Source organism: Anolis carolinensis, chromosome 1, assembly GCF_035594765.1.
Source record: "Anolis carolinensis isolate JA03-04 chromosome 1, rAnoCar3.1.pri, whole genome shotgun sequence".
Lineage (NCBI taxonomy): Eukaryota > Metazoa > Chordata > Lepidosauria > Squamata > Dactyloidae > Anolis > Anolis carolinensis.
Genome location: NC_085841.1, coordinates 142,285,243 through 142,429,421, shown reverse-complemented (window position 1 = coordinate 142,429,421; position 144,179 = coordinate 142,285,243).

Here is a 144,179-nt window from a genome sequence, read left to right as displayed (position 1 = left end):
CAGGGTGCTATTCATTGACAGGATCATTTCTTACAGACTCAGGTGTTGCTTCTCAATAGAAACCATTGAGCCATGTCAGTTTAGTGGTGTGAAACTGCATTTATTCTGCAGTTTAGATGTACTCGTGGCTGGATTTATTCAGTGGAGGTTTGTCATTGCTTTCCTCTTTGAGAGTGTGATTTGACCAAGGCCACCCAGAGAGTTTCTATAGCTAAGTGAGGATTCAAATATTGGTATCCTGGAGGCTTAGTCCACCACTCTACAATTACACTATTCTCTGAAAATGGATTAAATAAAAAGATAGAAACAATACAAGGTGATAACAGATATGCCAAGGTAAAAGCTGAGCACTGCTGTGTAAGTTATGTGCTCAGCCAAGTCAGGTATTTACAGATTTAATCTCCACAATTGATTGCACCTTTAAAAACTGCTGAGATAGATATACTGTGTTAGCAGTCGAAGTGTCGCATGGAGTTTGTTAATATCAATGGTCCTGCCACATCACAAACATGAACTTGTTGTACTGTTTCAGAAGCAGTGTTAATAGTGAAAATGATACCACAAGTAGGTATAGTAAATCTTAATTTAATTTGGTCTTGCATGCTAAACCTGTTGGAAATAGCAACCTTCTACAAGCCTTCTATACTAGTTATTTGTTATGTATATAATTGAGATTGCTTTCTATATTGTATGTATATATCAGTATGCAGTTTTTCTGTTAACTCTATGTTGTTTGAGATTGAGGGAGGGACTACAGACCATGTGACCAGATCTGGAACTAATCAGACTGAGACTCCATTTTAGAAATCAGTACAGTTGGATATAATGTAGTAAGTATGAAGAAGTCAGTCAGTATGCATTAGAAGTTAGTTGAGTACAGTATGTATTATAAGAAGGTGTTAGTCTGTATGCAACAGAGAAGAGACTGAAACAGAATGCTTAAAGAACAGACTGTTTAAACTTTGAACCAGTAAGCATTATACCTGTATCAACTATGTTAACTTTTAATGAAGACTACTTATTTTTGAGTCTCTTGAGAACATGATTTAAAAACAATGTATTTTATGGGGGAGTAGATGTTTTTTGGACAACTGAAATAACACTTTTGAAGATCTGCTATATATTTTATGCATTGACATATCTTTGTTCCTAATAGTTCAAAGAGAAAACCAGGGATATCAGTCTAATAACTGAGAAACCTAAATTGCCTTACGTAAGGGAAAAGCTAATTATAATGGGGATTTTGTTTAGATTTAATAGTGTTCACATTATGTCAAGGACAGGCAGGAGTTGGCTAAATCTGATCGTGGATGCATCACCATGATTACGCAGCCTTTGCAGTAGAAATGTATCCATTTTAGAGTGGCTAGCAAGAAAAAGGGGCAGAGCTAGCTGGGAGGTAAAAGAGGGAACTGTTTGAAATTAGAGACAGTCTCTAGCCAGGGAGCTAGAGTTGAGAGGATCTTTGTTTAAGATCGAGGCTTCAGCTGTAATACTGAAGGAAAACGAGACTAATTTTCAGGTGAAACTGAGAGACAGAGTGCCCTATGGGACTAAGTTTAATCAGACTATTGATGGAAAAGTGCGACTATGAGATATAGGTTATCCAGCTGGAAAGCTGAGAAGAAATATACATTAGAAGAAGAAAGTTGCATAACCAAGTTGAAATAAGTTAAACTGTTCTGGAAGTTATATAATAACAGTTTTATGTATTCAAAGAATAGAAGACAATAGCAATAATATCCAAGTGGAACTGAAGTGAAGTACTTTGTAACAAATACGCCTTATGTGCAAAAGATTTTATAAATAAATATTTATTTATTTCAACATATATTAAAGTCTCATGTCAAGTTACAGGACTGAAATTACATATCTGAGAGTCAGCTAGAGATCATGTTGATGTAACCTGTGAGGAGAAGTTGGAAGCTACATATTGACTCCAGGATTAAGTTACACATCAAAGAGATATATACAAACATTTAAAATTGAATCCTGTAATAAACATATAAAGTTAAAGGTGACACAGAGACAGTGATTGCGTATTCAGACGTGAACTGTAAGCCACAGAGTTTGGGAGAATTTCCCTCTCTCCTTATCGGTTCCATCTCGTAGTCACATATATTGATTGTTGTCATAGATGGGATATCAAAATAAAGATATCCCCCTGACTTAGAAGATCCCCCTCCTTTTCATATTAATTGGTGGCAGCGGTGGGATATCTAAATGAAGATCGCCTCTGCCTTAAAGGTTCCTTCTTTTGCACCTTACATGAATACTAGTGGATGTTTATCACTGAGGAGAAGATTGACTCAAGCGAGTTTTTGACTCTTCTCAGGAAGATCTTAATTTACAAAAGGTTATGATAATTCCAAATTGTGTGAATACCAATTCATCTCCAAAAACGGTCACACATCCAAATGGCTATGGAGAGGCTGGTTTTCCAAAAGGTTATGTCTCTAAAATGTTACGCCTTTCCAAAAAAAAAGGGGAAAAAAAACAACGACACAGAGGAATCTTGGAGAAAATTGGCATTCTTTGGAAGTGGTTTTGAAAAATCCCATTTATGCAAAAAATGAAGACTTGAGAATTCCTTGACATCCTTTCAGGCCTGAAAGTAATAAACCTCTGTTCTTGCAGCCCTCAAACCCAGTTTGCATGTTGATCTGGTTTAAAAGTAGCAGGAGTGCTGGGCATTGGATCCTCATCCCATCCCTCTGGCAGGTAGCTGAATTTCGGCTTCAGTAACATTGCCCATTTTCTAATCTATATATATAAAAAATGTAATGTGCCATTTTACTATGGAGTAAACAACAAAACCACTGAACCAAATCACACCCAATTTGGCCACAAAAGACATAGTCATCCAGTCTATGTCTTTCAAACAAAAAAAACCTAGAAAAATAAAGCCCATATTAGAGGACGAGAAAGAGCTGTCCCCCCCTGCCCCAGAAAAGGCTCAGAACAGTAGGCCCCACCCACTTCATATCCTAGCGATTCCCTCAGCCAAAATGGTGCCCAGGGCTCAGGCAGAGTGCACTTAGGCCTCATCCACACTGCCTATAAAATACAGATTATCTGATTTGAACTGGATTATCCCACACAGCTATATAACCCAGAGTGCCAAGGCACATAATCCACAGTATCCGCTTTGAACTGGATTATCTCGAGTACACACTGCTATATAACCCAGTTCAGTGTGGATTTTATACAGCTGTGTAGAAGGGGCCTCATATAATCCAGTTCTAAGCAGATAATAGAAGATTATAAATATAAAATATTTACTGTGGTATAATAATACAGAACAATATAACCTCTAAAATCAGGACAGTAAATGAAGAACAACACTCTGAAAACAGGGAAATTCCAGACAGGAAACAATCAGGGCCAGCTAACACCTCCCAACAAAGGATTCCCCCAGGCAGGAAGTATCCAGGCTTTGAAGATGCAAGGCCATTAAATGCTAATCGCAATTGCAGCATTCATATTTGCTGCACCGAGACTATTAATTGCTATTCAACCAGGGCAACCAAGGATTCCACAAGGTAGACAACGGCCAGACTTGCAAGCTGCAAGACTATTCAGTGCAATTCAAGCTGGACAAACAATGATTCCCCTACAAAGGAAGTAGCCAGGCTTGAAAGCGGCTTTCTGATTGAGGGTGCTACTCCAGCTCAAACACGAATTACCCTAGCTATAACACAGCCAGGCATTGAAGCTGCAAGGCTATTCAGTGCAATTCAACCAGACCAACAAAGGATTAACTTTGGTAGAAGGTGGCCAGGCTTTGAAGCAGCAATACCACTCATACTATTGAAGCTGACCAACCAAAGATTCCCCTAGGTAGCAAGCAGCCAGGCTTTGAAGTAGTGAGGCTATTCATTGCAATTCTAGCAGCCCAAAAAGCCATTCCCCTAGAATGCAAGTACCCAGCCTTCCAAGCAGCGAGCCTGTTCCATTGCATTCCAGCTCACCAAATAAGGATTCCCAAAAGAAGAAAACAGCCAGGCTTTGAGGCTGCAAGGCTATTCACTGCTATTCCACCTGGCCAACAAATGATTCCCGTAAGCCACAGCAACGCGTGGCTGGGCACAGCTAGTAACATTATAATTTATTTATTGCCAATTGAACAACTTTTAAGGTTGGTGTCAAATGTATTGGTGACAATTGAATAGAAAAGAAAAATTACATATTGTATTTCAATCTTTTTCTTTTCCTTTGTTTACACCTCAAGTCCCCATACTTTCAGTAGGCGTGGAGAAAAAATTGTCATTTTTTTGACTAATGATGAAAATGATGGTGATGATGATAATTAGCTGCCTTTTTTCCTAGTTCATAACTCAAGGTGACTAACAATGCACACAGTTTTAAACCCAGAGAATCCTGATTTTAACAATGGGAAAATAGCAATTTGTATATTTAAAATAGCAAAGAATGGCAAAAACATAATGGGATTAATCCCTCTGCTCCAAAAAATGTAGATAGGCATTTTGAATATTTTTAAAGGGAAAATATTAATAAAAAGGGAAAATATAACCAGCCTTGTCAGCTAAAACTATGCAAAGGGACAAAAGAAGGATAAAGACTAAGGAATGGCTTTAGGGACAGTCAGGTAGGACACTGGAAATAGCAAGTGGAGGGAACCTGCTTCTTGAATGCCGAGGCTTTGAGTCCGAGGACAGAGAATTTCACCTGCATCCTTAGTCCCAACCCTCTATGCTGGTGAAACATTTTGCTTAATCGGTACAAGGGGATCTAATGACAAACATTTTCTCATACAACTAGATAGCTTCCTTCTGTAAGTGATTCCCAACCGTTTTGTTTCTTTTCTCCCTGGGTCTTCATTAGACTCCTAAACAGGTGTTATATTCAGATACATATTGTTTCTAATATTCAGTCTACCACTTGATTTCATTAGTTTATAAAAGAGGACCAGAGGCTGCTGATGCTGGCTGCCAGCTATCTGAATAACTTGATCAAAAGGATGGTTTCCTTACGCTTTGATTAGATTTAATGTCAGTCCTTATAGTGACAGATTCACACAAAAAAGTAATAAAAAGACAATGTAATTTAAAAATCAATAATGTGTCCTGGGGCAGCAGCACAGACGGCAGTTTTGCATAGCTGGTAACATTGCACAATAATATTTTAGCCCCCCCCCCCCCCCTCTGTCAGCCCTTCTTCTAATCTATTAACATCTAAGCATTTTTCTTGGGGATTTTTGGCTCCTTATATAATGAATACAGCCATCTAATTTAGCTCATTTCCATTAAATAACATTCTTGCAGCTCTTAAAGAATCAGATAAAACTATTGTTTATTCAATAGAACAGGACAAAGATGCAAGTTCTATGATAAAAAATTGCTGGTACATTTTTTTAAAAATTCAGATACTCATGCAACTCCATTTGATCCAATGTATTATTTTCACTTTTTTCAAATAAGTTGATGTTGGGCCTCAATCCAGATAGCCAATTAAGTCAGTTCTTTTTCAAGATCATAGTTTGAACTGAAGATTATAGCTGCACTACTGTTAGCAAACCATGCCAGCGCAAGATCCATTAAACTTGCATAAGGTACTCTTTCACATAGTGCATAACAGTTGTAGAAAGCAGTGAAACCCATCTTAAAGATTAAGCTAACTTCTGAGTTTTTGGAGATATCAGGGCAGTTTTGCCTCTTTTATTAACATATTCTTTTCATCACAAAACCATGGTCTCGATAACTCTGTCACTACATTGCCATCTCAACTTTCTCTTGTTAGAACTGAGCAAGCTTTGCATGGCTATACTAATTGCTTTTTCTCATGTTCGAAGATTGTATGCTTTCCATCACCCTACTCTCTTCCTCTAAGCTGCAATAATATTCTTTTCACTCTTAATTCTCTCATATTTTTGAATATGTATAATCTTATAAGAAAATCTCTTATAAGATAAACCTTTTCTGGGGCATCACACAGATAGCATACAACCCTCCTATTGTGGTAACTCCACTGGCTGCCTATTAGCTACCAAGCACAATTCAAAGTGCTGGCTTTAGCCTATAAAGCCTTAAATGGCTCCAGTCCAACTTACCTGTTCGTAGATTAAGATCTTCCAGAGAGGTCTTTCTCTTGGCTCCATTTGCCTCACAGGTGCAGCTGCTGGGGATGAGGGACATGGCCTTCTCGGTAGTGGCCCCACGGCTGTGGAACTGCCTCCCGAGTGACATCAAGTCTGTCCCCTCCCTCTTGACCTTTAGGAAACAGCTAAAGACCTGGCTCTGGATCCAGGCATTTGGTCCATCATAGGGATATTGAAAGTTAAAGTTGAAAGTGCAATGAGCCAGGACTGTTTATGGACAACGGCTATGTCTTTGTGTGATGTATGATGTTATTTTATGTGGGTGTGTTTAATAATGTTTAATGTTTTATTAGGGGAGAGTCAACTTTGATGTTTTATGCTGTTTTTTATCAAGGGGATTGAATTGTTGCCAACACTGGGAACTGCCCTGAGCCCCCTTTGGGTTTGAGAAGGGTGGTATATAAATACCGCAAGCAAATAAATAAATAAATATCTCATAAAATTTGTGTGTGTGTGTGTGTGTGTGTGTGTGTGACACGTTAGAAGTCTGGCCTTATTTCTTTCTCTGCTAAGCCTGGATAAGTAGGTGGGTGTAGAATTGATTGTTGCTCAGCTTCTGCCTTGCCAGTTTTATTGCTCTGCCTATGAGTTTTATGACTATCGCTCACATTTCCAAGCATGTCCTCCTGGTGTAATAATCATCTAATAAGATTTGGTCAATATCATCAAACTATTTCTGATGTTCAGTGAAGAATAGTCAAAATGGCATAATCAACAAACAAATAGAAGGCACCTTTAATTCTAAAAACACTTGGTTTGCAGAACATATCACTGGGGCAGTGGTTCTCAACCTGTGGGACCCCAGATGTTTTGGCTTTCAACTCCCAGAAATCCTAACAACTGGTAAACTGTCTGGGATTTCTGGGAGTTGTTGGCCAAAACATCTGAGGACCCACATGTTGAGAACCACTGCACTGGGGGATAACAGCCAAGCAGCCCAAGCAGTATAAAGTAAGCTCATTCTTCATGACTTTGGGGGGGGGGGGGGAATGAAAAATTGTGGTAGCTGATATGGAGTACCATGGAAAGGAAATGGGCCTTACAACTTTTGTGCTTGGTTGTATTTCTGCACAAAAATGGAAAGAATATTTGCTGTTACAAAATAATGCCATTATGGTGGAGAAATTTCTATTTTATTAAAAAGTGGCAAGAGACAGGTGTTGGTAATTATGCTGTTATCCAATACTTGGACCCCAAAAAGTGGAGGTTCAAGTAAATAACCTGCTCAGCTTTGGAAGCAGAAAAACATTCCCTGCAAAACTCAGCTCTTTCCTTTGCTTCATACCTTTTCTTTCTCTTTCTTTTGCCAACTGATCTCATCCAACAGAGTAGTTGTGCTATCTGACCCCTCTGCTGGCTAATCTCTGAGATTGGATGGCAAAAGGATGTTATGTCAGAAGATCAGTTTGGCCTCTTGCGAAGTGTCTACCTATTCCCTGAAGCCAATACAGGTTTCACTTTGGATTGCACTGCCTTTCACCTTTTAGATACAACCAGAAAAGGCCCAAAGAGGCTTGCTATAGAAAATGAAGACCTTAAGTACTAGGCTTGAGCGATCCATGAAAAAAATGTTTCTAAACTCGCTTCAAAAGTAGGGGGCGCTGGCACTTTGTTTCTGAAACTACTTCCGAAATTTGGCCCAAAAAAGTTCCAAAACTTAAGAATATTTGGAATATTCAAAATTAATTCGTTAATGGCAGACACGCATGCGCAGTGGCCAAATACAGCACTGGGGGGGAATTTACAGGACTCTCCCGCCATCATTTTTTTAGCTATCTTCTTCAAACTTGGTACAGTGGTAGAACCCATTTAACACTGCTAGCTCACCAAAATTCAGAAGTTTCCCTTATCCTCAGATTTTTGGCGAATTTTCATAGCTTTTATAATAAACAATTTTTTAATAATTGCAGAAATCTGTTCTTGGTTTGAAAGTCTTATTTCCTATTTCATTGGATTTTCTTTACTTTGAAAGTCATTGTTCTACTTCAGAAACTTTGTTTTTGTGGCTGAAACTTTGTTAAATTGGTGGACAGAGTCCCAGGAAACCATAATGTGCTCCATGTCCCTTGTGCAAAAATAAAGTTCAGGCAGTGTCATAAATTTTGCCATGTTTCTATGACAGAACCAATTAGGAAATGACATATATCACCCAGGAACAGAAATCATAGTACACCATCAAATAATTCCTGACAGATGGCCATCAGCCTCTGAATAAGGAAATCAGTTCCTGGTTTGAAAGTATATTTCCTGTTTCATTGGCTTTTCTGGGGCTGAGAGTGTGTGACTTGCCCAAGTGGGTGGCTGAGTGGGGAATCAAGCCACAATTGGAGTCCAAAGCTCAAACCTCTCCCTCCCTTCTTCTCCCTCTCTCTCTCTAAACTTCTCATACCTTCCAAGAATTCACATACCGTATGAAAGTTTGGTCAAGATGGTCAGAGGAGGGCAACTAAAATGATCTAGGGTCTGGATAACAAGCCCTACGAGGAGTGGCTTAAAGAACTGGACATGTTTAGCCTGAAGAAGAGAAGGCTGAGAGGAGACATGATGTATAAATACGTGAGGGGTAGTCATAGGGAGGAGGGAGCAAGCTTGTTTTCTGCTGCCCTGAAGACTAGGACACAATGGAACAATGGCTTCAAAGTACAGGAAAGGAGATTTCACCTGAACATTAGGAAGAAATTCCTTACTGTGAGAGCTGTTCAGCAGTGGAACTTGCTGCCCTGGACTGTGGTGGAGGCTCCTTCTTTGGAAGCTTTTAAGCAGAGGCTGGATGGCCATCTGTCGGGGGTGCTTTGAATGCGATTTCCTGCTTCTTGGCAGAATGGGGTTGGACTGGATGGCCCACGAGGTCTCTTCCAACTCTATTATTCAATGACTCTATGATTCTAAGTGAGGATAAAAGGGGGTGGGAAATGTTAAGAGGAGAGAGGGCCTGGGACATCTGGGAATTGTAGTTTTAAAGCGGGCATAGTACCATTGGAGAAATGTCTGCTTCAGCCCAATGCTTTTATAAATGGAGAAAATTCAGAGGCTTCGTTCTCCTGCTTTTTGAAAGCTATTGGGATGAAATTTGCCACAATCAAAGCAAAAATTAAGCACTCTTTGCCTATCAAGTTTCATAATGTTTGACCCATCCACTGATTTTTGGGGAATTTTGAAACAACATTTTTTAAAACGCTAGCAGAACGATGGCCATGCCTCTCCCTCCCTCTTCCTTCCACTCTGATTGGCTTAGCGCAAGGCTTCTGGGAAATTGAGTTTTTTTTTCAGGCAATGGCTGCTTGCTTCATTTCCACTTAAATAAATGGTGAAAATTCAGAGACTTTGTTCTCCTGCTTTTTGAAAGCTATTGGGATGAAATTTGCCACAATTGAAGCAAAAATTAATCACTCTTTGCCTATCAAGTTTCATAATGTTCATCCACTGATTTTTGGGGAATTTTGAAACAACATTTTTTTTAAACGCTAGCAGAACAATGGCCACACCTCTCCCTCCCTCTTCCTTCCGCCCTGATTGGCTGAGAGGCATGCCAGTATGGCTTCACCTCTCAGAGAGGCTACAGCTACATCCGAAGACATCAGAGACAGACGAAAAAAGGGTGCTTTTTGATTCAAATTCTTAATATTAGGAAGGCAGTGAGCAGATATTTCAAAAATTGCTTCAAAAGTGCTTTCGAACCAAATTTGAAACGAATTTAACAGACTAACAAAAAATTTGCTCAACCCTATTAAGTACTGCTAACCAAACAAGCGGTACATTTTGTAGTTGAGGTTCATACTCTCAGCAAAGTCCCCTAAAACTCACAATATATTGCCATTACATTATTTATCTGATTTGGCATCTGAGGACAATTGTATTTTGGCTTTGTTAGCAGTAAGCTTTTAAGTATGCATTTTGTAGTTCTATTGCTTCCTTTAGTATAAGAAAGCACTAGTTTGGATATAAATTATACATGGTCTAAAGTAAATAGCTTTCACAAAGAAGAAATGAATTACTGTAAATGCACAATAGAAAATCCCTCCTCTGGGGATCCAATATAACAGTACATTTTAGCTTTTTTATGTGGCCATAATAGTCTGAATGTCAGAGAGATAAGCGCAACAGGAGGAACAACACATGAACCAGACAGAAATCTATGCATTGCATGCTGCTTAAATTGATTCAATTTAAGCAGAACACATTTTCAGCGTCTCATTTGTACATATTCATCATAGAAGATACGACTTATATTTCCCCACTTAGAGCTGATTTGATTGGCCATATTTTCAACATTTTATTTTCTAGGAATGTCCCCTGTGGTGACCTGTTCCAGGCCAGTCTATGGGGAAAAAAAACTACTAAGTTGTCATTGAATGGCTGATACATCCTGCTCACACAATGTGCCACAATAATGTGATGTCCATGGATTTTCAAAAAACAAAAGGGTTTTTTTTTTCATGTCAGGAGTGAATTGAGAAACTGTAAGTCGCTTCTGGTGTGAGAGAATTGGCTGTCTGCAAGGACGTTACCCAGGGGATGCCCGGATGTTTTGATGTTTTTACCATCCTTATAAGAGGCTTCTCTCATGTCCCCTCATGGAGCTTGAGCTGATAGAGGAGCTCATCTGCGTTATCCCCGGGTTGGATTCAAACCGCCAACCTTCAGATCAGCAACCCTACCTTCAAGTCAGCAGTCCTGCCAGCACAAGGGTTTAACCCACTGCACCATCGGGGGCTCCTAAACAAAAGGGTAGTCACATTGAAATCACAATTTGAAATAAATGGGTACGTAAAAGATTTTATCAGTCTTTTATTATAATCTCCTTGTAGGCTTTTCATGGAAGACGACATTCAGAGGTGGTTTACTGGTATGTTCTCGCAGAAGCAGAGGAAGCAGGAGGACATTTTTGCTCCCTGGCTTCAGGTAGGATTTGGCTAAGATTTGGCTAAGATTTTAAACTGAGTTTGGGCTTGGCTCCTGTGGTCAAAGTCTAACTGTTGTGTGACTGTTGTGTTGAAAGAGAGCCAGGTACTTAAGTTGATTGACAGCAGGCATTGTCCCCTGTTAATTGAGTTTCTGGGAAAGCTTTATTATAAAGGCACCTTTACTAACTATCCTTTGCAGTACATACAGGAAACAAAGCAACATAAACAAATACACAAAGACGTGGTTTGTTGCAGTCTGCACATAAAGTGCGTGCATATTACTTAACTGTACAAAGATCCCACTTGGCCACCACGCTCACCAAGAGATGCAACAAAAGCAAAACATTCCCATCACATGCACCAGCTGTCGCATGTTCCGCTTTTTCACACAAAAACTAGACAAATACATCTGCTCCAAATGCAAACAGATGACTCTGATGGAGCAGAGGATCCAACAGCTCGAGCACCGTATTAAGACCCTTAAGGACATTCAGGCACTCGAGCTCTTCTTGGACACTGCACAACACGCTGCTGTAGATCAGCAGCCTGCATCACACCAACACCACCAAGACCATGATCAGGAACCTTATGGGGAGATCAACTCAAAGGTAGACAACCCTCAGGCTTGGAAGGAGGTCACCCATAGAAGGAGACGCAGGACCAGGCAGCCTCCACAGAACTCCTCTGCTCAGCTGCATTTACACAACAGATTTGAAATTCTTACATCATTAACATACAATCAGGAAACACATCTTGTGGAGGACCACAGTTTCTTAGATACCACTCAGTGGACCATCCTGGATCAATGCGCAGGGGATAGCCCTGACGGGGACAGTGCATCACCACAGTCACACTTATGTAATCATGCAAATGCTCCATCCCCAATCATAGACCAGGAGCAACAGGAACATCCTTGGGAGAGTAATGGGCTCTCGGATGTATCTCAATGGATTGTCATTGATGAATGCACTGGGGATGTTGAGGAGGAGGACAACACTTTACACCTACATGATTCACTTCAACAGGAACACTCTTCAGGGGACATACACACTGTCTTGCACAAAAGGGACCCTGTCAATCCTCAAAGGAAACAGGTCTTGGTAGTAGGTGACTCCCTCCTTAGAGGAACGGAAGCCATCATTTCCAGACTGGATGGGATGGCTCGAGAAACATGCTGCCTCCCGGGGGCAAAAATACACCATATCACTCAGAGGCTCAGCAGGCTCCTAAAGCCCCATCACCCTCCCCACCTTATGTTGATTCATGTAGGTACCAATGACACCGCTAGGCATACTTTTCAAAAGATCACAAATGATTTTCGAGCTCTGGGAACAAAGCTAAAACTGTATAATGTACATGTGATCTTTTCATCCCTCCTCCCCGTTGTAGGACATGGCTCTACAAGGGCCGGAAAAATAGTACAGGTCAATAACTGGCTCAGAAAATGGTGTCAAGAGGAGCATTTTGGCTTCCTTGACCATGGTCTACTCTTCCAAGAGGATGGACTACTGGCAAGTGATGGGGTGCATCTCACACAAGTAGGAAAACATCTTTTTGCACACAGACTCACAAACCTCATCAGGCGCACTTTAAACTAAATCCACTGGGGGAGGGGAACAACAGCCTGGCGAACACTATATTACCCACGACCACAGGGAACCGCCGAAAGGCTAAAAGGAGGGCTGCACAAACACAGCAAGGACCAAGTACAGAGAGCACAATAATCCCAAATAAACAGTTCGAGGGGAGGTCACAGGGGCTTACATGTCTTTACACTAATGCTCAGAGCATGGGAAATAAGCAAGACGAACTCCAACTCCTAGCACAGCACCACACATACGATGTCATAGGCATCACTGAAACCTGGTGGGATGACTCCCATCACTGGAATTTAACCATTGAGGGCTATAACCTCTTTCACATAAATAGAACAAAGGGGAGAGGAGGGGGAGTAGCTTTATATGTCAAAAACAGTTACGTTGCAGAAGAAATGCAAGACTGTAATCCGGGAAACCAGCTTGAAAGCATCTGGATAAGAATCAAGGGAACCGGGACTCAAAAAGATCTTGTCGTGGGTGTCTACTACAGACCTCCGAATCAGGATGAAGGACTTGATGAAGCCTTCTGTCAACAGCTGACCAAACAGGCACAAAGAAGAGATATAGTAGTCATGGGCGATTTCAATTATCCCGATATCTGCTGGAAAACAAACTCAGCCAAGAGTACAAAGTCCAACAAATTCCTCACTTGCCTTGCAGATAATTTTATGGTCCAGAAGGTAGAAGAGGCAACAAGGGGATCAGCAACTCTTGATCTAATCTTAACAAATGTGGAAGACCTGATCAATACAGTTGAAGTGGTTGGATCCTTAGGGGCAAGTGACCATGTGCTCCTGCAGTTTGCAATACAAAGGAATGCTGAAACTAAGACAAGTCAAACACGCATTCTGGACTTTAAGAGAGCTGACTTCCAAAAAATGAAGGAATTACTGAGCGGCATTCCATGGACGCCGATATTAAAAAACAAGGGAGTTAAGCATGGATGGGAGTTTTTCAAAAGTGAAATACTCAAGGCGCAAATGCAAACAGTGCCAACAAAGAAGAAAAATAAGACAAGTGCAAAGAAGCCAGAATGGATGTCCAAAGAACTTCTAACTGAGCTAAAGCTCAAAAGTGACATGCACAAGAAGTGGAAAAGGGGAGAAATCACCAAAGAAGAATTCAAACGTATAGCCAACTCCTGTAGGGAAAAGGTTCGCAAGGCTAAAGCGCAAAATGAGCTCAGGCTTGCCAGGGACATAAAAAACAACAAAAAAGGTTTTTTTGCTTATGTTGGTAGAAAAAGGAAGAAAAAGGAGGCGATAGGGCCACTGCAAGGAGTAGATGGGGTGATGGTGACAGGGGATAGGGAAAAGGCAGAACTGCTTAATGCCTTCTTTGCCTCGGTCTTCTCACAAAAAGAAAGCCATCTTCAACCTCAGCAACATGGAATGGACGAAGGATTGGGGGAAATCCAACCCCAAATAGGGAAACAAGTTGTCCAGGAACACCTGGCCACTCTAAACGAATTCAAGTCCCCAGGGCCAGATCAGCTACATCCAAGAGTATTGAAGGAACTAGCGGAAGTTATTTCAGAACCACTGGCAATCATCTTCGAGAGTTCTTGGAGAACAGGAGAAGTCCCAGCAGATTGGAGGAGGGCGAATGTGGTCCCTATCTTCAAGAAGGGAAAAAAGAACGACCCAAACAATTACCGTCCGGTCAGCCTCACATCAATACCAGGCAAGATTCTGGAAAAGATCATTAAGGAAGTGGTCTGCAAACACTTAGAAACAAATGCGGTCATTGCTAATAGTCAACACGGATTTACCAAAAACAAGTCATGCCAGACTAATCTGATCTCTTTTTTCGATAGAGTTACGAGTTGGGTCGATACAGGGAATGCCGTGGATGTAGCATATCTAGATTTCAGTAAGGCCTTCGACAAAGTCCCCCACGACCTTCTGGCAAACAAACTAGTAAAATGTGGGCTAGACAAAACTACGGTTAGGTGGATCTGTAATTGGCTAAGCGAACGAACCCAAAGGGTGCTCACCAATGCGTCGTCTTCATCATGGAAAGAAGTGACAAGTGGAGTGCCGCAGGGCTCCGTCCTGGGCCCGGTTCTGTTCAACATCTTTATTAACGACTTAGACGAAGGGTTAGAAGGCACGATCATCAAGTTTGCAGATGACACCAAACTGGGAGGGATAGCTAACACTCCAGAAGACAGGAGCAGAATTCAAAACGATCTTGACAGACTAGAGAGATGGGCCGAAACTAACAAAATGAAGTTCAACAGGGACAAATGCAAAATACTTCACTTCGGCAGAAAAAATGGAAATCAAAGATACAGAATGGGGGACGCCTGGCTTGACAGCAGTGTGTGCGAAAAAGATCTTGGAGTCCTCGTGGACAACAAGTTAAACATGAGCCTACAATGTGATGCGGCAGCTAAAAAAGCCAATGGGATTTTGGCCTGCATCAATAGGGGAATAACGTCTAGATCCAGGGAAGTCATGCTCCCCCTCTATTCTGCCTTGGTCAGACCACACCTGGAATACTGTGTCCAGTTTTGGGCACCGCAGATGAAGGGAGATGCTGACAAGCTGGAAAGCGTCCAGAGGAGGGCAACTAAAATGATTAAGGGTCTGGAGAACAAGCCCTATGAGGAGAGGCTTAAAGAGCTGGGCATGTTTAGCCTGCAGAAGAGAAGGCTGAGAGGAGACATGATAGCCATGTACAAATATGTGAGGGGAAGTCATAGGGAGGAGGGAGCAAGCTTATTTTCTGCTGCCCTGCAGACTAGGACACGGAACAATGGCTTCAAACTACAGGAAAGGAGATTCCACCTGAACATCAGGAAGAACTTCCTCACTGTGAGGGCTGTTCGGCAGTGGAACTCTCTCCCCCGGAATGTGGTGGAGGCACCTTCTTTGGAAGCTTTTAAGCAGAGGCTGGATGGCCATCTGTCGGGGGTGCTTTGAATGCGATTTCCTGCTTCTTAGCGGGGGGTTGGACTAGATGGCCCTTGAGGTCTCTTCCAACTCTACTATTCTATGATTCTATGATTCTATGATTCTATGTCCATTTGTACAGTACTATCAAGATTTAAATAAAAATGCTTTGGTGTCCCTAAGAGATGCAAACATTCCCATCACTGCAGAGAGTCAGAGGCACAGGATTTTAGCATAGCTGTTAATAAAAGGTTGTTCTAGAGACTTCAATGTTGTTGCCATAAGATGAAACCAAACTGATGACAATTAACAGGGGTGTTGTATGTCTTTCGGGCTGTGTGGCCATGTTCCAGAAGAATACTTCTGGAACATGGCCACACAGCCCGAAAGACATACAACAACCCTGTGATCCCGGCCATGAAAGCCTTCGACAACACAATTAACAGTAACATTCATTTTTCACTGCAGTCATTTTATAACAAATTAGAATGGAAGAGGATGGACCACGTTTGTTGCATTTTTTTTTGTTTATTGCAATTTTTCACATCATTCCAAAGTTGCCATGAACCCCATAAAAAAACTAACTAAAGAAGAACTAGCCAGATCTGAATCTACTAAAGTTAACATTTTCTTGTGACTAGTCAAATGCTCCTGGCAGCTCAAAAAGTGATGGTTATCTCCTATTGCCTGTTCAAGCATCTGGTAGTTATTTAGTTACCACAGGTAATAACTATAAATTGTGGTATTGCAGTTAATAAGGCATAAAACTGCATAAGAGACAGCTGGTAAGAAATGTAAACTGTGTTTCTGGAAAGTGGATTTTGGGGCCAAAATGAATGCAAACATACTCATTTGAAACCAACTTGGAATAAGAGACGCAACAGAAGGGAAAGAGGAGGCCAAGTTTTCCCTGCCCACAATTTTTATTTTCTAAATCCCCTCTCTCTGTTTTTCTGAGGCAAGTTTTTAAAAATGTAATGAATGTAATGAAACACACATTTCAATACCCATTGGTAGAAAGGATTCTTGAAAGTCTGTTTGAGTTAAAATAGTACTGTATTGAAAAAGGCAACTAGGGGAAAACCCTTCTCTCCTCTGCTGTTTCTTTCTAATCAGGATCATCTTTCTAGTATTTAGCTTTAAAAGGAGTGCTGGCAGAGAAGCACAGAACAGCTTCTAGTTTGCAGTGATAGTTGGTGGGTTGCATGTAGTAGCGAATCTACTTCAGGTTTTAATCTCTATTTTAAAGGCCCTGACCAAATTGCTGAACATAGTTTGGGGATAATGTCAATATTTTGGATAGCTCCTTTAAAGTCTGGATTAACACCTAGAACAGATTCACTGCACCTGCAACAACTTCATTTAAAATCAAACAGAATTTATAGTAGCCACAAGTCTGTGATGATCTGGTACAGAATCAAATTTGTGACATCCTTCCAGCCTTGGCCCAGAGGTTTGCCCTAATGTTTCCTTATTTCATTTCTCCAAATTTAGGCAGACTGTTGTGCACAACATGAAAATTAATTTGTATAACATGCACATAATACACCTTAATTCTGGCACTGCACATTTATCTGGTAACCCTACTGCTAAGTTTTAACTTTGGAACTACCATACGTACGCAAGTCTAATGCTCACCCTTTTGGGCTAAATTACTTTGTCAAAATTGAGATATTCATTAGATTAAGTGGCTTGTTAAAATCATACACATAAACCTGCCTGTGAAAATGCCCAGAGCAACTTGAAACTCGGGAGGCAGAACAGAGAAGCAGGGAGTGTGAAGAGGCTGTTCCTGGTGGTGGTGACAACTTCAGGGCTCTGTGCAGAAGGATGAGGAGCTCCAGGATGGTGACCCAGTCATTCCTCCCACTTAGTCATAGATCCTGTCTCCCGGGTGGTCCTAAAGGTCTCTCACTCATGCACCCTAGGCTTAGTCCCAACTAGCTTCATTCATGAGGCTTTCAATGCCCACTCCCTCCCCCCCTCCATCAGCATCCATTTTGAAAACCTTATGAATGAGGCCAATTGGGAGTTAGTCTCAGCCTAACTTAGGAACATGGTGTCTCAAATGGCCCCCAAAGCTGGCTACCTCTCTGATATACTATGTCTGCACTGTTGGACACATTACATTCAAGAGCAAATCCATTTTATTGTAATGTATACCTTCAAAACTGAGGTGAACATTACATTTGAAGGCACATTATACTAGAGTACATTCGGATATACTCAAGTACTGATATGAAAGAAGTGGCAAAGTGTAATGGCTAGAGTGCTGGAGCAGGTAGATCCCAGTTCAGAACCTTCTTATTGCAAAGCTTTTCTTGAGATTTTTGTCTCTTGACCAAACCTCACTTACAGAGAAAAAGGAGAACTATCAAAATGGTTGTACACCTTGCTGTTGCAGCGCACAATTAGCCTGACTTTGAGCAGGTAATCCATTTCCCATTTGAGATAGTGCTTTTACAGATCTTCAACTGAATTAAGGCAATTTGAGTACTTAAAGAACTATTTCCTGTCTTTGCAACTGCCACTGAGTGGGAACAACCCACCTCACCCCACAAATGTAAAAGATACTAGTCAATTCTACATCTATTGATACTTGGTATAGGAAAAATTGGTCATTAGCTTTATTAGTGAAACTGGTATACCAATCATGAGGTTGTTCCAAACATAGACTGGCAATTTCAGTCTGTTTAATTTTATTTGTCAGAATACTGGATAAGTGACTTAGTAATATCTGTGTAATAAAAATCAGGAAAAAAACCCACATGAAGTACCCAAACACACAGAGACATACAGATTCCTTTCAGTAAGCAATTATCCATGCTGCAACTGAAGACACCCAGACATGTTCTATTTCAATTGCAACTGAAGGGTTACCAACATGCTGTTGACCTGCTTCCCTTGTTATTGTGTAGTTTCATGTCATTTCTATCTTACGGTGTCCCTAAGGTAAGTCTGTCATAGGGGTTTCCTTTGGCACAGAATGTGTGACTTGTCCAAGGTAACCCAGAGGGTTTCCATGTCTGAGCAGGTAACTGAATCCTGGTCCTCCAGAGTTGTAGTCCATTGTTCAAACCCATTATCTCATGCTGCATCTCTGCTCTACTTATAAAATGCCTAATTTGCAGTTCCTTCATGTTTCCAGCACAAAAATCCCATAGATCATGCATCCTCCACATTGGCTATTTCATATAAAGAAATGTGTCCTGCTGTTGCTCCTTCCCTCCTCCTCCTCCTCTCTTTTTCTCTTTCCTCCGTAGCACAGGTATTCACCAAATGCAGGACCATTGAGGTTGTGCTAACTGCCTGCTGGCTGTGCTTTCTTTTGTTGCTGCCACTTCACTAAGTGCATATTGTTCACACATGCCCTCCATCTTCCCCATCTCTATCTTTCTGTCTCTCAGATTACCTTGGCTTTCAGGCTTGTGCCATCTATGTCCTGTCTTCTTATCTGCTTATCTTGTTCCATATCTCAGCTGCTCCAAGAGATAAAAATGTTTTTTTAAAATGAGAGCTTGAAATATGTGCCAAAAGATAATGCAAATGGGTTGGGGTAAAATCTCTTAATTCTAGAAAGAATAGTAGCTAACCAGATAATGACAATCTTCATTCTTCAAGTTATGCCAGGTAGCCTTTCATCTAGCTGGTGAAGGACTCTCTAATTCAAAACCTCAATAAATTCCACAGCTTTTGATATGTGATTCAATATGTTTCACCAGGGTGGCCTACACAGCAAGTCCCAAAGTTTCAGAGGGTTGACTCTTTGTATTCATCACACTGAATACACTCATGTATGCTTCCCCAAGGGCCTGCATTACTTTGCCAGAATTATAAAAATTCACATGTGGACTTAGTGCCCAGGAAAGCATTTTTGTAAATAGAAAAAAGGAAGTATTTTCATGCTGAAAATAGTATTTTCTGGGCAATAGATCCTGTTTCTTGCATAGAAGAAATGCTATTATCTGTGTAAACAAATGGACAAAATTTATTTCTACAGTCACAACTACAGCGTTTACAGTACAGCATATTTAGTAGAAATACTATATAAAATGCATAAAATTCTTATTACTGTGTATACGATTTTTTCTGTAAAAGAATAACATTGAAAAGTTGTACTAAAACACTTTCAGCCCAGGAAACAACACTTTCTGCACAGAAAACAATTTTTTTTGTAAATAAAATACTGTTTCCTGTGCAGAAAATGATATTCACTCAACAAAAATCCTGTATAGAACGTTTATGCTGAATAAGTTTTAAATTGTGACTATTCCAATCAATCCAGAACTATCTTTTCATGGTGTCCAGACACTCAGGAAACATGTTTCCCCCATTTTTTTTTTAAAAAAAGAAGAGTTTCAAATATTCTTTCCACCTTTGATTAGTTGTCTTTTTGAGTGTGCATATATCCGTCTGTAGCACGATGTATCCAACCAGGGAATGCAGTAAAGGAGTGCTACATATCGATGTATTTTGTGTGGCACAGAGGAAAGTTTCAGTTGCAACTGTGATGACATCAGTTTTCAGTATAAATGCAAGAAGGGAGCTACAACCCAAGAATGTAATGTGCCATCTGTAAGGTAGTTATACATAACACATCTCTGTTTTCAATGGGAGAGCACTATAGTGCTCTTCTGCAGAATTATAAACAAGTTGTTTTCAGGAAGAATGTACAAGGACACAGTAATGGAGGTGAGTTGGAGCTATGAATTTTATGAAAACTTTGATAGATACCACATTAAAGGCCAGCATCAGCTCACAAATCAGTCTGGTAATGCTCTTTCCTCCAAGTTGGTGTGCAGCATGATTCATAGTGAGTTTACGTCTTCATGGCCACTCTGTCCTATAGCATCATTCATCAGTTTATCAGCTATTTGACCCAGAAAGTTATCTGGATCATTATTTTTAATGGCATTAAGTAGCACTTTTGCAGCTGTCCCTAGTCTACCCCATATACCTTGTCATCAAGTTATTTTACTCGCCATGGGACTATTGGTGAGTAAAATCTTAGGACTTTCAAGGTGTCAAGGCAGTATGCTGTAGTAGCTTGAGTGTTGGACTATGACTTTCGAAACAAGGTTTAAATTATTGCTGGGCCATGGAAATCCGAAGGTGAAGGCAAACTTCCTCTGAACAAATCTTGACAAGAAAACTCCATAGGTTAACTGTATGGTTGCTGTAACTCAGAAATGACTCAAAGGCAAAGGATACCAAATGTATTGTGCTGGCATTGTAGTCAAGGTTCATCTTGAATCAAAGTAGTGTAATGTACTTTGTCTTTTGCATTTATATTCTCAGATCATTACCATGGGTGGTCACTCGTATCCGAGTAGGATGGCTAGAGTGCTCAAGGACCAGGGTTTCCCAGTTCTCAGTGTCTATGCCACAGTTTTTAAGATTGTATTTAAGCCCATCTTTAAGTTTCCTTTCCTGTCCAACAACATTCCATTTTCCGTTCTTGAGTTGGGAGTAGAATAACTGCTTTGGGAGATAGTAATTGGGCATTCAGACAATGTGGCCAGTGTAGCGGAATTGATGGCAAAGGATTTGCTTCAATGCTGGTGATCTTTTCTTCTTCCAGTATGCTGACATTTTTCTGCCTGTCTTCCCAAGAGATTTGCAGGATTTTTTGGAGGCAACGCTGATGGAATCGTTCCAGGACTTGAGTGTGAGGTCTGTATGTGGTCCACGTTTCGCAGGCATATAGCAGGGTTGGGAGGACTTTATATAGCTTTAAAAACAAGCACCTTGGTATCCCTACGGATATCCCAATCCTCAAGCACTCTCTGTTTAATTCAGAGAAATGCTGCACTTGCAGAGCTCAGGCGGTGTTGTGTTTCAGTGTCAATGTTGATTTTTGTGGAGAGGTGGCTGCCAAGGTAGTGGAAATGGTCAACATTTTCTAACATTACACCATTATGCTGTTTTTCTGACATTGCAGAGAGATTGGCTGGTGCCTATTGTAAAAGCACTTTGGTTTTCTCAATGTTCAGTGAGAGGCCAAGCTTTTTGTATGCTTCTGCAAAGGCGTTTAGAGTGGCTTGTAGGTTTTCTTCTGAATGAGCACAGACCACATTATAATCAGCATATTGAAGTTCTATAACAGATGTTGTTGTGACCTTGGTTTTGGCTTTCAGTCTGCTGAGGTTAAATAGCTTGCATCTGTCAGATAGATTATTTTCATGCTGGTGAGAAGCTTCCCATCATTCTCAGATACTGTTCACATGTCACTCTCCTATGAAATTCTATTTGTTGGTTGCTTTGAGATATAATGCAAAATGGTAGTGTAGTGGCATTTTCAAGTACATTGTTTTCACTACACTCTTCTTGTATGATGTAAGGTGAAAATCAGAAGCATTTGTTTCTGTCTTCAGTTTACCAAACGTCTCCTGGGCATACTATATGAGAAAAGAGATCAGTTTCAAACCTTGGTTTCTGATCCTACATAAAAGATGCTAAATCAGAAGAAGAAAACCACAGTTTTCTTGATAACAAAACACAGAAGAGGGCACTCTTGGCTAAGCTGAGTACATAGGATTTCTCTCTTTACTCTCACTGGTCACTGGCAGTATAAAGCCACAGGCATATCCTAGATTTCCTCATTTCTGAAGGAATGCTTCCAGCCATATACTGGCACTAGCATTGTTCTCTGCAGTTGATCTATTAGATGCTTACTTGGTTGTGTCAGCAACACTGAAACTTTAATAAGCACACAGTGGAACACTTGCTATTGCTTAGCCTAACCAGAATGCAATACAAGGGAAGAATTGGCCATGCATTTCTCTAGATTAATTCCATATGATCCTATTTATGGAATACACTAATTAGTTTCTGAATGTGGTGTCTTTCATGACCTGAAAATTACCTAAATACATTTATGTTAGATGAGAGTGGTTACAAACAATAGAAGGCTCATTCTTTTGAAAATCTTTTAGCCAGCCACCATATCTATACACATAATAAAAGTGAAAATGTGTATGTGTGTATGTGGAAATGTCCACTTACACAGACAGCCGCCCACCTCCACAAACAGCTATAGTTCTCATTGAGCAGGAGACAACAATGACCCTCCCTCCACTGACATGCAGGTTATAGTGAGCGCCATGAACATGCAGTCCAAACCTTGCCCGTGCCCTCCACAAACACCATTCTGCCCCCCACCCAAGTGAAGGCTTTCATGCAGGGACAATTTCATTCTAGACGTTGTAGCTCCTTAATTTGCATGACCCCCTCCCACTGCCTCTACCTTAACCCTTAACCCATTCTTTTTTAAAAATTAATTTTATTGGTTTATAAGTGTAAATACAGAGAAAGCGAGGAAAACAAAATTGGTGGGGATAGTGCAGAGAGGTGGGGAGGGGAAGGTAGGTGAAGAGACATGAGGAGAGTACAGGAAAAAGAAGGGGATATATATATATATATATATATATATATATATATATAGAGAGAGAGAGAGAGAGAGAGAGAGAGAGCGCAAAAGAACCCCCCCCCCAATAAAAAAAATTAACCCATTCTTACCCTTTCCTATGTCACACAGTTAACAGAGGAATTGATCAGCAAGTGAACAAGAGGTTTGGGGATTTACAAGAGTTGTACTTGATCTACATCCAGAGAGCACTGTTAACACAACCAATGATGGATCTGGACCACACTTGCCACAGATAATGGGACTTGCAATACCTTCACTGATACTGTGGCTCCCACCAACAATGGACTGGGACCAAACATGGCACAGAGAAGCCCCATGACCAACTGAATATACTGCAGGGTTTAGCGGGAATGGACTTTGATTTTGGGAGTTATAGTTCACCTGCATCCAGAAGGCACTGAACCCAGCTGAAGTCAGATCTGGACCAAACTTAGCACACAGACCCAACATGACCAACTGTGCATATGGGCCTGGTTTGGGGGTGATTGACCTCACATCTGGGAGTTGTAGTTCACCCTTACCAAGACAGCACTGAACCTAGCCAACTGTGGATCTGGACCAAACTTCAGTGATACTACCTAACATCCCAAAACAAACAATGCCTTTTTCTAATAACCCGGGCACCGCCGGGTCCCCAAGCTAGTATCAAATATAATGCAGTCAAAATACATATGGTGTATTTGTCCAAAAATAGAGAGGGACTGTTGCTTTTCAAGGATTAGAATAACATTCCTTGCTGCAGGAAAATTCTTTGGTGAATTTAGAATTAAAATAAAACTCTGTTTATGTCAGTTTTAAAATGAGAAGGTCCCCTTCTGTCTAATGTGTCTGAGCACTGACATTATAAACAGCATCTCACCTTTTTATCTCACAGGTCAGGAATGCCCCACAGTTTTTCCTTCTCAACCCAGACATTTCACTTCTAAAAACCAGGAAGATAGGGCTGAAGCCTCAGCACACTCTACGACACACAGGTGATTTCTCATTTATCTTGAAAAAATTACCTTCATCTTTGACTTGTCCCCCTTCATACAAAACTGTGATCTCCAACAATCCTTAAAAAGGCATGTGTGCATGTGTTGTGTCACCTGTCAATTTATGATAACTTCATGCATTTCATAAAGTTTACTTAGGCAAGGAAAACTTAAGAGGTTTTGCCAGTTCCTTCCTCTGAAAGGTAGCCTATAACACCTGGCATTCATTGGCTTTCTCCCACCCAAGTACTAACCAGAATGACTTTGCTTAACTTCCAAGATCACATGGGATCTGGTGCTTTTATTTTAGGACAAGACATACACATAATAAAAGTGAAAATCTGTATGTGTGTATGTGGCACAAGTGTCCATTTACACACAGGCTTCCGCCTCCACAAACAGCTACAACTCCCAGTGCTACTGAGTCACCAATGGTCCCCACTCCAAAGAACATTTCAGGTTATTGAACATGTCCAAGAGCCCTGACAAAGTCTTCCACAAACACCATCCTGCTCATCACCCAAGTGAAGGCTTTAATACGGGGATAATTTAATCCTAGATTTTCTGTTTTTCCTCCACCAAAGACACTTCCTAGTTTTCCTTTTTCTCTCCATTGATGTGGAATTAGAATGACCCCACCCACTGCAAACAGAGCGGAATTGATCAGCAACTGAACAACTAAACATACTGGAGGGGTTTAGGGGACTGACTCAACATGATGGAAGTTGTAGTTCATCCTGCATCAAGACGCAGTACTGTGATCCCCACTGATAATGGACCTGGACCCCATTTGGCACACACAACACCCATGACCAGCAGAACATACTGGAGGGATTTTTTTTGGGGGGGTGGGGGGTGGGATTGGCCTTCACATTTGGGAGTTGTAGGTACTGGGATATAGAGTTCGCCTGCCATCAAAGAGCACTCTTATCTCCACTGATTATGGACCTGAACCAAACTTGGCACACAGCACCCCCATGACCAACTCAACTTACTGGAGGGGTCTGGGGAAAGTGACAACTTCTGGGAGTTATAGTTCACTTACATCCGGAGACACCATGACTCCCCACCAACAATAGACTGGGACCAAACTTGGCACACAGAACCACCATGATCAACTGAACCTACTGCAGGGAATTGAGGGGGGCTGACCTACCATGGTGGGAGCTGTAGTTTACCCTGCAGCCTGAGAGCACACTGAATCCCATCAATGATGGATTTATAGAGCAAATATGCCCAACATGACAAATTTTAACTAATGATGGAGTTTCAGGGGGTTAACCTGGCGTGATGTGAGTTGTAGTTCACCCACAATCATATGCATTTTGGACAATTAAAAATCGACTTTTTCAAATAACCCAGGCAACGACGGGAACCCAAGCTAGTTTTTTATATCAGCAATAGGTAATAAAACTTTGATCCCGTCTACACTGCCATATAAAATCCAGATTATCTGTTTTGAACTGGATTATATGGCAATGTAGACTCATGTACTCCAGTTCAAAGTAGATAAATGGATTATCTGATTTGATAATCTAGATTATATGGCAGCGTAGAAGGGGCCCAAGGAGATAGTACCTGAATGGAAGCCCATCAGTGAATACTGCTGCCTAACTTTGATATAACCCATGAGAAAAAGAGTGCTGAAGACATTATTTCCCTCGGTTGTTGTGTTTTTTTCCGGGCTGTATGGCTATATTCCAGAAGTATTCTCATCTGACGTTTCGCCCACATCTATGGCAGGCATCCTCAGAGGTTGTGAGGTATAGATGTGGGTGAAACGTCAGGAGATAATACTTCTGGAACATGGCCATACAGGCCGGGGAAAACACAACAACCTTGTGATTCTGGCCATGAAAGCCTTTGACAACACATTATTTCCCTCATTTGCAATGCTCTCAGGCCAAAAAAGTAGGGTTTTCAGAGGGCAGTGGCATAACTACAGCAGTTGTATCTATGTCTGGTGATATATGTTGTCAGCCCACATGTTTTCCTGTGCAGGCTGAAGGCCTAAGAATTAATGCAGAGCAGATTTTATAACCAAATGGTCTCCACAAAGGAAAGGCAAACAAAGCCAGCCTTTCTCAACTTGGTTTACTTCTAGACATTTTGGACTACAACTGCTATGAACTCTCACCTTTGATCTTTCTGTCACTCCTCATAATTGGCATGCTTACTAGGGCTGATTGGAGCAGTAATCTAAAACATTTGGAGGGCTCTGGGTCTATCCAAGAGTTGACAGAATTAACCAGTGTAGATTGTTTAGAAGGCAACTGTGTTACTCCAAGGACTCGTTCATATTATGCAATTATAGGGGCTATGATTCAATTTCAACACTTTTTCCAATGAAGCCAATAATTGTTTAACTTCTTCAAATTATCTATTGCTTCCAACTTCTTTGTGGTCGCTATGAATCATGCAAATGGGTTACTCTGTGTCTGTGCAGTACAACCCATTTGCATAGTTTTACAAATGACCACATGAAGAAACACAGGTAAGCAACCCGTCTTTCTCTCTCTTTCTCTTTTATGTCACTGGCATAGATGTTCTGCCATCATGGTGTGAATGGATCAGATGGCAGATGAGAAGTGGAAGAATACAGAACTGGGACTGGACAATCAATCTCTTAGATCTGCATTGTATCTGAGATTTTTCAGAAATGGGCTATATTTCTCCTAGGTGTTTTGTGGGCAGGTATTATTCAAATGTACAGTAGAACAGGCACACATTAAAGAAGTGATGATATAAGAATGAGTATAGAATTTTGAGCAGCAGGAAAGTAATTCTATTTGGCTAAAAGAGTGATTTGCTTCCCTCACTTGGCAGTGGGTAATTTGTAAGAAAATCATATCTGTTATATGAGACGATCTAAGCAAAAATTTGAGAATGAAAGATGTAGATGTTAATAAATAAAAAAAAATGTTCTGTTCCTTTGAACAAAAAGGCACAGGCCAGGATCCTGTTTGGGTGTTATGCTGGCACAAATACACCAGCAGTTGTACATTTATGAGAGCTTGCATAAGAAAGTATCTATTAGGAATACACATTTCAGCTGAACCTTGATCCATTTCTTCTGGTGGGATACCAGTAGACTCCTGTATCCATTTTCACGCACCTCCCAAAAAAGGGTAAGTGGCCGGGTAACAGTTTTCGGTCCGTAGCTGAAAACTGCAGCTAGATCCAGCCCATTGGCGACAATGGGAAACTTATGAGGCTCTCCTTTCCATTCCTGGGAGCCTTTCCTTTTTCCTTCAAGGGAGCCTGGGTGTCAGCAACAGAGTTAAGAAAGCACCCTAAAAGCTGTTTCTACTCTAGAGGAGAGGCACTGCAGGCAGGCGCAAGCTTTCTCTCCTTGCAACATGCCACATAGCTTTCCAAGGCATTTTAAAGAGGCTCAGGGAAAGAAATAAAAAGAATAAAGAAAATAAAGGAATTTCAAAAAGATTAAACTGTGGTGCTGAAAAGGGGAGGAAGAGCCGAGATCAGCTGCCATATTGTCCCGTTATGCACGGGAATCTGGGATGGCTGGGCCCTTGCCATTACGGGCACCTGAACAAACTGAAGAATCCAGATTGGTTTAAGGCAGAGCTGGCCCTAGGTATTTTTCAAGTGTAGGCAAACAGAATTTTGGCACCCCGCCCCCCCAAACCAATCACTGAAAAATAAAAGCGTTGGATAAGCGAAAATGTTTGATAATAAGGAGGGATTAAGGAAAAGCCTATTAAACATCAAATTATATTAAGATTTTACAAATTAAGCACTAAAACATCATGTTTTACAACAAATCAACAGAAAAAGCAGTTCAATACCTTGCGGAGGCAGGCCACAGGAGACAGGAGTTGCCTCGATGGCGCCCTCCACAAGATGGCACCACAGGCAACTGCCTAGTTGGCCTGGTGGTTGAACCGCCTCTGGTTGAAGGTAATGGCTAAAAACGAATCCTGGCTCAAGCCTAGTATCTATTACCTCTTTACAAAAACAGTTTTCTCACACAATGACAGTACCTGGGAACGGTGCATCCCTATGGTTATAATAGCCACAGTTTGATCTGTGGGGTATATCAGAAGCTTACATAGGGATGCTAGGATTGCACATGGCTTCCTTGGTCACCTCGGACATTTGTCTTAATCATACCAGTAGAGGTTTCTGCTCCACAGATTCTCAATAAGATCTTTGCCAGGCATTGCAGTAAGATGGAGTGATGGGTATGAAACATATAGTTGCAGAGACAGAATAATATGCACATTCAGCATTTCCCACATAGATTTCTCAAAAAAAAAGAAAGAAAAACAATAAATAAGCAAACTCCTTTTAAACAAGTCTGCTCTTGCAGTGGTGAATTATCAGAGAGTATCAAATGTTGGAATGATCCTGTGTCAGATATTGTAATATTCTTTCCCCAAAACACTGTAATGGGAGAAAACTAATAAATGTTTTTACTGTGATTAAAAGATGGTGTTCACAAAATGTTTTTACTCCAAATTACTAACAAATCTTCAAGTGCATGAAGATTTTTATTTGATCTGCTTGGAAGTTCTTGACATGAGATCCATCTGAATTTGAAGGATCCATCTGGTTAGAATATACAGTGGTTAGACTATACTGGTTGGTATCCACTGGGGTTGGTTCCAGTCCTCTCCCCTCCAGTGAACACTTAAATCTGTGGATGCTCAAGTCCCATTATATATGATGCCATAATGCAATGGTGTTTCTTATATAAAACTACAAAATCAAGGTTTGTTTTTGGATTGGGGGCGGGGGTGGGGGTATGATAAAATCTGTGGCTACAAGACTGGTCTTGAACAACTTCCAGTTGTTGTTTCACCGTTGCTGTCATCATAATCACTATCACCACCTCCTCCACCTTCTACACCATCTTTGTTACACTCCGATCCCCCCACCATCCGCCAAACAGGATGATGAAGACACCCTTAACTGAACAGTGTTCAGTTCTAACCCGAACTGATTTTCAGACAATTTTCTACAAAGATTGCTTGAAGTATCTATACATTTCCCCAAATTTCCTATCCAGCAAGAGCCTCGTGACTGTGGAACACATATCCACAGTTTCACTTACCTTCCCCAGGGGAAAATTCACCTCTCAAGGACTTTTCTGGGTCCTCTAGGTGATTCTATGGTATATTTTTTCCAGTACTTTGCCCTAGAGTGATGTTGGAGGATCTAGCAAACCTATGTTGGGACCAGGAGTGAAATAACTCAATGCTATTTGGTCAAATCCATGGTTTCACATAACTCTGCCTGGCTGGGAATGCCCCCCCCCCCCCTCCAATATCAGAGTCTTACTGTACCAGAGATGTTGCTAGAGCCTCACCAAACAACAAACTGCAGCATGGAACCTTGACAGTTGAAGTGGAATCAAAGTGTTCTAACACAGTAGTGTGGAAAGGCCCCAATTGTTCTCTTATTTTCTAAGCTGGGTGAACTGATATAATGTGATGTGTGTACTCCCCTTTTTGTGAGTCTGTTAAAATCTCAGCTTATTCTGCTATGAATTACACATTCCCTTAAGCATATAAAGCAAACATATTGACAGGTTGTGCTATCACTTGGCAGCTCGAAATATGAGACCATCAATCAATGTCCATGATATGCTGCATAATTCTGAACTTACTTATCCTAGCATGATTTAGCATTCTTCTCATCTTTCTCTGAGTATGCAGTCAAGAATTTGTGAAATATTTAAACCAAACTCCTTTTTTGTTATTATTATTGGTCATTCAAAATTAATTGCATTAATTTATGGCATTGTATTCACGCTTGACCCCCTATCCATTTACATGACAAATCAAACCAAACCTAAGCCTGGAGCATCCTTTCCAACCCACTAATGTATAACTTAGTAATGTAGAACCATGGTTATAGTAATGTTCCAGGTTTCTTTGAGGGTAAAATAATACCTACAAAATTCAGGCAAGAATATAATAGCATGGAGGAAGAAGTGCTGGATAAGACCAAAGCCAATCTGGTCTGGAATATCACTTTTTAAAGCTGTTCAAACAGGTAGGCAATGGCATCATTGTTCCCTTACTATAATGAATTTCATGATTGGCCATGGACGGTGTGAAAAATTGCTTCCTTTTAATTACCCTGAGTTAAGATACAAATTCTGGATCAAGGAAAGAAAAAAAATGCCAGTTCCCTGGTTAAAATGTGCCTCCAAAGAAAACAAGAGCAAAGTGGCAGCACATTCACTAGCTTAAACAAGAATGAATCATGCTCACATAAAACCAAATGTTGGGAAGATGGGTTTGGCCAGGCTTCTAGTTGCTCCAAGAGCTAGAAAACAGAAATGAGGTCAGCTTTAGAACATCACGTATTGAAGCAGATTGTGGACTAACTGTCCTTATGGTAAAGGGCTCAGGCAGATTTCAGTAGATTTCAAAACTGGTCTGGAGAACAAGCCCTAAGAGGCTTAAAGAACTGGGCATGTTTAGCCTGCAGAAGAGAAGGCTGAGAGGAGACATGATAGCCATGTACAAATATGTGAAGGGAAGTCATACGGAGGAGGGAGCAAGCTTGTTTTCTGCTGCCCTGCAGACTAGGACATGGAACAATGGCTTCAAACTACAGGAAAGGAGATTCCACCTGAACATCAGGAAGAACTTCCTCACTGTGAGAGCTGTTTGGCAGTGGAACTCTCTCCCCCGGGCCGTGGTGGAGGCTCCTTCTTTGGAGGCTTTTAAACAGAGGCTGGATGGCCATCTGTCGGGGGTGCTATGAATGCGCTTTCCTGCTTCTTGGCAGGGGGTTGGACTGGATGGCCCATGAGGTCTCTTGCAACTCTACGATTCTATGATTCTATGATTCTGTCATTGAAAGTGAAACACTGTTATTAAATCCTTATGCATATCCTTGAGATAGCTACAAATGAGAATTCATCCTTTGGTTTCTTATTTGTATGGGTTGATTCATTCTATAAATAGTTCCACAAATAAGTTATTCAACTTGCCACTGACCTCTATCAATCCACTTAAACTCCAGATTGTGCCACTTCATTAGAATCACCCAGAATAATATAACATGATCCAGGATAAGGCTAAATCACTATATATTTAAGAGCAGGCATTGATGGTAATGTGTTCCTTATTAAGTTCTGTATGGCACATTTGTGGTTGTTGGGTGTGTTCAAGTCATTTCCAGATTATGGTGATTCTAACATGGCTCTATTACAGGGTTTTCCGCAGTTAAAAGTGTGTGATTTGTCTGAGGTTACCCAGTGAGTTTTCATGGTTGAGCAGGGATTCAAATCCTGTTTTCTAGATTTGTAGTCCAGTGCTCAAACCATTACACCACACTGATTCCTTGCAGGACAAAGTGCATGACTCAATTGTGGACCATTGAACTTTGACTTTGGTAACACAACTGGTTTATTAACATGATTACATCTACTTCCCTGATAGGGCTCTAAACATAAAGAATCTTCCTAGGTGAAACAAAGAGGGATTTCTACACATTATTACATTTTCTTGGCAAAAATGATAGTGAGAAACTGTTACAACACTGCCTCCCCCCCATGTTTGGGAGTCAAAGCAATGTACAATGGTTAAATAAACAAAATTCGTAACATAAAAATACAACAATACAATACAAAAATACAACAATACAACAAGATTATTGCTATCACTACTACTACTACTGTTTCTTGTAAAAATGCACATATAAAATTATCCTCTCCATCTTTTCAATCTGCCTAACAGGATCAAGGCTTAAATGCAAGTAGTCATCTTCACTTGAAAGCAGGCCCGCTGAATTTACATAAATATTACTCTCAATTTCACAATTGATTCAATGGATATTCTCTAGCTGGGATTACAAATCAGATTCATGTGTTATATCCTTGTGAAAAATGCTCTGTTTTACTTTCATTACATTTCTCTGAACGTGACCTATATTCTCAGCCCATCACACAACCATCATTTTACACCTTTCAATCCCCAAGGCAAGATGCAGACAGTGCTTTGCTTCACAAATGCATACATTTGGAAAGCTTGTGGTAGATTTATGAGGATTAACACACACATATTCATGTATGCAATTTACAAATATGGATGAATATCCTTTGTCTTTTTATATCAGATGGTCAGATTTAGGACTTTATTACATGAAGCTGCCATTCAATGGCAGCCAAATGATCACAGATAGCAGATTCATACAAGGATAAGCACCTTCATTATCACACTTCTCTTCAATTGTGCCAGTTTGCTGTGATCCTGCCATTGTACTCCTGCAAACCCTTGTTTCGGCAAACTCCGGTTTCAGCAGTGTTTGTAAAAAAAAAAAAGGACAAATATAACTAAAAATATTCAATAAACACAGAGCTCAGGAATAGCATGCGGGAGGTGTGAGAATGGGAGAGGAAGAGGTGAATCTCAGCCCATGACGTCACTAGACTGCTGCCATCCTAGCATGAATGCAGAACAGACCCATCACACAAGATAGGTGATGGGAATGTTGTGATACTGTGATCTACTGACAAGTTTATCCCATCAAAAGCAGGGAACATGTAAATTGTGTGGAGGAAGACCAGTAATGGGATGTGCAAGGCATTATGTGACAGGGACAGTCCAGCTTCAATGCAGGTTTGACTGTACATCAGAGTTTACAAATTATCTCCTGAAACATGCTGGGCACTGTAGTCTAGAAAAGTAACTTTTCCCAAGTTTTGTTATCAGTTCATTCCCAGAGTTAACTTTTTGCTGCAAGCGTGTTGACTTAGCTTTTCACATTTTCTTTCAAAGAACAACACACATGCAGACATAAATACACTCTCATTCTGCTTTATTAAAAGTAGTACAGTAGAGTCTCAGTTATCCAACATAACGGGCCTGCAGAACATTGGATAAGTGAATATGTTGGATAATAAGGAGAGATTAAGGAAAAGCCTATTAAAGATCAAATTAAGTTATGATTTTACAAATTAAGCACCAAAACATAATGTTATACAACAAATTTGACAGAAAAAGTAGTTCAATACACAGTAATGCTATGTAGTAATTACTGTATTTACGAATTTAGCACCAAAATATCACAATGTTTTGAAAACATTGACTACAAAAATGCGTTGGATAATCCAGAACGTTGGATAAGTGAGACTACTGTACCTCCAAGCAGGCTCCACTATTCCAAAACATTTGGATGCCTGGTGTTTGCCTTGGGTCAATGTGCAAAGCTATCTTTATATTTACCTGGAATCATTCATATTAACTCTCTTTCCAGCCTCTTTAGCCCTTCTAGTCTTCAGAGATCACCTGAACACCCCACATCCCATTCCTCACCTCTCTGCATTACTATCACTGCTTAACATATCCAAGGCTGCCAAAGAGATTGACAAAAGCTGTTTATTAAACAGATGGGGAGGAGGTATGAGTAAAGTGAGAGAACTAATAGCAGTCATCAGCAGAGGCTCTGGTAGGGAATGGAGATCTGCAGCCAAATGCCCAGCTTGGGTAAATCAACATATATCAGAGGACTTTACCAAAGGGATAGCATTCTACACTTCACTGGAATCTGGCCCAGAAGCACAGTGATTAATATCACAAATAATTTATCCAACAGGGCTGTGCACATCATTATTTATTTCATTGGTAACGATAATATCTCAGCAGCATAGAAAGTTGGCATGGTCTTCTGTCTTCAATCTTGCGCCACTTCACTCCTCTGACATTCATGAGCTAATCTGAACCCATTGGGCAGAAACCAGCCAAAGCTAGAAGCTCAGTGTGTCTGTTCGAGAACAAGGCCCACAATGGCAGGTCAAAGACACCTAGCCTAGAAAACAATCATGGCCAGACCTTGCAAGGAAAGAGTGACAGGTAAAATAGTTACCTGGAATATATTACATGGAGAAGGAAATGAGGATATTATAAGCCGAAGAGCCAGCATTGTCCGTAGACTGCTGCAATGTCATGTGGCCAGCATGACTGAATGGAGTGCCGTTACCTTCCCACCGGAGCAGTACCTATTGATCTACTCACATTTACATGTTTTCAAACTGCTAGGTTAGCAGAAGCTGGGGATACCAGCGGAAGCTCATCCTGCTCCCCGGATTCAAATCGGCAATCTTTCAGTCAGCAAGTTCAGCAGCTCAGCAGTTTAATATGCTGTACCACTGGGAGCTCAATGATGGATATACTAGCTTGTTATTTTTGTATTCCTGCCCCCAACAGATACTTCTACATCGAGGTGGAAAAAAATTCTTCCTGCTCTTTTCACTTGGAATAACACTGAAGAGCCATGAAAAGGTGAATACCCTTCTCTGCTTCCTCTGTTTTTCTGTTGAACACTAGCCAAAGTGTTCACAAACTATGTTGAATTGGCTGAGGCTCTATGAGATAGTCATTGAAAAACTATAGCAAAACGTGCTGCAGGATGTCCCACAGAAACAAAGTTTTTGCATTTTAATAAACTTTTCTATGTTTTCATTATAGAACCAATTAGGGCATGACACTTATAACCCAGGAACAAAAACTGTGTTACTGTTATGGTTGAGCCTTCTGGCTCTGGTACTGGGAGACGGGGTCGTAAGACTCCTCGAGAGTCAGACTCTTTTGAGGAGCGTGAAAGGAAACGGCTCTGGGACTTATTTGCAGATCCAACAGATGAAGACTCATTTGAGGGTTTTACCGAGGGAATGGAGGAAGAGATGGTTAGCTCAGAGGAGGATGACATGGAGTGGACTCGTGTGAGGGAGGATTTGGGTGTCACCGGCACTGATAGCATGGGAGGCGATTGGCGGGTTGCAGGATCAGACCCATGGACGGGCTGGAGGGATGGAGCGGGATCCGCAGCTGGGGATGCTGTGGGGCGTAGTCAAAGGTGTTTTAGCTCTGATGAGGATGATGATGATGAGGCACCTGGAATTAGGATAGCAGCTGACAGCGATGAGGAGTTATGAACTGGGATAAAATGGGGTTTAGGATCAATGGCTAATTGCCTTGGGCAAGGTAATCTGGACGAACGCTTGGGCTCTTGTTGGGGAACTTCCTGAAGACGGGTGTGATTCGTTGCTGGATACCTTGGACCTCCGTCGTCTTTTTGACGGACATTAATTACCTACTCTGGATTGACGCTGGACTGACTGACTGACTATGACCTTGGACTATCCCTTCTGTGGCTATCGGTGGAACTCGTGGAACTTCAGACGCCCGCACTTGGCTTTCAACCTCGGACCGGACTGGGACCCTGCTGACCGCCGTGATCCTGATTGATGTGCCTGGACCCGGATTTCGCTCGTTGCACGGAGGAGTAACAGCCTGAGTTACTCATCTGTAGCTTTTTGGTAGCAGAGAGGAATCTGCTGCCAGCTTTTGATGTTCATTTTGACCTTTGTTTACCAACTTTTGTTTGTTTAAACTGCCAGGCTGAAGTAAGCACTTTTGAGTTAATCCGGATTAAACTCCTGTTTAATCCGGTTTATTCCTTCGAACCGTTTTAGTTCAAACAGAGCTGTTTCTGTTACTTTTCACACTGAAGATAAGTGTTTGCCTAGTCCTTTGTTTTCTACGGGCATTTTTTGTGTTCTGTAACTTTAATAAACTGTGTTGTACTCTATTTGGTGGCGTTCTGTCTATGACAGTTACATAGTTCATTTGGGGAGAGAGGGCGAAATATACATAAAGTATTACTGCTAGTAGTATTAGTATTATTAGCATTAATCAGACAAAGCTTTAAAAGAAATTGATTTGATTTGCCTACTGAGAAAGGATTGGGAGCCCCAAATGACAAGTAATGATCAGCACATGGACATATATGCATATATGCATGCTTGCTAGCACACACACACACTACGAAAGAAGAATATTTTTTCAAGCTATGGAAATAAAACTCACTGAAATGGAGATAACTTATAGCCCCAAATTTTATTTTATAGCTAGAATTTATACCCAACTCTTTACCCTTCTCATATAAAAGTAATTATATGTCTAAATAAGATAATACATAATATAAAAACTAATATTAAAATGTGAGTAAAGCATAATGCAAAAAAAAATCATAAATATGAGTCCAGATTTGTAATACATGCCCTTTTTGAAATCCCATAGAGGATGTTTTCTGCATTTTAACGTCTGTGTGTGATGCTAGGAAATCTTATAAAATAATAAATCCATAAGATATGCTTTGCTATGGAGTTTAAAACAACTGAAACACACATACATTCAGATAAACATTTTTTTCCAGATCTTACTGCGACTAAACTTGGAAAAACTAATGTAATACATTACATTCAACTATCCATCTTATTCCCATGAAAATAGCAGAAATTCAAGGTACATAAAGCAGTTTTTAAAAGCTAACGCAAGTCCATTTTGATTCCTGGACAGATAATTTTTGCATTGCTCTTCTGATCTATAAAATGTCATTGCAACCGCCTTTTACTTTGAACCCACAATTATCACCATTGCCCACATCTTGTTAAAAGCTTCATTGGATCCAACAAGAATGATCTTGGTCACCCTGCAGCCAATCTCTCTGACTTTTATCATTAATGAAAACTTGGCCATAAAAAAGAAAACCGGGGAGTGTGGGCAAAGGAGTGTATTTTATTGAAATAGCTGCCCCTTAAACTCTGAGGCACATATGATATAGCTCCTCATTGTCCCCTCCTATGAAAAGGAAGAGACGGTACAGAAAGCTGTAATGCGCAACAATGGACGTATAAGTTGGTTTCCAGAGAACCAGAAATGAGAAGTGCATTGTTGGCTTCAGTACAGTACATTGAGGGAAAAGATGAGAGATTTGTGCAATTGGCTGGCATAAAATGTGGTTGAATGACACTTACTATTCTTTTTGGACATATACTTCAGTTCACTTTGGCAAGCTAGTTAACCACATGGCTCAGCATCTGGGCCTTTTCTGAGCCGATTCTGTACCTGACACTTGCAATTATTCACAGACATATTGCTAGCGTTCAAACCTGTGACCTATTTCCTTCATTTCTAAAATCTCTTTTTGGGTGAAAGTCTTCTTTCTTGGGGGATTTCCCTTATTCCCTTACTCTTGCAGCTCCCCAGTTCATCACATTGCTTTCTCAAAACATGTTCAAATGTAAGCATGCAGTCATATACTGTGGTGTTTAAAATCCTGTTTCAAAATCATGACAGCCTTTGTTGAGTCATGTAAGTTTCATTGCCTAGCTCTTTTTTCTAAGATGTGCACGCATTAAGTAGCTGTCATCATCCATTTGTATTGATTATAAAGTATATTGATACAATTATCAATAAACCAGGAGCTGTGGTGGCAGAATGGATTAAACCCTTTTGCTGGCTGGGCTGCTGACCTAAAGGTTGTGTTGCTGATCTGAAGCTTGCCGGTTCGAATCCACGAGACAGGGTGAGCTTCCATCTGTCAGCTCTAGCTTGCGGGAACATAAGAGAAGCCTTCCAGCAGGATGGTAACACATCTGGGCATCCCCTGGGCAACGTCTCTGTAGACAGACAATTCTCTCACACCAGAAGCGACTTGCAGTATGTTCTCAAATAGCTTTTGACACGATAATGAAAAATCGATAGACCCAGCACAACAAGAAATAATTCAAAGCTGTGTTGGCAGACAGGTCTAAGGAGTAATGAAAGGCTTGTGTTTGGGATGCAGATTTCCAAAATATTTTAATGCAATTCCTTGGGATGTTGGATATCTGTTATAAGTGATTTATTTAAAGCAACATTTATTATTCAGCAACATTCGGCAGCTGCAAAGCCATGGGGCCTTGGTCCAGAGCAGAAATGTCTCCAAATTCCTCTGTCTCATCTGAATCTAACTCCATCTCTTGATGAAACATGGGCCATGATGGCTGAGCCACAACAGTTCGCCTACACAAAACGAATTACATTTTCATAAGAAATGAGAGGCAACATGAAAATGAAAGCCGCACAGTCATCGTGCTTGCTTTCATCTTCCTTTCGTTTTGGCCCCGTAACAATAAGCAGGTACTGACAGAGGGCTACTTTCCCATTACAGCTGATGTGTACCAATGGGTGTTAATATTAATATTAATAACAATAGTTACACTGGTGCCCTAAGCTGAGTCTGAGAGAGGAGTGCTTTTTCATGACATCTGATGTGTACCAATGGGTGCAAATATTAATATTAATAACAATAGTTACTCTGGTACCCTAAGCTAAGTCTGAGAGAGGAGTGCTTCCCGATGACATCTGATGTGTACTAATGGATGCTAATATTAATATTAATAACAATAGTTATTCTGGAACCTTAAGCTGAGTCTAAGAGAGGGCTGCTTCCTCATGACAGCTGATGTGTGCCAATGAGTGACAACAACAACAACAACAACAACAACAACAACAACAACAACAACAACACCACCACTCTGGGGAAGACTCAATGTCCTGTTTTGTCTTTCAAGAACAGCCTTAAGACACTGTGGTAAGTAAATGAAAACTGCTTTACTTCAGCAAAACATAAAGTACAGTACACTCAGTGAAATAATGCAAAAGAAAGCCAGGAAGTCTTACTTCAGACAAAGAAACAGGCACAAATCCAGAGGCAGACTTGGAGCAGGCACACAGAGAGTGAAGGCATTAGAGTCAGTTTGTTACCAGCAAGAGCTGCCTGCACCTGCTTCGGCTTTTATAGCCCTGGGTCCCCACACAGCTGCTAGGGCAGTTCTTAATTACTCAGCTGCATTTCTGGCAGCTAATCTAGCTGAACGACGTCTCTGCTCTGTTTCCTTTAGCCTCTCCTGGAATGAGGGTACTAGCAAAGTCTCCTTCTCAGATTCCAACTCACCCTCAGATTCATGAACACTTCTGAAGAAGAGGAATCCCTGATACCCAAATGTTTTAAAAATTGGTGGGCTAAAAGGGGTCGAAATTCCCTCCATGTGTGGCAGTTTTCACCCCTCTAGCCCAAAAACCAAACGGAGGTGGGGTGGGCCTCGGATACCTCCCCTTGTTGCCAATGGTCTGAACATTTTCATTTTTTCGTAAGCCAGATGGAAATTCTATTCATATAGATGTCCCGTTTTCGGAAACAGGGACAAATACAAAACTGATACAAAACGAATGACACTAAACAAAACAAACAGCTATTCCATACAACTGCACACCACTAATTGTTTGTTGGCTCCACTGGAGTCAGCACAACATGGAAGGGTTCCCATGTTTGCAAGAAGCATGCAAGGACATGTGATGGCTGGCTTCGGGTTCAGCAGCTGAAGAAGGCTTGAAGCTTCCTAGGATGTTTGTTTTAGTAAGTGTGATGAGGTCATTAGTCTGGAATAAAAGTATACAAAGTGATCTTACAACACCTTAGACATTACTATGCATCTGTAGAATTAATACAGTTTGACACCACTTTAACTGCTCAATGCTATGGGGTCCTGGGAATTGTAAACCACAACTTGCATAATCCCATAACATTGAGCCATGGCAGTGTCAAACTGCATTAGTTCTACAATTTTTGGCCCTTCTACACTGCCACATAATCCACATTGTGAAAGCATATAATCCACATTATATGCTTTGAAATAGATTGTGTGAGTCTACACTTCCATATAATGTAGTTCACAGCAGATAATCTGGATTTTATATGGCAGTGTAGAAGAGGCCTAAGATGATTTTGATTATTTTGTCTGGAGTTAACTTGCATTGATATGAATGGGATTAAGGTTAACAATCAATTTGTTAACATTTCAACAATGACTTTAAAAAAATTGATTACTTAAATGGTTAAACTCCAACAATACTATTTCAGAATAACAATTGCCATTTTCCATTACTTTAATTTGCTTCCAGCCCATTTTTAGTAATTTAAGGCCAAATTTTCCTGTAATGACTCAATACTTTAACTATCACATTAGCTAATGAATAAATTTTATAAAATCTCCTCAACGGTTGAACATTAAAAAATTAATTCCCTTTAACATTTCAGCATTTATGTTAGTGTTAACAGGAATACTACGCATTGGGTGAGACATGATTAACTCCTTCCTGCACCCGAATGAATTCACAGGGATCAGAACAACCAATTTTCTTTGGATCCAGGCCATAAAGTTCAGGAGAGAGCTCTGTATTATTTTAAAAGTCTCATCTTCAAAGATCAAGTGTTAATAGCTGAACACCTCATGAGATTTTATCGTTTTATATTCCAAACCTTGAGAAGAATAATTTTGAAATGTGGTCTACCATCAAAATCCTAAGGTTACTGTTATGATTGAGCCTCATGGCTCTGTTACTGACAGACGTGGGCGTAAGACTCCTCGAGAGTCAGATACTCTCGAGGAGCGAGAGAGAAAAAGACTGCGAGACATATTTGCAGCACCATCTGACGAGGAGTCTTTCGAAGGGTTTACGGAGAGAATGGAGGAGGGGCTGGTTAGCTCAGAGGAGGATGAGATGGATTGGACTCGGGTAAGGGAGGAAGTGGGTGCCACTGGCCATGATGGGACAGAAGATGAATGGGGACCTTCAGGATTAGACCCATGGTTTAGCTGGAGGGATGGGACGGGATCCACAGCTGGAGATGCTGTTGGGCGTAGTCAGAGGTGTTCCAGCTCTGACGAGGAAAGTGATGAGGAAACGCCCGGGTTAAGGAGGACAGCTGACAGTGATGAAGATTTGTAACTGGCATAAAATGGGGCTTGAGAGCAATTGCAAATTGCGTTGGGCAAGGTAATCTGGGCAAACGCTTGGGATCCGTGTGTGTGTGGGACGCTTCCCTGAAGACTTGTGTGCTTTCCTGTGCTGTGACGTAAGTTGATTGGAATCCAGGGTCAGACGGCGGGAGGGATTGTGTGGGCATTTGTTTGTGCAAACCTGTGCTTACTCTTATTAGCTTGACCTTCCGTCGTCTTCTTGACGGACGCCATCTCCTGCTTTGAGAACTCGGACTGAACTGACCACGGCTTGTCTTCCCCCCTTCTTGGACTTGGAAAAACTACAAACGTCTGCTTCTGGCTTTGATCTACGGAACGGAACTGGTCTACTCAACTGCTACAATCCTTGGCTGATTTACTCGTGTTGGAGATCCTGTCTGCTGTGTGTGTGGGGGAGCGACGCAAGTTACTCTAAGCACAGTGTTGGCAGCAGAGAGGAATCTGCTGCCAATTAGTTGCATTCTTTGTATCTTTTGTTCCTTGGCTTTCGTTTCGTTTATACCCAGGCTGAAGCAAGCAGTTTGTTTTTACCCGGATTAAACTCCGGTTTAATCCGGTTTATCTTTTGAACATTTACTTTTGCCCCTTTTTGCTCCTAAAGGCAAAAACTGCCTGGCCCTTGTGTTTTACGGGCATTTTTGAGTTCTGTAATCTAATAAACTCTGTTACTTTGAATCTTGTGGCGTTCTGTCCTTGACAGATTGCCCAACGCCCTTAAAAAAAGTTTATTGCAGCAATAAACCCGTCAGGAAGACGATGGATGAGTTAAGGGCCAAAGTAGACCAATTGCAAACGGCTTTTACCGTTATCCAAACAGCTCAGGCTGTGAAAGGACATGTTTTGACTCCTGAACGCTTTGACGGAACCAGGTGCAAGTTGCCAACCTTTTTGGCACAAGTGGAGCTTTATTTTTCTCAGCTCAGTGCTCATGCTTTTCCTACAGACACTAGCAAGGTGGCCTTTATTTTGAGTTTGTTGACCGGTCCCGCAGGACAATGGGCCACTAATTTAATTTTGGGAAATGACCCAGTCAAGGACAATTTGAATAATTTCAAAAAGTTGTTAACTGATACTTTTGGGGATCCTCTCCGCACGGAGAACGCTGGGTGGGCTCTGTATCGGTTGAAACAGGGAAAGGGGACTGTTTTGGATTACTTAAATAAGTTTAACCTGTATCGCCACCAGCTGGATTGGGGGGAAAATGCATTCATGCTTTTATTTACTGCCGGGTTAAGTGATATGCTCCAGGATGAATTAGCACGCTTGGAGCCGGCTGAAAGCTGGGACGCCTTAGTAGCTAAGGTGCTGCGTTTAGACGCAAGGTTCGAGGCTCGTAAACACTCAAAAGCAATGTGTGCGCCACCCATGCATGTAACCAGGGCACCTGTGGTGATGGGGGAAGAGCCCATGGAGCTTGGGGTCTTTAAAAAGCTGTCTACAGAGGAAAAGAGCCGTAGGAGGCAGCTGGGCTTGTGTTTGTACTGTGGGAATGCTGGGCATTTTGCCAAAAATTGTAATGTGAAACCTTCCCAGCTTTCGGGAAAAGGCCAGCCCTAGTGCGACGTGAGTCCAACGCACTAGGGCTCCTCAAGCAGTCAACTGAGGGGAGGAAGCATGTTTTCGTACCCATTACATTATCTGTTGGGGGAAGGGAACTTGTTTCTACTTTGGCACTGCTGGACTCAGGGGCTACGGTCTCCTATGTAGATATTGAGTTTGCTAAGAAGCATGGCATTCCTAGAGTGCGCAAGGCATGCGACGTGTGGGTGGAAGGAGCAGATGGGAGACTGCTGGAGACTGGGGTGGTTAACCATGAAACCTCAGCAGTAACGTGGGAGGTGCAGGGAGTAACGGGAACGTTTGTGTGGGATATTACGAGCTTGCCTAGATATGATGTGATCCTGGGGATGGATTGGCTAGCTGTAGTAAACCCACATGTAGATTGGGCAACACGTAAAGTGATCTTAAAGAGGCAGGATTGTTGCACTCTAAATGTTACTCATTCTGATATGGAGGGAGTGCCTGCTGAGTATGGGGAGTTCTCTGATGTATTTTGTAAAAGAGAAGCGGACAAATTACCACCGCACAGGCCATATGATTGCGCCATCAAGTTGGCAGAAGGTGCGAAACTGCCAGCAGGGAGGCTGTATGCCTTGACTGTACCGGAAAGGCAAGCTTTGCGGGAGTTTCTAGATGAAAATTTAGCCAAGGGGTTTATTCGCCCATCTAGTTCTCCAACTGCGGCACCGGTATTCTTTGTAGCCAAAAAGACTGGGGAACTTAGGTTGGTCTGCGATTATCGGATCCTAAACAAATACACCATTCGGGATAGGTACCCGCTGCCTTTAATCTCGGAACTGTTATCAAGGGTGCAAGGGGCTAAGGTCTTTACCAAGCTTGACCTGCGGGGGGCCTATAACTTAATCCGTATACGGGAAGGGGATGAATGGAAGACGGCATTTAACACGTGTTTCGGATGCCACGAGTTCCGAGTCATGCCTTTTGGGCTTTGTAATGCTCCTGCGGTATTCCAGAGGTTCATGAACGATGTGTTCAGGGACCTAATTGACCAATTTTTAGTGATTTATTTGGATGATATCTTGATTTTTTCTAAGGACGAGAAAGAACATCGTCAACATGTCAAGCAGGTTCTGCACCGACTGCGGGCTAATGGGCTTTTCGCCAAGGCTTCCAAGTGCGTCTTTCATGTGCCTGAAGTGGAGTTCCTAGGTCATGTAGTGTCAGGTAGGGAACTTAAAATGGACCCACATAAGGTTGACGCCGTCAACTCATGGCAGGAGCTGAAGACTAAGAAGGATGTACAAAGGTTCTTGGGTTTCGCTAATTACTACCGGGAGTTTATTCCGAATTTTGCAAAGCTCACGGTACCTTTGACGCAGCTTCTGCGCAAGAAACAGCCATTTGTGTGGGGGCGGGAAGCTCACGAGGCGTTTCTACAACTAAAGTCTAGTTTTCAATCGGACAACATACTAACCCATCCTGATGTTGACAGACCGTTCGTGGTAGAAGCGGACGCTTCTAGCTACGCGTTGGGGGCTGTATTGTCTCAGAAGGATTCCTCAGGGACCTTGCGTCCCTGTGGATTTTACTCGCGGCAACTAACACCCTTCGAGCAGAACTATACCATATGGGAGAAGGAGTTGTTGGCGATTAAGGTGGCGTTTGAGGTGTGGCGGCACTGGCTTGAAGGGGCACGGCACCAGATCGTGGTCAGATCTGATCACAAGAACTTAGAGCACTTGCAAACAGCAAAGAAGTTAAACCAGCGTCAAATCCGCTGGGCTTTGTTTTTCTCCAGGTTTAACTTCAAGGTGCAGTTCGTGGAGGGGAAGGCAAACTTGCGGGCCGATGCTTTATCCCGCAAGCCGGAATTTAAGACCAATGAGCAGGTAGTATGTCAGACCATCTTGCCTACTGCCTCTCTGTGTGTTGTAGATAATGAGCTTGGGTTACATGACCAGATCCTTGAGGCTCAGAAGGATGATGTGTGGACTCAGGAGCAACTGATGCTGCTCTCTGCAGGTAACCGTACCATACTGCCGCATCTCCAGGATCAAGACGGGGTATTGGTGCGTAGGGGGCAGGTTTACGTACCAGTAGGGACCCTCAGGTTGGAGGTGATTAGAGCCCACCATGACGAACCCATGGCTGGGCACTTTGGCAGGTTCAAGACCGTACAGCTTATCACCAGGAGCTACTGGTGGCCAAAGATGCGGCAAGACATTCTGCGCTTTTGTGACAGCTGCGCCGTTTGTCAGCAGAGTAAGACGCCTGTTGGGCGCCCTAGAGGGTTGTTATCGTCTTTACCTGTTCCGGAGAGGCCATGGCAAATCATTTCCATGGATTTTATTTCAGATTTGCCTAAGTCTGGGGGTTATACTTGTATTTGGGTGGTGGTGGATTTATTTAGTAAACTGGCTCATTTTATTCCTTGTTCAACCATTCCGGCGGCCCCTACGTTGGCCTTACTATTTACAAAGCACATCTATCGTTTGCACGGAGCACCCGAGGTGATTATTTCAGATAGGGCTCCGCAATTTGTGTCACGCTTTTGGAAACACTTCCATGAGTGTTTGGGGACTAAGTTAAACGTGTCTTCAGCTTTCCATCCGCAAACGGATGGACAGTCGGAACGGGTTAATGGGCTCTTAGAGCAGTATCTGCGTTGTTTTTGTTTAGATCAACCCACGGCTTGGGTAAAGTGGTTACCGGTGGCGGAATTTGCTTACAACAATGCGGTGCACACGTCTAGTCAGCATACGCCATTTGAGCTAACTTATGGTTTTCACCCACGGGGAGGTGTGGCGCCGTCGACCAATGTGGTCTCTTCGGACCCTGTGTACCGCTCTTCGGAAATGGCTGCATTGCATGATGTTGCCCGTCGCTTACTGTTGGAAGCTAAGGCAACGCAGAAGACTCAGGCTGACCGCCACAGGCAGGCAGGGGAGGAGTTGGAAGAAGGGGATTTGGTGTGGTTATCTTCCAAACATATTAAACAGGCTGGGGGAAAGTTTGCGCCTCGGTATTTGGGTCCCTTTCCTATCGTTAAAAAGATTTCTTCTGTTGCGTTTCGTTTGCGTTTACCGTCTAGTTTAAAGGTCCATCCAGTCTTTCATCGTTCGCTGTTGAAACTTGATACCTCTAGTCGTCGTGGTGCTATAGCGGAGGGTATCACTGCCACTTCTCCGCCATCGGGGGAGGAGGCCTTTGTGAGAGGGGATAGTGTTATGATTGAGCCTCATGGCTCTGTTACTGACAGACGTGGGCGTAAGACTCCTCGAGAGTCAGATACTCTCGAGGAGCGAGAGAGAAAAAGACTGCGAGACATATTTGCAGCACCATCTGACGAGGAGTCTTTCGAAGGGTTTACGGAGAGAATGGAGGAGGGGCTGGTTAGCTCAGAGGAGGATGAGATGGATTGGACTCGGGTAAGGGAGGAAGTGGGTGCCACTGGCCATGATGGGACAGAAGATGAATGGGGACCTTCAGGATTAGACCCATGGTTTAGCTGGAGGGATGGGACGGGATCCACAGCTGGAGATGCTGTTGGGCGTAGTCAGAGGTGTTCCAGCTCTGACGAGGAAAGTGATGAGGAAACGCCCGGGTTAAGGAGGACAGCTGACAGTGATGAAGATTTGTAACTGGCATAAAATGGGGCTTGAGAGCAATTGCAAATTGCGTTGGGCAAGGTAATCTGGGCAAACGCTTGGGATCCGTGTGTGTGTGGGACGCTTCCCTGAAGACTTGTGTGCTTTCCTGTGCTGTGACGTAAGTTGATTGGAATCCAGGGTCAGACGGCGGGAGGGATTGTGTGGGCATTTGTTTGTGCAAACCTGTGCTTACTCTTATTAGCTTGACCTTCCGTCGTCTTCTTGACGGACGCCATCTCCTGCTTTGAGAACTCGGACTGAACTGACCACGGCTTGTCTTCCCCCCTTCTTGGACTTGGAAAAACTACAAACGTCTGCTTCTGGCTTTGATCTACGGAACGGAACTGGTCTACTCAACTGCTACAATCCTTGGCTGATTTACTCGTGTTGGAGATCCTGTCTGCTGTGTGTGTGGGGGAGCGACGCAAGTTACTCTAAGCACAGTGTTGGCAGCAGAGAGGAATCTGCTGCCAATTAGTTGCATTCTTTGTATCTTTTGTTCCTTGGCTTTCGTTTCGTTTATACCCAGGCTGAAGCAAGCAGTTTGTTTTTACCCGGATTAAACTCCGGTTTAATCCGGTTTATCTTTTGAACATTTACTTTTGCCCCTTTTTGCTCCTAAAGGCAAAAACTGCCTGGCCCTTGTGTTTTACGGGCATTTTTGAGTTCTGTAATCTAATAAACTCTGTTACTTTGAATCTTGTGGCGTTCTGTCCTTGACAGTTACAGTATTTGGAATTCAGATTTTAGCAGCAATTTTAAAAACAACACTATGCTTAATCATTTGCTGTCACAAGATGTCAGTCGTTTCTGGCAATTGACATAAAAGTGGATACTGATACTGTTCATTCTCCCAAGAGTTGCTTCAACCGTTTACCATTCCCAAAATGCAACACACAAATGATGTGCCCCCTGGTGGCCAGATAATGGAACAGTACCTAAAAATCAATACAAATAGGTGGGTTGCTTTGAGTTTTCTGGGCTGTACGGCCATGTTCCAGAAGCATTCTCTCCTGACATTTCAGCCACATCTATGGCAGGCATCCTCAGACGTTGTGAGGTATATTGGAAACAAGCCAATATCTGTGGAAGGTCCAGGGTGGGAGAAAGAACTCTTGAAACCCACCCTATTAGAAGTATGGAAATCTTGCAGCTTCAAGGCCTGGCTGATTCCTGCCGGGGGAATCCTTTGTTGGGAGGTGTTAGTTTGCCCTGATTGTTTCATGTCTGGAATTCCCCTGTTTTCAGAATGTTGTTCTTTATTTATTGTCCTGATTTTAGTTTTTTTAAATGTTGGTAGACAGATTTTGTTCATTTTCATGGTTTCCTCCTTTCTGTTGAAATTGCTTGTGGATTTTAATGGCTTCTCTCTGTCGTCTAACATAGTGGTTGACAAAAGATTTCCCCAGGCAGGAATCAGCCAGACCTTGAAGCTGCAAGGCTTTTCAATGCTAACTAAGGTGATTAATTGCAACATTCACACTTTCCTCCAACAGACAAGAGTTCTTTCTCCCACTCTGGACCTTCAATGAATTTATAATCCTTCCTCGCCTAGTTCCAATATACCTCACAACCTTTGAGGATGCCTGCCATAGATATGGGCAGAACGTCAGGAGAAAATGCTTCTGGAACATGGCCATGCAGCCCAGAAAACTCACTGCAACCCAGTTATTCCGGTCATGAAAGCCTTTGACAACAATACAAATACAATAAAATAGGAAATTAATTTTAAAAAACAATTGAATAATTTATGATGTTAAATATATGAACCATTGAAAATATTGAAATATATTAAAACTTTAGCTCCACCTTAAAATCCCAATCATGGGCGCTTTAAAAGCTTAACCTTTATATAATCCAGAATGGAGTTTATAAATGCCTGATGGTAGAGAAATATTCAGACTTGCTGATTAAAGGCAAACAGGGATGGAGCCATCCTCTCCTCTCCAGAAAGAGAGTTCTAGATTCTGGTAGCAGCTACTGTGATAGTATAATAGTTTCCTGTCTGTCTTTTTAAAATAAGCATAGACCATGATTTGGATGATGATGATAATGATAATAATAATAATAATAATAACAACAACAACTTTATTTTTCTGTCCTGCCTCCATCTCCCCATGGGTACTTGGGTGGCTTACATGGGGCCAAGCCCAAAAACAGATAATAACGAATAAAATACAAGATGTGGACACAACATCTTAAAACGGATAAAACAGAATAAAAACAGATAATACAATATAATAACAATAAAACCAGGTTAAAACATGGAATAATGAGGCAATAACTACCATTTAGGTGAAATAAAATAAAATGGGGGACAGTCTAGGCGAAAGTGCAAAAAATCTGTATTATAGTGCCATTTGGGGGCATAGAAGAACAAAGTGCTCAACATGATCAACAAAAATTGGGGTGAGGTCGGATTTCAAGCTTCTTCCAGGAGAGAATAATACAAAGTGTAAGATATCGTAACATTTGTTCAAGTTATGTTCATGGAGCTAGATTATTCAAAAACAACGCTCTGCTTAATCAGGATTGCAGCAATGTAGATGGGAGGACTGCCCCCTCCCCATCTCAACACTGATAAGAATTTTTAATTTGAAAACTACTCCTCAAGAGGTTTCTCCAAATACAGAACTTCCTTGCTGCTTGGATTTTAGGCTCATCATATTGCAGGCTTTGCAATACAGGACATCCCATACGTGCCTAGATATCTGCTCCTTATTGTACTTTCAAACATGTTTTCTTCTTTGCAAGTTCTGTGCAAATGAATATTTATATTTATTTATTTATTTACTACATTTATATCCCGCCCTTCTCACCCTGAAGGGGACTCAGAGCAGTTTACAAATAATATGTACATACAATGTATTATGTAAATTGTACACAGTGATTTTGTTTTCTATGTGCTGCAGTGTGAATGTAACAATAAATGAGAAAACATTTGGAAATGTATGTTATTATCTCACAAATCATTTTTTTTAAAAAAAATCTAAATAAAATACTTTCATAAGATATAGTATGTTTCTATGTATTTCATCATTACAATTTATGTATATGTCCATATCTCTTATAAGGGGTTGGTTTAACCGTTGGTTTGCTAGTAAGACTGAAGCCCCTTTCACATAGCTGAATAAAATCCCACATTATCTGCTTTGAAATGGAATATTCTGTATGGCAGTGTGGACTCAGATTACTCAGTTCAAAGCAGATATTGTGGGATTTTCTGCCTTGATATTCTGGAATACAGTATAGGGCTGTGTGGAAGGGCCCTGGGAATCTGGGCATGGAAAATCAGTGTATGGAAGAAGATTTAAGTAACCTATAGTAACTACTGACTCCCTCCTATAAGTTCTTCCCACACTTATCTAAGAATTATGATGCAAATGAAGTGCATGCATCCCAAGCCAAGGAATTACTAAACCGGGTGATGTCCCTACTGAATCTAGAATTTCAGTGCATGCTATCTGCTCTGAAAAACATTCAAGAAAAGCAGGGTACAATATGCATATATTCCAGTTGAAATAGTCTATGAATTGATGCCAAAAGAGTGAATAATTGTTGACATTATTTTAAAACATCCAGTGTTTCCCAACTCACAATTTACAATCCATGAAGCATTTTGCTTGGGTTGAGGTGGGAAGGAGAGGGAAGAAATGAACGGCATGTAAAAGAAATTAATGGACCTCGGTAAATTTAGGGGCTGCTGGCAACTCAGCTTTCCATGTTGTAATAAAAATGGTTTATTGGGCTAACGCTATTCAGTACAGAAGCTAAGGCTATTCCAAATCTCTTCACAGTAACCTGGGCTGTTTGGAGGAGCACAGAGGGCTGATCCCAGTTACTCTCCAGTTCAAGGCTTGAATTTCTACCTGGGTGCAAGGGTTGAAAGTACAAAAGTCAACGTCTTTCCTTTCATTTAGCCCTATTTATTTTCCACAGTTTCTGTTTGCACTGCCGTCCCTCTCATGTCCCCAGAGCACTAGAACCCATTTATTTCCTGCCTGCTTTCCTGAAATGGAGCTAATGTACCCCAGAAGGCTTAGAGGCTCTGTCGGTTGTAGGCAGAAAAGCACTCAGAAAAGATTTCAGGGCCATTTGTTGTCAGGCCAAGAAAATAAACAGCCTCAGGATTTCACAAATGGAAGTGAGAAGGCTGAGAGGAAACTCTGTAAGTAGGAGAAATTGATATCTTGGCAGATGGCAAATCTTACACCAAACCGGGTGGGGATGTAGCAACCATGTGGAGAACCAAGGCTTTCAAAAACAATAAAAATAAAATAAAAGTCAATCTGTGGATGAATACGAGGAGGAGAGTCTATTTCTCAGAGGCTCACAAGTCATACTCATAGGCAGTTTATATGTACAGTATACTTCGTTTTCCTGAACATATTGTGCTCAAAGTAGTTCTCACACACTCCATCTCCATAAAATAACTATAATGAGAACACAGTGACACTAGAACAAGAAACAGTGTAGTCGGAGTGTTGGAGAAGGATCTGAGGGATCAGGGGTTGAATCTTCATTTGGCCATGGAAAGCCATTAAGTGGCCTTAAACAGGTCACATTAATTCAACCTCAGAGGAAGGCAATGAACAATTATTGCCAAGAAATCAAGATGGGTTTGATTTAGGGTCATCAATTGGAAATGATTTGAAGGCACAGAGCAACAACGGCATGGCATTAACTTAATTGCAATTTATTTAAGACATAGTTGGGAAGCAAGTACACTCTAGGCCACATGTGCCAAGCACAAGGCCCTTGGGCCAAATCATTTTAGGTGGCCTACAAGGCTTTTAATGCCAGACCAACATACTTACATTTATACAGTCTTACAAATACAAACAGCCCTTTGAAGGCAACCACAAGGCTGACATGGCCCACTCCTCCTCTAGGATGCTTATGGTTCCCTGCCATTTTTTTTTTTTTGCTTATCTCTGGACTCTTACCCTTGCTGGAACCTATTTTTGGTCAAAACAAATGGCAAGATTGAATGTTTCTGGAAGTTTTCAGGAGCAAGCCACCATATTTTCTTATCTTGACCCTGTCCCAAATCCCAAATTTTTACAAAAGAATACGAAACTACTCTTGCTTTAATCTTCTAGAAGATTCTTGCATTGCCAAGTCCTAGGATGGGAAAATTAGCTTTGGTCCTTTAAAATTTGCCCACCACAACATGAACATATTGAAAGTCTAAATGAACAAATCACATACCAAAAAATTAACCATAACCAATTTTAATGATAAAAGGTAAAGGTTTTCCCCTGACGTTAAGTCCAGTCGTGACTGACTCTGGGGGTTGGTGCTCATCTCCATTTCTAAGCCGAAGAGCCAGTGTTGTCCATAGACATCTCCAAGGTCATGTGGCCGGGATGACTGCATGGAGCGCCGTTACCTTCCCGCCGGAGCGGTACCTATTGATCTACTCACATTTGCATGTTTCGAACTGCTAGGTTGGCAGGAGCTGGGGCTAACAGCGGGCACTCATTCCACTACCGGGATTTGAACCTGGGACCTTTTGGTCCGCAATTTCATCAGCTCAGTGCTTTAACGCACTGTGCCACCAGGGGCCCCATAATTTTAATGATATCAGCTATAAATGCATGGGACAACTGAGTAAGATACTCATGTCAATAGATATAAGGATAATATATGGGATTCATATAGAACAAACAAATACATAACCAATATAATTTGAAACCCACCCTATTAAAAGTATTGAAAGAGGAAATAAACTGTAATCAGAAGGACTTAGAACTGTGGCTAAATTCAATCAAAAACTCAAACATTTAAAGATCAAAGAAATACAAAGGAAAATACTGATGAAATGGTATAGACCCCCCCCCCCCCCAGCAAATAGCCCATATTACAAAAGAACATCTAAAAGCTGTTGGCATGAATGTGGGGAAACTGCAACATCTATCCATATGTGGTGGGACTGAGCCAAGGTAGAAGAATTCTATAGAAAAATAAAGGAGGAAATGGAGGGATTATTAGAGCAAAAATTAGGGTTGAATAGGAAACATTTTTTTACCCTGAAACTGGAAGGGAATAAAGTCTGGGCCAAGATGACTTAATATATGTTAGTTGTGGCGGAAGCTACGGTCACCCTGGGATGAAAAGAACATAAAAAATTGGATATACAAAAATGATACAAATATTTAGCAGACTTTATGCTTCAAGATTACATTATGGATATGAAAAATAAATTTGCCTATATATACCTTAAGAGGAAATGGGAAGGGAAATGGGGAAAACTAATAGCCGAGGCTAAGGGCAACAGAAAATATAAGAAAGTAAACCAGATTATCCTTATGATCCAACAAACAAAATGAACAATAAAGGAAATGTATGACTGTTCCCAGAGAGGGGGGGGCGGAATAGTGGAAAAGGGATGGAAAAAAGTAGGGGACATGAGTGATTACATATGGTTTTAAATCTCTTTTTGTTAAATTGTTAAAATATACATTCTGTAAAAGTCACTTATGTTATCTTCTAAACTTCCTTATTCTCTTACTTGTCTGAGATCAAGAGTAATATATCTTGATCTCACTATCCCACTGACTAAAAGAGTTTGCATATATGCAGTGTGTGTGTGTGTGTGTGTGTATATATGTCTTGAAAAGTTTAATGTCCATCTAAGGGCAAATTTACACTGGAGGTCAATCTGTGGCCAGTATGAGCAGAAATGATCTGGACTGTTCCTGGAAGTGGCCAAATGCCACTTCCTACTGAAAGCACAGCAGTGCCATGTCAACATCCACGTGGCCGGTCACAATGAGTCCCAAACAGATTGATGGGCCAGCACCTAGAGAACGCTTAAGGGAATTTTAATGGACTTTAAAATTGCTCTTGACAGCTTTAATCATACTTTTATTGATTTAAGTATTTACCTGTATCTGTTTTTCTGTTTTGGTATTTAAAAGCTGCCTTGAATATCAGAACTCGTAGTGATGACAATGACAACAGCAATGTTGTTGTCATTGCCAAAGAAATCAGCAACCCTGTTGACTGTGCATGTTAGATTCCTAAACAATGATTTTACTGGAAAAGTGTGTGATCTAATCTGTTACCAAGGATGATACAAGACCCTTGGAGGTTTGCAGTATTTTCAATAGTATCACTATTTGTCATATATACAGTACATAATAAATGAGCTAATGGGAGAAATCCCTACCCTGAAGAAAAGATTATATCACCCTGGTGAAAAAATGCCAACATTGAGGCATTGTGCCACATAATAAAATCTTACATAAAATAGAAAGCTTTTAAAGCTGCTCTCTAAAACAGCATCAAAATACTCTTTTTGAGGAGATTTTGTTTTGGTGGGAAGGCAATACACAGAATTCCCATGTTTATTATTGCCACAGAAAAATAGCAGCCATCTCTTAATAGCGCCCAATGATTCTAAACAAGCAAGTTGAAATTCAACAGCTCTGAAGATTTGTAGGTGTAAATGTTGGTTTCTATCTTGTGTAGAGCAATGCTGTATTGTGTATTTAAACGAACTCAGTTGTGTTCCATCCACAAGGAGCTGCTCAGGTCACCCCATGGGAAAAGTGAGTGAAATTGTCTACATATCATAGCATTCTGTTCCATTTATAAGAAAAATGGATAATATATTCACCCTATCACATGCGATGTACTTTTGTCCATTTCAGCTTTCTGAGCTATCACACAGGTAAGTATTAAGCATGTGCGATCCATGAAAAAAATGGTTCATTGCTCGCTTCTAAAGTAGGGGGTGCTGGCGCTTCATTTCTGAAACTACAGTACTTCCGAATTTTGACCCCATTTTTTTGAAACTTAAGGAATATTCGGAATATTCAAAATTAATTTGTTAATAGAGGATGCACATGCGCAGTGCCAAAAACAGCACTGGGAGGAACTTTACAAGACTCTCCTGCCCTCATTTTTTGAGCTATCCTCTTCAAACTTGGAACAGTGGTAGAATATATTTAACACTGCTAATACACCAAAATTCAGAATGTTTCCCTTATCCTCTGATCTTTGGCGAATTTTCATAGCTTATATAAGAAACAATTTTTGAATAATTGCAGAAATCTGTTCCTGGTTTGAAAGTCTTATTTCCTGTTTCATTGGGTTGTCTTTACTTTAAAAGTCATTGTTCTACTTCAGAAATTTGTTGTTGTTTTTTTTTTGCACATGTCTAGTAAGTGTAGTCCCTGTCCATTCTGCATTCTTGTTCTGTTTTTTTTAAGGGAAACTTCACAGTTGCAGAAGTCTGAAATCTAGGTCTAAAAAGGGGGGCAAAACAGCCACAGCTAAGTGGTGATATATTGAAATTGCGGAATTCTTGAAGAAAGAATTCTACTTGTGTGATGAAGGGTTAGAGGAAGTGTAAGAAAGTGATGTGAGGAAAAAGAAATAACGTTTTGAGTGCATCGCAGAAGAGGAAACAAGTGGCAGAGGAGAAAGAGAAAACCAGCAAACTTCTAAAGCTAACATCTTGGTGTATTGGTTAATCTTTGTTGTATATGATGTTTTTAAAATGTCAAAATACTAATTTTTTTGGAGTTACCAATAAATGTAGCTTTATTTTATCGATAATTTACTCCCCCCCCCCCCGGTGAGCAGTTGTGTAGGCAGGGCCCAGTACACTGCTTTGCCTGGGGGGTCTATAATACTCTTTGGATGCCCCTAGTCCAAGATTGTTGCTGCTGTGTACCTTCAAAACATTTCTGAGTTATAGTGATCCTAAGGCGAATCTCTCACAGGGTTTTCTTGGCAAGATTTGTTCAGAGAGGAGTTGTCTTTGCCTTCCTTTGAGGCTGAGAAAGTATAACTTGCCAAGATCACAGGATGGTAAAACATCAAAAATCTGGGCGTCCCCTGGGCAATTATTTAATAAAATGATTTTTTTTCTAAGAACATCCCTTTACTTCCAAAGAGATCTTTCTTTTCTCCCTGTTTCCCTACTCTTACCAGTCCTTCGGTATTAAGTGCTGTTTCCCCACATATGTGGATGTAATCATAAAACATTACACACATGAAATAAGCCACTTAAATTCTATTATACGAATGGTATAGAAATTCTATCTATATAAATCAATAGTGTATATGGATGATGGCAATTTCCCCCTTTTAATATACACAGAGAGACACAAAACCATTAAATGGGGGAAATGTGTGAATGGCTTTCATCCAGCCATCCCATCATGTTGAGGACCTAAGAAAGAGAGAGGGAGAGAGAGAAAGCAGAACCACCCTATTAGCTCAGCTGATCAGCAGTGGGGGGTTTTTTCCCTTTGAAATAATCTAGTCCATTTGACCATGCAACAAGGAATGCATATAGCAGTATAGATGTTATTCTATGAATATTCTATGAATTCTATGAATCATAAGGGACAGGTCTGTCTTATTATTTTCCCTTTCCCTCCCCCATTTTTTCTAGCATCATATCTTTTTGGACTGTAAAATCCAAAGGAGAGACAAGATTCCCTTGTTGATGGGTAGCCCACCTTTAAGAGTCTTTTCACATGTAGAATATAAATGCTACTGATAAACTGAGAAATAGATTAATATGATCTCTCATTTGTGATTCAATAATTATTGTGTTGTAACAGTGCTCCATGCAGTCATGCCGGTCACATGATCTTAGATGTGTCTACAGACAATGCCGGTTCTTTGGCTTAGAAATAGAGATGAGCACCACTACCACCCCCCCCCCCCCCCACGGACACGACTAGACTTAATGTCAAGGGGAAATCTTGACCTTTACCTTAGTTCTTGTGTTAAAGTTTTAAAAAACTGCAAACAGCATTTTGCATTTGTTCTGTTCTGCCTCATTTATTATCTCACTATTGGACAGGTTATAATTTTTGTTTATTTTTATAATTGAGAATTTATATTCCTCACCTTTATTATTTTTCTCCTTTGTAGAAGCTAAAGCTTGATCCCACAAATTTCAGATTTCAACTATTTTCAAGGTGTCAAGGTGTCCTCTCACTGCTTCTTCCTCTTGTTCTTTCAGGACTATCCTTTTCACAAAATGCTTTGTCGTGTTAGGGGGCACTTTTGTGAATTCAACATTATTTAAAAATGAATGGGAAAGAAAACAACAAAAAAGCCCTCCTGCAATTCTGGGAAGATGAAGTAAACACAACTGGAAAGTAGCTGACAGTCAAGAATAAAAACTAAATGAAATGTGACAAGATTAGACATCTTCTCTGGGAAAAGGTTTTCTACTCACCAAGTTTCACAATTTGTTCTGGGAACTATATCATATCCATAAACTGCATGTGAGTAAATATATATGGATGCAAGAGAAATAAACAAAGGACATCCAAACATCACACTGCCAGACTAATCAGTCACAGCAACAGTCCATAATGTGATAGATATTCCTAGGAATAGTATCTTTAGAAATGTATTAGGATGGAGTCATCCATCTCCACTTCCATTTCCTTCTTAGGAGGAGGAGATGGAGATGGAGATGGATGACTTCAACCTAAATGATAACATTTCAACATAGAGTAGGCCTGCACAACATCCTTGCACAAGTGTTTGCTGGTCTGATTCAAATTGCAACAGGAATTCTGCTTTTGCTTGTTACACTACAGCAGTGTTTCTCAAATTCTGCTCCTTTGGGTGTTTTGGACTTCAGTTCCCAGAAATCCCAACCAGATTACCAGCTATTAGGAATTGTAGGAGCTGAAATCCAAAACATCTGTAGGAACACAGTTTGAGAAGCTCTGCACTAAAGCAAACTGATGAGAGGGGATGGAAAGGACAGCTGATTTCAAGAAACAGGAGAACAGCTCCCTGTTGTTTGCAGCAGCTGCTTCCCAGTAAGTGGAGATTTGAGAGGTTGACCCAATATTTACTGTATTGTACCATAACAACAGTGCTCATGTGGAAATATCTCCTATACAGGATTCTTGCCCTACTCCCTTTATGTGTGTGCATGTGTATTTTTAGTCAGCTGATTCGAAAGCAACTGCACAATGAAGAGACAATCCTGTATATTCATACATGCAATTAAGTCCCACAGAGTTCATTCGGGCTTGGTTCAATGCAATTGGATTTTGAGTTGTAGCCTAAAAATATGTATGATTTCTGAGGTTCATAGCAATAAAAAGCTTCTTTGTTTTCCTAATGGAATTGTGATCATAAAACATATGAATATTACAAAAGGTTATTCCATTAAGTTGCCAGGTTGAGCCTGGTAGCTTTTCTTGACTAATGAATGGGGCCCAGGAAAGGGGTGACAGTGAAGAGTGAAGTTGGCCATTATTTCTCAGGCCTCCAACAGTGACTATACTGCTGTCAAAGTAGTGTAGTACATATTCTGCTTCCTTTAGCATTCTTTGGGCATGTTAACATAAAGTACACAGATGATCCAATTATGCCTTTCTGCAACAGCATCTTATTTTGCTAATGCTTACAAATTAATAGTGTCTGTCAACCTCACCTCCACACCCTGCCGCATGAGAAGCAACACAGATAGCATTTTAAGTCCCATGCATGTTATAGTTTACATTACTTAAATATAGAAACAACCCCTAGTACAAACGGTTGGCACATCTCTCATCATCTCTGTCAAGTCAATAGGAAAATGGAACTACGTCTGGAATGCAAAACACTGATTCTGCAATGTAGTCATTTACTAACCAAAATGTTATTTATTCCTTGCAATTTACTGTTGGAAAATTTATTTCTGGGTTGCCATCAATGTACAAATGTTAAGGGCTTGCTCAATTGATCACTATGCATATTCCCAAATCACTTGCTTTAGTTTGTATGCCAAAGCCATAACAACTCCTATCACCATTACCATTTCTGTCATTGATTTCAAGACCTAAATCATTATATCCTCATTTCCTGGTTCAATAAAGGAAATATGTAAACCTCCAGTATATTCACCTTTGACAACCATGGGGACTACACAGGCTTACTTTCTGATGTCCCTTTTGCAGTCTTTGCAGTATTTAGAGGCCACATAAGTGCAGCTCAATGCTATGGAATCCTGGGAACAATAGTTTGGTGAGGCATCAGCGCCATTTGGCAATGAAGACTAAAGGCGTTATAAAAACAACTTCAAAAATCCCATACTATAATCCCATACAATTGAATACAATCCCAGACAAGGATCCCACACTAGCCTGACTTATGACCTCATCATACGAGGCAAATTTCGGCAGCAACTACAGTAGTGTTGCAGCTTTGCTTTGAAGCCCAACAGCTCCCACTACACATGGGAGAAGTTGTTCCAGAGTGGCTCTGGGTCAAAACTGTGGCAGAACTGGAATGGCTGCTGAAAAAAAGCTGCCACTGACAACACGGGACAAATTCCATGTTGAATTGCCCACAATTGGAAAGCCGGCTGGCAGATGCTTCCTTTCATGTGATGAGGGAGGGAGGAAGCTGGAACGGTGCGAAGAACAGGATGATAGGTCCCCACACCTCTTGGGAGGGTGCTGCCGGGATAGCTGCAATGTGCGGTGATCCGCAGCAATTCTTATAGCATGTGTGACAAGGTAGTCCTTTATGGATGGATGAATGACTGGAGTTAAATTCCACCAACATAAAAGTAGAGAATGCATTCTATCTTCCAACTGTCCTGATTTGCCAGGGATGATCCTCATTATTTTTCTCACCCTATCTTGTCAGCTGTTTATCACATGTTTCCGTTCTTTCTCCTCCATTTCTATTTTGTTCTCAGCTTACTCCAATTGCTGCAAAATAAATTTGGAGAACAAAAGTAGTTTGCATTTAAATAAGCTGAGAGCCATTTCCTATGGGCTTAAGCAAAAGCAAAATGTTTTAGCTCTTTTTAAAGTTTGGGTGTTCTTCCTCATTAATATTTTTGCCATCTTGATCACATTTTGATGTTGCTTGACCTTATGTGTCCCAGGTTTTAATATATAAAACATTAGAGGTTATGTCATCCTTTGCAAATATGCACCACATGCTAACCATAAGAAAGAAAATAGAGATTTTTAACAAGAGTAGAAAAAAAGCTAGATGAATTTGTTGGTTTTCTAAAAACCTCTTCTAAAAAGCATTTTTAAAATCCCAATGCTATCCTTGTGATAACACACTAACAAAAGGACATTAAAATAAATGGAACTTAGGGCGTAAAGCTGAATCTGTCAGCTTTCCTTGAAACAAATGAAGAGAGATAAATTTAACTAGGCAGATAAAGCCACTAAATGTGTGGCGCTTTTCTGCCCTGCAGCTACTCATTCCTTCCTTTATATTGGGAGCCGCCCAAATATTTCTGGTTTAAAGGAGTGTTTTCCTAGCAGCCCATATAACTGGCTCTTTTCTGGGACCTATGGTTGCATTCCTTTTAAGAAATGAGTGAACTTAATGTTGTCTCTTCTTGTATCCATAGCAGCTGAAGATGAAGGAAACCAAGGGGAGTTTTAAAGTACAGTTGATATGTATATTTTTAATATTTGTCACAGCTCCAGTCTGGGTCACAGTGGGAGCAGACAACATGACAAGAAGTTGAGGCTGTGGTTTGAGACAGGGACAGAGGGATCTGCCTCCCATTTTAAAGTTATTGGATACAGAAACTTTAGAAGAGGAGCTCAACACCCGAAGCAGTGATTTAAGAAGAGAGTTTTTGTTTTCTTATGCTGTCATTTGAGAGTAAAATATGCCATATTATCCACAGGAGAAGAATGCCATCTTATGTTTAGGATTGTCCTATTTTCTCCTCATTTCACAGTAGTTGATGTACCAAATCAACAGAATTATATCAGTTATAACATTGTAACATTTGGGGCTAACAAAGGTGTAATGACAAATTCCTTGTCTGCCAATATAACAAGTGGTAATCTCATTACCAGTCATTAGATCTTATTATTAAATTGTATCTAAGTGTAACATGTAACATTTATTCACTACTTCTAAAATAATACTTTGGGGAATTATTGGCCACATCAGCCACTTTTCCATTATTGTTGCTATTATTATTATTATTATTATTATTATTATTATTATTATTATTATTATTATTATTATTAACATCATCATCATCATCATCATCATCATCATCATCATCATCATCATCATTATTGTATGACACAGCAAACAAGATGGATATGCTGGATTTCTTATCACAAAATCATAAGTCGAACACTTCCCAAGTGTCTAGGACTGTGTGATGTATTTTCGGATGATGCGCGCAGATCCCAGTAGGGTGGCCTTTTGCAGTTGGCAGATCGTAATTTTGTCAATGTCTATTGTTTCCAAATGCCAGCTGAGTTCTTTTGGCATGGCACCCAATGTGCCGATCACCACCGGGACCACCTGCACTGGTTTCTGCCAGAGTCTTTGAAGTTCAATCTTGAGGTCTGTGATGAGTCATGGGCCATGTAGTCCTGTTTCTGGTACTGTAGTCCCAGATGAAGAGGAGGACTTGGGTTTTTCACCGTCTCAGTCAGAATTGGAACCTTCCCAGCCAGATTTAGGAACCTTGCACCTGCAAGAGATTTGTCTTCCAGAAGTCTGTCAAACAAGCCCTGAGCCTAAATCTCCTGTGTTTTCTCGCCACGAGTTTTGTAAACAACAGAGGGGAGTTCAAGCAGCGTCTCGCAGGAGTGCTAGGATAGCTGCTAAGAATTCAGCTGATTAAGCCTGCTTTCCATGGGAAACTTTAAGGAGTCATGCATCTGGACTCAGAGTTTAGCTTTCGTTTCTGGTTCCCCAGAGAACTGCTCTTTGGTGGGAAAACTAGACCCTATTTAGGTGTTTTGCCCACAAAGGGATCTTGCGGAGTCAATTCGTCAGCTACTGGAGTAAGTTGTGTGTGGACAGCGCGCTCCGTTTCCAAGCCTCGTTCCTGTTTCAAGCCTTGTTCCTGATTCCAAGCCTTCGCTCCCGTTTCCAAGCCTTCGTTCCCGTTTCCAGCCTTGTTTACCTCCACGGACCTTGCCTTGTTTTCCAGGACTCAGCCTTGCCTTGTTTTCCGGATTTTGCCAAGTAATTCCACGGATCTTGTTCTTGCTCCTCGTTCCTTGTTGCCTTGTATCAAGCCTTGTTTCAAGTTACTCCCTAGCCTCGCTCAAGTTTCATGGACTAAAGGACATTGTCATCTCCCCTCACTTTGCCTGGCAAAGTGAGTGTTTCGGTTATTGGATTACAACTTTGGACCTTAATATTTCATATTGGACATTGTTTCTTTGGACTAATTTTGACCTTTCCTGAAAGGTCTACTTCTGGACTATTTCATACACTTGCTTTTATTAACTTTATATATTTCCTTAATAAAGATATTAGATAGATTCTGGCCTCTGTGTATGGTTATTGGTGCTCTGCAGCCTGGGTCGTGACAGGTCCTGATAGCGGCTGAGTTTTTCTTGTTGTTTTTCGTCAATGCAACTGTCAACTGGGATGGCATCATCATCATCATCATCATCATCATCATCATTCCTTTCATAAGTCACTAGAAGTGGCTCTCCATAAACACAGAGTCAGGAAATAGTGGCCTCACAACTCTAGGGGGTCTTGGTAGACACTGATTATTAGAGGTGTACATGAAATTGGTCTCATATGTTTATTCATGGTTCTGTTTCGTATCGTCCATTCGGATGGCACAAAACAGAAAGACCCCCAATGGAACACAAACTGCCTTGAAACAAAAAGCAGGTGGAATGAATATCGGCTCCAAGCCTGCTTTCAGATCGATCAGTTGTAGGCCCTGTGGGGCCCGGGTGTGTAGGCCCAAAGCCTGCACCCATAGGTCTGGGAGCTTTGGGCCTACTGAAGCAGGCTTTGGGCCTACACGCACAGGCCTAGCAAGGGCGGGGGGGGGGGAGGTTGGGGTGGCTGAGTCGTCCTACACCTCCCCCTCTCTTTTCCCAGCTCCTTACTGGGCATTTGAGCAGCGCTGGCTGCTGCTGTGGCCTTGGCAGGCACCTCCCCCCCCCTGAAAAAAACCCATGAAACAAAAAAAAACCACCCCATAACTAATGTCTGACCTCCCAATTTTGGGAGGTCAGATGAAAACAGATCAGGGCCTCAACGAAAGCCGGGACACGAAACAGAACAAGGTACATTCTAAAAGCCCATCTTTACTGATTATCTAGATCCAGCACAGTCTGGCTAAAGGCTGGGACATGGAACCAAAACAGCCTTGGTCACCTTAGTAGATTATCTATGCTGGGAACTGGACAGTTTGGCATCACTTTGACTGCCTTGGCTCAATGCTATATTGGTATTTGTAATCTGGTGAGAATGAAAAGGTACCTCACAAAATTACAAATACCAGGTTTGTATAGCATTGAGCCAAGACAGTTAAAGTGCTATCACACTGCAGTAATTCTACATTGTAGATGCACCCTTAGTCCAATGCTGAAACTACTACACTAGGCTGGTTCCATTTCTTATCTTATGCCTGTAGAAGCATCTTCTTTGGATTTCTAAACCTCAGATTCCATTTTTCCTCTGAGACACAAACAATTTCCACTCCAGGTCCCCCCCCCCCCCCCCACAATAGCTGCAAAAGGATTGAAAAAACAATCCTTTTACAGCACATTGAAAGACTTGCAGATCTTTAAGTAATGATGATATACAGTTCTCTTCCCAGGTTGCAGCTGGAGATGATCAGATTATCTTAGATGGGTGTCAAATATTTTTTACTTAGCTGAAAACATTTGTAGATACACTGAACAGCAGCAATTTTTGCTCACAGATGTGCAGTCTCGTGCACATTTCAGACTCTATTTGTCATTTTTTTTCTGTTTCTACCATATTTCTTTTAGTTCTCCTTTTCAGCCAATTATTCTGTTGCTCATATTTTTCTTCAGAATTTGCTCATGTTCTTGGAGCAATAACATACACCAATATTCAACATCAGTCAGCATTTCTAACTTCCTCAAGTAACATTCATCTATTGTAGGAATGATAGAAGAAGGCCTTCAAGCAATATGTCAGCTCCATTCTGGAAGGGTACCAAAGAAAGGAGGCTTTCCTGGGCACATCTGAAAAAACTAGGCATATTATTTTGTATGGCTTTGGTTTTTTCCAACTTGATGATTAAATATTAGGCCATTAATGTACCATAAGCATTGCTCGTTTTCCTTTCATTCTATATATCATGAGACATTACTTCGTTACAATCCAATGCACTTACACGTTAATCTATCCAGTGCCTTTTATACCACATTTCTTAACTATAATAAATGAGGTCTCTTTTTGTTTTGGCTGGAGAAAACTGTTGGCATGATAATCCTTGAAAAACTGGCTGATACTTTTTGCCTACTTCAGTGATGAATTGCCACCAGAATAGGTTTTTAATGGGTATACTATTATACAGTAATAGAGTTGGCTATAACAATTTCTGTTTGCAACATTTCTCAAACCACACAATGAACAACCACAGGCTGGAAAACATTTAAATACCCTATTTAAAAGGTGATGTATTTTGGGATATATCCACACGGCAGAATAATATTTATTTTATTTTATTTACAGTATTTATATTCCGCCCTTCTCACCCCGAAGGGGACTCAGGGCGGATCACATTATATACATATAGGGCAAACATTCAATGCCCATATACTCATAGAACCAAGACAGAGACAGACACAGAGGCAATTTAACCTTTTACTGAGGGGATGTTCGATTCTGACCACAGGGGGGAGCAGCTGCTTCATCATCCACTGTGACTGCACTTCCTCATTCCAATGTCATAAATTAGTTAAATTTGCCTCCCCACTTTATAAGTGGTACCTTATTTCCTACTTGATAGATGCAACTATCTTTCGGGTTGCTAGGTCAGCAACAAGCAGGGGCTATTTTTTATTTTTTTAATTGACGGGTGCTCACCCCACCACGGGCTGCCCTCGAACTCATGACCTCATGGTCAGAGTGATTTATTGCAGCAGGCTGCTCACCAGCCTGCACCACAGCAAATAACAAATAGCGATTTTACACCACAATACAGTAATTACCACGGGTCAATTCTATGGAATTCTGGGACTTATAGTTTTGTGAGATATTTAGGCTTATTTATCCAAGAACTACAAATCCCTAGATTCCATCACAATAAAAGTGATATCAAACTTGTCTTAACCAATCTGCTGAGATGTGCTAATGCACATATCCATTTCACTCTGGTGGTGAATTAATTCTACAGTGTAGGCGCACCCTTGATCTACAATCCTGTATCCACTTACATGGGAAAAAGCTCCTCTGATTGTTGTAGAACATACTTAGTTCCAAGAAGACATTTTAGGATTTTGCCATTGGTGAATTTGTGGCTGAGGTGGAGCTTGAACTGTGAAGTACAATTTAGTCTTCCAAGCTATTATGTCTGCTATTATGCTATCTATATCATCTGGATCTGTCTATGGATTTTATCACATGAGTCAGAAGATATGTGGCGCAATGGGTTAAACCCTTGTGCCGACTGCACTACTGACCTGAAGCTTGCCAGTTCGAATCCATAAGACGGGATGAGCTCTCATCTATCAGCTCTAGCTTGCAGGGACATAAGAGAAGCCTCCCAGCTGAATGGTAACACATCCAGGCATACCTTGAGCAACATCTCTGTAGACAGCCAATTCTCTCACACCAGAAGTGACTTGAAGTATGTTCTTAAGTCACTTCAGACTGATAGCGTATGTAATGCCATGTGCACCCCACTACCAGTGTACCTCCTCCCCATGATTCTCCCATCCTTAGCTATTAACCCAGCTGCCATGCCAATTTGCCTCTCATGTAATGAATTCCTACATCTATCTGTATTTTAAAGGGAGTGTTTACTCAATCCTACTTGATTTTTTCATTTGTGTGGGAGTTCTGCATTTACAAATAAAGAAAAGGCATGCAAAGAATCTGTATGTTGTTTGTCACTGCCTGAAATCTATTAATACAATAACCCAGTTTGTACTGCTTAAGAAATACGATTAGGCATTTTGCCTGCAGCCGTTGATGAGGAGTCTTCCCAGTTACCAGTTGCAAATGAATTCAAAGAGAACTAAAGATATAGGATGACAAGAAGTGTTAGTTTACCATCTGTCCTCCCAGAGTTCTTTGGCAACAATATACCACATAGGCTGGTGCTTTAAAATAAACCAAATAGTTGTGGCATACGGGCAGAGATTTCTTTTCAAAGCAGTGCTTCAGTGAGCAGCAGGAAAAATGGAGATCGTTAATGTGCGGAAGTATAGTTTTTGGAAGCGTTTGTGAATTTTCAGCCAAGTAATTTGGTATTTTCTTATCTTTTTCTTTAGTCTTTAAATGTTCTCATGCTCCAGATCCGGGTTTGAAGGAGATGTGTTGTGCCAAAGATCTGTTGACACCCTTGAAATTTTACTTAAAAATAGAGTTTAAGTGCAGACATTTTATTCCATTTTATGTTTGTGTTTTGGGACTAGCAAAAGGTATTGATCTTGAAATAAATAAAGCATTCTTGAGGTGAAATAACTCTGCTTGTGCTATTAGCCACCAGAATGCTTTTTAAAAAAAAAAACAAACAAAACAAAAACAAAACAACATCCAAATGCATGTCTGCTTTGAAGTAAATCCCATTGTGGACAACCTGCAGAATCTTAAATGTTGGGCTGAAATTCAAACCAACCTTGGCCAGCAAAACTGCCATGGCTCAATATGAACGAATTATGGGAGCTGTAATTTTATAAGGCCTTTAGCCTTCTCTGATAGTGTGCTGGTGCCTCACCAAAGTATACCGTATCGCCTGGGTTTCAATACCATTGAACCATGGCAATTTAAGTGGTGTTAAATAATTTCATTGTGGTAGAGATGAGATGGACCCTAAGAATATCTAGAGTGGCCCAATGTGAAGGATGCCAGAATGTAACACAAAATTACTACAGAACATAAAATGTTAATAACAAATTGCTTACTTTTTCAGCAAGAGGGACAACACTCAGATTCATAATAAAGAAATGTCTGATGACAGAATAAAATCATGCTTGGATTTTAACTTTCTCATATTGTAGGCTTCTCCTTCCAATTATGGTGAACTGTGATTTTTCTTCTTAAACAATTCAAGTAGCTAGACAGAGAGGGATAGAAACATTTTATGAACAGGGAAAAAGCACCATGACTTGTTTTTAAGGTTGCAGTCTTTTCCATGTACACCTCATTTTTCAGCTTTCAAGAACACATGAACTGAAAAGAGGTTGCACTGCAATTCTGGCTAATAATTCTTCTCTTTGAAAAAACATTACTTGCTTTGAATGTAATTTTGAAACTGGAGTGACATTTCTAGAACTGATGGATGTGCTGAATGGATGATTCTAAGGACCTCTTCACCCAGTTATGCCGTTGTGCTGATAATCACCAGCAAAAGGGAAGGCATGCAGGGTGACTGGTGGCACCCGGCACACCTTCTCTCCATCCCCCATCACATGGTGGAGACAGGACAAGGTAAGCTGGCACCTTGACCCCATCAGAAGGCAGAAAGGATGGCAACGCGCATTGCCCCCTGCCCTTTCCCCTATCATACGGAGAAGAAGGGAGGAAAGTCCGATGAAGGTACCCAAACTACATGTTCCTCCACATAGTGGTGGAGGAAGCACCTTTCGGCACTTCCACCCCACTTTGGGAGGAATGTGGGCGGGGCCTGCCATGTGTTGTGTGATGATGCATGGCAGGCTGCGTCTTTGCCACACGACAAAGTGATAAAATGGGGCAAAAATTCCCTGTGTGAAGAGGTGGCAGGAACTGCAGAAGACAGCTCAGAAGGGGCTTTAGACATTTTTTAATCCCATCAAATTTATTCAGATATTGGAAATAAGTCACATTGTATCTGAAGGCGTTACCTTTCTAGAAATGGTGTTAATGACTGAAGGTTCACTCCATCTTTTCATGTCCTAATTTCAATTCAGGGAAAAGTTGACACAACATTTACTATTAGAAACTCTCAAAATATATCAACAAGGCAGGGCATGATCTAAGTCAAAACACAATACTCTCATAAACAAAATATTAGTTAAGGCATCAAATGTAATCATATTTGTATTCAAGTGATGTTAAGAGCATGCACTGATTTATGATCTATCAATCACCACCAGATTTCCTGGCTCTGCTTTATACATATGAATGGGGTGGCTGAACAGATAAACAGACAGTGAAATTGCGTTGAAAATTACATGGCATCAAGACCGTAACCTATCTTTAGACTCATTAAAATATTGCACCAATATGTGTGTGTGTGTATTTTCCCGAATAGTTCAAGCATTCTATTTTATAATATGAAAATCAACAACAAGAGGAATTGTCCTATTAAATATGCAGTTTCAGTATGCCGCATCTTTAATTTTGCAGCTCAACAGTCCTTAGCAGTAATACCAAATAGCAAGTTGAGAAACTAAATTATTTTTATTTTGTTCTTCATTCTGTTATCATGGGATCATGGTAAAGGATCCTATTGTATAATGATAGAACTGCAGAATGCAATGGAAACTGGGAAACGATTTAATCTCTCCCCATTGCACCTCTAGTGTGGCCCCAAAAACTAACCATGGAGGACTGGGATATCCTACACAGTTTTCAGATGGTAAAGATTGCAAAAAAAAGAGATGCCGAAGGTTTTCTCTTGCTTCTTTATGCCACTATGGTGTTGGATTTATGCTCTCTGATTAAAATAAATAACGTTAGTGAATAGGTCGACTAGTACTTACTCTAGTACTTGAATAAACTGTTGAACTGAATAAACACAATTCTGAAAAAAAGAAGAAGCAAGGTGCCGGGGGAAACAAAGACAAAAAAATGCTGAATATGTATATGTATAGAAATGAGGGTGTCATTTTTAAAAATTAATGTCTTAAACTGCAATGTATACATGTATAAACTGAGGGCAGGTTTTAGGGCCAAACTTATGGATTTTGATATGATCTATGGATAAGTCAAGGATTATTCTGTGGAGGGAGGGAAGTGGTAAAGCCACGTTAGGGGGCTAGCCAGCCACCAGTAGCTTTTACCTGGTTGCCTAGGGATTTTCCTAGAAGGAGCCTCCACCACACTTCAGCAGTGGAACTCTCTGCCCCGGAGTGTGGTGGAGGCTCCTTCTTTGGAGGCTTTTAAGCAGAGGCTGGATGGCCATCTGTCGGGGGTGCTTTGAATGCGATTTCCTGCTTCTTGGCAGGGGGTTGGACTGGATGACCCATGAGGTCTCTTCCAACTCTACTATTCTATGATTCTATGATTCTGTGTAACTGGCTATGACTGCGATGTATGACTAGTATCCATTATACACATAGAATCATAGAATCGTAGAGTTGGAAGAGACCTCACAGGCCATCCAGTCCAACCCCCTGCAAGAAGCAGGAAAATCTCATTCAAAGCACCCCCGACAGGTGGCCATCCAGCCTCTGCTTAAAAACTTCCACCACAGTCCAGGGCAGAGAGTTCCACTGCCGAACAGCTCTCACAGTCAGGAAGTTCTTCCTGATGTTCAGGTGGAATCTCCTTTCCTGCAGTTTGAAGCCATTGTTCCATGTCCTAGTCTGCAGGGCAGCAGAAAACAAGTTTGCTCCCTCCTCCCTATGACTTCCCCTCACATATTTATACATGGCTATCATGTCTCCTCTCAGCCTTCTCTTCTGCAGGTTAAACATGCCCAGATCTTTAAGCTGCTCCTCATAGGGCTTGTTCTCCAGACCATTGATCATTTTAGTTGCCCTCCTCTGGACGCTTTCCAGTTTGTCAACATCTCCCTTCAATTCTGTGCCCAGAACTGGACACAGTATTCTAGGTGTGGTCTGACCAAGGCAGAATAGGCCTGACACATCATTTTCTGATAAGTCTCATGTTTCCATCTCAGAATATGAAATAGACTCATGTGACAAAAAGGTTGGAGCCTCCTGATTTAACATGAACTAGCATGAAAACCTGTGTATCAGTTTTTCAGTGATCACAAAAAGGATGTGCTTCTCTTGAACTTCATGCATTGGTTTTGAAACTGCTTTCCCCTCTGTCATTTAAAAAAAGGAAATGACCATTCTCCCAAAGTTGATATTCTAGTTCTAGGGTAATCTTTGCATGCTTGGTGAAGTCTATGGGCAAATTTTCTATGTATACTTTCTTTAGTTTTTAAACATATATCTTCCTGATTACAGTATCCATAGTGCATTGTTTTTAAAAAATGAAAGCAGAGCACTCAACTTTTCTTTAGTTGAGTTCTGTGTATGTAATTTGAGATGCAAGGAAAAAAGCTACAAATGTTTTTGACCTTGATGAGAAGAACCACTCGGGACACTTGACTGAAAGGCTGGCAGTCTTGATAATTATAGTATCTATCTCACCATTAGTATGTAAGCTGTAAGAAGGTGAATGAAATATGTTGGTGGGATTAAATCACAAAGGTTAATATTAACATGACAAGAACTGTGGAGAGAGCTAGCATTGTATAGTAGTTTAAACGTGGGACTACGCACTTCATTGAACAAAGGCAAACTGGCATTGAAGCAGTTTATCATGTCCATCCCATCACTGATATGCTTTTGTTATTTATGAGCAAAACCCATCAATAGCTTATTACTAAAGTGATATCAAACTGCATTCATTCCACAATGCAGACACACACGAAGTCTAGAGATCAGATTTTGACTTTCCACTCAGCCATGGAAACTCACTGGATAAATAATAATAATAATAATAATAATAATAATAATAATAATATTTCATTATTTTCTGCCCTTTCTCCCCAAAGGGACTCAGGGTGGATTGGGACTCAGGGCGGATCACCTTGGCAATCTCAGAGGAAGGCAAAGGCAAACCCACTCTGAATAAATCTGGATAAAATAAACCCTATGATTTTTTTTCGTGTCAGGAGCAACCTGAGTCGCTTCTGGTGTGAGAGAATTGGCCATCTGCAAGGACGTTGCCCAGGGGACGCCCGGATGTTTTGATGTTTTTACCATCCTTGTGGGAGGCTTCTCTCATGTCCCGCATGGAGCTGGAGCTGATAGAGGGAGCTCATCCATGCTCTCCCCGGGTGGGATTTGAACCTGGCAGCCTTCAGGTCAGCAACCCAGCCATCAAGTCACAAAGCTTTAACCCACTATGCCATAAGGGGCTCCAACCCTATGATAAAACACCCTTAAGTTTTCCATAAAGCAGAAATGATGTGAAGGCATGTAACAACAGGAAGAAGGTGGTGAGGGGGGAAAGAAGGAGGAGGAGGAGGAGAAAAGATGGAGAACTGTTGAGAAATGTGATTTTCCTTAGTAAATTAAATTGCAAAAGCAAAAAATGAACAAGAACCACTCACACCTGCCCACCAGGCCTAGCAGAGAAAAAAGTAAGCTTAATCCTCATTGTATATACTAATAAAAACATACTTTTAAAAATTCAAACACATATTCTTATGAAGAGAGCAAGGGATTAGAGAAAAATGGCTGCAAGATAGAGGTCATGTAGGAAGAGAGTGAGCGTAGCAAAACAAACTGGAAACATTGCATGCCAGGGTTGCTAACTGTAACATGAAAGATCTTCCCAAAGCTCAAGCCTAGATGTTTAATTGATGTTTAATTCTATTTTAATGTTTGTATGTTTTTGGATTTTAAATTGTATTGATAAGCTTTTAAAGTGAGCCGCTTTGAGTTTCTTTTGTGGAGAGAAAAGTGGGTTAACAACAACAACAACAACAACAATGTTGGATCAAAACAATGAAAAGCAAGGAAAGGAAAACCCTGCCCTGTGAATGCCTCCAATGTCATTCCAGCTGAAGGCCCAATTATTCGGTGTAGGCATTAGGATATCCAAATGCTGGTTATTCTGAAATGTTGAATCCAATTTATTGGGAGTAGGGGAGTGGGGGATGAGACTCACAAAGCATTTTTAAAGAAATAATTGCCAACCATCAACAAACCTCTGCCTGGTGCCTCCTCTCCTCCTGGGTGCCATCTGTCTACTGCAGTAAATGAAGCCTCAAAAAGCCCCACTGAGCAGAAGCAGCAGCATTTTAATTATAAGCCAAATCCACCAAGATGGTTATCTCACTATAACTCATCATCACTCAACAGTGGAAAGGATTTGTGTGTGTGTGTGTGTGGGGGGGGGGGGGATAAAAGGAAGTCCCCTTTCACTGTTCAGAATGCACCCACTGTGTTATCAAATGATTCTTCAGGCTTGGTGACTGGGAGAAATTTGCATAATCTCACAGTAAATAAAATCTTGCATTTGAAAAACCTTTTGCTTTAATAAGGGCTACAGCTGGACCCTATCCTTATGGCACTACAGTGACACGATAGCCTTCTGTGATTGGTTCTTTCACCTTGGTAATTAGAATGATGACACTGCATATGCTTAACCTCCTCTGAAAAGAGGCTGTGAAGCGATCAGGGAAAGAGGGGCATAGCAAGTTTTCAAACATACACAACATTGGTATATAACTCTTCATATGAGATGTCAGGTTATTTATTTGGGAAGACAACAGGTTTTAGCAATATCAATGCCTTTATTATCATATGCTAAAGTGTGGAGCAAGAATACTCCTTCATTTTGGTTATTCAGTGACCGAGAATAATTCTTCAAGCAGAATGGACAAAATAAAGGAATAATGATAGTATTGGGGCCTCATCAGACAGGGCAATTTGGCATCCTACAATATTTCCACCCTGTTTTGGGGACGGAACCTTAGAATCAGGGGCAGCTAACGACTCTGAACAAAGGATGCCCCCAGGCAGGAAGAAGCCAGGAGATGAAGCTATTCAATGCTAATTAAGGTGATTAATTACAGCATTCACACTGACCTCCAACTGACAAATGTTCTTCTCTCACCCTGGATTTTCCACAGATATATAAACCTTCCTTGCTTAGTTTTCTCCATACCTCACAACCTCTGAGGATGCCTGCCATAGATGTGGGCAAAACGTCAGGAGAGAATACTTCTGGAACATGGCCATACAGCCCGGAAGACATACAACAACCCAGGAACCTTAGATTGTGTGACTTCTGGCAGAGGTCACACAATGGGTTGTAAGTGTCCTTGCGCCAACTGGGGTGGAAGAGTCCTTGTGTTGTGCTGGCTCCAATGAAGCCAGCACAGGTCCTTGCTGAAAGGGCAATGCTTCCCACGTGTGTTGGGGAAATGTCACTGAGAGGCAGCTACACGCAGGATGACAGATTTGTCCTGCTGCCCTCTCTGTCCAATGGCAAAATGGGACACTTTGCCTGGCCTTTGTGATGAGCCTCGTAGTCAGCTTTTGTCTTTTTGTTGACTGACAACTCCCATCACCCACAGGTATCATGGGCATTATTTATGATGAGAACTGAAGTCCAAATATTTCTAGAAGGTCCCATCTCTGCCTTAGACAATTAGATGGATGCCAGTGTAGAAAAGTGTGGAAGCATAAACCAAAGAGAATCTGGTTTCAATATGTAGCTAGCTGTTCTTTAGGGTGCATCTACACTGACTATCTGATTCAGTTTAAAACTACCCTGTTTCCCCGAAAATAAGACAGGGTCTTATATTAATTTTTGCTCCCAAAGATGCACTAGGTCTTATTTTCAGGGGATGTCTTATTTTTCCATGAAGAAGAGCTCACATTTATTGTTGAACAACAAAATGAACATTTATTATATACTGTAAAGTAGTTGTCATCACAAACCAGCATAACCAGACAAACTATGAATCCTATCAAGAATTTCTTGTTACTACCATTATTGACATGTACAACAATCTATGGTACCTCTTGCAGTTTAGGTTTCACAAGGTTTCCACGCTGATTTCTCTCTATTCTAGTTTCAATGTAGTCATGAATGCTGAATAATATAATATACTATAATAATAATATAATATAATAATAAAATAATGATATACAATATATTAATGAGATAATATAATAATAGGATATAATAATAACAGAATATGATAACAATATGGTATTAATAGGATAATATAATAATGGGATATAATAACAATAGCATAATAATATAATAATAGGATAATATAATATAATAATAGAATAATAGAATGATATAAAATATATTAATAGGATAATATAAAATGGAATATAATAATAACAGAATATGCTAATAATAATAAAATAATATGATAATATAATAGAATAATAGTATAGAATATAATGATATAAAATATATTAATAGGATAATATAAAATGGAATATAATAATAACAGAATAATAATATAATAATATGAAAATAGAATAATAATAGAATAATAATATAATGATATAATGATAATAATAATAGAAAAATATAATATAATGATATAAAATATATTAATAGGATAATATAATAATGGGATATAATAATAGTAATAGAATATGATGATAATAATATGGTAATAGAATAATAGTATAAAATAATAAGTTTCATGGCATAGGATAGGAATAAGGATGAGAGGAGAATCCCAATACGTCCTGTACCTTTAAGAAGCAGAAGGAGCTTCTTAGGAAAGGGTGTTCAAGCCCTCTTCCTTCCTTCCCTCCCACCCTCCCTTGCCAGACACCAGGAGCCAATCAGAAGCCTTGGGGGCGAAGGGAGCATGGCCAGGACGGAGCCTTGTCTCCGAAGGAAGAAACGGCAGCGCAGCAGCAGCCACGGAGGCTGGGGGACAGGCAAGGCAAGGCCAGCAAGCACTTTCTCTCCCTCCCTCCCTCCCTCCGGTGTGTATGAATGAGTGCTGCTTCTGCCCTGCAGCCATGCTTCCCAATGGCTCTGCTGCAGCCTTAGTTGCTAGGTCTTACTTTCAGGGGAGGCCTTATATTTGGCAATCCTCCCAAACCCCTACTAGGTCTTATTTTTTGGGAAGCTCTTATTTTAGGGGAAACACGGTAGCTTCACAGACAAGAAACTCCCACAAAAGTGTGCCCTTAATGCGAATCAGTGCGCTGTGGTTTGTGTAATCACCATCTGATCCTCAAACTGGTTCCAGGATTTCCTATGTAATGATCATCTGCACAGCAAAACAACTTTCTTCAATATATGTTTGAAACTGTATTAATAAATAGTGCAGATGGGGTCTTAGACAGCCATGGCTGATCCAGTCATTGTTTTTCAGGCTAATGTAGTCCTATGGGGTCTGTGAGGATAACATAGGATAGATCCATGTAACAATCTCTTCAGCTACTTGGACGAAGACTGCTCTTTAATCGTGACACATAATGTTTGATGGAATGACTGGAATGACTTTTTGGTGACCATAATGACTCATTATAAAGTAAGCATTTAAAGATTTTGTGGGGTGGCATAATGCATTCTTTCTCTACCCTAACCTCCCCACAAGATGATATGTTTAGAGGTTTCTAAATGGGCTTTAAACATTTTATTATGCTCTTGTCAAAACCTTTTCATTATTCCTGTCAAGCTCTCTCAGTGCTTGTTTCTAACAGATTTAAACAGCAGCAATTTGTTCCTCAGCAGGAGTGAGAAAAGAACACAACACTGAACCCCTTTCCTGTTGTCAGCCAAGATGGAAAAACAGCCACCTATCTCAAAATAACAACACCAACATTATCCTGTGTCAAACTAAGCCCAATATGATGATATGTGTGGTTGGTTTTGTAAAGCATTTGCTGCTGCTTAACAGTAGATATCTGCTCCTCCTTCACATTTTGCTTCGCCAAAGCTTATACTGGAGTCTAAGCCAATATTCCCAGTGAGCTGTATATATGTTTTTTCCCCCAAAGTGAATTGTTCCTTTTATTTTACTTTTTGAGAAAACAATCTGAGTGCTGTATATGTGTGCGTGAGAGAAATACCGATGGTGGAATATAACTGCATACTCATTAACATTGCCAGTCGACCCCCCCCCCCCCCCCAATAACACTTATTTCAGGATGCTGGTAAGGTAGCACCTTCATGGGTTGTATGTAGATCCTTGTTAGGGTCCTTAGTACAGGCTTGCAGCAGGATTTCTCATTCTGAAGCAGAAAATGGGATGTACGGTCTAGACAGAGCCGGCCCAAGGTAATTTTCAAGTGTAAGCGAAACAGAATTTTGGTGCCCCCCCCCCCCCAAAAAAAAACCAATCACCAAGAAATAAAAGGTGGAAGGTAGAGGTGAATAGAATGGATAAAAGAGTTTACCTTACAAACCAGAAGTTTATTACAACATTATGTTCATATAGTAACATTACATAGAATTAACGCCAATTTTGCATTTTAGAATGCAAATATCTTAATAAACTTTGCAACAATTTTAATTTTTTTGTTATTTTTAGTCTACAAGTACTACACTAAGGTTTCCTGGTCATGCTGTCTCAGATTTTTCAGACTTCGGACTTGCTAATAATCAGTTTTGTTTTGGAGAATGCACCCCCAGGAGAATAGACACTTCCTTTTCCAGGAAGCGAACTCTTGTCCTTCAGAAGTGCCACGCCAGCCTGGACCATTGTCATTGGGGGTGGCAACCTATCCAGCCTCTGGCCCCTTCACTTGAGTGGATATTTCAACATCCAGTTTTCCTTTATACAAATTAACTTGAACACTTTTAAAAATTAAAAACTGATTTTTCTGGCTTTCAATTTTGAAAACTCCTGTACTAGGGAATCTGTTTCCATTTCATCCAACAAGCTATTTTCAATGGCCAAGGTTGATAGTCCATTCAAGCGCTCTTGACTAACAGTAGATCTTAAGTAATTTTTTATAAGTTTTAATTTTGAAAAACTTCTTTCACCGCTGGCCACGGATATTGGAAGTGTTAAAAGAATTCTCAATGCAATGTAGATATTTGGGAAAGTATCCTCCAAACCACGATTTATGAAAGACAAGGCTTCAGCTGGGAGACTTCTAGGGGGTAGCATATTTGCAAGTATTTGTAGCTCATCATACAGATTATCACCATTCACATCATGGTCTTCTCCCTATGACTTCCTCTCACATTATTATACATGGCCGTCAAGTCTCCTCTCAACCTTCTCATCTACATGCAAAACATGCCCAGATCTTTAAACCGCTCCTCATAGGGATTATTCTCCAAAGCCTTGATCATTTCAGTCACTCTCCTCTAGACAGATTCATGTTATCATTTAGAATTACAGTAGAGTCTCACTTATCCAAGCCTCGCTTATCCAAGCCTCTGGATTATCCAAGCCATTTTTGTAGTCAATGTTTTCAATATATCATGATATTTTGGTGCTAAATTTGTAAGTACAGCAATTACAACATAACATTACTACATATTGAACTACTTTTTCTGTCAAATTTGTTGTATAACATGATGTTTTGGTGCTTAATTTGTAAAATCATAACCTAATTCAATGTTTAATAGGCTTTTCCTTAATCCCTCCTTATTATCCAAGATATTCGCTTATCCAAGGATTAGCTTGGATAAGTGAGACCTACTGTACTCATTATTTTTCCTGGAAACTTTCCAAGGCCTGAAGATATGAGCTATGGTGGCACAATGGGTTAAACTCTTGTGCCAGCTGAACTGCTGAACTGAAGGTTGGGTTGCTGACCTAAAGGTTGCCAGTTCGAATCTGCAAGACAGGGTGAGCTCCCGTCTGCCAGCTCTAGCTTGTAGGGACATGAGAGAAGTCTCCCAGTAGGATGGTAACACATCTGGGCATCCCCTGGGCAACATCTCTGTAGATGACCAATTCTCTGACACCAGAAGCAACTTGCAGTATGTTCTCAAGTCGCTTCTGACAAGGAAAAAAAGCTGATGGTTTGTAGATCAGTCATAAAGAAATTACCATAAATAAATGTCTCTTAAATATTTTGCCAATATCTGCTTATTATTCCTTCTATCCAATAGAGAAAAGTTCCATAATAACCTCAGGCCCATCATGAAAGTTGGGCAAGGTTACCTTCCGTACAATTTACAGAATCTTTCACCTAGCATGAACACAGAACTTTTGGTAGGTAAAGGTAAAGGTTTTCCCTTGACGTGACCGACTCTTGGGGTTGGTGCTCATCTCCATTTCTAAGCCGAAGAGCCGGTGTTGTCCATAGACACCTCCAAGGTCATGTGGCCGGCATGACTGCATGCAGCGCCGTTACCTTCCCGCTGGAGCGGTACCTATTGATCTACTCACACTTGCGTGTTTTCAAACTGCTAGGTTGGCAGAAGCTGGGGCTAACAGTGGGCCGCAAGTTCAGCAGCTCAGCACATTAACACATTGCGCCATCAGGGCCCCCACTTTAGGTAGCTCTACTCAAATGAAATCATCCAAATGAAATCATTACAAAGGAAATCCAGTTAGTTCATCCTTTCATATACCAAAACAGTTTAATGGAGACACCCAACCCACATAAACTGGATTACTCAGGATGAGGTCAGAAACAACCAGTCAGCTAATCATAGAATCATATGGGACATCCAGTCCAAAACCCTGCCATACAGGAAGAGCACAATCAAAGCACCCCCAAAAGATGGCCTTCCAGCCTCTGTTTAAAAACCTTAAAAGGAGAAGCTTCTACTGAACTATGAGGCAGTGAGTTCCACTGCTGAACAGCTCTTACAGTCAGTAAGTTCCTCCTAATGTTCAGTTGGAATCTCCTTTTCTGTAATTTGAACCCACTGCTCCATTGAGTCCTAGTCTCCAAGTGTCAGGACCCAGGCTGCAGAGCACCAATAACCATACACAGAGGCCAGAATCTATCTAATATCTTTATTGTAGGAGTATATAAAGTTAATAAAAACAAGTGTAGAAAATAGTCCAGAAGTAGACCTTTCAGGAAAGGTCAAAATTAGTCCAAAGAAACAATGTCCAATATGAAATATTAAGGTCCAAAGTTGTAATCCAGTAACCGAAACACTCACTTTGCCAAGCAAAGTGAGGGGAGATGACAAGGTCCTTTAGTCCATAAAACTTAAGCAGGGCTAGGAAGTAAACTTGATTCTTGGAACACTAGGCTTAATTCAAGGCAACAAGAAACGAGGAGCAAGAACAGGATCCGTGGTAAATTCGTGGCGAGGTCCGGAAGGCAAGGCAAGGTCCGTGGAGCAAGGCAAGGTCCTGGGAAGCAAGGCAAGGCTGGAAACGGGAGCAAAGGACGCGGGAGTAGCGTAGTCCACACACAACCTACTCCCGAAGCTGACGAATTGACTCCGCAAGATTCCTACGTGGGCAAAACACCTAAATAGGGTCTCGTTTTCCCGCCAAAGAACAATTCTCTGGGGAACCAGAACCGAAAGCCATTCTCTGTGTCCAGATGCATGACTCCCTAAAGTTTCCCATGGGAAGCAGGCTTAATCAGCTGAATGCCTGGCAGCAATCCTAGCGCTCCTGCGAGACGCCTCCTGAGCGCCTTTCTGTTGTTTATAATAATCACGGCGAGAAAATGGGGGAGATTTCGGCTCAAGGCTTGTTTGGCCGACTTCTGGAAGGCAAATCTCCTGCAGGTGCAAGGGCTCCAATTCTGGCTGAAAAAGCTCCAATTCTGGCTGAAACGGTGGGAAACCTAAGTTTTCCTCTTCATCTGTCACAACAGTGCTAGGAACGGGACTACATGGCCCATGAGTCATCACACCAAGGCAGCAGAAAACAAGCCTGCTCCCTCTTCCTTAAGACATCCTTTTAGATATTTAAACATGGTGATCATGTCTCCTCTCAACCTTCTCTTCTGCAGGCTAAACAGACCCAGCTCTTTAACCTGCTAATCATAGGGAAGGTGGGAGCCCCCAATAGCACAGTGTGCCAGCAGGACTGATGACTTGCCCGTTCGAATCCAACCTGGGGAGAGCACGGATGAGCTCCCTTTATTAGCTCCAGCTCCATGTGGAGCGGTCTGAATCAAGGTAAATCAGGATGGTGGCGATGAGGAGAGCAGCCAGTTAGGGAACATTTAAAAAATGGTAATCAACGATATGGGAAATAAAGAACATGGACAGATTGACTTTCCTGAAGAAGAAGCATCATGGAAAACCAATCAAAGAAACAGGAATATATAAGAAAAGGACAGACACAGATTGAAGGAACTCCATAACTGAAATAAGAAATAGCCAACCCAAGCAATATAAAAGGGGGGGCACAATCTGCCCCCTAATAAAATAAAACAACTACTCCTCTACATCCAGCAACTTGCTCCACAAAGAGACTAGACTCATTGAACCGAAGATCCAATGGAATATACCGATCCTCTCCCCCTCACCCAATCCCCCCTCCCTCACCACGAATTCCATGTTTTTTCTTTTATTTTTAATTGTAAATTAAAAAAACATCAATTAAAAATATTCAAAAACAATTTTTTATCATAACTGTATGCATTGCATTGCTGCTGCTGACTGACCTGAAGGTGGGCACTGACTGGGCAGGCAGGCACAAGTGAGATGGTTTTAACAGCAAGATAGAAGCTGCTCTGCTACGATCAGTCAGCCGGGCCCTAGCACCTCCTGGCTGGCTGCTCCACGTGGTGGGTGGCTGGAGGCTATGCCTGCACAAAAACAGCCAAAATGGCTGATGGGAGTCCTGTACGCATGCGCACAGAAGCCCCATCGGCCATTTTGGGCGATGGCATGCCAGTCCTGTGCATGCGCTGCACTCAGGGCCTGCATTGCCGGCGCCAGGACAAAGAAGCCCCATCGGCCATTTTAGGCGATGGCATGCCAGTCCTGTGCTTTTGTGCGCATGCGCTGCATGCAGGGCCTCCATTGCCGGCGCCAGGACAATTTGAACAAACACCATGACTGGAGCAAAACGGGGGTGCTGCCGAGGCCTCCACACAGCCCCCCCCTCGCCTGCGCCCGACGCCAAGGCGTATTCAACATACTACATTGGACCGGGCCTGGGTCTAGAGAAGTGGTTTCTCACCTTCTGTCCTTCAGGTGTTTGAGAACTTGAACTCCCATGAACCCTGGCCAACTTTACCAAGGGACTCATTAGAAAGGCCACATAAAGCATCCTGCTTTGTCTGGCCTCCATGACAAAAGAGAGCAGCAGTGGCATGAATCCATCACCCTACACGCATCTCCCTCTCAGTGACACTTTTCCTATCACATGGGGAAGTGTCGCCCTCCCAGCGAGTCCCGTGCTGCCTCCATTGGAAGGACCCCTTGTTCTGGGGGAAGTGTCCAATGATGTTTCTACCCCAGTTGGGGGAGGAGCCTCTGCTGGAAGTCACGCAACATAGTGTGATGTCCAGTGTGGGACTCTGTCCTGAAGATGGCATGAAAATGTCTTAGAATGCTGATTTCAGTAAGTACAGTAGAGTCTCATTTATCCAACATTCGCTTATCCAACGTTCTGGATTATCTAATGTATTTTTGTAGTCAATGTTTTCAATATATTGGGATATTTTGGTGCTAAATTCATAAATACAGTAATTACTACATAGCATTGCTGCATACTGAACTACTTTTTCTGTCAAATTTGTTGTATAACATGATGTTTTGGTGCTTAATTTGTAAAATCATAACCAAATTTGTTATACAATTTGATGTTGGATAACAAGGAGAGATTTTCCTTAATCTCTCCTTGTTATCCAACATATTAGCTTATCCAACGTTCTGCCAGCCCGTTTATGTTGGATAAGTGAAACTCTACTATATGATGAAGTCCCAAACCTCATTGGATGGGCAAAATTGCCCATTTTATGACACTTCCATTTCACTTGTGGCATGGAGCCCCTCAGTTTCCATCCATGACATTGATCTACTGATGTATGGAGAATCCTAGTCTTAATGTGATGAGGTCTCAACTGTCAGGGAATCTGGGAGATGAGATTCAAAATACTTGGAGGACCAAAAGCTGCGAACCACTCATCTAAAGTATTAATGGCACTGAAAGAGATAGTGGAGCATCAATACACTATGACTGAATCCAACACATTAGGGCTATAGAGTTTTACATTTCTCTGTATCCCTTCATAGTTTTCTGACAAAAAAGTTCTTTCTAGTTATAATAGGCAGTTCCAAAAAGGACATTATTCTTCTAGAGCTGTGTGTGTCTGATAGTAGTGCTGGATTAGATCAAAGTAGGCTCAAGCTATGATAAAACTATGTTAGTAGTGGTTGGCATGTAGGTAATGGGCCCTTCTTCAACTCTGGTTTGATTCCATTGTGAGATCACGTCCTCATGCTGGCATAGCCTGTACTGATGTCAATGCAAAATTTCAAGAGGATTCCATTCTCCGACTTTACTACTCTGCTGGAGTAATACATGGAACAAAACCCTGATTGCAACATCTAAAGACAAAATGTTTGAAAGGAGGACTATTTTTAGTGAGAAAACACTGGGGCCGCTTCTACACTACATCCCAGGATCTAATCCAGGTTATCTGCTTTGAAATGGATTATATGAATCTCCACTGCCACATAATCTGGGATCAGATCCTGGGAGAGAAGGACAGTGTAGACTATGAGACTTTCTCACCACATGATATTTTTCTTGTTAAAAATCTTTAAGCTTTTCTTCCTATTTCAGATTTTCCATGTTCCCAAATTCTTGATGAACTCTAAAAACAATCTGTTGCTTGAAATTTGAACCAGTCGTTCGATGGCCATATGTGTTCCAGATATTGCTGTAAAGCAGAACTGTCTATAATCCTTCTAAAATATTCATCTCCTCCCCACTGTTTATTTAACTGAGCTGCAAAATACATAAAATATGCTAATAATGTAGCTTTAATAAGCTTGGGGGGGGGGGATGTTTTTTTCTCTCTCTCTCAGACACGCACACAAACTTCCACATTTGGAATACATTTGTATTAGGATCACAGTAGCATGAACACACAAATAATTTAACCCCCTTTTCCCTGGAAAACTCCCTTAGCTACTGTTAATGAGAAGTACAGTAAATGACTTTCTCGACAGTTGAGGGCAATTAATGGTACTGGAATTATTCACTCAAGGATCATCAGCTAGTAATTGGTTTTCCACACTGATAGAATGGGGTGCATAATACCAGTACTACCATTAGGGAGAAAGTAGTAGAAGCAAGGAAATGCTCTTTTCCACACTCTCATTTTCCTCATTTCAAATGGCAGGCTAAATAGGAGATGGAATGAGGTTTTTTCCATTGGGCATAAGCTACATAAATATAAGCAGTTCATTCATACTCAAAACATCCTTGTTAGAAATCTGTGTAAAGTATAAGAAAATAAGAACCAAATATAATATAAGTAACAAAAACATGAAAGAAAAATGGGAAAGAATGCTAATGAGATAAGAACACACACATTCAGTCAATTTCCAACCTCCCTCATGATGATTATACAAAACTAAATATTGTAACTTCTTCAAAATAAAGTTAGCATTTATGTACTTCTACTGTTTGAACCCAATCTACTAATGATCAAAACCTGAAGGCAACATATTGTTTTTGTTTCTCTGCAAACACCCTATAAAAAGTTTCCAGTTACAGTAAAATCTCGGTAATCCGAGCCCCAGTGATCCGAGGCTCTGGATTATCCGAGGGGCTGCCACCTCCCCTCCCCCTCCCAAAGGAGCCCTCACCCCTTGGAAGGAGCCCACGAGTGCCGCTGCCTAGCAGCGCTCGTGGGCTGCTTCCCAAGGGGTGAGGGCTTGGCCCAGTGAAGTAGGCCATGAGCACTGCTGCAGCAGCAGCAATCGCAGGCCACATCTTCTGGCCTCTCCCTCTCCTCTTGTGAGAAGGAGCTCCTTCGCGCGAGAGGAGGAAGAGGCGGGGTGCTTCTCTTTCCTCTTGTGAGAAGGAGCACCTTCTCATGAGAGGCAGGAGGAAGCGGCCCGCAATAGCTGCTGCTGCTGCAGTGATCGTGGCCTGCTTCCCTGGGCCCAAGCGCCGAGCGGAGGGAGAAGCCCTCCGCTCGGCACTTGGGCCTTTAGAGAAGCGCAAGGCATGTCGCTAAGTGGTGGCATGCCTTGTGCTTCCCTCCCTGGGTCCAAGCGCCGGGCGAAGGGAGAAAACTTCTCCCTTTGCCCGGCACTTGGGCCTTTAGAGAAGTGCGAGGCATGTTGCTAAGCGGAGGCATGCCTCGCGCTTCCCTGGGTCCAAGTGCCTGATGGAGGTAGAAGTTTTCTCCCTCCGTCAGGTGCTTGGACCTACAATCTGGGTTATCCAATTAATCTGGGTAACCTGAGTTGGGGTCCCCCCGTTTAAATCGGATAACCAGGATTCTACTGTATTTACAAAAGTCACTCATGATTTTTCTGTAATCAAAGTTGTTAATTGGTTTATTTCAACTAAGTCCAACACTTTCAATAACCACTTTTCATTTACTAGAATCATTGAATTTTTCCGCTTCTCAGCAGAACTTGTCGTACTGATCACCTGAGGAAATGGGACCAGTGTGATTTTGAAACAGGGCTACTACTCACTCATGAAAGCACACTTGCTTGAATTCTTTCAAGTAGACTTCAAGTGAATACAAGTTTCTGAAAAACATGCTGCCAGTGTAGCAGCATATTTCCCAATGGGATTCTTTGGAGTTAAAGTCTCATGAACTCCAACTGAATGTGAAGCTGACTTTTTACTCTGGAAACTATGATAGTTGCAATTCAACACCAGTAAACTGCAGTGGCTAAAGATGTTGCTAGCGCTAGTATATTGATAATTATCTACTTCTGTTTTCTGATTTACTCCTCATAACATTTGGCACAATTTTACTCCATCTTCTACTGTCTAAAATGAGCTTGGGAAATTACTTTTAAAAAGAATCCAGTCCCATTGTTAGTTGCAAGGTTTAGAAAGTAACTTATTACCATTACTCAGTGATGGGCAAGTAGCTCTTTGCTCAGCTCCCATCTGTAGCAATGTGTAGGTGAGGTTTTTTTTCTCTTTCTTTTGCGCCAATATGCACCAGTTTACACTTCTTCACACTGAATTTTTATTTGCTATTTTAACGGCCAGTCTTCCTGCTTCAAGGCATCCTTCTTGAGAATTTCCAATCTGTTTATGTTCTAACTATCCTATGTAATTTGACATTGCCTGTCCACGTGGCCACTTCACTGCTAAGGAGTAAATCAGAAAACAGAAGTACAATTATCAATGTACTAGCACTAGCACTAATTCACCATTCTCCTTAAAAAGTATGTGAAACACACCAACTGGAAGCCCTAGGAGCAACTTAGGGAGCTTGGTATATTCCAGGGGTCCTCAAACTTTTTAAGTGGAGGGCCGATTCACAGTCCCACAGACTGTTGGGGGGGGGGGGGTGGACTATGATGAAATAGTCCAAAATTAGGATTGTTTTTGTGTGCCTTCAAGTCATTTCAGACTTAGGTCAACCCTAAGTCTAAAGTTTAGGACAGAGGCCAGGTAAGTGACCTTGGAGGGCCGCATCTGGCCCACGGGTCTTAGTTTGGTGACCCCTGATCTGGACGATCTCATAAGAGCATAGGTAAGCAAAGAGACCTCCAAAGACCATCTAGATGGTTTCATTAGATCATCGGTAAGGAAAGGGACCCTCAAAGGCCATCTAGATGATCTCATCAGGCCATCAGAAGACCATAGATAAGAAAAGAGACCCTCAAAGACCATACAGATGGTTTTATAAGACCATAGGTAAGGAAAGGAGTCCCCAAAGGCCATCTAGACAATCACATAAAACCATAGGTAAGGAAAGGGACCCTCAAAGGCCATCTAGATGATCTCACCAGGCCATCAGAAGACCATAGATAAGAAAAGGGACCCTCAAAGACCATCCAGATGGTTTCATAAGACCATAGGTAAGGAAAGGGACCCTCAAAGGCCATCTAGACAATCTCATAAAACCATAGGTAAGTAAAGGGACCCTCAAAGGTCTTCTAGATGGTCTCATATGACCATAGGTAAGGAAAGTAATCTCCAAAAGCCATCTAGATGGTCTCATAAGGCCGTAGCTAAGCAAAGAGATCTTCAAAGACCATCTAGACGATCTCATAAGGCCATAAGTAAGCAAAGAGACCCCAAAAGACCAGGTAGACTGAAGTTTAGGACAGGGACCAGGTAAATGACCTTGGAGGGCCGCATCCGGCCCCCGGGCCTTAGTTTGGGGACCCCTGGTATATTCAGCCTGGAGAAGAGATGTTTAAGAGGCAATTTAACAGCCATGTCTAAATATTTGAAGGATGTCATATTGAGTAGAGGCAAAGTTGAGTTCTACCTCTCCAGAGTCTAGGGGCCCTTCCACACAACCATATAACCCAGAATGTCAAGGCAGAAAATCCCACAATATCTGCTTTGAACTGGGTTGCCTGAGTCCACACTGCCATATAATCCAGTTCAAAGCAGAAAATGTGGGATTTTATTCAGCTGTGTGGAAGGGCCCTAGTACATGGGGGAATGGAATCAAATTGCAGGAAAAAAGATTCTTAGGAAGAATATACTTATGGTATGAGTTGTTCAATAATGGAATGTGTTGCTTTGTAATGTGGCGGAGTCTCCTTCTCTGGAGTGCTTCCTTCCTGCACTGCAGAATGAATTTGGACTGCATGGACCTTATGAGCTTTTTCAATCCTATGTTTCTATTCTAACCGTACAGATACTAAGAAACCCTTCAAGATACTCACAACATCTCTCCATTGCGGTAACAGACCATTTATTATAACCTTCTGCTTCTTGTTTTTAATCTTAAGAGGATTTCTTCTCTTATCCCATGACTGCTAGTTCACTCGGGAGTCAATGGTGAGGACCATATACCTAGGGGCAAGGATATGTCAAGTAGCCAAGTCCTGATATGACATTACTCTACAGATCTATCTGCATAGGCATCCATACTTACATCACAAATGGCTGAAGGCTGGCGTTGGGAAGGGTAACATGTATACACCTGTCCTTGTGAAAGCATACTACAGAATTCAACACAGTCAAGTATCTGAATATGCCTGACAATGTTACTGTATCATTAATAGCACTTCTCACCATATTAACTGAAAAAGATTTCATGTTAACTGGTGTCTAATCCCCTAGTTTCCATTAGATCCATTCTAAAAAAATATACACCAGCGACTTTAATTAAAAAGATCAGCAATTTTACACTTGAGTTCTTTAACACTCTCAGATGAAACCTACTTGCATTCATTCAGATATGTATATAGAGAGGAGGAAGAGAGAGAGAGAGAGAGAGAGAGAGAGAGAGAGAGAGAGAGAGAGAGAGAGAGAGAGAGAGAGTATTTTGTCAATAAACGTCTCTATTTTATTTTCATTTTAGCTTTCTTTAGCCTTCAGCCAGAATAAGAGTTCTGGGTAACCCAAAAGCTAGCTTTGAAATTTCTCCATAGTGAAAAATTCAATATTTCCCGGGCAAAATACTCATACTAATGCACTCTGAGGCAAACTCCCTTACCCCCTTGGTTTTCTGCTCACAATTTCAATCAATAACAACCCAAGCCTGTGTGCTTGTTTGTATGATTGGAATTCCTTCTTATATACACCCCTAAGGACAAGGCATATATCAAGTAGTATGACCTTTAAAAACTAAAATACACACCCAGTTCTGGAAAAAAAGACAAAAACTTCTCATTGTTTGGTGGGGCAGGGAACAAATTCATGGTCTCATAAACAGCTAACTAATGCATGTATGATCTTTCCAACTTCCTGCTGTACACAGAAACTCCAACCAATTAAAGCTCCCCCACCAGCATTTAGTAGATTGGGCTCATAATGAAACTGATGAAGGCTGGCAGAAATTACAGGAACACTAGATTCCTGAAACTGCAAAGCAAAGGATGCTAAATCTGAGGTGGGAATTGATGGGCCTTCATAAATAGAGGCCAGTTCTTAATTTGGCAGGAGGCAGAACTGTAGGTTATTTAGACCAGCTTTAGATTATGACCCACTCTCATGCCCCCAGTGCAATATGAGCTTTGTTTGTTGCTTTGGGGCCAGGTAGGAATTTTGTCTCATTTCTGTGTTTTTGTTTTAAAAAAGCAAACATATACTCTATCTTTAGGACTCAAATGATTGGCATTATTTTAGTGTAGGGCTGGGCAGGGCCGTAGCCAGAAAAAAATTTCGGGAGGGGGTTTGAAAATTTCGGGGGGGGGGGGGGGTTAACCCCTAGCACACATCCCTCCCCCGCTACAAACCTGTCAATATCTGCTTGAGATAGTGCCTGGAGGGGCTCTTAATGTTTTGTGTCTCATAGACTTAGCATGGGGATTTGGTTAACCAGTTAAAATTCATGAATAAACCAGGTTTTTTTTATAACCTGAAAAATTTCGGGGGGGGGGGGGTTGAACCCCTAAAACCACCCCCTCGCTACAGGCCTGGGGCTGGGTGATGGGGTGGCTTCTTTAGATCCTGGGACCTAATGGTTATGAAAGAGTCTGCTCTTAGGGTTAACCTGGGGGTTTCCTGTCATTAAAACCTCAATTAAAACCCATATCAGGTTGATCCCTCCTTCATTTTGCTGATTCTCAGGCATTGATATACATCAATAAAGTGATTCTCTATGTCTGGTCTTGTAATTTCATGGTTGGTCTCTATTCTCAGGTGTAATGACAGCTGATGGTTTCTAAGCCAGTAGGATTGAGAATCATTTTTGGGGTTTAGTTTGGATTTAAATGAAGTACCCAAGATACTGAACTCAGTCTGGGAGAATTGGATTCAGGATCTTGGATAGTTCCTTCAAATGTCTCCCAAGACCTGCCAATTGCTATTGCTTGGATGGTAATTTAAAGCAGGAACAGTGGAGTGATCCTCTGCACCTGGGAGCCTGCTTTTGAGTAGATCTGTATTGGATTGTGCAGAATACAGTGGGAGCCCTCTTTGATGCTCCTATCAGTGTCCTTAGCTCCTATACTATCATTCCAGTTGGCAGCCAGTCTAAGGATGTGAGTGATAAACTAAAAATATAGAAAGATACTTTTTTCCGGCAGTTGCCCTATGTGTGATTGCATTGTGAATGTAAAGCTGTGATTTTTCTGTCTTATCAGCGTTATTCCTAACCAATCAGACAAAACCTATTAGTCTATGTATTCTGTACTAGTGAATAAATAATTCACAAATTTCTAGTCTTGCTATTCCATAGGAAGCTATGCATTTAGAAAGTTGTTCCCTGTAAATGACAATTTAAAAACCCACGTTATATTTGTATTTTTAAAAAACTCCTATGTTCTGTGCCATTTTTCAGTACTATTATTTGAATTCTTGTGGAAATTACTATTTTAGTAGCAGTAACTTTTTATTTGTCTGTCATGATGGCCATTCACAAGTCATCTCAGTCTGAGGAATAAGTAAAAGGGGCTATGTAACTGTAGTTCAGCCATGATATACATTCAAGTTCCTTATCAGTGTGCTGGAAGGAAAGGATTATTAAAATTCACCTTCTTCTTAAAGTCCTGATTTCCTTTGGCTAAGGAATAAGGTAAGATCCCTCTTACTTAATGGAACGCTGAATTTTGGATCAGATACAGTTGTCAGGCTTATAATACCGTCTATAGCATAATACAGTCAATTGCAGCTCATGAGAGGTGGGACCATGCGAATCAGGCCTATCTAAGGCTGCCCCAAGTCTTGTGAGTCCAGTACGACTCCCTGAATCTAATTTAGTTGGGAAGTTCCACAGTCAAGGGGCCACCACTGAGAAGGCTCTGTCTCTCATCCCCACCAGTCGCGCCTGTGAAGGAGGTGGGACCGAGGGCAGGGCCTCCCCGGACGATCTTAACCTCCAAGGTGGTTCATAGAGGAAGGTAAGTTCAGACAGGTAAGCTGGGCCAGAACCATTTAAGGGCTTTATAGGCTAAAGCCAGCACTCTGAATTGAGCTCAGAAGCAGACTGACAGCCAGTGGAGCTGGTGTAGCAGGGGGGTTGTGTGCTTCCTGTACCCCATTCTAGTGAGCAATCTGGTTGCCACCTGTTGGACCAATTGAAGTTTCCAAACAGTCTTCAAAGGCAAATGTCTTCCTGCCTGGCAGAATGGGGTTGGACTAGGTGGCCCTTGTGGTCTCTTCCATCTCTGTGATTCTGCCAAATGTGATTCTAAAGAGGATACAGGGCAAATGCATAATCTGGTAGAATTATACCATAGAATAGCCTAGAGGAGATATTTTATTGGATGTTGGTAGGTGAAATCACACATCCACAAGTATGGGACAGTTATGCTGTATAACTTTTCAAATTAGCCACTAAACAAGAAATTTATTTATTTATTTACAGTATTTATATTCCACCCTTCTCACCCCGAAGGGGACTCAGGGTGGATTACAATGTACATATACATGGCAAACATTTAATGCCATTAGAAATACGACACACAGATGGAGACACAGAAGCTATTTAATATTTCCAGCTTCTGGATTCATGAGGATATGCTCGATTCTGGCCACAGGAGGAGCTGCTGCTTCATCGTCCTCTGTGACGCCGAGTCCTTGATGGAGTACTACCTCCTCTTCCAGCATGCACGCTGCTGGACATTTTTATGGTGACATAAATTAAATCATTAAATTGGCTTCCTCGCATAAGCGGTCCCTAAATTTCTACTTGACAGATGCGACTGTCTTTCGGGTTGCTTAGGTAAACAACTACCTGGGGTTATTTAATAGTCGGGCACTCAATCTGACCCGGGCTTTGAACTCATGACCTCTCAGTCAGTAGTGATTTATTGCAGCTGGCTACTAACTAGCTGTGTCATAGCCCGGCCCCACAGAAATACACAGAAATAGCAATAAACTAATTATCACACCTATGGTTGACCTTTGTGTAGAGAGAATCATATTTGGAGAAGGTTGAGGTAGCAAAGCTATACCTTTCAAGAGATACAAAATGGACTGGAGAAGAAGGACTTCCTCTTCCACTGAGACCGTCTAAACCTTGTCTGACTGTATAACAACAACAACAACAACAACAACAACAACAACAACAACAACAACTTAATTTTTCTATCCTGCCTCCATTTCCCCACAGGGACTCAGGGCGGCTAACACGGGGCCAAGCCCAAAGAACAAGTAATGAGCAATGTAAAATACATGTAAAAACAGCATCTTCAAACAGACAAAAGCACATTAAAACCAATGTAATACAATATAATAACAATAAAAAACATTAAGAAATAAAATTGTAAACATGAAAGGATCACCATTTAGTAACAAAGTGAATAAAATGAGAGGGCGGTCTAGGCAAAAGTGCAAAAATATGTATTGTAATGACATTTGGGAACATAAATGGACAAAGTGCTTAACATTCTCTAAGAGAATTGGAGTGAGATAGGAATTCAGGTTAGTTCCAACACAGAGCAGCATAAAGTGTGAAATATAGTGATTTCATTTAAGTGGGGTTTTGGTTGTTGGGATTAAATTATTCAAAAGCGCACTAGAAGAGCCAGGTTTTCAACTCCTTTTTAAAAGCTGACAGGGTGAATGCTTGCCTAATCTCCCTGGGAAGGGAGTTCCAAAACTGGGGGGGCCACTACAGCGTAGGCCCTCTCCTTCGTCCCAATAAGCGGAGCTTGTGATGGAGGTGGAAGCAAGCGAAGGCCCTCCCCAGATGATCGAAGAGATCATGCAGGTTCATAGCGGGAGGCACGTTCACGAAGGTAGGTGGATCCTGAACCATTGAGGGCTTTGTAGGTAAGAAACTGCACCTTGAATTGGGACCAGAAATGATTGGCAGCCAATTGAGGTCCTTAAACAGGGGGGTTGACCGCTCCCTGTAATTCGCTCCAGTTAGCAGTCTGGCTGCCGATCGTTGGACTGATTGTAGTTTCCAGGCCGTCTTCAAGGGCAGCCCCACATAAAGTGCATTGCAATAGTCCATCCTAGAGGTAATTAGGGCGTGGACCACCATGGGCAAGTCAGATTTCATGAGTAACGCAGCATAGTTGGAGTGAAACTCCAACAGTTCCTGGGATTTGAAGTTTTCCCAGCAGTTGCTGCTGCTAATGCAGAGAAGCATCCAGTTACAATGGCGATATGGACAAGCCTGTTAACAGTCTTGTCTGCATATAAAAATACATGATACAATAGCTTTATTCTAAGTCCCTGGTATCGCTGATGCTTTATACATGTTTGGAATCACAACTACTTTCCATTTAACAGAATGAATACAAATTGTTCACGGTCACTGAAATCCTCCCACAAGACATGCATCATAATCTTGATAAATCAAGAATACATTAGAATATCAATACATTAAAATTCACATAACCCACCTCCACAGGCGGTGTAGTTTAGAAATTAATCAAACAGCCTTATCAAATCTCGTCCTTAAAACGAATCCCTGAGAAATAATGTATTTTTTAATTTGCTTTGCTAGTAGTAAAACACACAGTTATTGGTTATTTTCTTACAGTGAATAACAATGAATTTTAAAATGAACAGCCACACTCATTCTTGTCATTTTGGTGCTGTTGTCAGTTCAAAGGAAAAAAATTATTAGGTGCATTTACTTGCAAATTTGCAAATGCAAGAAACTTTCTGTGTTTGCTGACTGGTGGAGACTGTAGGGAGTAGGATGAAATCATTAAACTCCTTAAAACATCAGTACATGGTCAGTGGTTACGTTTCAGATCACACTATCCTCAAATTTTCATGAAACATTTAGATTATACAGTTTAGCCATCCAAATAAAAGGGGACAGGCAAAGGTACCAAGGAAATACAAACACAAATTCAAAGAAGGACCTGCAATGCTTCAATAACTTTGAATGTATTTATTTATTTAATCAATTCATTTGAATCAATATATTTCAATGTATTTCTGAAAGCAAGTAGAAGAATTCTATGTGTAATCATTTTCAGTGTCTCTCTTTGCAATGCTAGAAATTCGGGGAATTGAAGGAAATGTCATTACATCCTTACTCCCCCATCTCACTTATACTCCTCAGCGACTCCCAGATGTTATCAGTGCCATCTAATTCACATGATATTAGATGGGAGACCACCAATGAATTCCAGATGCCGTAAACTATATTTTAGAGGAAGGAACTGGTCAAACCACCTGAGTATTCCTTGCCTATGAAAACCTCACAAAATTGATGAGATCACCATATCACAGGTGAATTTAGTCACAACTATTTAGCTGCTTGTGATTCCTTTATTTCATCACTTTTAAACTTATTTATTATGCAATGCTTTTGACATGAAATAAAACAGGTGAATTGAAGGTGTACATGAAAACGTGGCTTAGTCTAAATAAAACTCATGAGTGGAAGGAACTCTGGAGGCAAGAAGTTGTCACCAGTCAAAGCAGGAAATGATTTTTCGTGACTCTCCTTTATAATCTTGTCCCTCCAGATATCTTCTCTAGTTCAATGGGAGGATCTTCCAAGGCCATGCAAAGTAGGAGTGCAAAGGAAAAGCAGCAAAATGGGATATTTATTCCCATGTTGACTTCCACAGTAGAATCCTCCCAACTTGACCTCAATATTAAAATGCTGTTTGGAGATTATCCTTCCACCCACTCTATCCACTGTACAGGGCCTGTTTAAAATCTAGCAGAATAGGGTCTTTTCTATTCACAGAAAGATGTCTGAAGTCTGGATTCAGTCAGATAAAAGAGTCTAGACTCAGAGTTTTTATTCTTCATGGGAATCATGCACAGCCCTCTGGGTGTCATCCAGATGCCACTTCCAACATTCATCATCACTGAGTGTGCTTGCTAGAGCTAATCCTACTTGCAGTCCAACAGCTTTTGGAAGGCTCCATGATTTCCATGTAAAATGCTATGTTTGTTGAAAGAGAGTGCATGAAAATATTTTTGTCACTTGCTTTTTCCTTTTCAATCTCCTTTTACACCACCTCTACTGTTCTCCAAACCTTAGAAAACTTCATAAGAAGGGCAGATTGAGGATTGTTTGTGACTTTCTCTGTTTAGTGGGAAAGCTCTGATGAGGTCCTTAGGCCACTACCAGTCAGAGTAGAGTGGGGTATAGCTATGGTGGTAAGGGAGGAATGAAGACAATGGCCCCTTTGTAAGAATATTATTTACTTAATGAATTTTCCCTTGGTCTTAAAAAATTTAGCATTGAAGTTACTTAAAACTTCAGTTGAACATTTAGAGAAGATTTTAGGCATCCAAAAGGGGCAAGCAAAGTTCCCCAGGGAATGCAAATATAAAACATAATAATTCTAGGTGAATTGTTTTCACTTTGTGCTTGCAATCCTAAAAATGTGGGGGTGATTTAGTGACGTCAAGTTTTCCCCACCTCATTCTATACTTAATTCTATGATAAGATCAGGATGATTTCAAAAAAATACCTTACCACAAAAGAACAAGCACCTGTGGTTCACCAGCCATAGAGGACATTGTGCATATTTTGTTTGATTGTTGTCTATATGCCAAGGTGAGATCCCAATATTTTCTGCCTTTGGTTAGAACAATCAACTGGGATCCAATTGCCAAACAGTCCTATTTTCTTTCTGGGGAGAATCTACCCTTAGTTCACTACAAAGCCACCTTCATTATAATAGCTGCCCAACTGAGAGATCTCTTTATCTCACAAAATGCATGGTGATGAATTTATCTGAATTATTTAATTATTCAACTGATTATTTTACACTCGCCAATCTACTCCCCTGCTTTCAACTTGTAATTTAATCCCATTTTACGAAACCTACTATTTAATTGAGTTTTATAGTGATTTAATTTATTTTAGTTAACTGTTAGGATTTTAGGATTGCTTTAGGATTGCTATTCATAGAATCATAGAATCATAGAATTGTAGAGTTGTAAGAGACCTCATGGGCCATCCAATCCAACCCCCTGCAAGAAGCAGGAAAATCTCATTCAAAGCATTATTTATCTATTCATTCTTGTATTTTATTGTTGATACGGCCGATGGACTAATAATAAATAAACAAATCATCAAAAGTAGAGGTGGTGTAAAAGGAGATTGAAAAGACCAGAAAAGTAATTTCCCCAAATTCTAAGGTGGAACATAGAGTCTGACCTCATATAAAGGAAGACCTAGGAAGTAAATCCCAGAGCTTGGTCAAGCTTGATGTGGGAGTGTGGTCTTTATAAATTGATTTAATATGTATGGAAACTATCCAAAGGGACCTCTCTCTCTCTCTTTTTGTTCTGTTGGAGAGCAGATGTCCAGGAGGGTGTTTTTGGCAAGACCCACTCCGTCAAACAGTCTGGCTTTGACAGTTGCTTGCTGGAGGGATGGCTGAAACGTAAAGCATTTTTGATCAGGATATCACATTCATCTGGAAGTTAATTACTGTGGCTGCATCGGTATAAATAATTAATTATGCAAAAGTCCACGCAGCTGCGGCTGGATGGAGTTAAGTGAAGGGCGGCGGATAAAGAGATTTGGAAAACCTAAGCCTCTTTCGCATTGGCCTCTGTTGTTTAGGGTGAGTTTTTTGTTTTTGTTTTGGAAAATGTCCCACTGAGTGGGCCTTTCAGAACAAAATAAAATAAAGGGGATGCTTGTATGTTTGCCCCAGTTGAGCTAACTAGGTCTCATTAATAACCATCTTCCAGCGTCACACACACCACCATCTGAAGCACAAAGGAACCAACCCAATCAGATTTATGTTTTTTAAGTTTGCCAAGAGTTTATCTGAATGGACACAGTAATTTGAAAATTTACTTTGGGGGGCTGTTAGTCCCACAATCCTCTAACTGGCATAGATAGCGATCGAGCCATTTGGAGACTCTGAAAGCCCTCCTGACACTGTTCTGGAGGAGCCTCCCATTGGACTCAAAAAAGTAACATTCTTAGCTTTTAAGGAGAAAGATCAGCTTGAGACAATGGTCAGATATGGGAGATTTAATAGCATCCCCTATAATGAATGGATTTGTATCTGCAGAGCACCTGAAATTGAGAATATAGCACACATATTATTTGACTGTAAATTGTCAGAAGGAGAGAGGCTTCTACTTTGGTTCATATATCAAACGGACAATGTACTGGAAATCTCACATCGGAACAACATATTTTATGTGTGGCCAAGATCCAAAAATAACATATAAACAGCTCTGTATTTAAGTAAAACAATATGTTTGAGATCCACATAGGTGGGATGATCGGGGTAAATTGTAAGGTGAAAAGGAAATATGATGTATCTATTCAGTTTTATCATATTTATCTATTGTATTGTCATAAGTGTCTTATTTTAACTTTCTATATAGAGTGTAATCAAGTCCTATCAAGCCTTGTTGTTTGGTTTGGTTTTGTGATACGGTCTAAGGGCTAATCAATAAAATTTATTATTGCCTCTAAGGTGAAATAAAATAATTGGTACATATTATTTTTATAGCCACATACTGAACAGTACCTCACTGAGTATATCTGATGAGTAAACCTGTTCAGAATTTTACTAACAACGCTGCTCTCACAAAGCCATGTACTATGCCAGCTGAGTTTCTTGCAATATTTAACATTAGAGACTGAGAGATTTACTTTATCAGTGCAAATACCGTAGTCATCAATTGGCTCTCAGTTCAATGCAGCCATCCCCAAGGTAGTGCCCTTCAGATATGTGGACTACAATTCCTGTGACCTCCAGCCAACATGACTATGAACTGGCCATCTGGGCATTGGGTTGTGGCCATGGTCTAGCCATCTGGAGGGTATCAAATTGTGAGAAAAGGTTGACAGAGTAGATCCTGAACTGTAGTCATTGGGTTATGATCTGACTTAAGATGGGTCACATCGTAAGTGCTGCCACTGGAGGTCAGGCATTCCTTAGCAACTGATTTTCAGAGAACAAGTGCATTTTTTAAACAGCACTGGATTTGGTGGCCTTTGTACAGGAGCAGCAAGTGCAAAGCTTTCTGAAGAACAAGACAAAGCTGGGGCTTAACATTATTATGCTAAGCACAGAACATATAATACAATACTACTAAAAAGTACAGTGGCGGTAATGAGCACCCCCGTTCAACTTGCTAAAGTGCAGAAATAATAGCAAATGCCCTCTCTGGCTCTGAGGAAAGAGAACTGCCAAATGAGTAACACTGACACATTGGGTTCAAAGGTGTTTCACTGCAAGCTTCACCAGGAACAAAAATTCATTCTTTTGGAGCTGTGAGGGAAGAACGTCATTACACTCAATTTAACAGTTCAGGCCTCACTGTCATCACGAAGCAGCACTAATGGCTGAAAAATCTTTGTGAACCCTGCCAAAGTGTTATGGATTTCAGGAGTGGGGAACACGGTCTTTGTAACCAAAACTCCATGTTACAAACATGTCTTTAAAATGTTCATATTCAGCTGCTTGTATTAACTATCAAAGAAAAAAAAAAGAATGCCTGTTCTCTTTGTGTGTGTCATGTAATTTCTAAAAACAGTACTTCCATAAAAAGAAAAAAAGGTATTTCAAAACATCCCTGCCCCCTTCAAAAGAGCATATATGTGTAATGCGGTTTACACATTACATCCACCACAGGGAATATTATTTTAAAAGGTTTCATGCAGTGGTGGCTGTTATCACATGCTGATTGACAGCTGGTTCTCCCATGCCCATGTTTCCTTTGATTTCTCACAGCTTGATGGCCAGCAGCTGAATGTACACACTCATTTCACCAAAAAGACATTGCCGTTGTGGGGAGATGTGACAGGTAAATTCTGTTACCTGCATTAGCTCTATGATGAGCCATTCATTACCTGACACTACAGTCACATACTAATACATATACACAACTTTGAAGACATACAGCAGGAGCTGACCATTCTTTGGCCCAAGAGCTCAATGCATCATATAAACATGTACACGTACTTTCACTACAGTGAAAGCAGTGAGTAAATAGTAATCTTGGGCATAGGTTTTTTTTTTATTGATGAAAGGAATAATCACAACAACATCAAAAGTCTCCACCTGCACTGAATTCTATGATGTTTGCCATTATGGCACTGCTCAGATACATCCCAGATATAGTGGTATGTTACCCTCTATTTAGGTAATGACTGATCAGCTAGGCACCAGGAAAAGATGGATTGATCTGCAGGTTGTGCAGGGTGGAATACTAAATCTTTATCACTATGTCACATTCCATGTTAACTGCCATGGCAAAATCCCATTGAATGTGGTTTGGAGGTTTGGAGCAAGTGGAAATGCCAGGCATGTCCTATTATATTGTCACTTTTATAGGGATATTTAATCTGTGTTTATTACTCCTATAGTACAGAAGATCCCTGGCAGAAATGATGAATATTATTTAAAACATCTCATAGATGATAGGGAATCATGGATCACTTTTAGGACCATGTCATATGGGCAAAAAACCCCATCCCAGGGCACTGCAGAGATGTAGCCAGGAAGGAGTCCAACAGAGCTCATCACATGATGCAGGGCTACTTCTGGGGGGGAGGGGGGCTCTGTCCTGGCTCCATGCATGCTGCACCTCGGCGGCATGCTAAGAGGCTGCCCTGAGGACACAGGTGACTACCCATGTTCTCATTGAGTAAGCCACTGGACAGTGTGGGATGAAGCTGGGGACAGACAGAAAACCACATGGGATGGTAAAGGAGTGATGTGGGATGCTGCCCAACAGTTTCCAACACTGCTCCATAGATTCACCCTACTGTCCCACGGATTAACCCGCAATACCGCAGCTTAAGGACGTCCATGTGATGATGTACTTAGAGTGGCTGAGCTTTGTGTTGCAGCTGTAAAAATAAGGAGGCAGATTGCAGATGATTTTACTGAATAATGTCTTAACCTACATACAGTAGAGTTCCGGTTATCCGGAAGGGGTGGTATGTTGGATAACTGGAATTTTTGGATAAAAGGGAGGCCTATTATCCCCCCCCTGGTCAGTGCCCGCCCAGTTTAGGGAGGCCCGGTGCGTGTTGCTACGCAACGGGCACGTGGCTTCTCCAAAGTGCGGCCGCTGGCCTGAGGGATGAGCCTCGCCCCATTTAGGGAAGCCAGGTGCGGGCCTAAAGTGTGGGCCCCAGGTACTTGCCAAAGGGAAGAGTCTCATCCCTCTAGCAAGCATGTCAGATAATATGGTAGGTCGGATAACCGGAAGTTGGATAACTGGAACTCTACTGTATTTTAATATCTATATCCACAGATTGTATAAGTGTCATATATGATGTTGATTAGGATGGTTCCATATCTTCAACTTTCTGCTTTTAATGTGTTGAATTTCTGATTTAAATGTTTAAATGTTTTACACTCCTGGTCTGTGACCATAACAATAAAATTCATTCAATCATTGAATTCTGGAGTTTGTAGTTTAGTGTAGCCCAAAGCTGTCTGAATGGGAATTCTACATACTCCTCCCTAAACTGCAAATCCCAAGATGTTATGGTTGGTATGGTTACACTGTGTCCTTTGGTACCAGGACCAAAATCTGTGAATGCTCACATCCCATTATATGCAATGACATAGTAATATAGCAAGGAGTAATATAATAATAATAATAATAATAATAATAATAATAATAATAATAATAATAATAATAATAACTTTATTTTTATACCCTGCCTCCATCTCCCCGCAGGGATTCAGGGTGGCTAACATGGGGCCAAGCCCAAATTCCACAATAAACAAAATAAAAGTACATTCACAATAAAAACAGACATCTTCAACATTTAACATTACACATATTAAACTAACATATAGGCTAGTTGTGCTAATCACTACTATGTTTTAAGTGTTAAAGACTGTTTCAGTGTTTTCAGGTGATAGGAATAAGTAGCCTAGGGAGTCAGCATTTCAGTAACGCAATTTGGAGGGGAAACTACAACTATTTAACACCAGAAACTACAAGTGATCCAATGATTGGCTACTAGATTACTAACTGGAGTGACTTACGGAGAGCGGTCAACCCTCTTGTTTAAGGATCTTCACTGGCTTCCGATCATTTTCTGGTCCCAATTCAAGGTGCAGGTTATCACCTACAAACCCCTGAACAGTTTGGGACCTGCCTAGCTTTATGATTGCGTTTCCTCCTATGAACCTGTGCAGTCTCTTCCATTGTTGGGGGAGGCCCTTCTCTCGTTCCCACCCCCATCACAAGCACGGCTTGTGGGGACGAGGGAGAGGGCCTTCTCCGTGGTGGCCCCTCCAAATTGCGTTACTGAAATCCAGACTCCCTAGGCTATTTATTCCTATTGCCTGAAAACAGTGAAACAGCCTTTAACACTTGAAACATAGTAGTTTTAGTGATTAGCACAACTAGCCTATATGGCCACCTATTCTTCTGTCACATGGAACCTTCATATAAGCAAGGAATGCTTATCATTCTCTCCTTCCTTTATGCTTTTTTCTTTTCCCAAAAACTTGTTCCTGAGTCTTCATTCCTAATTTTGTAGTCCAGCAATTTCCTCTGAATCCTCCTCTTTAGCAGTCAACTTGACCTAGTTTATCAAGCTATACCAGGGATCAGCTTAATTTTCTCCCCTCCTCCATGTCTTTAGAGGTGACCTTTCAGCATCCCTCCATGCCAAATATCTATCAGTATAGTGCAGCATCTGAAACTCATGGATAACATATCCAAAAAGAACATTTCCAAACTAGCTTGGATTTAATCCTAACTATTACGACAGTTCCAATCGCTGCCCATTTCCGAGAGATTATCTTCCCCTTCCAGGAGGTTTGGTCTGATAAAGTGACTTCGGCATCTAATGCATTATTAACTGAGAAGAAATACCAAGCCTTTTCCTCATTATAAACTTCTGCACTGAATTCCCAGCAGGAATACTACAGGGTCACAGAGTCATCATTAACCAATAGATGACAGCTAATTGATTTTATACTTCTGTGTATCAGAGATAGCATACCACAAGTTTAAAAAAACTAATTTGTCTCAGCTCTATAATACAGGTGACCATGACAAAATTGTGTGTCATAGTTCATTTTCAAAAATCATAGTTCAGAGTTCAATATTTCTTTAATTCCCCACCCCCTCCAAATTGCATTACGGAAATCCAGACTCCCTAGGCTACTTATTCCTATCGCCTGAAAACAGTGAAACAGTCTTTAACACTTGAATCATGAAAGCATTTTCAAAGCTGAAACCACTTTAGGGTAGCTTTTAATGAGATACTGGGCTTTGCTGACAGAAACACAAAGTTAGCTTTTTGAAGCACCAGATCTCTGAAATGGAGCTTAAGCAGGCAAAAAACCCAAAGCATGTTTTTATATAGGGGACAGGTAACACTTCCATAGTTCTGCTCAAGACTATTTGGTTAAAATTAATGCTGTACATTCTATGAAAACAAAGAACTTTGCTGACACTTACTGAGGTAACCTCTTCCTTTGATTTAGGACGGTCTCAAATGAAGAGACCATTCTACGGCATTCACACTTACAGCTATCAATTATTTTTAATTTTGATCACAAAATAACATAATTATCTTTTATGCCTGATCATCAAATGTATGGTGTAACATGGCGAAAAGCATAATCAGGGCTAGTCCTAGTGTCAACAATGTCCTAAATAAGAAATGGCTTCATTAGCTTTCCCCTTCCCTATAAATAGTGTTATCGAACAGGGAAATGGATGATTTGCCTGATGAGGTCCCATTCTACTCTGAAATTCCAAAAACTAGGGAGCTATCCCTCCGAGGTCCAACCGCCAAGTTGCATAAGCATCACACACTTCCTCCTTTCTTGCACCATCAGAATAAGCAGTAATTGCCCCCAGATGGTTTACCCAGCCTCACAAAATACCCCAACCATACTGAAACTTGAAACCAATTAGCCCACCTTTTTGGCCTTTGTTGCCTCTGCTGAACCGTTCAGGATACCCATGCACCCATTCACTGATTTCTGAGCCCATCAAGATATTGCGAAGCTCTAATATCCCAAATCTGGGAACTGTGTTCCCAAGGATAATCCAGCCAAGCACCCAGTATCTCGAAACCTTGCCCTTGTTCCTATTCCCAGACTCTCCCAAAGAGGTGGACATACCAGGCAATAGACAACTTCAAATTTAATCAATGACAGGTTATTGAATTTTCTGCCAGACCACTCACCCAGTCAGCAGATTCATGGACCTTTTAAAACTTTTATCCAATCAGTGGCCAGAAACTGATGACCCCCTGGTGCCAATGAAAAAAACAGATCCTGGAATTGCACCAATCATCTTTGTCTTTTATGTTTCCAAAGGTATGCAAATCTCTATATAACACCCATATTTGTGCTTGAAAAACATGCTGGATTTGGGAATTGCTATCCCCCAGTGTCCATTCTGGCCAGAGCTGAATAAAGCAATTTCTGTTCCTGCCTTCAACTCCTGTGTATTTCATTGGACCAATTAGGATCTGTAGCACAGTGGTCATACCCGATAATTTGAACAACAATAGCATTGCAGGGAAGTCCATTATGGGAAATGTGATGTTGGGTAAGCCTTATCAAAACCCATGCATATTTGTACAAAGTGCCCTATGTGGAAATTGTTTCAGATTTGGACTATGTGTGAGAATTCCTGCCTTGTTCTGGAATCAAGCAGAATAATCAGTGCGGCTCATATTTTCCATCCATGTTAGAAAGTAACAGCGATCAGAGTGTGCATGATTGGAGTATGCTTCTATTAACTACCCCCCTTACATTCAAAATCTCTTCGAAATAAGCTTCTTTCTGCTTCCAGTCACAGAAGTCTACTGGTGGTGGCCTGGAAGTGGCTGTCTCCTCTACTGAGGAAGGATTTCTCTAAAGATCAGTTCTCACATTGTTCCTGCACTTTTCTCCAAATGCCCCACAAGTGGCAACTTGCCTGGAATCACTCGCTCCTTTGCTCAGTCCTTGAACTCCATCCATGGTGGACCTGAGGTTCTTCTTGTGACAGGAAAAAGACATCTGCTCTGTGATGAATCCCTCCTGAAACCCTTGTGTGTTTAGGTGAGTCTAGTGAGTAAGTATGCCTCTTCCATTCTTCTAAAGATATATTTCATAGCCAGGATAAGTTTGAACAAAGAAGCAAATGTATGTAACTTGTACTTTACCAAACTCAAGTAATCACTTTAAGTATCAAAGTAGCATCTTTTCTGTTTCACACACAGCTATCACATCATCCACCATTACTGATTTGGGAGGGCCATTCCTGATTAGTCTTTTGCAATCCTGCTTTTTCAGCTGCTCCAAAATGTCCCAGTTTCTCTCACTTCCCCCTTGTATTTTACTTATGTCACTTGCTGAAACTAAGTTCAAAGTACCACAATAGTTTGCACTTAATTAACTTAGGGCAGGTGTGTGTGTGCAAAATCTTGTTTTTTCTGGTGGGCTCAAACATACATAAAATTCTGCAGCCTCTGCAAGCATGTGTGATTTTTCTCATTCATAACATTTGGCAATTTGATGTTCTGAAAACACAGTTTTAACTGTGAGAGTATGGGCTATGCAAAACAGTTATTCCATCATGGCTGGGAAAAGGTATCATTATATTCCAGTTTAATATTTCAGCAATGCCAATTTTTTAAGCACAAACATAATGAGGCTGGGTACCATTTAGGATCAGTTGTAAGTTCTCTGCCCAATTAACACATAGTGAAATGCTAAATCCTGTTTTTCTGATACAATTCTTACTAGGTACCTTCTAACCAAAATATAAAAATAAAAGAAATCTTATAAGAAAGGGTTTCCTTAATGTAGTTTCATAAAAAGCTTTGTGGCAAATTGTCAAGAGCATTCACATAAAAGGACTGTTTACTGTGCAGCATACTGCAAAGGAACTCATGTGAATGGACAGGTTGACAGTACACCACTGGAAATGTATTCTTCTTCGAAGGGAAAATTACAAAGGGCTGTTCACCATATGTCAGAACAGGGTATCAAATAAGATGGCTGTATATGTACAGTTCATAATTTCAAAGGATAGGGGGTGGGTAAGAAAGAAGAATTTGAATACCAAGCTATTCTGCAGTGCTCTTCCATCTTTTGCATCCCTGTGGTACAAATGTCATCTTTCTCATTACAGTATCAAGATGTTTCAATTGGCAGTTGAGTCATAAATGCTCATGATGCAACTGTCTACATAGAAGAGGATTCCTTATATGAGCATATTTTATATTTTGCTATGCGATCTGGCAGCAAATGCTAGCAAAACTGGATGGGAAGCAGTAGCCTTCCTATTTTAGAAAAAAATCTCTTTTTTGAAATAACAACTGAATCATTAGTTTCTGTTTGGAACCAAAAAGATATACCAAGAAAAGAAAATAATTTGCTGAAATAACTGGAAGAGATGCACTCAATACGACATATGTATTTTGTGTCATTATATACAATGCTTATAGTTCTCTACAGAAGGGCTGGGTCACATTGTTATAGTTACTCCAACACTGTCTGAAAAAGGAACCCTGTTTGTTTTAATGTGCTATACCTTTGCCTCACGTATGCTCTGGGTTGTGTCAGGCTATGATAAAAGCTGCCATCACCTCACCAGGAATTTTCAGTAATGTATAAACATCTGATTTCATGCTAACCTCCCCTCCTTCTCCCAACACATCCTTGCTTGCATATCAATGACTGCTGAAAAGGGCACTGCTGTGTACCAAAGCCTAGTCAACCGCCGGGATTGATGAAGCCTGGAGGATTACTACACCTCTGACTGCTAATCAATAGGTATTGAGTGCAACCTTAGGCTCTACATTCAACAGGGTTAATAAGTGTCTACACAAAACAATGGCCTGAAATACAATCTTTCTATTGAATGAGTTAAAGGAGAGGTGGGAATGTTTGCTTCAGCAACTGCTGATAAAGCCACTGAGAGACCAAACTATCTTCTATCACAGTCTGGCCTGAAGCATTCCTATTCTGCCAAGTATTTGGTGCTTTAGCTTCAGTGTTGACAAAAGGGAATAACCCACAGTATGGTTTGGAATTTCAAAATAGTTATATTACAAGGCAGAGACCATATGAACAAACCTCCGGTATGATTTGCACCGATCAAACTCAAAACCTCTTGTAATATTCAACACAAAAAATCAACAACCGGGAGGCGATGGAGAGAATTTTTTAAAAAATGGCCTGGTAGTAGAGTTGCCATCTTTGTCCTTAAACACCAGCAATGCTTTCTGTAGTGTGGGGATAAAACCTTATGATATAATAAATAGTTCCTGCCCCAACAATTTATGCTGTTTGCTTTGCCTTGGAGAAGAAAATGAATCATTCAAAGCCTTCAGTGATTCAGAGTCTACACTGAATCAAGGTGAACCTATCATAGAGTTTTCTGGGACTAGAAGTATGTGACTTCCCCAAGCTCATCAGTTTTCAGAATTTCAGTCTAACACTCAAACCATTTTTATTGTATTTCATTTAAAATATATATCTGTCTCTTCATCACCATCCCCAGCCCGTAAGGACTCCCAGGGTGATGAACAAATAAAATCAATACGAAGATAAAAACATTTAAAAACCCAATAGAATACTCTTAAAAAATTCCTAAGAACAATTCTAAAACCAGTTTTAAAACCCAATTTTAAAACTATTAAAACAGAGCAGTTTCAACATTAAATGTCTCGAGGAACAGCATTGTTTTGCATGCTTGTCGGATGCTTGAAATAGATGGAGCCAATCTAATGATTTTTATTCCTAGAAATGAAGTGTTGACACTGACATTGCTCTCATGTGTGTTAGATATTTACTCAGTTAAGAATGGCTTCTAAGCTTCCTTGGATTCTGAGCAGGTATTTTTTTTAATAACTTAGGGCTTTATCACAGCAAATTGCTATGCTGCAATATTCAGATTAGTGTAGATTGGGGCATCTTAAACTTTCCCTTTCTGCTCAAGAAATGTATATGTAATTCGGGGTATATAACTATATAAAATAGATATAGAAATCAAACATTTACTTATAACTAATCAGTAAGGCTTGAAAAAAGGATGGTTTTTCTTTTTAGGAAGTATAACTGAAGCATCTTCTGCAGAGTCCACTGTAAACCCTGCGAAACAGATTTGTGTAAATGTCTGAAACAGCCACTAGGTGACATTCAGAAAACTTGTAGTGTTGGCAGATTTTTCGGGACCCCAACATTGAGCTTCTCAACCTTTGAGTCCGCAGGTGTTTTGGCCCACAACTCCCAGAAATCCCAGTCAGTTTACCAGCTGTTAGGATTTCTGGGAGTTGTAGGCCAAAACATCTGGGGACCCACAGGCTGAGAAGGGGACCTCATTTGGGGTCAAGACCCACAGTTTAAGACAATGCATACATATTCAGTTGAGCACCTTCAATATCACACCCCACTTCAAAAGAGCAATTATGCCAGTTTGCCAATCTGTGGCCCTGTAACCAGACTTTCACACACCTTCATAGGTTTATTGTTTTATTGCAGTTGAGTGATCATAGCATTAAAATCAGCAAAGATATATATAAAATAAATGAAAACAGCCACCTTGGGGATAGGAGCAAAATCCCATCCATTGTTTCTGTCAGTGTGCTGGCACAGATGAAATAGAAACTCATCACACTGTAGTAGTGTGAACATAGTGGAATGGGGAATTGATCGGTTTTATTTATCAATAGTTAGGAAGGGGGGGAATTGTGTGTGTGTGCATGGGGGGGGCAAACTGGTAATGGGATGCACATGGCACTGTGTGATGCAGACAGTTTGCTTTCCTCATATGATAATGCCTTTACTTTACATACCTCAGGTGAATGTATTTGAATCCTGGGGTACAAGAATGGTCAGTGAGGTTTCATTAGTTGTTCAACCCGTACAGTTGTACTTTTTTCTTCCTGAGTCATTTGATTTTTTTTTCTTAACCAAATTGTATGGTTTGCTTGAATAGCTATGTTAAAAGGCTTATGAATGAATTTTCAGGGCTGAGATGAAGATTTTTGTACTGGTTGTTGTTTGTTCTTCTTCTTTTTATTTATTCATGCATTTGCTTTATTTCTATGCCACCATCTCCAAAGTGTAGAACAAAACATTTTTTTGGACTGCTTCGGGACTCTAACCATAGTCTGGCCTTGAGAGTGGCTGACATATCCAAATAAACTCAGTGGAAACAGTATCTCAAGATCGCTAAATTTCCCCGTTGCCACCTTCCTCTCCACTGCTCTTCATTCCAGTACATATGGATTTTCATTTACTCCTTTTCAGTGTTGTGGTGCAAATGGGTGATGCATGGTTGTAAAAGATTAAGCATGTTTATGTTGTGTCCCCAAACTCTGTCTTGAGCTTATGATTGATTATCTGGAAATGGACATATCTTTTTACTGATCAGGACCAATGAATGATGGACTGTCCAAACAACTTCCGTGTGAGAACAAGCATTTGTTCACCATTGAGGTTCTAGCAATTAATCACAAAGAAGAATGAGCAGACTGCATGGATTTCCTCCATCAAAGGAGAAATTGTACTCAGGAATTGGGGACACTTTCTGACTTTTGGCAACACTTGGACTAAACTATAATCACTAACAGGTACAGGTACATTTCCTGATCAAACAGAATACCTTGGGATTTTTAAGTGATGATGTGAATGATATTTGATTTATGGAATCATATAATAATAGAATTATAAGAGATCACATGGGCCATCTAGCCCAACCCCCTGCCATGCAGGAAAAACACAAAGTATCCTTGACAGATGGCCATCCAGCCTCTGTTTAAAAGACTCCAAGGAAGGAGCTTCCACCATACTCTGAGGCAGAGAGGTCCACTGTTGAACAGTTCATATGGTCAGCAAGGTCTTCCTAATGTTCAGGTGGAATCTCTTTCCTGTAATTTGCTCCTAGTCCTAGTTTCAAGGGCAGCAGAAAACAAGTCTGCTCCCTCTTTCTTATGACACCCTTTCACAATTTATTGGAAGAAATCTGCTTATATATAAAAAGCTGTGCCCGGCCACGTGTTGCTGTGGCTTAGTCTGGTGGTGTTGGTCAGTCTACATTAGGTTGTATTTATGCTGTGACCTCCACCCTTCTTTATGCTCACATTAGTAGTAGTATTTGAAGTCTGTTACCTTCTTCAATTTTTGTGTTGATTGATAATTGTTTGAGATCCCTGTTGTCTTTGGTTTGTTGTTAATCGTGAGGTCTGATTCCACTGAGTGCAGTTTATATTTTTATGGTGTGGTTGTGTTGTTACAACCGGGAGGCAAGGCTTTTGCATTGTGTTGTCAAGTTTCATATTTCTGGGGTGTTTAGTTGTGTTGTTATAGTCACAATGCGTTGTTGTGAGTTTTATGGGTCCGGATTGTGGTTTTGTGGTGTGGTTGTGTTGTTACAACTGGGAGGCAAGGCTTTTGCATTGTGTTGTCAAGTTTTGTATTTCTCGGGCGTTTAATTGTGTGCCAAGCTTCATATTTCTGGGGCATTTAGTTGTGTTGTTATAGTCACGATGCATTGTTGTGAGTTTTGTGGGTCCGGATTGTGGTTTTGTGGTGTGGTTGTGTAGTTACAACTGGGAGGGAAGGCTTTTGCATTGTGTTGCCAAGTTTCGTATTTCTGGGGCGTTTAGTTGTTTTGTTATAGTCACGATGTGTTGTTGTGAGTTTTGTGGGTCCAGATTGTGGTTTTGTGGTGTGCTTGTGTTGTTACAACCGGGAGGCAAGGCTTTTGTGTTGTGTTGTGTTGCTAAGTTTCGTATTTCTGGGACGTTTAGTTTTGTTGTTATAGTCACTGTGCAAACAACTTTATATACATACATACACACACACACACACACACACACACACACACTTTCAAATCTCCGAGACACTAACATCTACATGTAATTTTATTATGTGATTTCAGCTCCACTAAATCACTGGTTCAGGGCTTGGAGTGCTTGGCTTCCAAAGGATTGAATGAGACTCAGATGTGTTAAAGGCAAAATCAGAGGTTTTATTCTCAATGGCCAGAGAGGATTTCAGTGGAGAGTGCACTCCAAAATACTGACATACCACAATCGTGAATAATAGAATATATTTATTATATTTGATTCAAGTTACCCTCACTAGCTGCTGATTGGTCCAGGAATTGGCCCAGGCTAGGATCCACTCAGTGATTGGTCCAAGATTCCCTCCAACATAATCCCTGGTTGGTTCTTGCTTTGGCAGGTACAGCGAGCTGTGTGGAAGCGAGCTGACAATCGGGGTGATTATCAGCCCAACCGTCGCCACCACATCACAGAAAGAGACTCAAAGGAAAGAAATAAACGGGAAGAAAGAAGCCTACCGGAGGGGCAAGAGTGCTTCATTCGATTACTAGGCAAGTAAAACTTTAAAATTGGAGGAAATTTAAAATTAAAATTGGACTGACTGGGCGAGAATAAAGAAACGAACGGGGAAAATACCTGGACACGTAATAGCTTGACTGCTAACGGAAGAAAGGAACAGACATAAAAAGAGGACGGAGGGACAGACAATTTAAAGAGCGAACAGTAAGTCAACTAACGATTATACAAATATATATATAAATATACAAGATACAAATAATATACAAATAAACCTTGGAAAACATGGCGCCTGCAGGGCACCGACCTTGAAAACGCTGGGAGGCTCTGAGCTGGCTTGGCTTTGAGGCTGGCAGAGTGGAGGCGGGGAGAGAGAGCAAGACACACAGGGAGGGAGACGAACCAGGAAGTAAGGAGGAGATACCGCGAGGGAGAAGACGAGAGGAAACATCGCGAGAAGACAAAGAGAGGACAGGAAGAGCAATAAGGGGGAAGGAAGAGAACGAGAGAACGGGAGAGGAAAAGTGAAAAGAGACAAGGGAGAGAGCGAGAGACAACTCGGGAGAAGAGAAGAAGGGAGAAGACAAAGAAACAGTAAAGACCTAAACAGACCTGGGGAAAAGACAAAGAGTAAGAAAGTAAGACTACTCAAAACTATTTATAAGCTTAGCTACACAAGCGGGACTGCACGGAGTGTTTGTATAAGGGGGTTTACAGACCCAAAAGGGAGGAACTACAATAAAGAAATTGGGGAGGGTCCTTAGAAGCTCCGATAGCAAGTGGGAAAGAAAGGGAAGGAGAACGAAATAAAGAATGAAATGAAGATATAGGGACAAACAATACTCCGTTGGTACAGTCATAAGGAAAGAGGGACGCTATAAGGAGACATCTCAAAATACATTTTGAATTATTTTCCTTTGAGAGAGAGAGATAGTCAAAAGCCTAATTACGTTATCCTTTCATATATGTCCTCTGTGTTGCTGATACTAATTCAACAATAACTCTATCTTATTTGAAGGACCTTCCTGATCTTTAGAACTATACAGATTATACGGACTCGAACGGGAACTAATAAATCTCACCTAAAGAACCTAGGAAGGACAGAAAATACAAAAAAAATGGCCTACAGACTTAGAAGTGAGAGAGACACAAAGGAACCAAAAACTATGCAGAAAAGAGCTTCATTCTCGGAGGAACCTCAGGTCAAAGAGATGACAGAAATGATTCTAAAAGAACTTTATAGAATGCAGGAAAAGCAGGACGCATACCAAAAACTGGCACAGGACCAAATGGCAGAGTTTAAGAGAGAAATTAAAAGTGAATTGAAGGGAATGAAACAGGAAATAGGGAGTTTAAGTCAAGAATTGAAAGAACTGAAAAATGACAAAGAGGAACTCAGAAACTCGCATGGAAAACTACAAAGAGAAGTACAAATATTAGAACAAAAATATAACTAAATTGAAGCGAAACAAGAACTAGTAGAAGCAAAAGATCTAGAATACCAACTGAGACTACATAACATCTGGGAAGAGCCAAGAGAAAATATAAGGATGGTGGTGACAGAAATTTTAGCGAATCTATTGCAAAGTACAAAAGAAGAAATAGAAGATAGAGTGGACCGTATATATAGAATTAACACCAATTACGCCAAAAGGAACAAAACATCAAGAGACGTAATAGTAAATTTTACGAAGAAAATTTATAGAGATGAAATTCTAAAACTGAGCAATGAAAACACTATTTCTTTCAAGGAGAAAAGAGTGATAATACTGAAAGAATTCCCAATGGACACAATAAATAGGAGAAGAAAATACCTCTTTTTGGTAGATGAATTGAAAAGGTATAACTTAAGGTTTCGCTGGGAAAAAGAAGGATTAATGACGACATACAGAGGAGAGAAACACTGGATAACATCGGAAGGGAAGGCACAAAATTTCTACAAAAAAATCAGAAAGGAGATGGAAGAAGAAGAAGAAAGGGACCATGCGGAAAGAATGAGGAAAAAGAAATCTGGACGGAAGAAATACACAACACCCCAAGGGAGAGAAGAAGTAGATAGAGAACAACAACCTAGAGAAGAACAACTAATAGAGGACAATAAGACAGAAGAAGAAGGTGGAACAGAGGAAGAGGCAGAAGAGAGCTCGATAAATCCATCAGAGGAAGAAAGAGACCCTGAGGACAAAGAAGAAGATCAGGCATGAGCAGAAAGCTAAAAATTTATAGTAACAATATTAACGGACTAAATGCACCCCAGTAACGGAATAAAATATTTAATAGACTTAAAAAACTGGAATATGACATAATATCACTACAAGAAGTCCATATTAAACAAGACCACGCCAAATTGTTAACTCACCCAAAATTAGGCCAAGAATTCCATTCATTGGATACACAGAAAAAAAGAGGAGTAGTTACATACATTAATCCTAAAATTACGGCTGAATTAAGCTTCAAAGATAATGAGGGTAGAATACTAGGAGTAATGATAAAATTGGAAAATTTAAAAATTTTGGTGTGCAATATCTATGCACCAAACGAATCTAAATCAAAATTCGTGAAAAAACTTAAAGAATCTCTGGAGGAAAAGGAATGCGATGGGATTATACTACTAGGGGATTTCAATGGTGTCCTAAACAAGGAAATAGATAAAAACCCAAGTAAAAATAGAGGGAAAGGTCAGAATAGAGAAACGTTACCTAAAGAATTAAAAAAATTAAAAGAGGAATATAATCTGGTAGACATATGGAGATTACAACATGAAAAAGTCAAGGATTACACATTTTTCTCAGCCAGACATAAAAGCTGGTCCCGAATCGATATGATTTGGATATCAAGCTCACTAGCATCCAAAGTCACAAAGTCAAAGATCCTTCCCATGCTAGACTCAGACCATAGCCCAATTGAGATAGTAATGAATCAAAAAAGAGGAAGATGGAAATGGAGATTAGATGAAAATTTATTAAAAAGGAAAGAGGATATAGAAAAAAATAGGAAATTAATAGAAGAATTTTTTCTGATTAATAATAACCAGGAAACTTCACCAACAATAGTCTGGGAAGCCAGTAAAGTAACTATGAGAGGATACTTCCTACAACAAAATATTCAAAAAAAGAGGAAAAATCAGGAACAACTAAAACAAGCAACTGAAAAAATAATTGAAATGGAAAATAAACTAAAAAAGAACCCTAAGAATAATAAATTTTTGCATGAATTGATATTAAGACAGAAGAATAGAGAATATTTGGAACTAGAACAAAGAACAAAACAGCTAAAGTATTTAAAACAGGACTACTTTGAAAATGCAAACAAACCGGGGCGTTGGTTATCAAGGAAGCTAAGGAAAAAAAGAGACTCAGCTTTTATAAATAGAATAAGAATTGGGGAGAAATATTATTACACAGATAAGGACATACTACATCAGTTTCATAAATTTTATAGTAAATTATACGAGAATGATAATATAAAAGAAGAAGGGATCACAAATTATCTGGGAAAATTAAAACTAGAAAGAATAACTTCAGAGGAAAGAGAATTTCTAAATAAGGAGATTTCAATAAAAGAAATAGAAGAAACAATTAGTAAAATAGATGGATCAAAAGCGCCAGGGCCGGATGGCCTAACGGCAATATATTACAAGACATTTAAAAAAGAACTAGCACCACACCTCCAAAAAGTAATGAACACAATAAGAAACCAAAAAATAATGCCGGAAACATGGAAAGAAGCTTCAATTACGGTAATTCATAAGGAAAACAACGATCCAGAAGAAATTAAGAATTACAGACCCATCTCGTTACTGAATATAGATTATAAAATTTTTTCAAACATAGTAGCGGAGAGACTAAAAAAATTCCTAATAAATTGGATAAAGGAAGACCAAGTGGGATTCCTCCCAAATAGACATATAAAAGACAACATTAGAATAGTGCTCGACCTCATAGAATACTATGAAGCAAACAACCAAAGAGAAATGATATTTCTGGCAATAGACGCCGAAAAAGCGTTTGATAGGGTGAATTGGAATTTCTTCAAATTTTTAGCGCAAGAAATCGACATGGGCTATTACTTTCAAAATTTATTGGATACTATTTATCAAGAACAATCAGCAAAAATTACAATAAATGGTCTAGAAACAGAGCCAATAAAAATACAGAAAGGGACAAGACAAGGATGTCCACTGTCACCATTGATATTTATATTTACACTAGAGATATTACTTAATAAGATTAGAGAAGACAAGGAATTACAAGGCACGGTGATACAAGGGACGCAGTACAAAGTAAGAGCCTATGCTGACGACTTAATTTGTTTTATAGAAGATCCGGCAGGTAAAGGGGATAAATGGATTAAAACTATTAAGGAATTCGGAGATCTAGCAGGATTTAAATTAAACCTAAATAAAACCAAAGCATTGGCTAAAAACATTCAAAAGGAAAAACAAGATAGGATAACAGAACATCTAGGGATCCAGATTACACCAAAAATTAAATATCTAGGAATAACTATAACACCAAAAAATATCCAATTATTAAAAAATAACTATGAAAAAACATGGGAGGAAATAAAAAAAGAATTGGCGATCTGGAAAAATTTAAAGATATCATTATGGGGTAGGATAGCAACAATCAAAATGAACATTCTCCCAAAAATGCTATTTTTGTTTCAATGCCTCCCAATCCTAAGAAATCAAAAGAATTTTATAAATTGGAACAAAGATATAAGTAAATTCATCTGGAATGGGAAGAAACCCAGAATCAAATTAAAAAATCTGACAGACAATAAGAAACGAGGGGGCTTCTCCTTACCCAACCTGAAGTTATACTACGAAGCAAGCAATTTATTATGGATAAAGGATTGGATACAATTAAAAAACAAGAAGATACTAAATTTAGAAGGATTTGATTTGCGTACAGGTTGGCATTCATACCTATGGTATGATAAAATTAAAATAGAAAAAAACTTTGGTAATCATTTAATCAGATCGGCCTTAATAAAAACGTGGGATAAATATAAAATGAGAATGTATAGCAAAACACCTAGATGGATATCACCCCTGGAAGCCTCACAAAGGAGACTATTGGGATGGTCAAACTGGCCTACATACGAAGATTTAATTAAAAAACAAGGACAGGAAGATACATTAATGACACAACAAGAAATAAAAATAAAATACCCAAATTTAAACTGGCTACAATTTGGACAACTAAAAGAATCCTTTAAAAAAGATAAAATATTGGGATTCATGGAAAAAAATAACAGATGGGACAGAATTTTTGAATTGAATAGAAAAATAATATCGAAAATATACAAAGTATTACTTGAATGGGATACAGAGACGGAGATAGTCAAAGAAAATATGACCAAATGGGCAAAAGACTTAGGTAGAGTGATACACATGGACGAATGGGAGTCAGGCTGGAACAGAAAATTAAAATTAACATACTCTTATGACTTAAAAGAAAATTGGATGAAGATGCTATACAGGTGGCATATAACACCAAAAAAATTAGGCTTGATAAATAAAAGTAGGAATACAAAATGCTGGAAGTGTGGTGAGGAAGAAGGCACGTATTTCCACATATGGTGGAAATGCAGAAAAGCTAAAGAATTCTGGTCAAATATTCATCAAAGTGTAACAAGGATCTTAGAAAAAAGACTTAATAAACTCCCAGAAACATATCTATTAGGATTCTCTAACCTACCCCCGGGCTCAAACGAAGAAAAAATAGTGACATACTTAACAACAGCGGCCAGAATTACCTATGGTAGATACTGGAGACAGAAAGAAATCCCCAGCGAAACAGAATGGTTAATCAAAGTAGCAGAGATAAAAAATTCGGATAGACTAACTTTTTTACTGGCTAAACAGCGGGGAAATCCAAGAAAAGAAACAAATTGGCAACAAGTAGACAACTACATAAATAGAAAGGAGAAAAATAAAAATAAGGAATAAGTAAACAAGAAAATAAGATATCATTTCAAGGTAAACGATAATAGAACATCAGGCAAACATAGTAATATGAAACACACAGATAAGTCGAAAGACAGAAACAGATAGCTAGATAAGAACACAACTTTACACGAAGAAGTAGGAGAAAATGAAAGGAAACGAATGAAGAAAAGAAGAAGGCAGCAAAGGAAAAGCACCTCGCCGGGAATGCTGGGAAGCCCCAGATTTTTATTCATTTATTTTATTTTTATTTTTTTATTTTTTTTTTCTCTCCTCTCCTTTTCTCTCTCCCTCTATCCTGTTCTTTTTTAATCCATCTTGGATGTTTTTCCCTTCTTTTCCTTTTTTTTTTTTAATTCTCTTTCTTTTTTCTCTCTTTTCTCCTATACCCTTCACTTATCGATTTTATCATACTGTATAAAAATTTTCAATAAAGATTATATATTAAAAATAAAATAAAAAAAAACTTTAATAAACTATCATTGGAGTATTTTGAGATGTCTGCCATTGATTGATCCACCCCAGTCTGCAAAACTACTAATGAAAATGTGCACCCATCTTTTGTTCTTCCTTCTTCAGGAACCAATATTTAATGTGTTTTAATTGTGTTTTAATTGTATTGAAAACTTTCATAGGCAAGAGCTATATGCTATTTATTTTATATTGTACTTTTATGCTGTGTTTATTCTGTAGGTGAATGGCTTATGGACTTAAGCACTAATAAACAACAGTTACTACTAATTTATTCAATGATATGAAAAATCAAAATAAGAACACATTTTCCTACTGGAATCAAAAGAACAGTCCTGCCACCCAAGCCAGAACTTTGACATAATCACTATGCTATTGGGATTCTAGGGGTGAATTTACACCACAAAATGAATGCTGTTTGAAAGTGATACCACTTTAACTATCATGCCTCAATGCTATGGGATTGTGGGAGGTTTTTTTTTTTTTTTACAAGTTCTTTAGTTTCCTTTGCCAAAAAGTGCTGGTGCAACACCAAACTACAAATCCCAGGATTCCATTGCATTGCACCATAGTAGTTAAAGTGGAGTCAAACTGGATTAAGTCTACAGTATAGATACACCATAATAAACCCAATAAAGGTGTAATTGACGCATTTACAATGTGCATATCCTTTAATGATCTTTCAGGATTTTTTTTGTTTCTCTCTGACTAGCATCTATCTTGGCTTCTCAATTAAACAATATTACATATGTTCCTGTAGGAAACCTTTATCATACTCTGCAGCCCAGAAGAGCTCGTTGTATTCTTTGGAAACTTCTATGCAGGGAATATTTGTTGTTTAGAAGGCATTTCCCAGCACTGCAAATGTGAGATTGAAGTACTGAACCACAAGGGGGAGCGATCCAACCTTTCTTTCCCCTAAGAAAAACCTCCTGACCCCAAGAGGAGAGATAATGGATGTGACAAAGGCTATTTAACTCCTGCAATCATTTTTTCACAATGTGGTTGACAAACTAATTTATTTAAACTCTGCACACACGAACAGTTCAGCAAATCATTTTATCCAATTCCACCTTGATCAGGGTGACACCTGTCATTCCTGTGAAAATCTACATCAGATACCGCCTTGGAGTGTTTGTGTATTTGTCTACTTAGTGGCTTTTAAACTGTCATTTGCCACTTATCGGGTTCAAATGCCTGGATGGATGGAAAGAAAACACCGGACTCAGTCAAAAGTGCAAAATTATTAATCATGCTGGACAAACAAATAAATCTCTTGCCAGCTGCTTTCAAGAGACAGGTTTCAGGGACTGGTGCAAAAAGAAGCAAAGGGGATACCAAGGAGTTCTGTTGCTTATCAACCCAGATTTATCTTAGCTTCATGTTTACTCTTCATTAGCTCCACATAGAAGACCAAATTGCCTGGTAAAGGATGCACTCGGCTCTGTCATGTGCTGTGCTTTTAATCACTAACACCATTCATTAATCAAACAAAAGGAAGCCATGCTCAGGGGGTACCACTGGGAACTGGCACGGTTTGGGGTTACCTAGCTGAGTATGCTAATGACGGTTGATTTTTGTTTTAATAAGCCAGTCAAAAGCGACTCCCTCAAATCTGGCCTAAGCTGCTGTGACAATCAGAGCATACAGTGACAGCTGTGAAGTCAGAATGGCGCATCCCACTCTGAGGGGCTTGAGGCTTCCCTTTCATATCTCCTGGGGAGCTCGGCCAAATGGTGGATGAAGCCTGAGACTACAGTAATATCCACTCTCTCACACTCTTGTAGGTTATGAATTTCAATCAATACACATTCTCAGTGGCAAAGGAAAGCAGCAGGGAATAGAGAGTGGGGTAGAGAGAGAGGGGGGAGGGAGAGAGCCGCTCAAAAGTCAGACCAGCAAGAGATAATCCAGGCTACAACAATTTAACCATCATGGGATAATAAGCATAAAGTTACTGATGGGAACTGCAATCCTGCACACCGTTAGGCTTCTTAAATCCTGCCACAGTTAAGCCTGGCTAAGCTTAGCAATGCCTGACTCTGCAGCCTTAGTGTGTAACATTTCAGAACATTACTTATTTGAAGAATCTTCAGTATTTAATCCTCATAATGCCCAAACTTTGGATTTATTTCTATCAGAATATATTTCTGCTATAAAGACGGAATGCAACAAGGTATACTTTAAAGCAACTAATATTGGGGGTTCCTTCCTTGCCTGTTGGGGTGCCCATTACAAGGGGGTACCCTGTCATGGGGACTTGTGATGATTTGGAGAAAGGACAGTCAGTGCCTCTTCACGATTTACTGCCAAAAACTTATGGCTGGCAGGTGAGTTGGATGCTTTCATTCCTGATCTGAATAAAACAAGATTAGACAAGCCTGAAACAAGATTAAAACAAAAGGGAGGGTGGAAGACCACACAGAGGCATGATAATCTGTGAGTCCTTGATTATTTTAAAAACCATAACAGATCCACAAAGCACAAGATGTGTCATAGTCTCAACTTGATTGCCGATGGGCTGAGCAGAATTCCCTTAGTACTGTGGTCTCTAGACATAGAAGCTGGTGGCTTTCATGAGGCAGTGAATCAGAGCTGGGCTTTTAAGCAAACTTGAAATAAACAATCCAAGGTGTTGAACCTAATCTCCCAAAGAGCTTCAGCAACCTGCATGGCTCTTGAAAATTTAGGTGAAAATCTGGAGAAGATTCATCAGCCTGTTGACATAGAACACCACTTGTGTCCTGTAACAGGTAAGCTTTATAGATCTACACCTCACAACATGGAAATCCTGGATATGTGGTATTGTTTTCTAATAGCAAGAATACAGTAATGGTGCTGGATAGCTTGCTCCCAGGTTTCTCTAGACATTTTAATGCTATAGGAGCTGGTGGCTGCCATCTTTGTGGAGCAGGGAAACTAGCCAGTGTTTAGTTCAAAATTTTAAGAAAAGATCCAAGGTAGTGAAGATTATCCCCATATATGTTCAATGTTTTGAATTGCTCTTTAATAACCTGGAACACTGTCAGACCCCTGGCTGCTGGGCACCAATAACCTTACACGGAGGCCAATCTCTATCTAATATCTTTATTAAGGAAATATATAAAAGCAATAAAAACAAGTGAAGAATATAGTTCAGAAGCAGACCTTTCAAATGAGGTCAAATATAGTCCAAAAATGTATTGTCCAATAAATGATATTAGAGTTCAAAGTTCTTAATCCAATACCGAAACACACACTTTTGCCAAGCAATAGTGTGGGGAAATGTCAGAGTCTTTAGAGTCCAAGGTAGCTTGACAACAAGGCTAGAACAAGACTGGATTTAACTTGGTTCTTTAACAAGGTCCGTGACTAAAATACAAGGCAACCGGTGAAATCCTGGAACGAGGGCCGTGGTTAAAAGCAAGGCGAGGCAAAGGCTTGAATGCTTGATCCGGGAAGCAAGGAACTGGGGTTACGAAGTCCACACACAATCTCACTCCTGAAGCTGATCTGTTGACTCCGCAAAGAATCTCCCGCGTCAAACACCTATATTGGGTCTCGTTTTCCCGCCAACAAATCTCTTTTCCTAGAGAACAAGAATCGAAACCCAACTCTGTCCAGATGCAAGACTCCTTAGAATTTCCCAAGGGAAGCAGGCCTAATCAGCCTGTTGTTTGGCAGCGATCCATAAACTCCTCCGATTTGCTTCTCTGACTCCTCTGTCTCTAGAATAAGATTCCTTCCTGGGAAACGGAGGCGAGGAATGCCCAAGGTCTGGTTTACTGAAGTCTTGAGGACAAACATCAACATCCGGCAGTGTCACGACCCAGGCTACAGAGCACCAATAACCATACGCAGAGGCCAGATTCTATCTAATATCTTTATTAAGGAAATATATAAAGTTAGTAAAAGCAAATGTAAAAGTTAGTCCAGAAGCAGACCTTTCAGGAAAGGTCAAATTTAGTCCAAAGAAACAATGTCCAATATGAAATATTAAGGTCCAAAGTTGTAATCCAATAACCGAAACACTCACTTTGCCAGGCAAAGTGAGGGGAGATGACAAGGTCCTTTAGTCCATGAACTTGAGCAAGGCTAGGAAATAACTTGATACTTGAAACAAGGCTTGAAACGTGGAACAAGGTAACGAGGAACAAGAACAATGTCCGTGGAATAACTTGGTAAAATCCGTGAAACAAGGCAAGGTTTAGTCCTGGGAAACAAGGCAAGGTCCGTAGGTAAACAAAGGCTGGGAAACAGGAACGAAGGCTGGTAACAAGGCAAGGCTTGAGCAGGAACGAGGCTTGAATCGGAGCGCGCTGTCCAAACACAACTCGCTCCGGAGGCTGACGAATTGACTCCGCGAAGTTACTACGCGGGTAAAACACCTATATAGAGTCTAACTTTCCCGCCGAAGCAGTTCTCTGGGAACCAGAAACGAAAGCTAAACTCTGAGACCAGATGTTTGACTCCTTAAAGATTCTCACGAAAAGCAGACTTAATTGGGTACATTCTTAGCTGCTATCCTCGCACTCCTGCGCGAAGCTGCTTCCAAACCCCTCTGTTGTTTACAAAACTCATGGCGAGAGAACACGGGAGATGTAGGCTCAGGGTTTGTTTGACATACTTCTGGGACACAACTTTCTTGCAGGTGCAAGGTTCCCAGATCTGCCTGGGAAAGATCTGGCTGAGAAGATTCCAGTTCTGACTGGGAAGGTAAAAAACCCAAGTTTTCTTCTTCATCAGGCATTACAATGTCATGAGCAGGACTACAAGGCCCATGAGTCATCACACTATCCCCCTCCTCAAGGCCCCTCCCAAACTGGGACTCTCTCCCCGAGGCGCGAGGTCGTGGTTTGGCGGGATAGGTCTGATGAAAGCGACGGGTTAGATCAGGAGCATGGACTGTGGAGGCGTCTTCCCAAGAGCGTTCCTCAGGGCCAAAACCCACCCAGTCAATGAGATATTGCAGGCGGCGGCGGTGAAAGCGAGAATCCAAAATGTCTTGAACCTCGAACTCGTCCTCCCCATCCACCAAAATAGGGACAGGGGCCGGCCGGTCTACATCTGGCCGCACACCATCCGCCGGAAGGAGCAGGGAGCGGTGAAACACTGGGTGAATGCGCATTGAACGCGGAAGTTGGAGTTTGAAAGTCACGGGGTTTAATTGCGCCACCACTGGATAGGGGCCAATGAAACGGGCATCTAACTTCCGGCAAGGGCGATGGGAGGGCAAAAAGCGAGTGGACAGGAAAACCCGATCTCCTACCTTGATTTCGGGGCCCGGCTGGCGATGTTTGTCCGCGTGACGTTTATAGTCCTCCTTGGCTTGTTCCAGTTGCTGGAGCAAAAGTTGTTGCACCGCTGTGAGTTCTTGCAGCCAATCTTCTGCTGCGGGAACTTCTGAAGTTTCAATGACAGGGGGAAAGAAACGTGGATGGAAGCCGTAGTTTGCAAAGAACGGCGTTTCTTTTGTAGAAGCCTGGACTCCATTGTTGTAGGCAAATTCCGACAGTGGTAACAGAGAAGCCCAATTGTCCTGTTGGTAGTTTACATAACAGCGAAGGTACTGTTCCAAAGTGGCGTTGGTGCGCTCCGTTTGCCCATCCGTTTGGGGATGATGAGCTGAAGATAAACGAGAGTCTATGCCCAATAGTTTTTGTAGTGCCTTCCAGAAACGAGAGGTGAATTGGGATCCACGGTCTGTGACTAAACTCTTGGGCAATCCATGTAGTCTGAAAACATGTTGGAGGAATAAATCTGCAGTCTCTTGGGCCGTGGGAAGACCTTCACAGGGAATGAAATGGGCTAACTTGGTGAAAAGGTCCACCACCACTAGGATCGTGGTGAATCCACAGGAAGGTGGTAAGTCAGTGATAAAATCCGCAGAAATTATTTCCCATGGGCGAGATGGGTTAGGAAGGGGGTGTAGAAGCCCTGAGGGCTTCTCCCTTCTTATCTTGGAGCGCTGGCATACTGGGCAGGTGTTAACATATTTTTCCACATCCTTGCGGATCTTGGGCCACCAGAAATCTCTTAGGATCAAATGCATGGTTTTAAATAGTCCGAAATGCCCTGCTGGTTTGCAGTCATGACACAGACGAAGTGCTTTTCCCCTGCCCGGTCCGGGTGGGATATAAACATGATTTCTATAGCAAAGCAGTCCATCTTTAAGCGAAAAGGGAAAATGCAGACCTTGACGAAGTTGGTCCTGCGCCCAGGCATCTGCTTGCTGACTAGCCCTGATTTCTTGAGCACAGAGGGGCCCTGGAGTAGAGGGAGTTGAATCAATGGGAGTGGATTTGGTGTTCCCCACTGTGAGCGTGGCAAAGTTCTCGGGTTGTAGTAGTTGGGATTCAAAGGTCTCCTTGCGTCCTGCAGCGTATTCCGGTTTACGTGACAGGGCGTCTGCTTGCTTGGTTTGGGCTGGGGTCACATAATGAATCTGGAAGTTGAAACGTTCAAAGAATAAAGCCCAACGTTGCTGCCTTTGATTTAGCTTGCGGGCAGTTCTTAGATGCTCTAGATTCCGATGATCAGTGTGGACTTCAATGGGAAATTTGGCCCCTTCTAGCCAATGTCTCCAAGTTTCAAAAGCTGCCTTTATGGCTAATAGTTCTTTTTCCCAAATGGTATAGTTCCTCTCTGGTGCGGTTAGTTGACGAGAATAATAGGCACAAGGATGAAGGTGATCTCCCACCGGTTGTAGGAGCACAGCCCCAATTGCCACATCAGAGGCGTCCGCTTGCACCACAAAAAGGGTTTCAGGATCTGGGTGCTGAAGGATTGGCTGGGATGTGAATAATTTCTTTAGTTGCTGGAACCCTTTCTCTGCTTGATCAGTCCAGCGGAAGGGCTGTTTTCCACGGATGCAGCTAGTGATTGGGTCAGACCAGCGGGCAAAATCTGGAATGAACTTGCGGTAATAGTTCGCGAACCCCAAGAATCGCTGCACCTCCTTCTTGTTAGTTGGCGCCCGCCATTCCAATACTGCTGAAACCTTGGCTGGATCCATGGAGAGCCCTAGAGGCGAGATACGGTATCCAAGGAAATCTACCTCTTGTAGATCAAAAGCGCATTTTTCCAGCTTGGCATAAAGTCCATGATCCCGCAATCGTTGTAACACCATTTTGACGTGGTTCTCATGTTCTGATTGTGATCTAGAAAACACAAAAAAATCGTCCAGGTAGATTATCAAGAACCTATCTAGATAATCCTGGAAAATGTCATTGACAAAATGCTGGAACGTTGCGGGAGCTCCGCATAATCCATAATTCATAACTCGGGACTCGAATAATCCGAATTTGGTCTGGAAGGCGGTCTTCCACTCGTCCCCTTCTCTGATGCGAACTAAGTTGTAAGCTCCCCGAAGATCCAGCTTGGTGTAAACCTTGGCTCCTCGAAGTCGGTCTAGTAGATCCGAGATTAAGGGCAGGGGATAGCTGTTCCGCTTGGTGATATTATTCAATGCTCTGTAGTCCACCACCAAGCGTAATTCCCCTGACTTCTTCTTCACAAACATCACTGGGGAGGCGGCTGGGGATTGAGAGGGTCTGATGAATCCCTTGCGAAGGTTTGTCTCTATGAATTCCCTGAGAGCTTCTTGCTCTGGTTCAGTCAGGGAGTAGAGATGCCCTCGCGGAATCGGGGCCCCCTCCACCAAGTCAATGGCACAGTCATAAGGTCTATGTGGGGGTAACTTTTCGGCTTCTTTTTCATTGAATACATCCCAATACTCGGAGTACTTCTTTGGCAAGGTGATAATGGGCTCGGTGTCTGTGGCATGGCAGACCTTGGCTACGAGGCAATGGTTTTGGCAGTACTTTGAAGCAAACTGCAGTTCTCTGTTGGACCAGGAGATGCTTGGGTCGTGAAGCGTCAGCCATGGAATCCCCAAAATCACAGGGAAATGGGGAACCTCAGTAACAAAGAAGGAGATCTCTTCCATATGTTCCCTTATCCACATCCTGGTGGGTTCCGACCACTGGCTTACGGGGCCCGTCTTGAGAGGGCGGCCATCGATGGCTTGCACCACACGGGCATTCTTGAAGTCATGATATTGTAATCCCAGAGAGTCGGCATACTCTCTATCAATGAAATTGTTGGTAGCTCCTGAGTCTATCATGGCGTGGATCATGACGGGTCCCTTTTTTGCTGACCATAAGGTGACCACTAGAAGGAACAGGACCCCGGTTGGCGGCTCTTGAACGGGTTTCTTGACCGGGTTGGCGAGCCTCTCTACGCCCGGTCGTTGGCTTCCCCCGCCGGCTGTGTGCCAGCCGCCTCAGACGCCTTCGTCTCCGTGGAGGACGCCGCCGCAAGACGGGCGGCGGGCTTCCCTTTGGCTGGGCACTCTCTGGCGAAGTGGCCCCCATTCCCGCAATACCAGCAGAGATTTAGGCGTTGGCGGCGGGCCTTCTCGGCGGCATCTAATCTGGGACGCACATTGCCCAACTGCATCGGCACCTCCTCGCTCCCTCTGGGGTATGGGGATGGTGGTGGGGGTCTCCACACTGGACGCGGCTGAACGCTGGCGGGAGCGGGGGGTTTTGCCCCAGCTCTACCGCTCTGGCCTCGTACCCACTGTTTTCTGTTGGCAATCATGACTTCAGCCCGTAAACATTGATCGATGAGTGCTTCCAGCGTTTGGGGAGGATCCACCTTGGAGATTTCCTCCAGCATTTCAATGTTGAGACCCTCCCGAAATTGTCCTCTGAGGGCAACATCGTTCCAGCCGGTGTTGTGGGCCAGCACTCGGAACTCGGCTATGTACTGAGACATGGGTCTGTCTCCTTGGAAGAGGCGGCGGAGTTTGTGCCCGGCGGCCTCCAAATTGTCCTCGATTCCCCAGGTCGCCTTAAGGTGGTCTAAGAAGTGTTGCGCTGACCTTAGATGTGGGGAGGCTTGGTCGAACAGAGCCGTCGCCCAGTTAGCCGCTGGCCCGTCTAGGAGACTGTAAATCCACGCCACCTTGATGTCTTCCTGGGGAAACTCGGCATCACGGGCCTCTAGATAAGCTTGGCATTGGCGACGGAAAACATGAACCTTAGAAGCTTCTCCAGTAAACTTGGTTGGCAACGCCATGGCCGGAAGACAGATTCCGCGTTCCTTCAAACCCTTTATTTCCCCATCCTGTGCATTGAGCTTATCACGGATTCGGTCCACCTCATCCTTGTCGATGGTGTAGGTAATCGGCTGGCCGCTCGGCCCAGGTACGGTTCCGGTGGACATTCTGGCCGAGGTTAATTGGTGCTTAGGGTGGCGGAGTCAAACTGTCACGACCCAGGCTACAGAGCACCAATAACCATACGCAGAGGCCAGATTCTATCTAATATCTTTATTAAGGAAATATATAAAGTTAGTAAAAGCAAATGTAAAAGTTAGTCCAGAAGCAGACCTTTCAGGAAAGGTCAAATTTAGTCCAAAGAAACAATGTCCAATATGAAATATTAAGGTCCAAAGTTGTAATCCAATAACCGAAACACTCACTTTGCCAGGCAAAGTGAGGGGAGATGACAAGGTCCTTTAGTCCATGAACTTGAGCAAGGCTAGGAAATAACTTGATACTTGAAACAAGGCTTGAAACGTGGAACAAGGTAACGAGGAACAAGAACAATGTCCGTGGAATAACTTGGTAAAATCCGTGAAACAAGGCAAGGTTTAGTCCTGGGAAACAAGGCAAGGTCCGTAGGTAAACAAAGGCTGGGAAACAGGAACGAAGGCTGGTAACAAGGCAAGGCTTGAGCAGGAACGAGGCTTGAATCGGAGCGCGCTGTCCAAACACAACTCGCTCCGGAGGCTGACGAATTGACTCCGCGAAGTTACTACGCGGGTAAAACACCTATATAGAGTCTAACTTTCCCGCCGAAGCAGTTCTCTGGGAACCAGAAACGAAAGCTAAACTCTGAGACCAGATGTTTGACTCCTTAAAGATTCTCACGAAAAGCAGACTTAATTGGGTACATTCTTAGCTGCTATCCTCGCACTCCTGCGCGAAGCTGCTTCCAAACCCCTCTGTTGTTTACAAAACTCATGGCGAGAGAACACGGGAGATGTAGGCTCAGGGTTTGTTTGACATACTTCTGGGACACAACTTTCTTGCAGGTGCAAGGTTCCCAGATCTGCCTGGGAAAGATCTGGCTGAGAAGATTCCAGTTCTGACTGGGAAGGTAAAAAACCCAAGTTTTCTTCTTCATCAGGCATTACAATGTCATGAGCAGGACTACAAGGCCCATGAGTCATCACAGGCAGGTGAAAGGACTCCGGCTCTTGTTGAACTGGTGAAAACCCCATGTTTTCATCTTCATCTGCCACGATAGTACTAGGAACAGGACTACAAGGCCCATGAGGCATCACACTATCCCCTCTCCCAAGGCCCCTCTCATTCAGGGCCCGTCCCCGAGAGTCACGGGGCCGCGGCTTGGTAGGGTAGGCCTGATGGAAGCGGCGGACCAAGTCAGGGGCGTGGACTGTGGAAGCGTCTTCCCAGGAGCGTTCTTCTGGGCCAAAACCTACCCAGTCAATGAGATACTGAAGGCGGCGGCGATGAAAGCGAGAATCCAAAATGTCCTGAACCTCGAATTCCTCCTCTCCGTCCACTAAAACAGGGGCGGGGGGCGGCCGGCTCGCGTCGGGGCGTACCCCATCCGCCAGAAGGAGCAGGGAACGGTGGAACACCGGATGAATGCGCATGGAGCGCGGAAGTTGGAGTTTGAAAGTCACGGGGTTAAGTTGCGCCACCACTGGGTAGGGACCAATGAAACGGGCGTCTAACTTCCGGCAGGGACGGTGGGAGGGCAAAAAGCGAGTGGACAACAGAACCCGATCTCCTACCTTGATCTCGGGGCCAGGCTGGCGATGGCTGTCAGCGTGGCGTTTGTAGTCCTCCTTGGCTTGATCAAGTTGCTGGTGCAAGAGTTCTTGCACCGCTGTGAGTTCCTGTAGCCAGTCTTCTGCTGCAGGGACTTCTGAGGTCTCCATGATGGGAGGAAAGAAACGAGGATGAAAACCATAATTCGCAAAAAACGGGGTTTCTTTAGTTGAATTCTGGATACCATTGATGTATGCAAACTCTGACAGAGGTAATAGGGAAGCCCAATTGTCCTGTTGGTAGTTTACATAACAGCGAAGATATTGTTCCAAAGTAGCATTGGTGGGCTCAGTTCGTCCATCTGTTTGGGGATGGTGAGCTGAGGATAAACGAGAGTCTATGCCCAATAGTTTTTGCAGGGCTTTCCAAAAACGAGAGGTGAATTGGGATCCACGGTCAGTGACCAAACTCTTGGGCAATCCATGTAGTCGGAATACATGCTGAAGGAATAGATCTGCAGTCCCTTTGGCCGTGGGAAGGCCATCGCAGGGGATGAAATGGGCCAACTTGGTGAAAAGGTCTACCACTACTAGAATCGTGGTGAATCCAAGGGAGGGTGGTAGATCAGTGATAAAATCCGCAGAAATTATCTCCCATGGGCGAGAAGGAGTGGGAATGGGATGCAGTAGCCCTGACGGCTTCTCCCTTCGCGTCTTGGAATGCTGACATACAGGGCAGGTGTTAACATAATTCTCCACATCTTGCGAATCTTGGGCCACCAGACGTCTCGCAGAATTAAGTGCATGGTTTTGAATAGCCCAAAATGTCCGGCAGGCTTGCTGTCATGGCACAAACAAAGTGCCTTTTCTCTGCCGGGGCCTGGAGGGATGTAAACATGGTTCCTGTAGCATAATAGATTGTTCTTGAGTGAGAAAGGGAAACGTAGTCCTTGGCGAATCTGTTCTTGAGCCCAGGCATCTGTCTGTTGACTGGCCCTAATCTCTTGAGTGAAAGGGGATTCTGGGTTAGGAGGAGCTGGCTCAATTGAAGTGGATTTGGTGTTTCCCACTGTGAGCGTGGCAAAGTTCTGGGGTTGCAGCAATCGAGATTCAGAGGTGTCTCTGCGCCCTGCTGCATACTCTGGTTTCCGTGATAGAGCATCTGCTTGCTTGGTCTGAGCCGGAGTCACATAATGGATCCGGAAGTCAAAACGTTCAAAGAACAAAGCCCAGCGCTGCTGCCTTTGGTTTAGCTTCCGTGCGGTCCTTAGATGCTCCAAATTTCGATGGTCAGTATGGACTTCAATGGGAAATTTGGCCCCTTCTAACCAATGTCTCCAATTTTCGAAGGCTGCCTTTATGGCTAAGAGTTCTTTTTCCCAAATGGTATAATTTCTCTCTGGGGCTGTTAGTTGACGGGAGTAATAAGCACAAGGATGGAGATGCTCTCCCACTGGTTGCATGAGCACAGCCCCAATTGCCTCATCGGAGGCATCAGCCTGCACAACAAAAGGGGTTTTAGGATCAGGGTGCTGTAGAATTGGCTGGGTCGTGAATAACTGCTTTAGCTGGTGGAACCCTTTCTCAGCTTGTTCTATCCAGCGGAAAGGCTGTTTCCCTCGGATGCAGCTGGTGATTGGGTCAGACCAGCGAGCGAATTCTGGGATGAATTTGCGGTAGTAGTTTGGAAACCCCAAGAAGCGCTGTACTTCCTTTTTGTTAGTTGGCGTCCGCCATTCCAATACGGCCGAAACCTTTGCCGGGTCCATGGATAGTCCTAGTGGCGAGACGCGGTATCCCAGGAAGTCTACCTCTTGCAAATCAAAGGCGCATTTCTCTAACTTGGCATATAGTCCATGATCCCGCAATCGTTGTAGCACCATTCTGACGTGCTGGTCGTGATCCGTTTGTGATTTCGAATACACCAAAAAGTCGTCCAAGTATATGATCAAGAACCGATCTAGATAGTCTTGGAAAATATTGTTGACCAAATGCTGGAATGTTGCGGGGGCTCCAGATAATCCGAAATTCATGACTAGGGACTCGTATAATCCGAATTTGGTCTGGAAGGTGGTTTTCCATTCGTCCCCTTCTCTTATGCGAACTAGATTGTAAGCCCCGCGAAGATCCAGTTTGGTGTAAACCTTGGCTCCTCGGAGTCGGTCCAATAGGTCCGAGATCAATGGCAATGGGTAGCGGTTCCACTTCGTGATGTTGTTCAGTGCCCGATAGTCTACAACCAAGCGTAGGTACCCTGACTTCTTTTTCACAAACATCACTGGGGAAGCGGCTGGGGATTGAGAGGGTCTGATGAACCCCTTGCGAAGGTTTGACTCTATAAACTCCCTGAGAGCTTCTTGCTCTGGTTCAGTCAGGGAGTAGAGATGTCCTCGTGGAATTGGGGCCCCCTCCACCAGGTCAATGGCACAATCATAGGGTCTATGTGGGGGTAGTTTCTCGGCTTCCTTTTCATTGAAAACATCCCAAAAGTCCGAATATTTCTTAGGCAAGGTGATGATGGGTTCAGCGTCTGTGGCATGGCAGACCTTGGCTACTAGACAATGATTTTGGCAATACCTTGAGGCGAACTGCAGTTCTCTGTTGGACCAGGAGATATTTGGGTCGTGGAGTGTCAGCCACGGGATACCCAAAATCACGGGAAATGGGGAACCTCGGTAACGAAGAAGGAGATTTCTTCCATGTGTTCCCTTACCCACATTCTGGTGGGCTCGGTCCATTGGCTTACTGGGCCTGTCTTCAGGGGTCGGCCGTCTATGGCTTGCACCACCCGGGCATTCTTGAAGTCATGATATTGTAGTCCCAGAGAGTCAGCATAGTCTCTATCGATGAAGTTGTTTGTTGCCCCTGAGTCTATCATGGCATGGATCATGACGGGTCCTTTTTTCACTGACCACAGCGTGACCGCCAGGAGAAATAGGACCCCCGTTTGTGGCTCTTGAGTGGAGTTTTTGACCAGGTTGACGAGCCTTTCTACGCCCGGTCGCTGGCTTCCCCCGCCGGCTTTGTTCCTGCCGCCTCGGCAGCCTCTGCCTCCGCGGAGGACGCCGCCGCCAGACGGGCGGTGGGCTTCTTTTTTGCTGGACATTCTCTGGCGAAGTGGCCCCAATTTCCGCAGTACCAACACAAATTCAAGCGTTGGCGGCGGGCCTTTTCAGCAACATCTAGCCTGGGGCGCACATTGCCCAACTGCATCGGCTCCTCCTCGCTTCCCATGGGATTAGGGGCTGGCGATGGGGGTCTCCATACTGGACGAGGCTGGACACTGGTAGAAGTGGGAGGCTTTACTCCGGCTCTTCCACTCTGGCCCCGGAGCCATTGCTTTTTGTTGGCAAGCAGGACTTCAGCCCGTAAACACTGGGCGATGAGTCTTTCAAGAGTTCCAGGGGGGTCCACCTTAGAGATTTCTTCCTGCATCTCGATCTTGAGGCCTTCGCGAAACTGCCCTCTGAGGGCTACATTGTTCCAGCCGGTGTTTTGAGCCAGCACCCGGAACTCGGCTATGTACCGGGACAACGGTCTGTCCCCTTGGAAAAGACGTCGGAGTTTATGGCCGGCCGCCTCTTCGTCGTCCTCGATCCCCCAGGTTTTTCGAAGATGGTTCAGGAATTGCTGCGCGGTGTTTAGGTGCGTGGAACCCGCGTCGTACAATGCCGTCGCCCAAGTGGCCGCAGGCCCATCTAGGAGACTGAAAATCCACGCCACCTTGACATCTTCTTGGGCAAACTCGGCTTGACGGGCTTCTAAGTATGCCTGGCACTGGCGACGGAAGACATGAACCTTGGAGGCTTCTCCGGAAAACTTGGTTGGTAGCGCTAGAGCAGGGAGACGGGCTCCTCGTTCCTTCAAGCCCCGTATCTCTCCCTCCTGTTCTCGGAGTGTGTCCCGGATCCGATTAAATTCATCTTGAGAAATGGTGTAACTGAGTGGTTGAGCTGGGGGGGGGGTGCTCCGGCTCCTGGTGTTGACATATTGGCCTTAGGTTGCTTGGTGCTTGGGTGGCGGAGTCAAACTGTCAGACCCCTGGCTGCTGGGCACCAATAACCTTACACGGAGGCCAATCTCTATCTAATATCTTTATTAAGGAAATATATAAAAGCAATAAAAACAAGTGAAGAATATAGTTCAGAAGCAGACCTTTCAAATGAGGTCAAATATAGTCCAAAAATGTATTGTCCAATAAATGATATTAGAGTTCAAAGTTCTTAATCCAATACCGAAACACACACTTTTGCCAAGCAATAGTGTGGGGAAATGTCAGAGTCTTTAGAGTCCAAGGTAGCTTGACAACAAGGCTAGAACAAGACTGGATTTAACTTGGTTCTTTAATTTTAGTCCGTGACTAAAATACAAGGCAACCGGTGAAATCCTGGAACGAGGTCCGTGGTTAAAAGCAAGGCGAGGCAAAGGCTTGAATGCTTGATCCGGGAAGCAAGGAACTGGGGTTACGAAGTCCACACACGATCTCACTCCTGAAGCTGATCTGTTGACTCCACAAAGAATCTCCCGCGTCAAACACCTATATTGGGTCTTGTTTTCCCGCCAACAAATCTCTTTCCCTAGAGAACAAGAATCGAAACCCAACTCTGTCCAGATGCAAGACTCCTTAGAATTTCCCAAGGGAAGCAGGCCTAATCAGCCTGTTGTTTGGCAGCGATCCGTAAACTCCTCCGATTTGCTTCTCTGACTCCTCTGTCTCTAGAGTAAGATTCCTTCCTGGGAAACGGAGGCGAGGAATGCCCAAGGTCTGGTTTACTGAAGTCTTGAGGACAAACATCAACATCCGGCAGGTGAAAGGACTCCTGCTCTTGTTGAACCGGCGAAAACCCCATGTTTTCATCTTCATCTGCCACGATAGTACTAGGAACAGGACTACAAGGCCCATGAGGCATCACAAACACATACCCTGCCCTATTGGCATGGGAGACTCTGTTGTCCAGGGCTTTAATGCTGAAATGTGCAGCCAAAGCTCACAGAATCAAAGCAAAATGACTATGTTTAGCAGGGATGAGGGTGACATCTTCCAATCCAACCTTGGCCTGCCTGTTCCCTTTGAGCTTGGCTTGAATATGAACAGTATCAGGTGAGGAAACAGATTTTCCCATCAGCCCCATATTCAAATGATCTATTCCTGGTTTTTCCTACTATATCAGAATAATATGATCTTAAGAATATGTAATTAACTTAAACCAGTGTTTCTCAAAGTGGTGGTCCATTGACCACTGCTGGTTCCTCAAGCCATTGATCACTAATCCCCAGTAGGTTTCTAGGAAATAAATAAATAATTATAGCCCTTAGTCAAAATGGTCCCAGTCCTGGCACATTGGAAGAATCCCTCCCCCCCCGACTTCTCATATTAAATACCTTGATAGGCACTGATTTAAAATCACATCCCCACCATCATCTGCTGCAGGTAGAGATAAAACCTGCTGGAATTGGTTTGCTGATATAGATCAATACAGTTGCCTATGTTCTGGATTCTCCTCAAGGGTGTAATTACAGAGGCTGCCAAAATGAGTACCTACAATTTGAAATGTATCTCTGTACCATGATCTCATGCATCATACTATTTCCTCATCTTTTGACAGACAGAACCTTACATCACTTAGAGGCATCCTATGCATCTCTTATATCTGACATTTGATTACTCCTAATTTCCATATTTGGGTTTCTGTATCACTGTTGCTTTTACTCCGCACAATTAGTGTACTGAGTTCGGGCAAAGAGCATGCATAATCCTTCAGTTAGAAGATGGAGAATCCAGAGTATTGCCTGATGAATAACAAATCAAGCTTTCTTATAATTGTGTCAGCTAGCACAAGGATTATGTTTGTTTGTACTAGTAAATTAAATGTAAATTCCAAGTTCAGTCTTTTGATGCCATTAAATTAAAATGCCTTTATGAGTGTGATACATTTCTTATTTAGAAGATGTGGCTTTTTCAGTGTCCGTATGTGTCTATCTCCAGAAAGGAGTGATATGATTTCAAATCACCTTGGGAGAAATGAGCTTTCTAAGACCAAATGATAAGATCACTAATGGAATGTTAAACCCAGCCAAAGGCAACAGAGCCAGAGTGCAAGGGTAAAATGCTTGGTTTAAGATTTATTTAGCTTGCTTCTTAAGAAGATTAACAATGAATTGTTGCAGGAAAAGGAATCCAAAGGGGTTTAGGAGACAAGCACCTGGAAAAAAAAAGTATATTCTGGGGTTGTCAAGAGAATGGCTGATGCATTTTTCAAAACACCTTTTCTCCTGACAAAAGTCTACTGGGAAGTTCGATTTCAGAACAATTAAAACCATTGCTTACAGCAAACTCCTTTCTGATACCAGACATAACTGAGGAACCTCTTGAATAAAATGAAAAGGTATTTGGTTTGGGGCAATAAAAAGATGGGAGAAACAGTGTCTTAAATATTGGTCTAAGAGTGCATCTATACTGTATAATTATTGCAGTTTGGTACCACTTTAACTGCTATGGCTCAATGCTATGGAATCACGGGAGTTGTAGTTTGGTCAGACACCAGCACATTTTTGCAGCTAAGCCTAAAGACCTTGTAAAACTACATTGAGTCATGGTGTATAACTGCATTGATGCTACAGTATAGATGCTCCATAGGACTCTGCAAGAACAGTATTTGAATCCTCTGCACAGCCATGGAAGCCCACTGGGAGCCTTGGGTAAGTCACATCTCTCTGCCTCAAAGGAAGGCAATGGTAAACCTCTTCTGAAGAAATCATGCCAGGATAATCCCAAGATATGTTGGGATCAGCTCAAAGTCCCATCACAACAAATTATATGATATCAATATTATGTGCTACAGAACCAACTTAGAAGTAGTTCAGAATTATGAGAAAGGACTCATTCACAGTTTATATTTACATACATGTAATTAAAAGATACAAAGACATCACAGTGACCCATCACTATAATGAGGAACATTTGTTGAGAACATGACTGTTGCTCAATCTAGCAAATTACCTTCAGAAACCCAAAATCACTGCTCTTCATTGGCCCTTGAACTTATTTCTTCTTATTTTTAAGATATGCTTCCACAAAGCCTTTGCATCTCAGACTCACACCAGCATTTCCTCTTTACTGTGTTTTATTTCTGTACTATATTTGCTATTAATTGTCAGGCTCTGACATTTTTATAAACCACCCACATCCCTATCTGTCTCAAGCTCTCTGGGTAGCAGCAACCAAATGTGATTTAAGTTATTATATGCACAAACATAGGATGCCCAAGACTCACACTTTCTATATTCCTGCATATCATCAACATTTAAATCAGAGACTTATTTATCTTCCTCTAAATGGAAATCTTCAATAGATAGTCAAGATTTCACTTTGAACATGAATAATATAAAATAGGAAATTGAGTTTCATCTTCTTGCATACTTCTTGTACATGTACACAAGTGCTAGGAAAATTTGCAAATTTTCTCATTTTCAACAAGAAATGCTCTCTCAACACAATGTTAAGGTATTAAGAAAAACTTCCTTGCTCTGTGTCAAAAATATCTTTTTTTCCATGTCAGGAGTAACTTGAGAAACTACAAGTCACTTTTGGTGTGAGAGAATTGGCCGTCTGCAAGGATGTTACCCAGGGGATGCCCGGATGTTTTACCATCTTGTGGGAGGCTTCTCTCATATCATCACATGGAAAGCTGGAGCTGACAGATGGGAACTTATCCTGTTCCCTGGATTTGAACTGCTGACTTTTCGTCCAGCAATTCTGCCGGCACAGGGGTTTAACCCATTGTGCCACCGGGGGCCCTACAAGAACTAAAAAAAAAAAGACAAGACAAAGTGAAACAATAACAATAATTAAACACACTAAAACATATTAAAACACAACAATGAATCTTTGTAATATAAATATTTGGAATTAATTAATGAGGCCCAAAGGCCTTGAGTTTTCTCATTTAATTTTTGTGTAGCAATTGGACCTCCAGCAAGATGTCATTCCACAGTTGCGGTGCAATTGTTACAAAGACCCTCTTCTCCAACAGGAAACAGAGCTCAGCCCTCAGGCTAGAACCCGAAGGAGGATGTGTTCCCTCAGAGTATCAAGGGCCCAAGCTGTTTCAGACTTTAAATGTCATTTGAAGCAATTTGAATTCAGATTGGAAGTGTGTTGGCTGTCAGTACAATTCGTATTGCACATTCTTGCTTATTTTTCCACGTAAAGTCAACGTTTGTAAGGGTTGGGTCAAAGCATTCATGCAAAAATAGTAAAAGCATGAATATCTTAACCTTTCCAAACATGTATATTCTGTAGGGGTGTGCAACTCAGCAAAAAAAAAGTACCATTTCCGGTATTGTTTTCGCACACCCCCCCCCCCCCCCCCACCGGCTCCCATTTACTGGGAAATTCTCAAAATTAGGAGAAGGCTGCCATTTTCCTCCTGGTAAGATTTGGTCCATTGGCACCAATGGAGAAACTTTAGAGGCTCATTTCTCTGTCATTTTGATCCCTATCAGGATGAAACTTGCCTGAGTTGTAGGCCACATTTACAACTGCAAGCCCGCCAGGTTACAGAATGTTTAATCAATCTACTGGTTTCAGGAAAATGTGTAAAGATTTTACCATATTATTATTATTATTTTTAAAAAAATACACAAGGAGATTCTGAGAATTGAAGTCCCAACCAGCATGCCACAAGAGGGCAGGAGAATGGACACAGTCAACAAGGTCTCTGATTGGCTGAGAAAGAAACATGAAAAACAGAGAGAGAAACTAACTTCCATCATGCGCTGCACAAAGAGCAGCTGGGAAGGCAAGTTCTCATTGGGGACCTCTCTGGAGGAGAGACCAAGGGAAGCCTTTGCTGCCTTATTTGCCTTAAACGGGTGCTGTGCTGGGGGGGGGGCTTCTGGAAGGGATGAAGGAGACTGCGGGGGAAGAAAGAAGAGGAGGAGCTGCTGACACCAGGCACTCACTCTTGCTGCAGTTTCCGCCTCAGGTAGAGTGCTCCTCAGACCCATTGACCCATTAGCCAAAAGATCCAGCTGTCGTGATCTTTTTTCCAGTTGAGCCTTCGGCTGTCTCCGCCTGGTCTGTTTTCAAGAGTCTGGCAGCCAGATCTCTGAATTTCCCTGAATCTGGAATCGCCAAATGGAATTGTACACATTCCTAATATTCTGCTGCCGTAAAAATCAACTTGAGTGGTGTCATGCTCTTGCCTTTGTCCCCCTTCTGCCACCAGACTGCCTGATGAGATGGCAGCAATGAGGACAAGAGTAGTGGGAATAGAACCCAGTAGATGCAATTCTGGTAGCTGTCTCAATAGGTCTGGGCTATTGCTGGGGAATTCCAAGAGTGGTAGGCACCACTCCTTTTGGAATGGACTGACACAGTTCCGACCCAGTGAAGCCACCACCCTATGAGCAGCTGCTACAGTTCCTACCCACTGCCCTTGCTCTCTTCCCTCTGCCATCATTCCACATACTTGCCATAGCTCTCTTCTCTCTCCTATCTCTTCTCTTTCCACCTGCCCTAGAATCCTGCTTCCCAAACTTCCACCTAGTGAGTTACTAAGGGAATACACACCAACCAGGTCTAGCAACCCCACTAGTATGGTTTCCTCCCAGCAACTGTGGTGTTATCTACAGCCCCTTCCACACAGCTTACTAAAACCTCACATTATCTGTTTTGAACTGGAATATATGTCAATGTGGACAAAGATAACCCAGTTCAAAGCAGATATTGTGGGATTTTCTGTCTTGATATTCTGGGTTATATGGCTGTGTGGAAGGGCCCTAAGTCCCTATTAAAACTGTGTAAAACAGCAGCAGAAGTTGTGGCAAATATAGTAACCTGCAAGCAATCATACTGGTGAATGCTTAAATCACAAATGTGGAATGATAACTGTAGCTGGAGTTTCTGTGATCATTTAACTCAAAAAAATAATAATTCTGCACATGTAAATATGTACTATGAGGGACATTCAAGTCAAAATGGGACTTCTAAGTGTGTTCTATTACTGATAGGCAGCAGAAATGGCATGGGCTAGTCCAGAGAAGATGGCAGACAAGAGTGTTAGTGTGTGCATGAAACAGCATGTGGTAATGAAGGGTTTTGTGAACAAAGGTGTAAAACCCATGGATAACTCCAGAAGACGTCATGCATAGTACGGTGATGAGGTGCTCAGCCACAGTAAGACATTTGAATTGTGTAATTGTCTGTTTGTGATGATCCCAGCCATGGTGGTGCCCAGATCACACCAGTCATTCCTGTGAACATTTAGCATGTGGAACACCTGAACCTTGATAATCAACACATAGCTTTTCATGTAATTGCACAAGAGATTAATCTTCTTGTGGGAACAGTGAATACAATCATTCCTGAACATCCCACTTACAGCCCAGACCTCACTCTGCTCCTATGATTTGGATGATTTGGATCTCTCCAGAGGTCAGCATTTCAGCACTGATGATGAAGTGTAATAGGCTTTCCTAAGATTGTTTGAGTGTACTGACATATCTTTCTATGCTGGAGTTTTTCAGGCATTAATTAAACATGGAGATAAGTGTATAAACATAGCAGAGGAGCATGTAAAAATGCAGTTTCCATTTCTTGAAATTGTTCTTACTGATAGATTGTAAGTCCAATCGCCCCCAAGTAATCCAAATTCTGAGGTATTGCAGTACTACAGAATATTGATATTCAATATGGCTTTCTTTAGTTCTATAACAGGAGAGACTGAACTCTGTCCTCAAAACTTTTAAGATACAGGCTTCATCATATATCTCCCTGGAGAGAAAAATCAAGAGTGGGTACTCTGGTCAGCAGACTTTGCTATGTGCAGTATTCATTAACCCCGACCCTTAGTACTCAACAGAAATAGCAACTTGATTAATCAGGTCAGTACTTTAATAAAATACATTAAAAAACGCTCTTGGGTTTCTGCCAGCTGTCTGACTTGCCCTTTGAATAACTCCTGCTTTATTGTTCTTCTGTTGTGACAATAAAGAGAATGAACTGAAAGGCACCCACATGGCTTAAAAAACCTCACTGATCTCCAGCCTCTGCAGCTTTACCTAGTCATAGAATGGCAAACTGTGCTCTCAGTTCTGCGCAAAGCTTGGTGCATGGCATTCTTAGTGGAATGGCATGGAGTCAGTGGATTGGGGCCAGGACTCAGAGAGGGAAGGTACCACAAAAGGTGTCATTTGTTGCTCTTCTTAAAAGGTAAAGGTTTCCCCCAACGTTAAGTCCAGTCGTGACCGACTCTGGGGGTTGGTGCTCATCTCCATTTCTAAGCCAAAGAGCTGGCGTTGTCCATAGACACCTCCAAGGTCATGTTACCGGCATGACTGCATGGAGCGTCGTTGCTTTTCTTAGGCCTCTCTATTCTCTTTGTGCTTTGCTGAAATATTTACAATAGAACAGGGGGTTGGTTTTCTCAGAAATGCTATATTGTGATGAGCTCTCCTTCTTGTATTACATTGCAAAACATCTTGGGATGGCTTGTGTTGAGGGGCCAGTCGAAACTACTGGCAGTTGGTGCCTGTCTTTTCAGTTGGGTGACAAATCCAGTCTAGTTTTTGATGTGAATTTTATAGAAACTATCAAAAAAAAATCTGAACACCATGGATAACTCATTTAAAGTCTGTAGTAAACACAGAGTAAATTCACAGCCCCACAGATAGGGTGATGAACCTGCTACTCATGGAAAACTACACTGATAGAAAGAATTTAAATGATAAAAATCAATAGCACTGCCTGCAACTTTGGATTCTCTTTGAGACTATGGGAAATAATATGTTGGATACTCATTTTGGAATTCAAAAAATCTGACTTCAGTAGGCCTAGGGAAATATTGGGAAAATCTCCTGGTCGGAAATGGCCAAAAGCCAAAAGAGTTCATCTTAAAAGTAAGATATTGAAGGCACCATTGCAAATGATCTAATTGGGAAGAAAAATGAGAGGTATCTAAAAAACCTGGGTTTTACAATGAGCCTTAAGATAAGATGAGATTGAAAAGAATTAATATGTAAAACTGTAAGAAGGGGGGAACATACCAAAGAATAATACAAATGAATAGTTAGCATTTAAAGTGGGAAAGTCAGAAAAACTACAGCTTAAAATGAACTGAGGTTCACAAGAAAGGAAAAAAAAACCCCAATAAAATAATATATTTAGAGCAAAAGCTAGAATAAGTGGTAAGACCACTGTGTAGAGAAAATGATGAATTAATAACAGGATTCATGGAAGGCCAAACTGTTCATGCTTTTTTTTGCCTCAGTTTTGCCCCAAAAGCAAAACAGCACTGTAATGATTGGAAATAAACAGATGATGCTTTAAGAGGACTATAGTCCAAAATGAGTAAAGAGATAGTGAAGGATATCTAGCTACGAGCCCCCGATAGCACAGCAGATTAAACCACTGAGCTGCTGAACTTGCTGACTGAAAGGTCGGTGGTTCGAACCCAGGGAGTGGGGTGAGCTCCCACTAGTAGCCTCAGCTTCTGCCAACCTAGCAGTTTGAATAAATGCAAATGTGAGTAGATCAATAGATACCGCTCTAGCAGGAAGATAACGGCGCTCCATGCAGTCATGTCAGACATATGACCTCGGAGATGTCTACAAACAACTCTGGTTCTTTGGCTTAGAAACTGAGATGAGCACCAACCCCCAGAGTTGGACACAAGTAGACTTAATGTCAGGGGAAAACCTTTACCTTACCTACCTATCTACTCACATTTTCAAAGCCAGATAAACTGGATGCAAGAGTATTAAAGGAACTTGAAAGTGTACATTTTAGAGCCACTGTCATAAAACATGTTTCTGATAACATTTTGGAGTAGCCAGGAACCTTCTCATCTAAGTTTACAGTGGCTTATAATGGGACAACCCACTTTAGGAGACACATGTGTTAATGTCCTGCACTCTTCATTGTAACTCCATGATAACTTCTGGAAGAAATTACGTGAACACCTAGATAATTCCTAGACAGGACAAATTCGGTTGGATGTGGGCACTGGTTTCACTGGTATGGGGATCATACTGTATATATGTTCTTTCTATGCTTCACATTCCTTCACTGTTGCCCTACAGGGGCAGGGCTGTGGCGCAGGCTGGTGAGCAGCCAGCTGCAATAAATCACTCTGACCAAGAGGTCATGAGTTTGAGGCCAGCCCATGGCGGGGTGAGCACCCAACAATTAAAAAAATAAATAATAGCCCATGCTCGTTGCTGACCTAGCAACCTGAAAGATAGTTGCATCTATCAAGTAGGAAATTAAGGTACCACTATAAAGTGGGGAGGCTAATTTAACTAATTTACAACTCTATAAAAATCATCCAACCACCATTGGAATGAGGAACTGCCGTCACAGAGGATGATGAAGCAGCTACTCCCCCTGTGGACGGAATTGAACATCCCCCCAGGAGAAGGTTAAATAGCCTCTGCGTCTGTCTCTGTCTTTGTTCTATGTGTATATGGCATTGAATGTTTGCCTTCTATGTATACAGTGTGATCCGCCCTGAGTCCCCTTTGGGGTGAGAAGGGCGGAATATAAATACTGTAAATAAATAAATACTAGGAAAAGGCATGAAGCTTACCTCGCTTGCAGGTTCTTCCTCATTACTTGCAGCCACAAGTGGAAGCCCTTTTGGCATTTCATGGACACTTGCTTATTAATGGCAATTCATTGTGTAGAGAAGCCTGACCTCCAATTGGGAAGCAAAAGATAACTGAAAATAAATGATAGGACTTTCCTTAGCTGTTTTTTTTTTCACTTACAAAAACAGTATGGTTCAGCTAGCATTATAAAACTGGGGCTTGTAAATAATAAAAAGGACAGAGGAAACTTCAGCTGGGCTGACCTTATTAAATTTGAATTATATCGAACAGTAGTAACCAATGTGAAAACGTAACAGCATTATGGGGATAATAAGCAGGTATTTCCAGAGACACATTTCTCACTTGATAATTGCAACCATTATATGACAGCAAATTGGCTATTGCAGCCAGACATGAGCAATGAGAGGGCAGCCATAATATTAGCTGATCACATTGATTGCTTAGAATACCTGCTCTCTTTTCTTTAGCTATAGTTCTAAGAACCCCTGAGCCAGCATGGGTAGTAGGTTGGAAAACACGCAATCCATTTTAATGGAAGTGTGTGTTGCAATAATCTTTTGTGCTATCTTTCAGTTATATGCAATTTCAAGCACTACCAAGCCTGCCCTTCCACAAACACATAATTTGGTTTGAGATACACTGTAGTGATTCAGATTGGGCCTCAATTTCTTTGGACAAATTTGGATTTGATCAATCCCAATTTGGATTGGAATCTGAATTGAAATACGCTTCACATTGAATTGCAGAAAAAACCAATGTGATGGTTACTTTCTTCCCCACATATATGCAAAAGTTAGCCATACAAGCCACCTCAGAAGGGGTTAACCCAGTTAAACTGGATTAAAGATAACAAACTACATGTTATTTGCTTTGCCTATATTTCTTTTGCTGTCTGAAAAGTGAAAACACACTTGGGGAACCTCATGTGTTCACCAAAAAGAACTTGACTAGAATCATAGAATCATACAGTTGGAAGAGACCTCAAGGGCCATCCAGTCCAACCCCCTGCAAGAAGAAGGAAAATATCATTCAAAGCAACCCCGGCAGATGGCCATCCAGCCTCTGCTTAAAAGCCTCCAAAGAAGGAGCCTCCACAACAGTCCGGGGCAGAGTTCCACTGCCGAACAGCTCTCACAGTGAGGAAGTTCTTCCTGATGTTCAGGTGGAATCTCCTTTCCTGTAGTCTGAAGCCATTGTTCCATGTCCTAGTCTGCAGGGCAGCAGAAAACAAGCTTGCTCCCTCCTCCCTATGACTTCCCCTCACATATTTATACATGGCTATCATGGCTCCTCTCAGCCTTCTCTTTTGCAGGCTAAACATGCCCAGCTCTTTAAGCCGCTCCTCATAGGGCTTGTTCTCCAGACCCTTAATCATTTTAGTCGCCCTCCTCTGAATGCTTTCCAGCTTGTCAACATCGCCCTTCAACTGCAGTGCCCAGAACTGGACACAGTATTCCAGGTGTGGACCTGTTTTACTCTAAAGGAAGCAGATCCCATTTGATCTTGGAAGCTAAGCAGGACAAGCCCTGGTGAATACTTGGATGCAGGACTATCGACAAATCCCATGGGCTGAAGGTTATATTCCAGAAAAAGGGAGTAGTAAAACAATTTCTGAGAATTCATTGCCTAGGAAACCTTTATGAAATTCATGGGGTTGCTAAAGGTCAGCAGGCAATTTGAAGACACATAGCATACAATTTGGGATACTGTACATCTTGATTTCAGTAGGTTGTAGGATAGTTACTCTGCTTCTGGCTACAGAAGGTCTGGGATAACCTTGGCTGGTGGAAAAGAAGGGAAACTATGCTATGTACCAGAAATGTGAGACATCAATAAAATAATTGCTTCCTTTTCTGTTGCAACAATAATAATGAAGATAATAAATAATAATATAAAATAGAAAGAAGGAAAGAGTTTATTCATTGATGTGGGCTCATTACTTGGGTGTAGGTACACATAATCATCATTTATTTATTTAAATATATATCACATTTCAATATTTGTTCTTTGGAAAAAATAGCTGGAGAAAAAGGAAACAAGGTACGATATTTGCTCAGTTCTAATGTTCATATTTTTTGCTAAATTACATTGCCTTTTACAAACCAAAATGCATTGGAACTGTAAATTAGGAGAGGGGACCTTACGGAGGAGTGGAACTGGCATGTTAGAACTGCCACCTTAAAACAAGCTGTAATAAAACCGCTGTTGAAGAAACCAACACTGCACTCCACTCAATTTGTTAACTTTCGGCCAATTTCCAATCTCCCCTTTTTTGGCAAAGTCCTGGAACAAGTGGTGGCCTCACAACTCCAGGTGTTCTTGGAAGACAAGGATTATCCAGATCTGGCGCAGTCTGGCTTTAGGCCAGGACATGGAACTGAAACAGCCATGGTCGCCTTAGTGGATCATTTACTCTGGGAACTGGACAGGAGGAGTGTGTCCCTGTTGGTTCTGCTGGACCTCTCAGTTGCCTTCGATACCATAGACCACAGTACCCTTCTGTGACACCTTGTGGGAATGGGTCTTGGAGATACTGTTCTGCAGTGGCTCCAGTCCTTCCTGGAGGGTCACTCCCAGAAGGTGTTGTTGGGGGACACCTGCTCAACCCCACAGCCATTGTCCTGTGGTGTCCTGCAGAGCTCTGTGTCCCATGTTAACATCTACATGAAGCCATTGGGGGAGACCATCCAGAGTTTTGGAGTTCGATGTCATCTGTACACAGATGACATTCAACTCTATCACTCCTTTCCACCTGCTACTAAGGAGGCAGCTCTGATGGTCTGGATGAGGGTGAACACATTGTAATTAAACCCAGACAAGACAGAGTTATTCCTGGTCAGTCGCAAGGTCGAACAGGGTATAGGGTTACAGCTGGATGTGGTTACATTCCCCCTGAAGATGCAGGTTCGCAGCTTGGGAGTTATTCTGGATTGATTGCTGAGCCTGGAACCTCAAGTTTCAGCGGTGGCCATGGGAGCATTCGCACAATTAAAACTTGTGCACCAGTTGCGCCCGTACCAGTCAGACGTGGCCACAGTAGTCTATGCTCTGGTTATATCCCAAATAGACCACTGCAACATGCTCTTCGTGGGGTTGCCTTTGAAGATTGTTTGGAAGCTTTATATGGTCCAACGGGCGGTAGGCAGATTGCTCACCGAAGCAGTGTACAGGGAGCACACAATCCCCATTATGTCAGCTCCATTGGCTGCCAGTCTGCTACCGAGCAAAATTCAAAGTGCTGGCTTTAGCCTATAAAGCCCTAAACAGTTCTGGACCAGCTCACCTATCTGAATGTATCTCCCTCTATTAACCATCTTGGAGTTTAAGATCATCTGGGAAGGTCCTGTTCTCGGTCCTGCTCTTGGTCCCACCTCCATCGCAGGTGTGATTGGTGAGGACGAGAGACAGGGCCTTCTCAGTGGCGGCCCCTCGGCTGTGGAATTCCCTCCCCAGGGACATCAGATCAGCCCCCTCCCTACTGATCTTCCATAAGAGGGTTTATTTATTTCATATCAAAGCATTGCATAAATTAGCATAAAACTGAAACAAATAGAAGGAACACTAGCGGCTAAATATATTTTGACCAAAAACAGGCAACAGCGACCACATTGTCTGTAGCTTCAAACAATTCTTCCTCTATACATGAGGCAGGGCATTGTGGACAAGCATACAGATGTGGAGTTGTCTGTTTTGCTCCACAGTCACACAAGGTGGTGGATTCTTTAAGGTAGTAATAATAAAATAATAATAAAACTTTATTTATACCCCGCCACCATCTCCCCAATGGGGACTCGGGGCGGCTTACATGGGGCCATGCCCAAGACAATACAATAAACCATAACATAATACAATTAAATAATACATTACATAAAATAAACAGTACAACATAAGATCAAAACAGCAATATAACACGAGCGGGCCGCATGAATACTACATTTAAAAACTAGATTAAAAATTAAAACTCTGGGTGAGAAAGGGATCAGAATAAAACCTCGAGGGACGGGACATCAGATAGTGAACCAGTCTAGAGGATAAATATTGGGGGGGGAGTAGCATAGAACATTTACTCTCCGAAAGCACACCGGAAGAGCCATGTTTTTAAATCTTTCCTGAAGGCTAAAAGGGTGGGGGCTTGCCTGATTTCAATGGGCAGCGAGTTCCACAAGCGATGGGCCACCGCAGAAAAGGCCCTCTCCCTTGTTCCTACAAGGCGAGCCTGAGATATAGGTAGTGGCGACAGGAGGGCCTCCCCTGATGATCGGAGAGGTCGGGCAGGTTTATGGTAGGAGATACGGTCACGAAGGTAGGCGGGTCCCAAACCGTTTAGGGCTTTATAAATGATGGTCTGCACCTTGAATTGGGACCGGAAGATGAACGGCAGCCAGTGGAGCTCCTTAAACAGGGGAGTAGATCTCTCCCTGTAACTCGCCCCCGTTATTAGTCTGGCGGCCGAACGTTGGACCAGCTGTAACTTCCGGGCCGTCTTCAAGGGAAGCCCCACGTAGAGCGCATTACAGTAGTCCAGTCTAGAGGTAACTAAGGCATGCACCACCGTGGTCAAGTCAGACTTCACGAGGTATGGTCGCAGTTGGTGCACAAGTTTGAGTTGTGCAAAAGCCCTCCCGGCCACCGCCGACACCTGCGCTTCAAGCGTCAGCGCTGAATCCAGGAGGACCCCCAAACTGCGGACCTGTGATTTCAGGGGGAGTGCAACCCCGTCCAGCACAGGTTGCCACCCAATACCCCGATCCGACGAGCGACTGACCAGGAGGGCCTCTGTCTTGTCAGGATTGATCCTCAGCTTGTTTCTCCTCATCCAGTCCGCCACAGCGGCCAGGCACTGGTTCAGCACCCGAGGGGCTTCCTTGGAGTCAGGTGGGAACGAGTAGTGGATTTGTGTGTCATCTGCGTAGAGATGGCAACACCCTCCAAAACTCCGGATGACCTCTCCCAGCGGTTTCATGTAGATGTTAAAAAGCATGGGGGATAAAATAGACCCTTGCGGGACCCCACAGGTCAATGGCCAGGGGTCCGAGCAGGTGTCCCCCAGCTTCACCATCTGGGAACGGCCCTCCAGGAAGGACTGGAGCCACTGCAAAACAGTGCCACCGAGTCCCATCCCGGAGAGCCTCCCCAGAAGGATACCATGGTCGATGGTATCGAAAGCCGCAGAGATGTCCAGGAGAACCAGCAGGGTCACACTCCCCCTGTCCAGTTCCCTGCGGAGGTCATCCACCAAGGCGACCAAAGCCGTCTCAGTGCTGTGCCCAGGCCTGAAGCCAGACTGCGAGCGGTCCAGAAAATCAGTGTCATCGAGGAACTCCTGGAGCTGCGTGGCCACCACCCGCTCCAGAACCTTGCCCAAAAACGGGAGGTTGGAAATTGGTCTGTAGTTGCTACATACAGATGGGTCTAGCGAGGTCTTTTTTAGTAACGGTTTTACCACCGCTTGCTTAAAACAAGATGGAAATGACCCCTGACCCAGGGAGGCATTTATTATAGCCACAAACCAATCCAACAACCCCTCTTTGGCCTGCTTAACCAGCCAAGAGGGACAAGGATCCAGAGCACAAGTGGCCGCCCTCACAGACCCAAGAATCCCCTCCACGTCATCCGGAAGAAAAAGCCGGAAAGAATCCCACAAAATCGGACAGACAGGTGCCTCGGTTACCTCCGCTGGAACTACAATTAAGCTGGAGTCCAACTCATGGCGTATCTGAGCAACTTTGCCTGCAAAGTGGTGCGCAAAATCGCTGCACCTAGTTGCCAAGTCATCAGGAAGCCCCTGGATCTCAGGAGGCCGCAGGAGCTCCCCAACAACTCGGAACAACTCCGATGGCCTGTTGGCCGCAGACGCTATGCGGGCAGTCGTGAAAGCTTTCCT